The sequence below is a fragment of the Carassius carassius genome, chromosome 16 (assembly GCF_963082965.1).
Source record: "Carassius carassius chromosome 16, fCarCar2.1, whole genome shotgun sequence".
Lineage (NCBI taxonomy): Eukaryota > Metazoa > Chordata > Actinopteri > Cypriniformes > Cyprinidae > Carassius > Carassius carassius.
The window spans coordinates 7,804,237-7,945,087 of NC_081770.1; the positions used below are offsets into that span (position 1 = coordinate 7,804,237).

Below are 140,851 nucleotides of genomic sequence, written 5' to 3' on the forward strand. Positions count from 1 at the left end.
TCTTCTTCCATCTTCTCTCCAAGGATTACCTCCAAGATCCTCCTAAAGCCCCACGGTGCGTGTGTGTGGTCCCCTCCTTCCCGGCACGGATCCTGACACCCACCCATCCACTCCTCACTTTCCGCTCCTCTGCTTGTGTCCATTCAATAAATACCATCTTTCATCTGTTACTCCTCTGTCTCTGAGTGATCCGTAACATGGCTACAAAATGTATAGAAAATACAAACTTTTTCATTGTGGGATGAAAGGTTTTACAATCAGTAAAGACCGATAATCTTAGAGAAGAGACTGTAAATGAGTTCAGTGATTAAGGTCAAGCAACGATTACATTAAAACATAATCATTACCACCCGATGATTTTTGCTTTTGGCTTGAATTGTATATATGCTGTTATATTGAAACAGAGTAATTTACCTTTACATTTGTGGGTTAATCTTTGTTTTAATCAACATTATAGCTCAAGCGCTGCTGATTGTCAACACTTTGCATCAAAAAATGTTGTTATTTATATTTATCCATTGCTGTTTGTTCTTTCATGTTTCCAGCTCCTGTGCCTACTCCTATCATAACCAGAGACTGTTCTTCATCATCATCATCATCATCATCATCATATTGTTCATTGGTGTGTTCAGTGGTGAATGTGGGTCATGTGACTCTCTCCTGGTACAAAGGAAACAGTTTATTGTCCAGCATCAGTGTGTCTGATCTCAGCATCAGTCTCTCTCTACCGCTGGAGGTGGAATATCAGGAGAAAAACAGCTACAGTTGTGTGATCAACAATCCCATCAGAAACCAGACCACACATCTGGACATCAGCAAACTATGTCACACATGTTCAGGTATGGAAGTAATGATATTAACATTTATTTAGTAAATCTGATCCACCAAGTCACATAATGTTTGATGTTTAATAGTGTTTGTTGTAGATCAGTCAGACAGATTAAATCACATTGATTGCTCATTTTGTCCATTACAGATCAGGGTCTACCTTTATTGTACAAAGTGTTGATCTCTGTTGCTTCTGCTGGATCTCTTTTGATTGTTGCTGCAGTTGTGATCTTCGGGATCTACAAGAAATATAGAAAAACTGATCAAGAAGGCAAGTGTACAAACAAGTGCTAACTAACTATTTGAACTGTTTAGATATCAGGATTGGCAGTTCCAGTGGATTGCCCTCATGTCAGAATACTACTGTATACACTGGCAGGGGGCAGAAACTTGTTTCATTTGCACGAAAAAAAATAAATAAATAAATAAATGAAATAAAATAATTTCTTAAACTGCATCAAACACAACTGGAAACACAAGAATGCAAATTGAAAACTAATCGTTGCATTCAGACTTTAGCTATGACAGCCCTAACTACATTCTTTGATGAACCAGATCTAGTTAAGACTGAGTTTTGTTGTTTTAATCCATCTATTATTGCTGTTGAAACAGTTGAGACTCGTGATGATGAGACAACTTACACTGAGCCAGTGTTCTTCAAAAGAAATGCACATAAATCGGTAAGAGAATTTAACCATGTGTCATGTGTCTTTATATCATTTCAGCAGTGATTCAAATGTAGATCTTTTTTTTCTCCATATCAAAAACTATTGACATTTAAGGAAGGAAATGCTTTCCAAGTGTTTGTTAGGCCTTGACAATCAATGTAAAGATAATTTGTTTGTTGACAATTAAAGACCAGAGAACTACCTTTTAATTTAGGAAATATATTCTATTTTCCCCTAAATTTGGTTTTCTATTTTATTTCGTTTTATGATTCAAATCAAATTTACCATAAAAACGGTGTCTTATAAAATTAATAAAACCTTTAACAGTTGAATCAATCTTGAAATATTAGAGCACTAAACTGAAATGAAAACCAAAAAAGAATGACATTTTATTATACAATAGTAATATATTTCGGTCATAATCTCTTCAAGTTAAACCAGACCTTTATTTTGAAGGGTTGTTGTGAAAGACTTTGACTTTCAGTTTCGGTTTGTGTTTGACCATAGTGTTTCTCAGAGTAAAGCTTGTGAAGTGACTCTCTGGAGAGAAGTTAATGTGCGCATGTCTCTTATATTGAGATGCAGATGATAAAAACACATTGAGCCTGACATGAGTTTGAGTTTGTGTATCATTTGAATTCTTTCAGTAGACATGATACAAAATATTTGTTATAGACTAATATGCTTTTATCTTGTGGAAACAGCTTCTCCAAACTTTGGACAAGTGAAGATAAGAGCCTTCTGAGGAAAAATCCCAAGTTTCATGAACTTGCTGTAATGCTAACAGCAAATTCTAAAAAGGGAAGTGACATACAGCCGAGTATGGTGACCCATACTCAGAATTCGTGCTGTGCATTTAACCCATCCAACCCATTAACCCATTAACTCACTCAACAGTGTTGGGGGTAACGCATTACATGTAACGCAAGTTACGTGATCAGGTTTTATATCAGGTTTATAATCAAGTTTTAGAATGTGACTGTGCATTAATTCATCCCACTCACAAAAAAATAAAATAAAAATACTTAGTATTTATCAAAATTAATTAAAATAGTGAAATGCAAACTCTGAATATTACGCAAACCTGCGATAATTCTATATGTTAAATACCACAAATGTATCTAATCCCATTGTATTAACTAATGTCATTGCATGCTGAACTTTGATGATCCAGTTCAACCGTACTAATAAGCAAAAATGACTTTAGATAAACTATCAGTTGTGCTTCATTGTTTTTGTTTTGTTTTGTTTTTTATTGCTGAAGAGTGTTGAACCTTATTTAAAAAAGTAACGCAAAAGTAATATAATGCATTCCATTCCATAAAAAGTAACTAAGTAACATAATTAGTTACTTTTTTAGGGAGTAACACAATATTTTAATGCATTCCTATTAAAAGTAACTTTCTCCAACACTGTCACTCAACAATAATGTATACAGTTTACATGGGTTCCAGTGCATGTGGGTATTGAGGGAAATCAAAAGGAGGATAAGATAACAAAAGAAGCCCTGAAGGCTGAGCACATACACATATACATACATACATATATATATATATATATATACACAGTACAGAACAAAAGTTTGGACACACCTTCTCATTCAAAGAGTTTTCTTTATTTTCATGACTATGAAAATTGTAGATTCACACTGAAGGCATCAAAACTATGAATTAACACATGTGGAATTATATATGGAATTATATACATAACAAAAAAGTGTGAAACAACTGAAAATATGTAATGTTCTAGGTTCTTCAAAGTAGCCACCTTTTGCTTTGATTACTGCTTTGCACACTCTTGGTATTCTCTTGATGAGCTTCAAGAGGTAGTCACCTGAAATGGTCTTCCAACAGTCTTGAAGGAGTTCCCCGAGAGATGCTTAGCACTTGTTGGCCCTTTTGCCTTCTGTCTGTGGTCCAGCTCACCCCTAAACTATCTCGATTGGGTTCAGGTCCGGTGACTGTGGAGGCCAGGTCATCTGGCGCAGCACCCCATCACTCTCCTTCTTGGTCAAATAGCCCTTGATGCCTTCAGTGTCACTCTACAATTTTCAAAGACAAAAAAATAAACAGAAAACTTAGCAGAATGAGCAGTTAAAACCAATGTAACAATTGACTTTTGTGTTTTATTTAAAAAAAAATCAGTGTTTCCAATATCTCAAACAGCATAAGATGTGACACTCACCAGCTCAGATGATACTTTTGGATCTGAATTTTCCATTCTTTCTTTATTCATTGATTCCTTCTGTTCTGAAATGTCCTGTAATATATTCAGACTAAGCAGTGTTTCCAAGCCCTGTTCCTGTGAGGCACATCAAAAGTCTCAAAAGCTTTTTAATCAAATACATATTAAACTAATTAGCTCACTTATGGAGACTCCAAGACCTAAAATAATGGAGACATTCAACATGTGCACTGTTGGTGTACCTCTCGGAAAAGCTTTTCTCTGACTTCTGCTGAGCCCATGAGCCCATTGAGTTTTAACAGACTGCGTTGCATGCTGTGTATTAGGTGGGAATAAGGAAATCATGTATTCATGGGAAAACGTTATGTAAGGGGCGGCCTCCTCTGAGCTATATTTGACTGGTCATGCTGCTCAAGAAGCATTTCTTTTCATTTTAACAGTTGTGCTGCTTTATGTTTTTGTGTAAACTGCCAGACATTTTTTTTTCTCCTCAGGACTTTGATGAATAGAAAGTTCAGAAGAACATCATTTATTTGAAATAGGAATATTTTGTAACGATATGAATGTCTTTACTGTCATGTTTGATCAGTTTGCATCCACGCTGAATAAAAGTATGAACTTAAATGAATAAATAAAACTCTTACTCAAGCTGGGTACAGGGTAGTGCATCACAGTTTCAAAAAAATAAAAAAAAAATAAAAAATAAATTTTTTTTTTTGAAGCAGCACAACTTTGTTTGGCCTAATAATAATATGTTTCTTGAGCATATTAGAAAAATAAATCAGCGTATTAGAATGATTTATGAAGGAACGTGTGACGCTTAAGACTGGGGTAATGACGCTGAAAATTCAGCTTTGCATCAGAATAATAAATTACATTTGAACCTGCATTCACATAGAAATGTGTTATTTAAACTGTAATAATATTTTACAATATCAATGTTTCTATCCATAAATGCAACCTTGGTGAGTATAATTAAATAAATAAATAAAAAGTCTTAATTATTCTAATATTTTGTTATTTTTTAATTTTTATGAATTTTTACAGAATGGTGAAGAGGAAGAACGAGTTGAGTTTGCACCTACCGCCTTGAGAAGTGAGAAACTTTCATCAAACACATCGAGTTCAGAATCTGTTGGCTTTAGGAATTCATGAGGATCTCCACACGTGTCATTAACATAAAATACACAGAAAAAAAATAATAATTACATGCATATTTGCATAGAACAGATTCATTTTAAATTGTAATATTTTATAATATTTTATGTTAATATTGTATTGTAATACTGCTATTGTCACAGTCTTCAGTCTTTCTGTCACTGTCTTCTGTGAGTGTTGTGTTTGTTTGGTGCCATGTGCTCTCTCTCCTGTCTATTTTCTAACCCCGCCCATCTTGTTACCTCATTATTGCTTAGTTGTTCCACCTGTGTTTCTCCCTATCTCCAGGACTCATTCACCTTCACTCCACACACCTGTTCACCCACTCACACACACATCTGGTGCCCATTGTTCTTGGCTATATATTCTTCACTCTCACACAACTCTGTCTGGCTGGATTAATGTTAATTGTGATTTGTTGGTTGTTGTTTGTCCTTCGTGTTTTACATTCCGGTTTCTTCTGCTCGTGTCCCTGTTGTTTGGTTCTGTTTTGTGTTTGCCTTTTTGTTCTCATTTATTAAATAGTAATTTATTCCCTGCACTTGGACCCAGACCCTGTTCTTTCTTTGGCGGTCTCTATTGCCCCGTGACAGCTATTTTTTATCCTTGGTGAACAGAAGAGACTAATACAAAATAGTCATAAAAATTTGATGTAAAGTTGCTTTGCAATGATTCGTATCGTAAAAAGCACTATACAAATAAACTTGAATTGAACAATAGTTAAAGTGAACTCTGTTGCGGTCCGAATTTTTCATTTATTTACAATGACCTCCTTAAGTATTGGAACAGTAAAGACAAAATTGCATTCTCTGCTGTGGAGTCAAGACATTTGCAAATATGACTAAAAGATGAAAATGCGACAAAACTACAGAATGTCACATTTTATTATTAGGTCTTTCGACACATGAATGTTTTAACAAATAAAAAGGACAGCACTTTTAGAATTCATCCAACTATTTGATGTGAACATATGTATTGGAACAGCTGAATTTAAGGCAGATGTAAAAGATTAAAAGCTAATATTTAGTTGCAGATCCCTTGCATGCAATCAGAGCAGTGTGTCTGCAACCTAGACATCAGCAGACTCCTGGTCTTATGCTTTTTCCCCAGCCTTTAAAATGAAGAGGTCCTGTTCTAGAGACAGCCATGACACCACCTCCACCAAGCTTTACAGATGAGCTTGTATGCTTGGGATCATTTGCAGATCCCTTTTTTTCTCCACACTTTTGCTTTCCAATTACTTAGGTAATGATTAATCGCTATCTCATTGGTCCATCAACTCACATTTGTGAAGAACCTTGCCTTTCTATTTTTGGTGCTGATCAGAGGTTTGCATCTTGCTGTGTAGCTTCTGTAATTCTGTGTCAAATTCTCCTGCGGACTGTAGATTGATAGAGCATCACCCCAGCTTTCTGGAGGTTGTTGGTGATTTTACAGACATGTTTTTTAGGGTTCATTTTCACAGCTTTTATGATTTTTCTGTCATCAACTGTTGTTTTTCTCAGCCGATCAGGTCGTCGTTGGTTGCTGATGTCGCCAGTAGTTTCCAAACTCTTGTTTTCTCCATGCTGTTTGTTTTTCCTATAGTTCTAATCGACTTCCTCTTTTCTTTTGGCATCCAAATTGCTTGCTTTTCTTTCAGAGTCAGCTTCCTCGTCTTCATCCTGGTTTGTGTATGTCATCATCGAATGCAAGACTTAGAATGAAGAAGCAATGTATATAACTGATAAGACACATTCCCTGTTTTTAATATCTGAAGAATTAATGCAACAGGACTGGGCTGAACACTTGGAAAGACATGTGAGACAACTGTTCAAATACTTATGCTCACATCAGATAGACAGACGAAACTCTAAAAGTGCTGATCGTCGTAGCTGGTAAAACTTACCCAATAATGTGACATTCTGTTGTTGTGTTTCATATTCATCTTTTAATCATATTTACAGATTTCTTGACTCCACAGCAAACTGGAAAAATGTGTCTTTACTCTTCCAATACTTATGGAGGGCACTGTACATGTGAAAGAACATAAACCCTGGAGAATGGTTAACTCTGGTCAATTTCTTTGAAAGCAACATATTATTAATTATCATTCTTTAACTTACTATTATAATTATATTATCATAATACAATATGCCTAAATCTTAAGAGTTTTTCAGATTTTTTGTTATTTTCTATGACAGTGTTCTCTGATAGCAAATGAAACTCACAGAATCCAGCTGTTTGTAAATGAATCAGATCTGTTTTTAATTGCATTTATCACAAGCATACAAACATTTTTTTTTAAGTTCCTTTTTCATTTACATGCAAAGTTAAAGAAAACCAAAACTATTTCAGAAATGTTCTGTGCTAAAAATTGTAAACATTAATGAGATTATAATCCAAGACCGGTTTTTATTTGCATCATAAGATCCTAACACAGGCTTCTGAGAGGAGTTTGGCTTTTTACAGTATTTCAGCTCTTCAAAAACATTTACATCACAAAAACAGCAAATTATCTTCATCACACAGTTATGATATCTGCTCACGGTGTGCATTTATCTCATACCCTGAGGCCAAAGTTCAGTCATCACAAAATGAAATCAGCCACTTCCAATGAAACCAGTGAATAAATGATTCTGTGACTCACATGTTCAGTGATTTGGCATCAAATCTAAAGGTATGTTTCAACCCATTCAACAATTCTAGTGTTTTATTTTTCAGATTCTTGAATCTTGAAACGTGTTTTAATAACATATCCTAGATTACACTCAAACTGATTCGAATAGATTTCTTTATTATATAAATATTGTGGTGACATATGTCACATTAGTCTGTTAACCTTAAAACAGTAATGTTAGGTGGAAGTTTGATGTGGTGTATTTAACACACTAAGTAAAATTTTAATGATCTGCTCAGCTAATATAGCTGTTTCAATTATTTTAGTATTTACTGCTGCTCATTTCAAAGCATATATTAACAAAAGTAAGCATAAATCTTATGTAAAAATAATCTCAAATGTATAACATTGAGTAACAAAAAAAAAATATCACGTTTATTCCTATTTTAACCTCTTAACTTTCAACCCCCCCCCCCCCCTTTGAACATAGACATGAAAGTACATGATTCAATCTTAAACCACTTGAAAAAGCATATTTTTTATATGTTACAATTATGTGTCACAGTTATGTTGTTTTGATATATGTTGTGGTAAAGCAAAAAAAGTACAATATATATTTTTTATCAACTGATAAATAAACGTCCTATTCGCAAGGAGATGATATATTTCAAAAACAACTGCAGAAACATGTTATAAGTGGTCCATTTAGTCTGTTTTATATGCTCCATAATTTTCCTATAAGGAGAAATTGGTTCAGGCTTGAAATGACAGGCGAGCCTATATATATATACACACACACCATGTAACTTATATTTAGGCATTATGATCACTCATACAGTTAAAATGAGAACCGTTATCCAATTTTATAAATGTCTATGTTTTTTATTGATTGGCTAAAAGTACATCCGCAACATCAGCACGCCTGTGTTTCTAACATTGTGATGACTGTTTGTGTGCAGTATATGCACATTTGGGACTGTTTTTAAGCCAGTTAGCCTATACAATTTACATTTATTCATGCTTTTATCCAAAGCGACTTAAAATTGCTATATATGTCAGAGGTCACACACCTCTGGAGCAACTAGGGATTAAGTGTCTTGCTCAGGGACACATTCTTGTCTCACAGTGGATTCGAACCCAAGTCTCTCACACCCAAGGCATGTGTCTTATCCACTGCGCCAACACCACCACAATTTATATGTTTGGAAATCACCAAACTGACCCCAAACAAGCCCAAATTTTGTCCAAGCTAATTTTTACCTGCACCATCAAATTCAAAACCGCTCAGTTGGGTGGGAACCTTTACCACTTGGGTTTACTTAAGGAAAACTTAAACACTCTAGCATCCCTAGTGGAAAGAAAGAAAACTACCAACAAAATTCTTATTAACTCTCTCATGTCTGGCCAACTCTGGGCAATCATGGGATTAATCATTGGGACTGCGGTGAGGCCAAAGCTGAGGGCCTTGCACTGGGCCTGTTTAGGTTTGGGGTGGGCTGGCCCAAGCCAACTATTTCCCCGCTAAGAGACTGATAGGGGCCCGCAAGGACATGATTGCATGGACAGTCACTCCCTGCTTTGGTCTTGGTGGTCTACAAAAGTGACTACAACATCAATTCACACTAATGTTCTTACAGAAAGTTTTCTTTTTTTCTTTTCTTTTTTAAAATCAGCCATGTCTATAGCCCCTTCTGCAAGAGTGCTTTGAACATGCAACAGTTACAGCCACCAGCAGGACAAGAGCAACAACGGCAGCAGCAGCACATATTCCTGCAATAAGACCTGAAGGCATACTTGATTCTGTAAAAAAAAAGAAACAGTGAACAGTATTAGTGACCAGAATCTTTTTTCTGATTTTTGTACATCTTTCTAACTCTGGTCGACAGTATTATGGTATTGATTAAACTGATAAAACTTCTGAAGAACAGCTGCTAAAACAGCATCACAACTGAGAGTTCAACATGAAGCAGCAGTGTTCAGAGGACAACTGACCGTGACACATTTGTTAACTTTAGTCAAAATGTCGTAGTGACAAATATAACTTTTTCAAACAGTCCAGAATGAAAACAAATATTTGGTTGAATTAAGTATACTGTATATATATATATATATATAAAAAATGATCGATTAGAGAGAGAGAAAAAAAAGACACTTACCAATGACAGTGACACTGAATGTCTCTACGCTGATGATGCTGATGCGGTGTCGGTGGCTGATGCTGTGGACGATATTTACTTTGTATTCTCCAGAGTGTGTTGTTGTGATGTCTCTGATGGTCAGAGACCCAGTTTGATTATTCATATCCAGTCTGTCTCTGAATCTCTCATCATGTGAACAGATCTTACTCTGATCTTCAGTGATTTCAGCGAAGGGAATGTCACTGAAATGCCACGTCATCACATGATTTGGGTTTTTTATTACACCAGGATGTAAAATGAGAGATTCTCCCTCCTTCACTGACTTACTCTTCACTTTATCTCGCTCATTAGCAGAAAAACCTGAAACACAAAACAACAACTGATTATAGCTCAATCTAGGTGATAAAATACCATAAACTTAATGAGAGAACTGCTGGCCAAGGCGTTAAAGATGGACCTTAATTTTTTAAGAAAACAAGCAGTAAATGAATAGAGTGCATGTCTATATTTTAAGAATAGAATTAAAATAGTGAGTGCTAGAGTTAGAGGCTCAAATAAAGATGGCAGAGATGTGTTTTAAGCCGATTCTTGAAGATGGCTAAGGACTCAGCTGCTTGGATTGAGTTGGGCAGGTCATTCCACCAGGAAGGAACATTTAATGAAAAAGTCATTGAAAGTGATTTTGTGCTTCTTGGCATTGCACAATAAAGTGATGTTCACTTGCAGAACGCAAGATTCTAGAGGCACATAAGTCTGAAGTAATGAATTAGCATATTTAACCTGCTTTTAAATGTTATATGACTTACTATGAACAGCAACGTTGAAGATCTTATGAATGACTCTTCTGCTGATGATCTGCAGTTTATAAACTCCAGAGTCTGTAGTTCTGATGTTTGTGATGTTGAGATCACCTATGTGATTGTCCAGCTTCAGTCTGTCTCTGAATCTCTCTTTACACTGATCAAGTGTACAGATTTTACTCTGATCTCCAATGATTTGAGCAATGAGAGTCTTATTACAATACCATCTAATTCTGTCTTGATGGTTCATCTTAACATCAGTGTGTAGAGTGACTGAATCTCCCTCCATCACATATGCTGTCATGCCATCTGTTTCAACACCAGAAGCACCTGAAGAAGAAATGAAGAGTCCATATAAAACATGTAACAGGAAAGTGCTGTGAATATGATTCCTACAGTAGAAGTAAAAACATGTAAACAAACAACACATGGGGAAATTTCACACAAAATCATTTTCATTCTACTGTGGTACATTTCTATGTTTTCCATGTACACACAAATTAGACAGATGTGTTCTGCTGGTCCATTCAGACCAGCTGTTCATGATGAAGAAAGGTGATTTACTTAAGAGCAGAATGGGAAATATGGTATTAATAATAATAAAAACAAAACAGGTGCTTTCCAACACCAGAAAATGATCCTCATGTGACTCCTCTGACCACAATAACTCTGACCACACTATAGGACAATTTTTATAAAAAGTACAGCTATCCCAGAATATAGCTCTGACTACACTGGGGAACCAGGCCAAAGACAATTCAGTTAAGAATTACAGCTACCTGACAACTAAGCGAGTCTCACTCTGAGTTGGATGAACAATGAATCATTTGTTTTGATCCAGTGATTCAGAGCTTGTGACAAATAAGCAAAGTCATGGGATTTTGGTAAACAACATTTTGTTATGTCATAACTGTTTTGTCATTTTTTTTTTTACATTTCTGTGGTTTGCTGCAAGGGTTTGTTGATCTCTGTGTTATTGTGTCTAAACTCAATTTTTCAACAGTCCACAATGTAACCATATTAAACTGTATTCTAAGACTGCAAAAGAAAAGGCACCAATTGGCTAAGTTACACTCACCAGTGACAGTAAGGCTGAATCTCTTACTGCTGATGATGCTGTGATGAGGCTGGATGCTGCTGTTGATCTGTACTTTATAAACTCCAGCGTCTGTGTTTGTGATGTTCGTGATGGTCAGAGATCCAGTCTGATTGTCCAGCTTCAGTCTGTCTCTGAATCTCCCAGTACTATTACACTTAACTTCTTCACAGATCTTTTGGTGATCTCTGGTGATTTCGGTGATGAGAATGTCATTAAAATGCCACGTCATTACATCATCTGGGCTTTTTATTACACCAGGATCTAAAGTGACAGATTCTCCCTCCTTCACTGACTTTGTCTTCATTTGATCTGTCTCTGCACCTGGAACACCTAGAACATAATCCAACAGTTGATTATAGGACATCTTTAGGAAAAGAATCAATACAGCATGCCTGGGTAGCATCACATGCTTAGGATCATCTTGTGCAAGTTAAGCACATTTAACGTGCTTTTAAATGTTAAATGACTCACCACGAACTGCAATATTGAATATTTTTTTAATGACTCTTCTCCTGAAGATCTGCAGTTTATAAACTCCAGAGTCTGTATATCTTGAGTTTGTGATGGTCAGAGATCCAGTCTGATGATCCAGCTTCAGTCTGTCTCTGAATCTCTCTTTACACTGAACATCTGAACAGATCTTACTCTGATCTCCAATCAGTTGAGCGATACGAGTGTCATTAAAATACCATTTAATTCTGTCTTGTTGGTTTGTTTCAACACCAGTGTGTAGAGTGACTGAATCTCCCTCCATCACTGACACTGAGACTCCATCTGTCTCAGAACCAGAAGCATCTGAATGAACAAATAATTATAAATCATTTCTGGCATAGTGTGTTAACAATATACATAAGAAAAGTGCTGTGAAAGTGAATATGTTATTGATTATAGGTAGAGAAATATGTCTAGATTTATATTCTAACTCTAACACATACAAACAAGAATTTGTCAATTGGTTGAGATTTTGGACTATATTGTTCCTATCAAGGTTACGCTAATACCACATTGCATCATCATGAAAACCTCTCATTTGAATACATTTTAAGTGCTTCCGTTTAAAAACAAGTAATATTTAAAAAGATATATATCTGCATATGGCAGTTAAGGAGCCAAGAAGGCACTGAAGGCATTTACAGTTTTTTTTTTAATTGCTGAAAAATTCTAAATACAACAACTACAAATACGATTGAATGGGATATCACTTTTGACCAATAGGTGGCGCTGATATCAAATCAGCGTGGTGTGTTCTATGTGGGGTGACGATGTAACATGCAAAGTTTGGTGTCAGTATCTCAAAGCTTTGCAGAGATACAGCCTCAGACGTTGTCTGGCATCATGCCTCAATATTGCTTTGTTGCTATAAAAAAGGTCTTGTCTATCAACACGAAATCCATACATTTTTGTCAGTATGGTCTGAAGATGCTCTAAACCAAATTTGGGTTTTCAACATAAATAAAAATGACATGCTGCACTGAATCTAAAGAGACCAGATTTGTGAATTTTAGCCAAACCTTTCAGAATTTATAGGAGAAAATAGCCATTTTTCACATCTCTTGACCATTAGGTGGTGATGCAAATGTGTAGTAATCCCAGATGACACACCAATGAAGCAGATACCATGAGTCCTAGCAGTCTCTGAAATATTTTCAAGTAAACAACCCTGCAAACGACCCTGCACTGGCTTTCTATGGGCTCACTTAGGTCTAGTCTAAGGGCCCCCAGTGGGCTGCCAGCGCAGGACCTCTGAGACTTAACTCATTGGCAAATGTTGGCACTTTAGCGCTGCCCCTGAATAGGAAGCCATTTCTATGCCCACACAGGGCCCACACTATTAATCTATAACAATACATCAGTTTCACTTGTCTTTGGGAGAAAATGGTTATTTTACATCTTTAATGGATGCAGTCACCACATAACTATGTCTATATTGCCAAAATGTACAGTAGTCAAAGAGATTTCAAATCATTGGATTAATTAAACAGACAATAGAAAACATTAAATTCAAGTTACCAAACCAAAAATGTAAACACACAAAAGAACAAAAAACAAAAGAAAGCAAACAAAGCAATGTAAGATTGTATGATTTTGTCATGAACCGTGGAGTGGATATGCTTTCAAGGAAAGAAATTCCTCAAGAAGAGTGGAGGCTACATCCTGGTTCGGTTTGGATGATTTGAATTGCAATGAGAGAGAATGCGCATTGACCACTGTTCTTATACACATGCCCTCCTGAAGGGGGATGCTCTGACGTCACCCTGACCAGCAGCCAGACCGTATGCTTTTCCTCTGATCAAGATCTTGGCTCTGGTGATATGCTAAATCAGTGCGCAGATAAATCGAGTATGATGTGACCGCCGTGTCCCATCCTCCAGAGACTGCAGGAGCTTAGCCTGGAAGACTTCGTTATTCTGACCTTCGTGTGGGGAAGGGGCCCACCAGTGGCTCACTGTTCTTACACTAAAAAGACCCCTTTCAGTTTACAGTCAAGTTTAAATCTTTATTGAATGAGCGCCAGTACGGCGGGGATGTTAGACAGACGGAACACAGAAGAGAGAGGAGGCAATTGATACTCAGCACAAACACATTCATTGTGCTGAAACATCTGCTGTTGAGCGCAAGTCTCATGCATTTTAAGAGAGTAGGAAACTCATAACCCCCTTGTATAATCGCCTTTTTCAAGTGCTTTATAGTGTGTGTTTTTTTTTAAATGCCCACTAACAGAGACTGTAAGCTTGGGTAATTTCCATCTGAGCATTAGCTATAATTCTGAGTGATTTCCATCAATCAGCAGGTGATTACAACATAGCAAATGTTTAACCACCATCCAATTTTTTTTTAGACAGATTAGGATGAAGTGGCTGTCATCTCAACTTTTTTGCTTAATAAAGTCTTATTTTGCAATCTGGAACTCTGCTTCTTGAGCTTTATTCAAAAGACAGAGAAGACTTTTGTCCATAGCATAAGATATGTATAGCAGTCATATTTGGATGACAATTTGATGTACAGTGAAACCTTTAAAGGGGTCATCTGATGCGACAAGCACTTTTACAAGCTGTTTGAACTAAAATGTGTGTTGGCAGTGCCATTCTCAGATTCCTGTCTGTGTGAAGTCACACTGATCCAGGCCCCTCCAACAATGGTTGATTGACACTAGCGTTTTACCTTTGACCCATCCTGAGTGCACTGTCATCAGTCTTCCATCGTTTTGATGAAGGAGCAGAAGTAGACAAGAATGGCCCCTAATCGAATGAGGCATTCTGTTGTTGGATGTAATAATGAACATAGCACTAATCATTTACTCGCAACATCTGAGCCGTTGTAGTGAGTATACTGTTATTTTATGAATCTTTGCAAATCACCTTTCCTAATAGCAGGCTAGTTAACAAGTTCCGCAGCTAAAGTAAACAGTCTCATGAGAACGGCTCGTCACCCCATGGAAAAGAGGGGCAGGGTGAGCAGAGCTCATCAGCATTTAAAGGAACATGCACTGAAATGGGTTGCTGGAAACATAGCTGATTTTGGCAAGGTAAAAAGAGTGTTGTTTACACTACCATTACGACATTTTAATCATTGTATTAGACATGTGCCAATATTCGGTAATGCGATATATCACGGTAATGAATATGCAGAATATTGTTGTCGTGGGCACTTCTAAATACAGTGAATAATTATATGTTACAAATTCAGAATTTAGAATGCATTTTAAGAATACCTTTCCCATCAGCTGGTAAAACTGCACCATACCGCTGTATGCTGCTTGAAAGAGCATGTGTGCTATGATGTAAACAAGCACGTAAGAGAAGCACATGGAGGAACACGTGCGAGAAATGCTGAATGAAAGCACATTCACTCTCTGACAGCAGATGGCGCTAAACTGCAGAGAATGCAGCCTTTACCCTGGAAACCCCATAAATAAAGAAGCTCCTCTACTTTCTAAAGCATATTTAAATCCATTAAGATCTGTAGACTTACTGTGTTGTTCAGCACAGCGCCAAATACTTAAATATTTAGATTTAATAGGCTATTTCTATATTTTTTTTTACATTTTAATCTGGACTACAACATACCCTAGATAACGTTCACACTTTACATTAGGGCTTCATTAGTTAATATTAGTTAATTCATTAGTTAACAAGCTGCCAATGAAAAATTCTTCTGAACATTCATTAATCTTAGGTATTCCAATAAATAACACATTGTTAAAATCAAAAGTTGCAACTGTGTCATTTAATGAGCTAACATGAACTAAGAGTATTTGAACTAAGAGTAACTATTTCTCATTCTGAATGTTATTGCATTAACTAAGATTGACTAATGAGATATTTTTGTAAAGTGATACCTATTGGTCTTTTGCACCTTTATATATTTTTCTGTATTGCTATATTTCAAAGTTATTTTTGTTATAAGAAAAAGTTATTAAACCTGTTATACTGTATTATGACCATTTTTAAACAAAATTTCAATATCGTGATAATACTGCATACCCTGATAAAAGCATTACCAATTAATCGCAACACTGGAAACATCAAGACCCACGCAGAGCACTGTAGGAGTTGTAGGAATAGCTCATGGGTGGTGCTTTCAAAAGGCTAACATATTCTCTCAAAAAGGTGATTCAACGGTAATCGGAAATCTCGCCTAGTGCACCAACAGCGTCTGGGCCGGCCCCGACTGCTATTTACATGCTGATTGGGAAACACCACACACACCAGTTCGAAACAAGATCGCGAACGGACGGGTCCCTACTTTGCATTAGATAGTTTGGGACGGCCCTGGTGATGTGTGAAATACGATTTACAAGCGTATGTATTACTGTTAAAGGACGTTGCAACAAACCGATAGAAAGTACAATGTGTTTTTCCCAGCATATAGATACTCGGGGGCAGGGGAAACCAACCCATTTAAGCTGGAAAACCCCAGATCATTACAATATCACCCACCACGACTGATCCATCACTCTTAAAACACACACATACACACATGTATTCACACATTCAAGAACATATTAATGTTTAAATATCATTAATTATGATTATCCTCAAATGTTAAACTTAAGATGTCATATATGTCATATGCTCTAATTTTCGTCTGATCACAAAAAAATCATGCCTAACCAACCGACATGTAAAAATATAACAATTTCACCATAAACCCGCAGCTAATTAAAACCTTTAGAAATTATATCTTAATATTTCTGTCCAGTGTAAATTTAAACTACGGAAATGAAACGCCATATGGCGCCATTTGTTTTCATAAAAAAAAAGGAAAAAAAAAAAGGCTGAGCGTTACAAAAGTCTTACCTGATACGAAGAATGAAGACAACGTGAACAAAACGAAGAGGCTCATTTTTGAATGAACGCATGTTCTGTGGATTTAACAGCTGTTTTGTCTCTAAGGACCAACGACAGAGCAGTTGGAGTCCAGTAGGCAATGAATTATTCTAAAAGCGAAAGTGAAAGTAAGATAAAGTGAAATAACAAGACGTAAAATAACAAGATGTGATAAAAACAACGGAAAAAAAAGGTTTATTACAAAAAGGTGTGAAAGGTTTATTTATTTTTTTATTTTTTTAAGTAGGCTACTATTTTGGAATAACAACAAGAAAAAACGTTATATATGAAGAGAATAACAGTTTAAAATGTAATTCTTTTTTTAATCTCCATTTTTTTTGCAGTTGATTCTTCGTGATGACTTATTTATCACTTAGATATTACATTCATTTATTTAAAATAAAATGCTATAAACTACATGAAGTGTGAATTAAATAATATTATGATAGCTCTTCGTTGTTTTGAGCGCATGATGGCGAGTAAGAGTATAACATACTCTTCAAACCTCAAACTCATCAGGTCATTTTCACTGTTTTATCAACTATAGATAAGTGAAGCAAAATTGTCATCGAACTCATTAAGTATTTCTGTCTATGGTAAGAAGAAATAATTTGTTCAAATTATCACTTTGTTTTTTAAGGAATATGGGGTTCAGTATAAGTTGGATATGGACAGTGTTGGGAAGGTTACTTTGGAAATGTAATAGGTTACAGATTACAAGTTACCCTGTTTAAAATGTAATAGTAGTGTAACTTTTTCAATTACTTTATTAAAGTAATGTAACTAATTACTTTTGAGTACTTTTTGATTACTTTTCTAAATTTGTGAAAATTAAAGAATAATAAATAAAAGCATATACATCAACTTAAATACAGTTATCTAATAAGAGTGTGACGTATTCTGTGTAATAAACTCCTGAAACATTGGTGTTTTTTTTAAACTGCTGTCTCTTTGTATATGATGATAGTTTTCTCAAAATAAGTAAAATGCACATGAAGTGACACAAAGCAGTTCTAGAAATTATGTTTATGTGCTCGTGTACTCCTATATTGAGACAGCAGAGGTTGAAAACACTGCGAGCTTCAGTAGGCCTATGTGTAGAAAATGAAACCATGTCTTTGCCATTAATTTACAGGAGGGGCGGACTGGGAAAAAAATTCAGACTGGAAAATTCAAACTCATACAAAGAAATTCATGGACAAAACTATTTTTTGTATGGACCTGACATAAAAAAAGGTTTAAATCTTTAATTTGGGGACATGCAAAATAATTAAAAGTTCTCTCCTGAATTGCACCTTCACTTCAATTTTTCTCTTCAGTCTCTTTATTTTGCCCTGTTATCCATCTCTCATGACTTTAATACTCAAGATTGAACAAAACTATACTTTACAATACAATACTACAATATCTTTATAGAAAAAATCCTAATACTGTACACGAGTCATATTTTTCCCTTACAAAAGTTAAACGTGCTTTTATTAGCCTATATAAAAGTAAAATAACCTTGTTTTTTTTTTTTTTTTTTTTTTTTTTGCAAATGGATTTGTATTTATTTTTAAATAAATACATTTGTAAAATAATTTTACATTTTTGGTTACCACAGTTAAACAATAGTAACCATTTTCTCTGGATTTATAGTTAAATATTAAAATGTTAATTTTCGTAAGGGTTGTGTTGTTGTCTGTCGTAGCTCCCCCTAAACCTATAAAAAAATCGGATTTTTTTTCAGCTAAATTCCTACTGTAACATTACAACGGATAATAATGATGTCCTTTATATAGTATTTTGAGTGATGACTGATGAGCAACGTGCTGCTGCTTGATTAAATAAATAAAAAAACAAAGACAAAAAAGCATCTTTACAGATGAAACTGACCTGAAACCCTGAACAGTAGTTCTGCTTCTCTGCTCCAGCTCTCCACTCTATTCTCTCTCTCTCTCTCTCTCTCTCTCTCTCTCTCTCTCTCTCTCTCTCTCTCTCTCTCTCTCTCGCATTGATTACTCGGAGTCTGATCCAGACTGAACCGTTTGGCGGAGGCGCGGAGAGCGCGCGAGTCATGACTAACACGTCATGACTTATTAGAGATTTAATTATCAAATGGCGGATTCACAAATGATCGCTTTAGTACATTCGGCAGGCAATTATATAATAATGATATTAAATAGTGGGGCAAAATCGGCTGCCAGATTTCCACAGACAGGCAGAATGTGCAAGTCATATATTGCATTTTTGGGGCTTAATATTCACAGACACTAGTCCATGTCATGTTTTGATTCAAGTGTAGGCTACTGACCTACTTTTGATTTAGTCATCCAAAATGTGGCATATTCCGTCCGCGTTAGGCATTCCGTTTTTATGACTGGATTCTACGAACCAGACTGTATTTCCACATACCGAAAATTATTAGGGCGGTATGTCTCAGAATAGTCAGTGCAATTTGGGAAAGAAATCAGTTAAATCTGTATGTGGATGTGTGTAAATATTCAAATGTAATCCCCTTTGTAATCGTTAAAAATTTCATAAGCAACTGTAATTTAATTACTCATTTTTTCGTAGTAACTGTAACTAATTACAGTTACAATAATTTTGTTATTAAATTACGTAACGCCGTTACATGTAACTAGTTACTCCCCAACACTGGATATGGATAAATCTCTTATTAGAACAATTATTATTATTATTGTATTTTTGTGAGAAAAAAATGTATATTGCAATGCCCTTTCAAAAGCAATAAGGTCAGTGGAAGCATGTAATCTAAAAATATAAAAAAGTATGAAAAAAAAATCTGTATAATGGAATACTCTAAGTTCAGTACGAAACTCAATCAACAGCATATTATAGTACTTTATAATAAACTACTAATACAATTACTAGCTAAAATATTTAGTAATGATTGTTATATGTCAGTACAAGTGAAGTAACGTTGCCAAATATGGAACTATACAACTATACTACACTTTAAACAAAAAGGATTGCGTCAAAGCAACTGAACAACATCAAAGGGCTAGTTCACTTTGAAACTAAATTTTGGTATGTTTTAGCTTACCTCAAGGACATCCAAGATGTAGGTGTCTTTGTTTCCACAGTTTCCATTTTGATATTTTTAGGTCAAACCGTTCTTGTCTGTGACTCATATAATGGAGGTCTATGGTCACCACCTCAAAGAGCATGCACAGAGGAGTCCAAATTAAACAATTCCCCATCTTAAGTACACATTTATGACCTAAGACACGAAACGAGCGGTTTCCTGTATTCACAGTCGAGATTCTGGTTGAAAATCGGTTTGTGTGTGTGATGTGCTGTCTTTGTCACATCATGGCACACCACCAGTGTTGGGAACGTTACTTTAAAAAAGTAATTAGTTATAGTTACTCACTACTTGTTCCAAAAAGTAACTGAGTTAGTAACTGATTTACTCTATAATAAAAGTAACTCGTTACCGGGGAAAGTAACTATGTGCATTACTGTAAAAAAAAAAAAAAAAAAGTTGCTATGTCAAAGAATTCTTTTTTTTTTTTTTAGCAGTTTTCACAAGTCAGTAGAAATAAGTAGAACAGACAGGTGTTCGTACATAACTTTCGAGATTTATTGCACGTCAACAGACAGCAAGAGTTTTATCCTGCACTCTTTGTAAGAAAAGTGTTTTTGGCCACTAGCTTTGTAGATGAAGATGCCAGCTTTTCATCGGATTGCTCCTGACTCGCCATGTCTGCTGCTGCTGCGAATCTCTGTGTAGCTGTTGCGTGTGTGTGACTGTGTGTGTTTGGCGCCGCTGGCGCGTGTGTGTAAAAACACTGGCTCTGATTGGCTACGATGAAACACATGACTCTACCTTAGCCAATCATAATCACTTATCTCTTTATTAACCCACCTGCTCACTCGCTGTGTGAGCCAGGGGTGCGTTCGGATTGCATATTAAATCAATGCATTGTAACGCACCGCATTTGACGTTCAGTAACGTTAACGGCGTTGTAACGACGGGAAAAGTAATTAGTTAGATTACCCCATTACTGAAAAAATAACGTCGTTACCTAACGCCGTTCTTTTAAACGCCGTTATTCCAAACACTGCACACCACACACAAACAGATTTTTCAGTTGCTTTGACACAATCCTTTTTGTTTAAAGTGCTATATAAATAAAGTAGACTTGACTTGACTTCTTCAGATTTGCATTTAAAACACAGTACTGCATTAAACAATCAATGGTCATTAAAACCATTGATTAACATTTATTAAATCCTGTGCTAACTTTAAAACACTGCATTGTCTTTACTGTATAAATTACATGTACATTAATTTATATTAAAGATACTAAAGTGATTAAGTGAAGAGCAGTGAGTAATTTTCTCTGTTTTGTTGTTTGATTAACATAATGTCACAGATAGCAGCAGGTTTCTGCATTTAAGACCGAATGCACAGATCTAATACACTGACACGTATCCAATTCCATTCCCAACTGTTTATGTTCACTTAAGACATAACTGACTGTCTTTAAGTAAATAAAAAAATTGCCAGTTCTGATCTTACTCAGAGGATGTCTGTTTATAACCACAAAAACTACAACTTGTCAAGTCAGTGACAGTCAGAAATCAGAAGGTCTCTAATGATGAGCCCGGCTACATTTATTGATACTTCGGAATGATCCGTCCTGGACACAGACTTGGGGAAACACCAGACTGAAATTTGAATCTTCTAGTAATAATGATTACAAGAAAATCAAAAAAAAAAAAATTAAGATTTATTTTGCCAGGAATATACAAATAATAATCGAAAAGAATAAATTCAATCAATCCATAATGAGAATACATCAATCAGAGAAAATGCACAACAATTTGGTTACACAATTTATCAGCATGAAAAACAAAATGTAGAATAGAAATTTATACTAAAATAACGTATTGTGCGGGAAGTTTTATTTACAGATTCTTCCTTGAATGTTTCCTCTTTATTCCTCTTTAAATACCCAAATCAGAACAAAACAATCATAAATTTTGCATAATAAAAGCTTTAACAGACTTTTGCTGGGACCTGAGGTGACCTGAAAGCCAAATCTAACCTGAGGTAGAAAAACAACATCTGGCAAAGACCTTATCAGGGGCACACCCCGCACCAGTAGCACAGAATTTCCTCAGATTCTGATTCTTTATTTTTGATCTGTTCTACTGATATGAAACTGAGATCATATTTCTAATCACACTGAGACTGTAAAATTGATACCAAACATGACACGGTTAAGATCATTAATTATTAACTTGAGTTCTTGACACTTCTATTTCAACTTTCAATGACTTTGACCATATGCCAGTTTTGTTTTCACAAAGAGATCAAAGCACACTTTAAGGGGCGAAACCACACTGTTTTAAATTATCATTTTATCTTATCATGTTTTCATATCCGCTGGAACCCAAAGTCGAATGATTCATTGCACAGCCCTTCTGCTAGCTCACATTGAATTGTTTTTCAAATAGGTCAGCACACATGAAGGACACATGACACATGAGGCATGTGATAAAACTTGTCCAGTCAGCGCAGCCATCTAGTAGGCAGTCAACATTTTAACATTGTTACGAGAACATAAAATAGCATGGTATAGAAACATCAGATCACCTATCAATGAAATTAGCAGTGTAATAATTAATGTTACATTGATGTCTGATTAGGAGCTGATTCATTGGCAACAGTCATCAATGTCATCTCAACCATATTAGTGGATGAATGTTCAACATGATGCTCCTGAAAACAGATTCACAGAAGGTGAAATCAATAATACTGGTGGTTTCTTTTCCCTAGCACTGCATCTTAAATATTGGATGTTTTTTTAAATGAATACATTAAGTCTTAAACAAATATTTGTACTGCATTGTCATTGTGCTGAAATACACTGCTTAAAGTCAGACGTTAGATGGGTATAAAGTCGAACACATCCATGCATGTGATGACATGTAGATTCAACAAGATATTTAAAATTTTAAAGCATTCAAAACGTGTGTACACTTGTACAGTATATTTGCAAATACTGTTTTGCATTCGTGAAAAACATTTTGTAAAGATTTGGCCAGATACACTGAGTTGAAGTTTGTCAGTAGAATTTACAGCTCTTCTTGCAAACATCTTTGAAGGGCATTCTCAGCACTTTGGCCTCTCACACTGCCACTATCTCAGAGATGGAGATGGCTCTCACTGACGGCAGTGATAGGATTACACAGCTGGAGTAGGTTGGTTGTTTGTTTGGGTTCCCTTTCAAGGGAACTTCGAACTGCATCCTCTAGGGAGCACTATGTGGGAATACCTCGTCGTGACCTGTGTCTGAAGCATACATTGAAAAAACACCAACTAGTTGGCCGGTGACAGCCTCTTACGTCTCTATGAAGCCAACATCTGAAAGAACTGGTAAGAGCGATCTTTCTCTATCTATCATGGTGACTACTAGCAAGAGTTTAGACAATGTGTGCATCCGTGTCAGCGTCATTTGACACCCGATAACACCCGATCTTTGCGTCATTTGTTTGGGTGAAGAGCACGCACATGATGTCTTTGAGGAGGCAATCTGCGTGCATTGTGAGCGTTTTTTCAATGAAAAAGCTCCACTCTCATTTGTTTCTCTTTCCGAGGAAAAAAAAGGACAAAAGGAGGCCATCTGCCATCTGGGTTCAGGACCTGCCACTACTGAGGCAAGGAGGAGAATGGCCTTGTGAGAATTTCAGGTGAATTTGTTTGAATGTTTAGAGAGGGACCTTTCGCGCTTCTAAAGGCGGACGAGAGAGAGCCTAGGTAGAATGATGTTATATCTTTAACACTTTCTGATACTGAGGTTACTGCTCTGCTGGGTTTTTACCCAGGAAAAGCAGGAGATATCTGAGGATGGTGAAGAAGCTGAGGCTGAGCCTAATCAATTCTCCTGCCCAGCATATGTCGAGCTGTTGGAGGTTATGGATTGCGCCACGGCAAAGTTGGATTTGCCATGAAAGGCGCTAACAAGTTGACGCTGTGAGGGTTTCTTTCTTCTCTATGCTTAGGATTCGCCTTCTGAACTTTTCAGTGTTTCCGTTGAGACGGTGATCGGGAAGTTCAGGGAGACTAAGGCGTGTTCCGCTGCTTTCAGATTTCGAAGGTCCAGGTCTTGGCCCGAACAACATAGGGGTCCTGGCCTGTCTCGATCTGAGAGTCAAAGATGGGCACAGAAGTCTAGTGTTGCGACTCGCGCTCCTCACCCACCTGCGGGCAGGGGTAAAAGGAATCGTTGGTCATGAGGAGCCTCCTATGCTGGACCTATAATGTTTTTGACTGGTTCTATGTTCATAGCAACCACCCTACTGATGGTGGCAAGTGGTAAGTGGCAAGTGGTAAGTGTGCACGCAAGATTCTGCACACTTTCTGAAATCCTGTATGGTAAGGGTTATGAGCTCCACCTCATTCCCTTTCTTGAGATGATTAGACCTTGGATCCTTGGGCTCCATTCATTCAGTGTGTATTTGTTTATACACTTCAAGCATCGCTTCCCTCAACATGAGGGGCTATTTGGGTGATTCTCGTGTTAGTTTAGCAGCGCTCCCCTTTCCAAGAAGGGTCACCTATGAGTGCGCTACTCTGAATTCGAAGCACGTGAAGTCTTTGCGCACTTTCTGAAATCCACACTGTGGTAAGTTCGCCCGCTAGTATTCTGCATTCTTTCTAAAATCCTATATGGTGAGGGTTTCACGCGGTTGCTTCGTGCCCTTGGTAAAGAGTTGGTAAAAGCCCCATTTATCTTGGGTACCACTCCACCTATGTATCCTCGGATACCTATCTAAACAGGGTGTTGTTACTAGAGATCTGTTGAGGCAGCTCCTTCAGCAAGCTTATGCGAAAGCAAGCAGTAGCCCCTGTGTGACAGGCAAGACTTGGTATAAAAGGCTAGCTTCTTAGCCATATCCCTTTAATTAAATCTTTCCTGATTCCAAGCCTTCAGCACTCCCTTTAACATGGCGGCATGGGTATACTGTTCCCCATAGCGCCCCCTTGAGGACGCAGTTCGAAGTTCCCTTGAAAGGAACATCTCAGGTTATAGCCGCGCCAGTAGTGACGTCAGAGGCTGTCAACTCGTTGGTGTTTTTTCAGTGTATGCTTTAACACTATAACTACCGTATTTTTCGGACTATAAGTCTCACCTAAGTATAAGTCGCATCAGTCCAAAAATACGTCATGACGACGAAAAAACATATAAGTCGCACTGGACTGTAAGTCCAAGATAAAACATTACCATCTACAGCTGCCAGAGGGCGCTCTATGCTGCTCAGTGTAGGATACAGGAGCACTTTGGAGTAGCATTTTTTTTTTCTAACATTCTTAATATTTCCCTTGAACCCTTTGATGGCTATTTTTGGTGACCCAAAAATGTATGCTAATGTTCTTGCGTTTAACTCACTAGATAGCTTGTAAATGAATTCTATTGCACTAAATGTCTTCTAAACCTCATAATGTCATTGCATATATTGTCACGCTGTCTGGTCTCTGTTTCCCTGAGTCTCCACTAGTGGTCTCACTTCCCCAAAGGCACCTCACCGTAGGCACTACAATTCCCACAAAGCCTTGTCCCTTCTTCACAGTAATTGCACTCCTGTTAATTGCACTCAGGTATCTTCACTTGTTAGTCATTATCCTCCCTATATTAACAAGTCCTTTTCTATTTGTCTGCATGGAGTCCTTTCTTTCCGTCACCCAGTTTCCTCGCCTTCCGAGTTCCTCGTCTTCCGAGTTCCTGTTCCCGTTCCTGTTCCTTCCCTGTTTGTTTATTTGTTGGATGGATTTATGGTTTTGACCCCTGCTTGTTGATTTTTTTTTGGAATACCCATTAAAACCCATACTGCGATTGGATCTCTCATCTCCTGCGTTTCACTGGGTCTCCGATCGTAACAGAAGGACTCCATCAATGTCGAGATCCAGCGGTGAGGGACTTCATACCCATTCCCCAGCCAGTATGGTGGAACGAAGGGCACGCTACGTCAAATTGACCACCCTCCGCCAAGAGGGGATTGAGGTGGGTGCTATGGCACAAATGTTCTGGACCCTAGCTGAGGGTATGGGATATAATGATGCGGCTCTAAAGGACACTTTCAACACCCAGTTCCTCGAAATGAAATGGAGCAGTTGGACGCTTATAATTTTTGGGAGTTTGTATTCTATTTACGACATCGGTCTCCGTGGAATACCCCAGCCACACCTGTCTCTCCTGGTGGGATGGCCGATTCTAGACCGTGGTCTACAAACAGGAGGACCGCCAGCCCAGCACCACTGCACAAGATGGCCGTCAGCCCTGCACCACTGCCCAAGATGGCCGCCAGCCCAGCGCCACAGCACATGATGGCCGCAAGCCCAGCGCCACTGCCCAAGATGGCCGCCAGCCCAGCGCCACAGCACATGATGGCCGCAAGCCCAGCGCCACTGCCCAAGATGGCCACCGGCCCAGTGCCACTGCCCAAGATGGCCGCTTGTCCAGCGCCTCTGCACCGGATGACAGCCACAGTTGACCCTCCAGAGTCGAGTCAGGTTCCCGTTGACACTCCAGAGGCAGGGCTAGTCACCGTTGACACTCCAGAGTCAAGGCTAGTCACCGTTGACACTCCAGAGTCAGGGCTAGTTATCGTTGACACTCCAGAGTCAAGTCAAGTCACCGGTGTTCTTCAAGGGCAAAGTTAAGTCACCGGTGTTCTTCATGGGCAAAGGCAAGTCACCATTGATCTTCATGAGCAGAGTCATGTCACCAATGATCTTCATGGGCAAAGGCATGTCACCATTGATCTTCATGAACAAATGCAAGTCACCAATGATCTTAATGAGCAGAGTCAGGTCACCAATGATCTTTATGAGCAGAGTCAAGTCACCATTGATCTTCCTGAATCCAGTCTAAACACCACGGAATTACCAGAGTCTCTCCACATCTCTGCTGAACTACCAGCACCTCTCCGCGTCTCTGCTGAACTACCAGAGCCTCCTCACGTCTTGGCTGAACTACCAGAGCCTCTCCTCGTTTATGTGGAACTTCCAGAGCCCTTGTCACGTCTCAGCCGAACTCTCTGAGCGCTTGACTGATCCTGTCGTGGCCACGGAGGCCACCCTTAACTTGTTCATGTTCTCCGTTTCAGACTTGCCTAACCAGAATTGCTCTCCTGTTAATTCGATTCCACTGTGGTGGTCTTCTACGCCGCCCAGGTGGGCTTCTGTCCCGACTGCACGGATGTGGTGGTCTTCGGAGTTGCCCCGGGTGCACTCCTGTCTCGACCGCACGGATGTGGTGGTCTTCTGCGCCACCCTGGTGGGCTTCTGTCTCGACCGCACGGATGTGGTGGTCTTCTGCACCGCCCTGGTGGGCTTCTGTCTCGACCGCATGGATGTGGCGGTCTTCTGCGCTGCCTGGGTGGGTTTCTGTCTCGACCGCACGGATGTGGTGGTCTTCTGCGCCGCCCTGGTGGGCTTATGTCTCAACCGCATGGATGTGGTGGTCTTCTGTCTCGACCGCACGGATGTGGTGGTCTTCTGCACCGCCTTGGTGGGCGTCTGTCTCGACCGCACGGAGGTGGTGGTCTTCTGCGCCACCCGGGTGGGCTTCTGTCTCGACCGTACGGATGTGGTGGTCTTCTGCGCCGCCCTATGGGGCTTCTGTCTTGACCGCAGGGCTCCAATTCCGCCTTGCTCCTCTCTGGATTCCTGCCCTGTCGGTTCGGCCCTGGGACACTGAACGTGATGTCCTTCCTGGACTTGTGTTTTGTTGTTGTTTTGTTTTTTTTGTTTTTGCTCGTTTTCTCTCTGTTTCCATCTATGGACCTGGCCCTCCATCCCTCCCCCTGATCCTCCGCCAGTCCACCTCCCTCCTGGGCTCCTTGTTTTTCTCTCTTTTTCCCTCTATGGACCTGTCCCTCCGTCCCTCCCCCTGATCCTCCGCCGGTCCACCTCCCTCCTGGGCTCCTTGTTTTTGTTTTTCTCTCTTTTTCCCTCTATGGACCTGGCCCTCCGTCCATCCCCCTGGTCCTCCGCCGGTCCACCTCCCTCCTGGGCTCCTTGTTTTTGTTTTTCTCTCTTTTTCCCTCTATGGACCTGGCCCTCCGTCCATCCCCCTGGTCCTCTGCCACTCCACCTCCCTCCTGGTCTCTGTGTTCCTTGGTCTCTTCTGGGGTTCAGGTGGAGCATCTGGTAGCTGCTCCGTGGAGGAGGGGGTAATGTCACTCTGTCTGGTCTCTGTTTCCCTGATTCTCCACTAGTGGTCTCACTTCCCCATAGGCACCTCACCGTAGGCACTACAATTCCCACAAAGCCTTGTCCTTTCATCACAGTAATTGCACTCAGGTGTCTTCACTTGACATTATCCTCCCTATATTAACCAGTCCTTTTCTATTTGTCTGCATGGAGTCCTTTTTTCCGTCACTCAGTTTCCTCGCCTTCCGAGTTCCTCGTCTTCTGAGTTCCCGTTCCTGTTCCCGTTCCTTCCCTGTTTGTTTATTTGTTGGATGGATTTATGGTTTTGACCGCTGCTTGTTGATTTCTCTTTGGATTACCCATTAAAACCCATACTGCGATTGGATCTCTCGTCTCCTGCGTTTCACTGGGTCTCCGATCGTAACATATATATATTGAAAATATTTGGTTTGGTTGGCAAACAATATGTATAGGCAACATTTTGCTCTGCCATTCCAAATAAATCAACATGAGTGGAAAAAAAAAATCTCTCCCTTCTTTCCTTTGACCTCTGTTCTCTATGCCATCACAACATGTCAAGTGAGAAATGTGTTCAGACATGCTTTTTGGGTCGTTGTATAATGGTACAAATACCAGTAAACTAACTACCGCAAACCTTAGGGAACCACCTTGCATGATTCATTTTCAACACTCTCCTCCCATAAAACTTGTGTGTGATATTGAAAGTCAGACACACCAATAACTGTGTCCACACCTTTTCATTTATAATTTTTTTACACCCTGACAGTACTTTTATAACACCAAAAGAGATTTGCACGTCCAGCTCTCAGTATATCCGGCTCATATTATTAGTACTGTTTTTGTGCATGTAAACTGATTTACAGCCTCATGTTTCTATATAAATCAGATTTTTGAGTGTAATACTTACATTCTGTCCTGGTTGTATAGAGTCATTATGGTGACAGCAAACTACACCAGCAGATACAGCTACAGAAACGAGCAGAAAAATGCCAACACAAGCATATATTCCTGCTACAGACTGACCTGATTCTGTAACGAAAAAGGCAGACAATACAATTCTGATTCCAAAAAAGTTGGGACACTGTACAAATTGTGAGCAAAAAAGGAATGTAATAATTTACAAATCTCATAAACTTATATTTTATTCACAATAGAATATAGATAACATATCAAATGTTGAAAGTGAGACATTTTGAAATGTCATGCCAAATATTGGCTCATTTTGGATGCCATGAGAGCTACACATTACAAAAAAGTTGGGGCAGGTAGCAATAAGAGGCCGGAAAAGTTAAATGGACATATAAGGAAACACTGGGGGACCAATTTGCAACTTATTAGGTCAACTGGCAACATGACTGGGTATAAAAAGTATCAAGATGGGCAGAGGACCACCAATTCCCCCAATGCTGCAGCAAAAAAAAATATCAGAAAGGAGTTTCTCAGAGAAATATTGAAAAGAGTTTGAAGTTATCATCATCTACAGTGCATAATATCATCCAAAGATTCAGAGATTCTGGAACAAACTCTGTGCGTAAGGCCAAGACCGCAAAACCATACTGGATGCCCGTGATCTTCTGGCCCTTAGATGGCACTGCATCACATACAGGAATGCTACTGTAATGGAAATCACAACATGGGCTCAGGAATATTTCCAGAAAACATTGTTGGTGAACACAATCCACAGTGTCATTCGGCTTTGCTGGCTAAACACTATATGTCAAAAAAGAAGCCATTTCTAAACATGATCCAGAAGCGCAGGCGTTTTCTCTGGGCCAAGGCTCATTTAAAATGGACTGTGGCAAAGAGGAAAACTGTTTTGTGGTCAGACGAATCATAATTTGAAGTTCTTTTTGGAAAACTGGGACGCCATGTCCTCAGGACTAAAGAGGACAAAGACAATCCAAGTTGTTATCAGCGCTCAGTTCAGCAAAAAATATACTGAAAGGTACAGTATATCCAAGTTCTAGAACAACATTCCATCCAGACGTCGTCTCTTTCAGGGAAGACCTTGCATTTTCCAACATGACAATGCCAGACCACATACTGCATCAGTTACAACATCATAGCTGTGTAGAAGAAGGATCCGGTTACTGAAATGGCCAGCCTGCAGTCCAGATCTTTCACCCATAGAAAACATTTGGCTCATCATAAAGAGGAAGATGTGACAAAGAAGACCTTAGACAGTTGAGCAGCTAGAAGCCTGTATTAGACAAGAATGGGACAACATTCATATATCCTAACCTTGATCAACTTGTCTCCTCAGTCCCCAGACGTTTGCAGACTGTTATAAAAAGAAGAGGGGATGCCACACAGTGGTAAACATGGCCTTGTCCCAACTTTTTTGAGATTGTGTTGATGCCATGAAATTTAAACTCAATTTATTTTTCCCTAAATTTGATAAATTTTCTCAGTTTTAACATTTGATATGTCGTCTGTGTTGTATTCTGAATAAAATATTGAAATTTGAAACTTCCACATCATTGCATTCTGTTTTTTGGAATTGGGTTTGTATATTACCTATATTAACTGATAGTAAACTTTAAAGATATTTCAAAATTATATTTATACCTTTATACATAGATAGTCTGCTGTATGATATTGAACTGATAAAATGATTTTTTTTGAAGATCAGCAATTAAAAATAAAAGTTTCACATTGCTATTCACCAGGAAATGAAATATTGTTGGAATTAATCAAAATACAAAAAAGAAATACATTTTAGAATTCCTCAGATAAATCAATTAAATGATACTCACCAATGACAGCAACACTGAAGCTCTTAAAGCTGCTGATGGTGATACTGCTGTGGCGGCGGTGACGAATGCTGCTATTGGTGCTGTTAATCAGTAGTTTATAAACTCCAGAGTCTGTGTTTCTGGTGTTCATGATGGTCAGAGATCCAGTCTGATGATCCAGCTTCAGTCTGTCTCTGAATCTCTCATTACCTTCATTACATTGAACATCCGTACAGATCTTACTCTGATCTCCAGTGACTTCAGCAAGGCAAATATCATTAAAATACCATGTCATCAAGTCATTTGTTTTTTTTATTACACCAGGATCTAAAGTGACAGAGTCTCCCTTCGCCACTGGCATTGTCTTTATGTTATTTGTCTCTGCACCAGGAACATCTGAAACGCAAATCAACAGCTACAATTTCCTGAACAGTAGATATGAAAGTATTTACACATGCTCTTTTTAATTTCATTTCAAATCATCTTCCACTTTGCATCTCCAGTGGAAAAAAAAAAAAATAATGTAAAAAAAACTAAAAACAAAAAAAAAAAACAAATGTGCATAATCTTACGTTAAAAAATGTATTCAATTACTCACCATTGACATAAACTCTGAATATCTTCTGACTGATTCTGCTGCTGATGACCTGTACTTTATAAACTCCAGAGTCAGTGGTTGTGATGTTTGTGATGGTCAGAGATCCAGTCTGACTGTCCAACACAAGGCTGTCTGTAACACTAGAAATCCTATTTTGATTTCCATTGATTTGAGCAATGAATGAGTCATTAAAATACCACACAATTCTGTCGTGTTGGCTTTTTTTAACTCCAGTATGTAGAGTGACTGAATCTCCCTCCATCACAAACACTGACCCCCCATCGGTCAAAACACCCAAAACACCTAAAAAAAGAAATGAACCATCAAGTCAAATCATCTTTATTTGTATACTGATTTAGATAACATAGTTTTAAAGCAGCTTTTACAGTGATGATAAAGCAGTGATTCAATGAATAAATCAAAAACCGAATTCTACTGTAAAGCAGCTAAAGTTTTAAAGGTCCCATGATGTGGATTCTTTTTTTTTTCCAATGTTTCCTGAGGTGTACTTATATTGTTAGTATGATTTATACATTTTAAATTTAGAAATAAAAGGCATTTTTATTTCCTGATTTTAGTCTTCTGGCTTTCACCACAACTAACAGCAAAGGCAATATCAACATGAATACGGTAAGAGGTATGTTGTGCAGCATAACAGCGTCATTGATTATAACGGCAGTTTGGGCAGGTGTGCAGATACACTCGCGATGTGTGGTTGACAGCTCCGAACAACATAAAGGTAGCGTTCTTTGATCGCTCTCTGTATTTAAACACAATTAAAATAACAGATTTATTTCATGCTACTAAGAGAAACGATGTGAAGTTGATCGTTTAGTCACTGGCTTGATCCACTGATGCATAAACAGTATTAAACGATTTAGAAAGAAAGTCTGTGTGAACTTGAAATCACTGATCACAGATCAGGCATTAATACACTAAAAAAAATGTTACTCACTGTTTGTGGCGGTTTATGTAAAAAATAAAACTGAATCTGTTTACTCCAAATTATCTGGGCGGGCAAAGCAGAGAGAGGGGAGGTAACCTTTCCCCTTATGACGAAATATGGGGAATATTCCAGATCGGCCAGTCTGAGCTCTCGTTTTCTCAAAGGCAGAGCAGGACACCCAGGGATTGATATACACTATCGAAAATTCTAGCCACTGGGGGACCATAGACAGGTTAGAGAAACTCATATTAATGTTAAATAACCTCATAAAGTAAAACATTTCATGTAATGGGACCTTTAAGCATTATTCAACACACTGTTAACAGATTTTAGCACATTGCTAATATGATGCTAGCATGTTTTGACATTACTAACAGGCTTATAGCATGCCCTGTCTATGTATAGGTTTGATTTTTTTGACAGTTGAAGTTTGAAGAGTTTTGATTTGTTTGTTTGATTATGTGGTCTACGAAAATTGTGATATAGCACTCAGATTATAGATCTGACTGGGCATAGAGGTCATAGCTAGAATAGTTTGGGCTAAATTCATTTTAGAGTGTTATTCAATAGTCAAAGCAACATACAAATGAGGTACATCCCAAGCAATTTCGCACAATATTCACAGCACATAGCATCAGGTTTATGCAAAGGGAAGATTAGGAAACAATCAGAGCAAAGGTGAAATGCAGAATAAGATATTTTTAGTAAGTGCTTTGGTTTAAGGTTTAGGTGTGGTTAAAGTAAATGATACTCACCAGTGACAGTAACACTGAAGCTCCTAATGTAGCTAATGCTGAAGTTGCTGCTGAAGATCTCTAGATGATAATCTCCAGAGTCTGTGATTCTGGTGTTGATGATGGTCAGAGATCCAGTCTGATTGTCCAGCTTCAGTCTGTCTCTGAATCTCTCAGTACCTTTATTACACTGTTCATCTGTACAGACATATCTGAGATGTCCATTGATTTCAATGATGAGAATGTCATTAAAATACCATGCTATAAAATCATTCGATTTTTTTAGCATATGACTGTCTAAAGTAACAGATTCACCCTCCATCACTGATTTAGTTTTTACTTCCTCTATTTCTGCAGCAGGAACACCTGAAACACAAATCAACACCTGCTGAAACATTTGGGGGAAAACTTGAGAACAAGAAACTGTGGATATGAAAACATAACACCAAGAGAACTGGCAGGAGCTGTTTACATCACAAAATTTCAAAATCATTAATAATTTTATATGATTATGAATGTTTTATAAAATATTTTTTAATATAGTTGGGAAAAATGCAATACTTTTAAATATGAAAGCAAACCACCAGTGGATGACGGTAAATTACTGTTTTAATGAGCGAGTCTCTAGTCATTATTTTAAATGGCTAATTCATTCAAAAAAATAAGTGTGTGGTCAAAATGGACAGGTGCCTTGACATTTTATCCTACTTGTCAGATGACCAGGGTTTTCTGCGCATACACACATCAATATTGCATTCTTGAACAACAAAATTTAATGTAGGCCTCTCTGTATTAATGTAAATGCAGGTTAAGGTTGGGGTAGGTGTAGACTTTAATGAAACACAATCTAATAGTTAGAAACAAATATTTATGGTTGGTTTCCTGTAGCTGTATCCCTTTTAGCCACATCCGCGAATATAACACATATTTACTGTATTTGCATTACTGTAAGGGAAGGTTTAGGGTCGGGGTAGATGTAGACGTTAATATACTTTAATTTTACAGGTAAAATTTTTTGTTGTTGAATTGTACTACCCACTGTGTTAATGGGAGGTAGCAAAATCTAACAGGGCATTGGCTGTGAGATGAGGTGTATTTGATATGAAGTAGCACTGCACAGACCGATCGGACATCAAATTACCACCTGAGCGATTCGAAAGCATGAGGAGCCATCTGCTCTCTATAGCTCGCATGGAGCTTTGATTTCATACAGCGATCTGTCTGCGCATTACTGCTTCAAGTCGAACTGAGAAAGGCAAAGGGACTTTGGTCGAACACACTTCTGTCTACGAACTTGCAATCCCTCGTTCTCCGCCCAGACCCCCCCCCCCCCCCACACACACACACACAATTCACATAAATTACATATTTTGGTTCAAAATGGCAAATTTCTGTAAGTGACAGGTATGATGTGTGTGTGCACGCATTTAAACAGACTACAAGAACTATCATGAGAACACCAGAACACCACTGCTGTTTTATGAACCAAAAGTGTTCAAGCTATCAATTCACTAATGGAAAACATTTCTGTGTAATTAAGCAAAGTGGGATTGTTCTACAAATTCCACTTTCACAGCAAATTTGGTTTTAAGGATATGGCCTGTTTAATGGGAATAAATAGCAGTGACCGTCACTGATATATTAAACATATTAATGATGCGATTAAAACATAACCTGATTTTAAAAATTCATAAAATGACTCACCAAGGACAGTAACACTGAATATCTTTTCCCTGATGCTGCTGCTGCTGTTGTTCATGATCTGTAGTTTATATTCTCCAGAGTCTGTGGTTCTGATGTTCATGATGGTCAGAGATCCAGTCTGATGATCCAGCCTTATTCCTTCTCTGAGTCTTTCTTTATCATCATGACATTGATCACTTGCACATATTTTACTGCGATCACCATTCATTTCAGCCACACACGTGTCATTAAAATACCATTTAATTCTCTCTTGTTGGGTTTTTGAAACATCAGAGTGTAGAGTGACAGAGTCTCCCTCCATCACTGACACTGACACCCCATCTTTATCAACACCAGATGCACCTGCAGAAAAAAATAAATACCTAGATCTAATTATAAATCAAAGGGCAGATTAATTTACACTGATCATCCAGTGCAAAAGTTAAAAAATTAAACTGTGTAATGCAGTTCTATTCTTTAAAAAAATTAAAACTGAACCTATAAAATAAATGGCATTTACTATTAATTTGTTTAAAAGCAATCAAATATGATCCTCTATATATCTCTAATATTCCTCTTAAATATTAATATTAATATTAATTAATGGAGATCTTAGATTATATAACACTCAGATATTCCTGTGAGTTTCTATGTCTGTGCTTTGCTCTCTCCTCCCTTATGTCTCTCTTTCTCTTTCCATCTCCCTTCTGAGCTATCTCTCTCTCTCTCTCTCTCTCTCTCTCTCTCTCTCTCTTTTTCTTCCTTATACAAATGAACATATATCTTCTCAGGAGTTCAAATGGTAGAATGGTGGTGAGGGTCTTTATAATCAGAGTTATTGAGTCTGCCTGATATACAGAGTGCATCTGGGAAGAAACCTATCCCTATGCCAGAAACACTATTATTATGTCCAGAACTTAATGACCATATTCCTGTCTATATATTTAATGCACATATGTAATGCATATGCTATTTGACAAATCACTACCACCCCTCAAAATATATCTATATAATCTACTGATGTAACAATATACTTGGAAGAAGTTCGTGGACAGAGACTTGACTTCTCTGTTCTCTTCCCATGGGCTCGTGCATTCCTGAATGCTACAAGGACTGAAAATATTCTGAAAACACGGAAAAGAGCTTATACAGTAGCATTCTTAACAGGAGATGTCTGGTAAAAACAACGCGATTACTGTTTTAGTTTCTGTAGACACAAACATACAAGTATAAAACTACAACTATTCAGCAACTGTAGCTAATAATCATGAAATAATTATTGTCAGGGATCCTGATTGCAAAACGGTCTTACCACGCAGAAGTAAAACAATCGCTATGTGCAAAACATAGAACTTCAGTCCTCTGAAAATAAACGAATATTCTGTGGAATACATTGTTCTTTCAAAAATGTTATTTTCCTGCGCCCACGCCCTTTTCTACAAAAATGGCGAAGACGAGTGAGAGAGTGAGAGAGAGAGAGAAAAGTGATTTGCCGGTAGCGACTGCACATATTGAGGGAGGACTTAAAACAGAGGCTTCAATGTTCCATTTACTTTTTTTAATCGTTAAAATAATATATATATATATATATATATATATATATATATATATATATATATATATATATATATATTTTTTTTTTTTTTTTTTTTTTTTTTTTTTTTTAATTAATGTGTTATTATAATCATTTTTCTGAGTATACAAAACATTTGAAAGCCAACATGTATGGTTTGATAGTTTTACTGACAAATGTCGAGAGTACATTATTGTAGAGTGAAAGCACATTAATATAATGTGCGCAGATTTCCTTCCGAAACTGGACGCACGCTCAGACACAAGCTGTTCTCACCCGGAGAGAGTGCGTGCACTTAAAACATAGGCTATCTCTCCTCTCACTCAAACCTGCACTCTCACTGTCCTGCACTCTCAAATCTCCCTGTGCTAATGCGCTATATAGATATTAATTATTTTCGCACTTGAATTAAACATTGTAAAAAGCTATCAACCAATCAGATTTCAAAGATGGATCCATTTCTTTACGATTTAGTCATAAAATTTGAAATGAATCGGACGTTTGGATAATTTATAAATATCCTTTAACAGTTTGGTCCTTCTGAAAGATTTATCTAAACAAACAAACAAAACAACATACGATTCTAAAAATATAGTCCTATAGGCCTACTTGGATATAACAAATATAACAAGATAATAATCTCTCATATTGTATTACATTATATTCTACTGAGAGTGAGGAGTCACGTGCCGATTTGGGTTGATTTGGGAGGGGTCAGAGCCATAGAGAGAAAGTAAAAAATGCAGAAAGATAAAGCGAAAGAAAGGGGACCTTACAGGAACAAGCTCACACCAAGCGCAAAACAGCGGTATTTGGATAAGCTCTCGGGCATCCAAAATATCGACCCATACGAGCTCCCTGCAGCGGCACATATGGACATTGTGAATTATAATGTTTACGATGTAAGTCACCTTGCAGTCACGCTGTTAATGGCTTTAATCTAACCAGGACATTTACATCTTGCAATCACACATTTAACTATAGTTGTATTTATTTACATTGCATTTTGTGTTCATTTAAAACTTGTTCTTTTAAAAACATTAAACATTTTCTTTTGTGATACTGTTCTTGTATAGACATTTTTCACTAAAAGCTGTTTTGCACAGACATTCATTGCAGCCCACTTTGTTATTGTTCATTGACTTGAAGGGTCTGATGTCCTATTTGCAAAGTTTACAGTAATAATAGTATGTAGTATGTAGACATTTCCATTTTATTTATTCTAATTTTATCTACTTTAAATATTTTTTGTTTTCTATCAAAATGTTAGTGTGATAACAATGTTCTTGTGTGGAAGTGTTTGTAGTAAAAGCTGTTTTGCACAGAAATTCATTGCAGCCGGCTTTGTTTTTGATGTTTATTTGTGAGTAGGTATTATATGAATAACATAAGTCAATGTAGCTTTACACACACACACACACACACACACACACACACACACACACACACACACACACACACACACACACACACACACACACACACACACGCACACACACACACACACACACACACACACTTTGTACTAAAGGTAAATCCAAAATAGTGATGTCACTGTCTAAGCAGAGGGATTTGTGCAACCCTATGGAATATAGTCCACACATGACAAATGAGGTAATAATCAATATTTCAGAATAATTCAAACTCAGATATTGGTGTGTGATATCTGAGTTTTAATTACAGTTTTTTACAATCACTTTGCTACTATTTTCAGAACCTTGATGTCATTTTTCACAACTCTAGACACAAAACTCAAAACGGTTATCACTTGTAACACAGGCGGTCTAATGTTCAAAACACTGCCTTGCGCATTCACATCTTTAAAGAAATCTTGCACTTGCACAATCATTGGTTCAAAACACAACTTTACTGTGAAATACCATTGAAACATAACTATAGATCACCCACACACAAGCAAACGATAGTTTCACTGTGTCATTGTTCGTACAATCATTAAATATTGTAGAACAAAATAGGTGATACAGGTTTCATTATGGTACTACATGTACAGTAAATACATCTCAGTAAAAGTACTGCAGTAGTAGAGAGAATACTACAGACACAGTGGAATCATTGAACAAAGTTTGTAATATATTGATGCAAAACACTACAGTACAATCACAACATAGGTTTATTTGAATCAAAGCAAAAATAATTAGCCATGAAATAGAAAAGAAAAGACAGTACTGTAAAACATCAAATGCAGTTTTCCTCAACTTGCTTGCTTGTATTGTAAGAAACAAAACAGGAGTGATTACTGTACTTCAACATTGTCATCAACTCTGTGTTGTGGATTTGGCCACAGGTTCTCATCTACATCACAATGGATGTTTTCATTAGCCAAACATCTTGGAAAAAACCTTCGGGCATGGCGAATCCAGGCCTGACACTGGTCTGCTGTGATGTCATTGCAGGCGTCATCCATGGAGAAGAGTGACTTGTTCATGAGGGTGCCTATCATGAACCTTCCATCTCCATGCGGAGAAAAATTCCTCAATCGGGTTAAGGAAGGGAGAGTATGGGGGTAAATACAGGGTGGTAAATTGTGCATGGGCCTGAAACCATGCTTGCACCACATGAGCATGATGGAACCTGACATTGTCCCACACAATGACATAGGTCACACCTTCAGCTCTACAAACCTGATCGAGCTCATCAAGAAAGGTGACAAGGAGAGCTGCATTATATGGTCCAATATGAGGTCTGCGTCCCACCACACCATCTTCTGATATAGCTGCACACATGGTAATGTTAGCCCCACGTTGTCCAGGTACTTGGATGGTTGCCCGCTGGCCAATGAAATTCCGACCTCTCCTCCTTGTCTTGGCCAGATTAAAACCTGCCTCATCCAAATATATGAATTTGTGATGGTCATCATCAGCATCCAGCTCCATCACCCTCTAAAAATACATTTTGGAAACAGATTTAGAGGTTACTGTACAATGTAGAATTTTTGGGAATGTTTTTACAACAGCCATCTTGAAACTGAATTTACCTGAACATACTCAGTCCTCAGTTGCTTAACTCGGTCTGCATTTCTTTCAAAAGGCACACGGTATAGTTGTTTTATAGATACCTGGTGCCTTTTCAGTATGCGTGCAATAGTCGGCAAACTTATGGATCCCACATTGTTGAACATGTCTTCATTGTCCAAGATATGCTTGCGAATTTCTGTAAGGCGAATATCATTTCTGGCCCGAACCAAATCAACCACAGCCTGCTCTTGTTGGTCAGTTAGAATTTTGCCTCTGCCTCCACTATTTGGCCTGGTCACAATTCTACAGGGAACATTAGAGTAAGAAGACACTTGGTCACATCACCTATTCAGTGATACACAATGGTATGCAGTCATTTGACAATTGAAAGTAGCACAATATTTAGTGCATGCTGATAACTTACCGGTTCTCATTGCGGAAAGTTCTGATAATTGAGGCCACGGTTGACCTTCTGAGGTTTGGTTGTATCATTGTAGCCGCCTCAGTCATTGTCATGCCATGATTTATGACATGGTCTACAACTATTGCCCGAATTTCATTGGACACTCTATGCTGTTGCTGCCGCTGTCTTGGTCCGTGGCCTTGTCCTCTACCACGTTCCCCCACACCTCTCAAACGAGGCCCACGACCACCTCTCAGAAGGGGGGCCTGTCCTCTACCACGTTCCCCCACACCTCTCAAACGAGGCCCACGACCACCTCTCAGAAGGGGGGCCTGTCCCCTGCCATTCCTTTGACCAACATGTCTTCCTCGTCTTCCTCCCACCACTGCTTGACCTCCATTGTGACCTGGATCACCTGCTGGCTCCATGTTACGTATCACTATGCTCTTGCAATTGGATCCCAATCAACTCTTCACTATATACTCATTCCACAATGTGCACTCAATCATCAGTAATGAGCTGGCAGAATTGGACAAGCAATTACAAGGGCCTGCATCTATACAGTGCAGCACTGTCAATACTGTAAATAGTCTGAAAAGGTGGTACAGTATTTGGGGCCATAGACACAGTGTCTGATGAAGCATTATGATAAAATATTAGGCTACATCCATGGATATTGTAGTCTAATTGGTTCATGCTCTGCACTAATTGGTGACAATGAATCTCGTTATCTTGAAACGTTCATGATTTACAGTAAACATGGAAGATTGTTTGTCTGTTTCCATACAACTATGCATTAAGAGTAATGCAACAGTTACTTATCATTTTGAGCAGTTGTATCAATTGATAGTTAGAACATTGTAAGGAAATGAATAGACACTCATTTGAAATGTAATGTGTGGATTGCCTTTTGAAATAGTAGCACTTTGATGTTAAGTTGTGTCATATTGAACAGGTGATTTTTGTTGAATGAACAAATGATCTAAGTTTTATGTGTATTGTATCCAAACAATTGAGAAAAGGGTTAGAGTTTTGAAAAATGTGCATTTTGATCATTGGTTGTGAGTTTTGTGTCTAGAGTTGTGAAAAATGACATCAAGGTTCTGAAAATAGTAACAAAGTGATTGTAAAAAACTGTATTTGACTACAAATCTCACTTCATCATTCCTCCCAGTGATTATTTCCAGGATAAACTGAGATGCCCCCAAGCTGGCTTCTTAAAACTGACTAAATATTTAAAAAGAGCCAAAAGAACGGCCTTTTGAACGGCTCTTTGAAAGGAACGGATCGCGAAGATCCGGATCCCCTCAAAGAGCCATAAATCCCATCACTAGCGGAGACTGTGATATCGAGGGGAGGGGCTCTGTGCTATGACGACAACTCCTCATTCTCTCATTCTCTGCTTTTGCAGACTGTGGCGAGAAGGGCGTGGTTCAGCGAGGTTTGCATGATGGCAGCTCTCTTGCTTCCTTCCTGGGTTTTGACAACAGTGTAACAACGTTCGTCAGTCAGGAAGAAGGAGGCGGGAAGCGGCGAACATATAAATAAAACTTTAATAACAAAATAAACACAAAACAGCGTGACAGCCCCTCGCGGATGATTGTCACGCACAAACAAAACCAAAACACAAAATAAAACCCAGGCCTGGTTTATGGAATTACATTTGTTTCAATAATAATGAACGAAACTTTTTAAAACTGAACGAAACTTTATCAGAAACTATCAAAAATATGCCATTACAAAAGAAGAAAAACACTATGAAAATGAAAAAAATTGAACTCAATCGTTCAAAATTAACAGGCTATTCAAATATGCTTCATTCTTTGTTAATGTTTTTCAAAGATTCGTTTTTGCTAATCGTGGATTCTAAAATTTTGCTTACGTTTCGCAGTTTTCCTCTCGTGGGGACGGGGTTAACAGTAATCTACTCTGATTGGATAGTGAGCTTTTGATGGACAGGTGCTCTCTGACCAGGAAGTACAGACGCCACCCAGTGGTGTGTATATTGGAAAGCTCTTGCGGTGATTAAATCTGGTCTCTACCGCAAAAAAAAATCTTTTTCACAGACAAAGTGAAGGACATTTAGTTTTAGCTCATACAGGTTCTACCCTGTAAAGAAGTGTATACAAAGATTTAAATCTAACATTGATCTTACATGCTCTTTTTGTTCGAGTTTTGAAGAAACTGTACACTTATTTTGGTCATGTAACTACACTCAGAAACTTTGGGATGATATTGGTGTGTTTGTCAACTGTAATATTTTGCCAGGCTTCTCAGTACATATTAAAAACATTATATTTGGGTATTATGACTCTGACCCCACTAACGATTTATAATAATTTATATAATTTATATAATTTATATAATTAAAAAAAATTCCTAAACAAATTTCACATTCACAAATGCAGATTCTCCAACTGTAAACCTGTCTTCTCTGTTTCCTAAAAGAAATGGAAAACTATTTGAATGTAATCTCAATGTCTAATAAGAAAGCTATAAGAACTGTTAGATTTGCTCTGCCTTTGATCTCCTTGTTTAATTTTGTTTAGATTTTGGCCCTCTTTTTATTCTTTATGTTTTTTTTTGTTGTATTTTTTGTGGTGGATATTATGTGATGTATGTTTATACCTTTGTATGTTTTTGTTCTCTGCATTAATAAAAATAGAAAAAGAAAACAAAAGCTCTCACGGTGATTTGTATGCAGTACGTCGTGCCTTGTGTTACTAAATATATAAATAATATCTGACCTTCGATCGTCTCAGTAAAGATGCGCTTTTAGGAGACAGAGACATGGAGCGGCATCATCTTTCTCTTCCGCTTGTCTTATAAGGCAGCTTGAAGTAAGCTTGTGTTACTGAAGTAACCAATAACATTGATACAAGTTTTTCATGTTACAGTGCGCTACAGTTTGTTGACTGAAACGATCAAAGGTCAAATATTATTGACATATTTAGAAATACAAGTCAAAATCACGAGAGCTTTCCAATATTAGCACCACTGAGTGGCGTCTGTACTTCCCGGTCAGAGAGCACCTGTCCATCAAAAGCTCACTATCCAATCAGAGTAGATCACTGTTAAGCCTGCCCCCACGAGAGGTTTGTGTCAAAACACCAAACGAAAAACTGCGAAACGTAAGCAAAATCTGTGGCAATGAATTCAGAATCCACGAGTAGCGAAAACGAATCTTTGAAAAACATTAACAAAGAATGAAGCATATTTGAAGAGCCTGTTAAATTTATGCGACTGAGTAAATTTTTTTTTGTTTTCATTGTTTTTTTTTTCTTCTTTTGTAATGGCATATTTTTGATAGTTTCTAAAAAAGTAATGCTCAGTTTTATAAAGTTTCGTTCATTATTATTGAAACAAATGTAATTCCATACTGGTCTTCTCTTGTCTTTCACTGTCGTTCTTCTCCCCTTTTCTTTCCGGAAAGATATGCGAGCAAATTATGTCTTTTGGTAAATCTTACCATTAAATAAGTTAACATTTGCATTAAGACGTTGAATTTGAATTCCGCAATTCTCACCTGAACGTTGACATTGACTCCTGCGCAATTTGCGATGACAGAACTAATATTTTGGGGTGTGTTTTACTAATTCTTTTAATGTTTCAGATACTACTGTTTACAAATAGGTAGAGAAGAATGTACCCATATATATATACATATATACATATATATATATATATATATATATATATATATATATATATATATATATATATATATATATATATATACACACATATACATACATATATATATATACATATATATATATATATATATATATATATATATATATATATGGGGGGCCATACAAGCCGTAATTCATTCTGGCACTCTCACACACATATATTCTCCTTTCACATACATATATTTCTACTCTCACACACATATATTCTCCTTTCACATACATACATTTCTACTCTCACACACATATATTCTTCTTTCACATACATACATTTCTACTCTCAAACACATATATTCTCCTTTCACATACATACATTTCTACTCTCACACACATATATTCTCCTTTCACATACATACATTTCTACTCTCAAACACATATATTCTCCTTTCACATACATACATTTCTACTCTCACACACATATATTCTCCTTTCAAATACATATATTTCTACTCTCACACACATATATTCTCCTTTCACATACATACATTTCTACTCTCACACACATATATTCTCCTTTCACATACATACATTTCTACTCTCACACACATATATTCTCCTTTCACATACATACATTTCTACTCTCACACACATATATTCTCCTTTCACATACATACATTTCTACTCTCACACACATATATTCTCCTTTCACATACATACATTTCTACTCTCACACACATATATTCTCCTTTCACATACATACATTTCTACTCTCAAACACATATATTCTCCTTTCACATACATACATTTCTACTCTCACACACATATATTCTCCTTTCACATACATACATTTCTACTCTCAAACACATATATTCTCCTTTCACATACATACATTTCTACTCTCACACACATATATTCTCCTTTCACATACATACATTTCTACTCTCAAACACATATATTCTCCTTTCACATACATACATTTCTACTCTCAAACACATATATTCTCCTTTCACATACATACATTTCTACTCTCACACACTTACATTCTCCTTTCAAATACATATATTCTTGCTTTACACACATAAATTCTCCTTACACATACATAATTTTTTTTTTGCTTTCACACACATGCGTTCTCCTTTTACATATATATATATATATTTCTACCTTTTTTGGTATCCATTACTTCCTGTATAAGCAGGAAGTCACTCTCAGACCAGGAAATACATGAGCAAGACCTGCTCAGCTCTTCCTCACAATTTTACAGTTATGCTATTCAAAGTTATCCTGTTTTCTTTTCAAGTACATATTTTAAGTTTTTATTTTTAACAAATCATTATGTAACCTACGTGTTCTACAGATCTGTGTACAAGTTCTAAGACACTGATTTTGATCGTATTAACAGGGCTTAACGCTAAAGACATTTTCTACTGGTCCGGTTTGGCCAGTGGTTTAATTTTTTCTTTACTTGCCCTGGCAAAATTTTTACAGGACTTGCCACAATCAATCAATCAATCAAAAAGACTAATTGTTTTCATTGTTGACTGTAACATTGTATTGTAATAAATAATAACCACTTTGCACAAATAGGTACAATAGTTCAAAGATAAAACTGAAATAAACCATGCTTTTTCAGGTCTTTCAGGTAGTCCTAACTATTCCAGTTAAGGATGCACTGATCAGGATTTTATTTATTTTACAATCAAATGAGCCGATTCCCATTCTCGTTGCCAATTTATTTAGTTCTTATTTTATTTTTTTATTTTTTTTTACATTTCTTAAATGTTTATTTTGCTCTGTTACTGGCCAAACTAACCTTGAGCAAACAAACCAACAAACAAAAAAAATATATGCAACATGAAGCAAGTGCACAAAACAAAAACATCAGATTGGCTCCATTATTATTATTAGTTTTATTTCCTTAATTATATGTGTGTCTGCACTATGTTTCTGTACTGGAAGCTCCTGACGAAATTTCTTATGTGTGTAAACACTTGGCAATAAAGCTCTTTCTGATTCTGATGAAAATGCTAATTCAATCTCTGACAGCAGGTGGCGCTTATAGATCACTATTCTAGCACTGAGTTATTGCTGCAAGCAGAGCTGCAATTGAAAAAAAAATAATTAAATAAGTAAATGAAAATCTAGAAAAAAATAAACCGCAATGAGTCTTGGGTTATTTAAATAATATAAAGATATCGCTGTCCCTAACTTGCAACCTCCCACTTTATTCACTTCCTAAATTAAATGAAACGCTTATACGCTTGGACGCTTATGATACATCTATCTGGCAACACGACTGAGGCTGAGCTCGCGTCCTCAATCACAACTCGCTCAAAGTACGAGGCCATGTCACCTTTTCACAATAATAATATTTATTTATTTTTTAAAACCCAGATAGCTTGCTGAAATACATCTGCAGCTTCCTCATCTACCTCAGCCATGCTGATCAAGACCTGTCCCAGTGACCCTGATCGCGCCTAACCTGCCTTCCGTTTCAACTAAACGCCTTCCGTTTCCACTATACTCCTTCCGTTTCCACTATACTCTCTCTCGCACATACATACATTTTTCTCTTACATACATCTATATATGTATGTGTGTATATGTATGTGAAAGGAGAATGTGTGTGAGAGTAGAAATATATGTATAAGGAGAATGTATGAGTTTGAAAGCAAAAATATATGTATTTGTAAGGAGAATGTATGTGTCCGTGAAAGCAAACATATATGCATATGAAAGGAGAATGTAAGTGTGTGTAAGAGTAGAAATGTATGCATGTGTAAGAAGAATGAAAGTGTGTGAAAGAAAAAATATATGTATCTGAAAGGAGAATGTAAGTGTGTGAAAGCAAGAATATATGTATGTGAAAGGAGAATGTAAGCGTGTAAGAGTGCCAGAATGAATTAAGTCTTGCACGGCCTTACAGTTACTTACAGTTATAAGTAAAATATAACTGATTCGAACGGGTTGTATTTAACATAATTTTTTACAGTGTAGGAAGAAGCCCTCTCCCTACAAACTAAACACAGATTAATGTTACATTTTTGCCACGTAACAGATCAAATCAGATTTCTGAAGTAAAACGATCACAGCATCTTTCAATTTGACTAAGAAACCGAACTGCTCCTTTCACACTTCAGTAAAATTGGCAATGTCAGATGATCTTTGTCATTTATAACAAGTGAATGATTATAAAACCAATTCAATATCCATAAGATTTGAAATATCCAAAAATCATGAAATGCAGGTTGACTAATCTAATATTCATTTAAATAAATGTAATACTATTTAGTATTTATTAGTACTTATAAAACACATATTAATACCCTTTTTCCTGCATGACCATATATTATTTTAGATCCCTTAATTTTTCCACATAAATAAATTGAACAACTACTAATAGGCTGAAAATTAGGCGTTTATTGAAACAAAAGTTATAGTTAATAGTTAGTTAATAGTGAGAATTGGTCCCCAAAGAAATGTGTGACCACATTGTTTGTCAAAACACACATCAGAGAGAGTTTATGTGTCATGGAGATGAACCCTGTGATTCCCTCCCCTGGCCAGCAGAGGGATCCATCACCCGAATACTAGCACACATGCATCCATTCACTCACTTACACTGACTCACACTACATTTCCCACAAGCCCCATCCTTGGACTCTGATTATGCGACAGCTGTATCTTATTAGACTTCAGTATAAAGCTGACAGTTCTCTTGTGTTCATCGTGAGCTCTTGTATTTACTATTATGTACATTTCTGAGCGTTCATATCCTGTTTGATTACCTGTTGCTGATATTGTCTGTTCCCCGTCTTCGATTGTTGCTGCCTGCCTTCTGACTATTGATATTTATTATTGGACTTTGATACACTGCTTGATACCCTGACACTCTGCCTGTTTAACGACCACAAATCTGCCTGTTCCACGCTGTTGTGTTTGCTGATCCTGACCACTGCCTGTACGACCCTGATTATTGTTAGTAAAGCCTGCTTATTGATCCCACTTTGAGTGAAGTCTCGTTACACTAGCTGTGTCCCAAAGTTGAGTGTACGCACTTCGAAGGCCACGGACTTCGAAGACCGGTCTCCGAAGTGCGCGAAGGGCCCTCCGAAGTGCGTGAGATGCTCCGCCTTCACAGGATTTCCTAATTCCACCACCAGGTGTTTCCGATTAGCGCTTTGTCGCATAGCAACGGTGCGAGAGGAGAGCTGACGAGAGGACAATCCTGTCAGGATAGGTGGAGCCAGAACTGCTCGTTTTTGTTTTTATGTTTTACGTCAAAGTGGAGAAGGTGATGTACCTCAGGCTTTGCCAAGACCGAGGCAAGGTACATTACACTGGTTTGCTGCGTCCTTTGTTTGATTACAACTTTAAATGCAGGTACTGACTTGGAGCTTACTTGAATAATGTAATGATACATATGAAAAACTACAAAATACACGAACACACACATAGCAGTTAAAGTGCTGACTGATATCTTACAAAGGTGCGATTTTATGTAGTTTATTGTCTTGACCAAGGTGATCATATGTAGACCGGTTTGCAACCCAGATTTTTTAAGGCAGTTAACCATGAAAATAAAACGGAATAAACTGATTTTCATTTTTTTTTTTTTTTAGCGTAGTACAGCTTAATGCATCTGTGACCGCTGACAGTGCTCTGTTTGACCGGTCCCAGTCCTGCAGATGCAGTCTTTCATATAGTTACAATAATGTATTAATATTCTCACAAGAAATGTTGTTACTTTCATTTTTAAAACGGTAAGAAAGTACATTCGTAAAGTATACTCGTACAAATATAAATACTAAGTTTTTTTTCTTTCTCACAGGACAGCAGCACTACAAAAATATGGTCTTTTACAACATTATGTATTGTTGTAGATTAAACTACCCAACAGTTTTACTCTCAATACCTTAAGTATATTAGAGTATGCAAGATAATACTTTTACTTAAAGGACAGTTCAGCCAAAAATGAAAATTCTGTAAGCATTTACTCACACTTAAGTTGTTCCAGGTTTGGAATTTTTATTTTTGGGTGAACTGTCCCTTTAGCTAAGCCTTTCTAAGGTTTTAAATATGACAACTAGTAGTTTTTCCCCAATATGATATTAGTAGTTATTATAGTTTACTAAAGTATCTCAATACTTTGTGTACTAATTATGTTGTCATAGCTCTAAACAATTTCTGTTTTCCTTCCTTCCCTAAATCAGACCAGACCCCTGTACTGAAGGATAGAGCTGAATGTACCAACGCTGGACAGGTTTTAAAGGTTTTGTGCTGAGCAGCGAGGCCCTGACAGTGGAACTTCTGAGAAGTGAACGCCAACAGTGATGGGTGCCACAATCCAGACCCTGGTGTTTCCGATCTGTTTGCCAGTGGCACATCATAAAGATGCTCTCCAGAGAGTTTGACATGTGCCTCTTTCCACTGTCACCCCAATATCTTCCGAGTAGCTGAGGACCATTCACCAAGAGATGGACCTCCTGAAGACCCCAGAACACATGGAGGCAGCGCTGGGCTCAAACTGATGTTGTTTTTCTGATGTTAAACCTAAGCTATGCAGTAAATGGTTGTAAAAAGTACTTTCAGTTATGTATAGAACAATTTGTTTTAATATGTAAAAAAAAATGTACAAGACAAAAAAATAAATACATAGAATGTTTTGTGGAAAAAATTATAAGCTGCATTAAAAAAAAATTACAATGTACATGAGTACTTATCTTTTATTTACACGTGAATATGAAAAACAAAAATACTAAATGTACAGAAAGTACTCAGGCTTATTTATGAATAAATTACACACTAAAAAATACAAATGTATACAACTTATGCATTTCATTTTTAACTTGCATCACAAAAATAAACTAGAGAAATAAGGTTATTCCATTGACAATATGACATTAAAAAAATATATATTGAAAAACTGTAATATACACATTTTTAGCCTACTGTTATCTCTTGGCTAATGAAGAATGTATTTGTTAAGCATTCTCTTAAGAAGAGAAAACTTGTGCTCCTCTCTCTCTCTCTGGAGATTGATGTCCTCCCTGAACAGCTCCACTCGCTCACTCACCTGTCCCAGGACACTTTAGTAAATAAACCATGCCTGTTAACAACAGCACAATGAATTTCAGTAAAGAAAAAAAAAAAAAAAAGTACAATTAACTTTGTATTTTTAAGTCTTTCCCAGCAGGCTCACTCGCTCCAGAATAGTAATAAAACAAGAGAAAATGGAAACACTTACAAAAAATATAAAGACAGGTTTGTAATCTTAACAATAGAAAATATGACACAGCAGGCCATGCATACAAAATACTGAAGTGCTAAAGTTTGTTTAAAACATTTGTAGACATCTCTTGTATGACAGCACTTCAAAAACACAACAAAGAGAAAGACCATTGTCTTATATAGCGGCTGTCTTATTGTTTTTTGGGCTTTATTTAAAAAAAATTAAATAAAAAAAACCCTTTTAATACTTTCGCTAGGTATTTGAGTGAATGAAAATACAATAGCCTACTTACATATTAATGTGAAGTCCTCCACAGAACTCTCAACTGCCACTGTCTTCATATACACGCAAGTGATTCTGGGATATGGTAGGGTGTGAAGTGTCCATAGATGTACACTTCATTTTCTTGGAAACTGAAGGCCGCATTTGAAGTCGCTTTTGAAATTTGTCAGCTTTCGTCGCACCGCGGTGACGCATTCACACTTCAAATACGCCCTTCGAAGTGCGCATTCTGACTTTGGGACAGCTTACGTCGTGACGCTGTGACGCAATCGCACTTCACATCCGCACTTCGGAGTCCACACACTTCAGTTTGGGACACCCTTCGTCGTGCTCCTGTGATGCATTCGCACTTCAAATGCGCACTTCGGAGTCCATGCACTTCACTTTGGGACACAGCTACTATGCGTGTGTGAACTAGGAGGATTGTGGGAGGACTCACACCAGATTGATTTTAATCAGCAGATAGAAACTGTTAGAATTTACTGTATTTGGCTTAGCAGTAGTTTGGGTGGCTTGCCAATGTACTACATTTCTCTAATACATAAAGTAAGTAAGTAAGTAAGTAAGCTGCACCTGTACAATCAGTCACTGGGAGACTTTAAAGATTCAGAGAAAGCATTCAATCCTAGAAAAAAATTGCTGCGAAGCTTCGACCCGGAGATATGCAAAAAGCAACGCAGAGAAACATCCAAGATTAAAATCATCCGTTTTCTAAAGCCATAAAAAGAATGAAAGGAAAGAGTAAAGATATAAGGTAGCAAATACCAAATACATGTTTTAAATAAATGTTACACCAAACTGCTGCTGCTGTTCTTTCAATAAGAAAATTTAAATGGAACAATAAATGAAATGCTAAAGGGACATACAATAATAAACAATAATTTTGTTTAAATCAAAAGTAAATCATAACTTATTAAAATATAAAAACGTGTAACATTGTATCCACTTTAAGATAATAAATGAACACCAATAAAATAAAATAACCAACTGACTCCAATATATATGTTATGAAAAGAGTCAGAGGCGTTCGGATCCAAATGCAGTATTTATTTAGAGAATGGTCAGACATGCAGAAATCAGGAATGGCTTCAGGTGTGTCAGGGATAACCAGAATCGAAACCAGAAACAAGCAGAGATCGGGGCAGGCAGAAATCTGAGTCAAATAAACAGTCCAAAGGTCAAACACGGAAATAACAAACACAGGGGAAAAATGCTCGGAAATGTCAGAAAGGCTAAACAAGACTTTGCAATCTGGTGGAGTGAGTGTGCTGCTTATATGTGTGTGTGTATTAGCTGAAATTAGGTGCAGGTATGAGTGCAGATGCAGGTGTTTGTGTGCAATCAGTACCAGGAATGAGGCAGGATGGGAAATGGAGTTCTGAATGAGACATGAGTGGAGTGCCCTCTACTGAAGATCAAGGGCACTCCACCCCCCCCCCCCCCCATTTCAAAACAATATAGGAACAGGGGGGGGGGGGGGGCGGAGGGCCAGGTCCATGTGGAAGTGCAGTGGCCAGGGACCGGGGGAGAGCAGGCGGACCTGGAGCCTTTCCTGGAGCTGACATGGGAAACAGGGGCCCTTCCTGGGCCTAATATGGGAAACAGGGGCCCGCCATGGGTTTAACTCGGGAACAGGTTTTAACTCAGGAACAGGGACCCGCCGTGGGCTTAACTCGGGAACAAGGGCCCACCAGGGCAGAGCTGGTGGCCTGGGATCCCACCAGAGCGGAGCAGGTGGAGCTGAAGCAGGAGCAGAGGACCACCACAGCCGAGAAGACAGGACAGAAGCCCACCAGGGCGGAGCAGAGGACCACCACAGCCGAGAAGACGGGACAGAAGCCCACCAGGGCGGAGCAGAGGACCACCACAGCCGAGAAGATGGGACAAAAGCCCACAAGGGTGGAGCAGAAGACCACCATAGCTGAGCAGACAAGACAGAAGCCCACCAGGGTGGAGCAGAGGACCACCACAGCCGAGCAGACGGGACAGAAGCCCACCATGGCGGAACAGAAAACCACCACAGTGGAGTCGATGGCACAGGAGTGCAAGTCTTGTCAGGTGGAACTGAAACAGAGAACATAAACAGGTTAATAGCGGCATCCGTGTCTGGGATGAGATGGTAGCTGGCCTCCATGGCCGTGACAGGGCAGGCGGTGAGTTCATGGAGGACCTCCGTGGCCGTGACAGGACAGACAGAGAGTTTGTGGATGGCCTCCATAGCCATGACCAGAACAAATGAGAGCTCACAGACTGTCTACATGACCGTGACAGGATAGGACGAGAGCTCTGGAAGTTCAGCTGAGACGTGAGAAGGCTCTGAGAGTTCGGCTGAGACGTGGCAAGGCTCAGGTAGGTCCGTGGTGATTGGACTGGGTTCATGAAGATCAACTGTGACTTGACTTAGCTCCTGAAGATCAACAGTGACTTGACTTAGTTTCTGAAGATCATTGGTGACTTGACTTGGCTCATGAAGATCATTGGTGACTTGACTTGGCTCATGAAGATCATTGGTGACTTGACTTGGCTCATGAAGATCATTGGTGACCTGAATTGACTCATGAAGTTTAACTATTGTATTACTTGACTCTTGGGTGCTAGAGGTGACTTGACCTGACTCTGGACGGTCAGCGGTGACTTTACCTAACTCTGGATGGTCAGCAGTGACTTGACCTAGCTCTGGACGGTCAGCGCTGACCTGACTAGGCTCTGGGAAATCGACAGGGACCTGATCAACGGGTACCTGACTTGACTCTGGGAAGTCAACAGGGAACTGACTTGACTCATAAAGTTTAACTGTTGTTAAGTTTGGAAGGTCAATGGGGACCTGACTAGAATCTGGAAGGTCGACAGGGACCTGACTCAACTCTGGAAGGTCGACGGGGGCCTGACTTGACTCTGGAAGGTCGACGGGGACCTGACTTGACTCTGGAAGGTCGACGGGGACCTGACTTGACTCTGGAAGATCAACTGCGGCGGCCATCTTGTGCAGCGGCACTGGGCTGGCGGCCATGACAGGAGGAGTCTCAGGGGCGGCTGCCATTTTGTGCAGTAGAGAAATCAGAGTTGAATAAACAGTCCAAAAGTCAAACATGGGAATAACAAACACAGGGGAAAAACGTTCGGAAATGTCAGACAGGATGAGTCCTGAGACCTGAGTGGAGTGCCCTCTACTGAAGATCATGGGCACTCTAACTAATGATTGTGACATAGCCCACCCCCCACCCCCCCCAAAGGAGGTATTCATATATTAATATTGGAATGGATTACTTCAACAATAACTCAACAAGGCTCTCAATGGATTAACTAAAATTATAAGAAAATTAAAAGTAAAGACAGACAAAAGTCTTATAGATCTGGAATGAGATAGGGCAAGTAAATTATTTGTGTGTGTGTGTGTGTGTTTGTGTGTGTGTGTGTGTGTGAACTGTTCCTTTAAGAGGGCAGACCAAGAATGATGACTTTCCAAATCAGACTACTCCAAAGTTGGTTTGATTTCGCAATGAACAACACAGATCATCAATGGTTTTCATGAAATGAGCACGTAATCACACTGTTGTTGCATCAAAATGTAAAGTAAACAGGCAGAAAAAAACAAACTTATTTTATAAAAATAACTTACATGAATCTCAAAAGAATGATGCTCTCCTATCTTTCTGGTTCCAACATCTACAAAAACAAAAAAACAAACATTATTTTATTCTTGTCTTACCCTCTCTTCCAAAGAAGCTGAGAAAACCACCACCCCCTCACATGTAATCATACCATTGTTGCATCAAAATGTTAAGTAAACAGGCAGGACACATTAGAAACATTTATTTCCTAAAAATAAATTGAATCAGTCTCAAAAGAATTAAGTTCTTGTCTCTGTCTTTCAACATCTACTAACGTACATTCAGTTTAATTGCGAAAAATATGATAAATTAACATGAGTGTAACCGTAACCATTACCGTCTATTAACACCTCAAAAAGTGCATATAATGTAAAATCTTCTGTAAAAATGACATAAGACACTCACGGATGTTATTTTAAAACTAACGTTACTTCTTCCATTCAGTAAAAGAGGCCATTAAGACCTCCGTTCGTGAGGCGAAAACTGCGTCTACGTATTTTTCAATATAAGCTCTTTTATTTCCTACTTTCATTCAATGAAAACACTCCTGGACATAAACAATGAATGATAACTTCACATTTTGAATCTTTACTTACCATAATGTCTTTCACTTGCTTCACTATTCTCAAATCCAAAGAGATATTCTTTATAAAAGTTAAAACTCGTCCACATCCGCTAAAACGGCTCTATGTCACCGTGTGGGAAGATTTGCATAACAGTGCCTTTTGTATTGTTGTTGCTGCTGCCACCATGTCGTATAGATGCTGTGTTTGGTTGTGAAACTACTTTGTTTGGCCTTCCAAAAAAGGAAGGTATGCACTCTGTCATACCTGCAGCTGATCCGTGCTGGTCGCTGAGGAAATACATCAACTTAGCACTGTGGATGAAGCGGAGTCCAGCCCGGGGTCTTCACATGTGGTTGATTCAAGCCCAAGGTGCACTCCTTCATGGAATCTGCCTGACACACCGTTCTGAAGCAGCCGGCTTCCGCTCACTCAAGCCTACCGCAGCTCACTCTAGGCCTCTGCTCACTCACGGTGTGTGACGTTGTTTCGTTGAGAAAGCAAAACTACTTTGTTTGGCCATCCAAAAGAAGGCACAACTAGAAATCATTTCATTATATCATTATATCACGTTTGTAATGGGTTTTATGTTAATGTCTCGTCACTTCGGCCAGACAAGGCTTCACAATATGTGAAGGGGAGTTACATTTCCGTCACACGTTTGAGGCATTGGGCCAATCACAATGCACTGGTTAGCTGGCCAATCACAGCACACCTCGCTTTTTCAGAGCGATGAGCTTTGTAAAAATCGACATATTTCAGAAGACGGGGCATAGAGGAGAAACAATAGTGTAAAGTATGTGGAATATAATGTTATTTTTATTTTAACCTTAAACTGCATACACATATTTCATTACACCAAATACACAAAATAATGTTCTTTTTAGCAGCATCATTTGACCTTCTTTAATGAAGAAACATATTAAACAGGTACAGTACTGCATGATTTGGAGATTACATTTAATAGATTACACTTTTTATAAACATTTTGTGATTTGTTTGTACAAGGTTACATGCTTGGCTTGTGTATTCATTGCATTTGCACTATTGTACAGAATGTGTCATATATTTTGTGCATCCCTTGCATGTATTCCTTGCATTACTGTGTGCATTTATGGATTCGTGTGGTGTTTCTGGCAGTGTGCTATGGTTATAACACTGTTTTCAGTCTACATGTGTCTCATTAACAGAAGTGCAAGCTCTTTCCGGGCTAAACAGAATTTACATTAAAACTAAACACTGCTTACATTAATTTGTATTTATATTCAGAATCTATCACTTATATTATGGTATTAATGCCTTTTAGTCATTGTCTTTGGTTTTTCATAAATTTTTGGACCTGCTCATGCCAACTGTAGGCCTACAGCCCATTTCAGAGGTGGTCAGTTATTTAACATTAACTTATTTTACACAGAGATGCTAAAATGTAATATATTATATTATGTAAGATATAAAATAAACATCCCTGTGCAACCTTTTGTGGTTGGTTCAAACCATATCAAACAAAACTGAAATTAAATAATAAATCGGTAATAGGTGACTAGAAAACAGAGGAAATGGCTGTAGCAGTTCTTTTGCAAAAAGAAAAAAAAAAAATTGTTGGAACTTTAACATCCATTATCTGCTGGGCATGATCAGCCTGTTTGAGGCACACAAAAAATGCACTAATGTGAGCTACAAATTCCTGGACCTAAAAGTGTGAAGAACAATATATATAAAATAAATAAATAAATAAATACCATGTTACCTTAGTAATGTGGAGAAAGAGTAAACATTGTTTATGTATACTGAATGAAGGTGATTGATATTATCTCAATTATACTGCAATACTTGGTAAATGCAAACTTCAAAATACTGAACTGTCTTCTATACTGTAAAATAAAAAACACTGATTGACTAAATATCACTCACCAGTGACAGTAACACTGAAGCTCCTAATGATGCTGAATCTGCTGCTGATGATCTGTAATTGATATTCTCCAGAGCCTGTGGTCCTTGAGTTCATGATGGTCAGAGATCCAGTCTGATGATCCAGCTTCAGTCTGTCTCTGAATCTCTCTTTACACTGATCATCTGAACAGATCTTACTCCGATCTCCAGTGATTTCAGCGATGTGAGTGTCGTTAAAATACCACTTCATCGCATCCTTTGGGTGGTTTATAACACCAGGATCTAAACTGAAATTCTCCCGTTTTCTTCATTTTATCAAGTTCAGCAGAAACGGCTGTAATACAAACCAACATGAGACCCTGTCTGTCAAAACTAATTATATAGTTTTAAACTGAACTGAATTCATTTACAGGTGCTGGTTAAGTAGCCATGAATGTCACTGCAATAATTACTGAAGAAATTCAAACACAACATTCACTAAATGACTCACCTAGAACAGTAACATTGAATATTATTTCAGTGTTTCGGCTGTTGATCTCTAGTTTATAAAGCCCAGCATCTGTGTTTGTGATGTTCATGATGGTCAGAGATCCAGTCTGATGATCCAGCTTCAGTCTGTCTCTGAATCTATCAGTACCTTCATTGCACTGAACATCTTTACAGGTCTTACTGAGATCTCTAGTGATTTGAGCAATGCGAGTGTCATAGAAGTACCATTTCATTCTTTCTTGTTGGGATTTAATAAGTCCAGTGTATAGAGTGACTGAATCTCCCTCCATCACTGACACTGACACTACATCTTCACCAACAGACGCAACTGAAGAAGAAATAACAGACAGTAGAGAATTGACTCAAATTCAATACATGACACATGAAAAATAAAACAGAATTCACTCATGTTAAAATCACTCACTCACACAAACATTCTTGCGTCTCACAGATGATGATCTCACAGTCATACAGCTGTATGAACATTATACAAACCACGTCTTGATTCATATATTACTTTTTATATATGTGTGTGCATTCAGTCATGATTGCTATATATTTGAGTGTTGTCCATTACTTCTATATTAATGGGTTTCTTTAAAAATTAAACCAACCATTCTTTTTATCTCCAAAAAAAATAAATAAAATCATTTATGCTGCTGTGCCCAGAGAGCAGTTGGGGGTTCGGTGCCTTGCTCAAGGACACCTAAGTCGTGGTATTGCCCGCCCAAGTTCGAACCCACAACCCTAGGATTAGGAGACAAACTCTCTAACCACTAGGCCACGAATTTATATTATTCAAATAGTCTAAATAAATAAAAGACCATAACACGGGTCAAATAACATTTTTTTTTTTAACTATTGAAAGTTTGTGTCCAAAGCACAAGGACATACCAAGTCTTGTATATTAACTTCTTTACTCAATGCATTTTACACTGAACTCAACACATGGTACATAAGGGAGGGAAGTCGTGGCCTAATGGTTAGAGAGTCGGACTCCCAATCGAAAGGTTGTGAGTTCGAGTCTCGGGCCGGCAGGAATTGTGGGTGGTGGGAGTGCATGTACAGTTCTCTCTCCACCTTCAATACCACGACTTAGGTGCCCTTGAGCAAGGCATCGAACCCCCAACTGCTCCCCAGGGGCTGCAGCATAAATGGCTGCACACTGCTCCGGGTGTGTGTGTGTTCACTGCTCTGTGTGTGTGCATTTCGGATGGGTTAAATGCAGAGCACAAATTCTGAGTATGGGTCACCTTACTTGGCTGAATGTCACTTCACTCACTCATAATGCATGTTAAATAAATCCAGTGTTAATTATACCTTCATACGTTAGCAGTCTTGTGGCATGAAGTCACATGTATTTAACATTTTTGTTTGTTTTTAAAGGAACTATTACGTGAAAATTACTATTTTGCATATTTTAACATCAACCTAATCCACTGGGCAAAGTTACATCCAGTGGACGTCTTTTTATGTCTTTGCAGACGTTGAAAAGACATCCACTTTTTTAAAATGTTTTTTATGTCTTGTGTACATCCAATATAGACGTTTACAGATCCTCCTTACATGGTTCTGTGACTTTATTTCTGTCAGACATCTAGAGAAGCTCTTATTGAGAATTAATTGAGGTTTAAATGTTGATACTTGATTCATTTGTAGTCACCATTGTAGTGATCAGTGTTTGGTTTAGTTGGGATCTTGGTCCAGTTACTTCTTGTCTTAGCTTGTCTCTTGCTGCTGTAACAGTGTATTTTAAAACGCTGCAACTTTTTTTTTTTTTTTACTGTGTAATGATTATTCTGAACATTTAAACTATTAATTGACCTTTTAACTGTAAAGTGCATTTAATGAATGAAATATATGAGGAGTTGCCTCTGACGGCAGCTACAGAATGATTATAAAACTACTTTAATATCCATAAGGTTTCAATATCTAAAGATCATGAAAGTAAAAATGCACAAAGTTTCCTGTGAGGGTTAGGGTTAGGTGTAGGGTTGGTGTAGGGCCATAGAATATACAGTTTGTACAGTATAAAAACCATTACGCCTATGGGATGTCCCCACTTTTCACAAAAACAAACGTGTGTGTGTGTGTGAAAAAAAAGTATGAAACTTAAACATCCAATATCTGCTGGGCTTGATCAGCCTGTTTGAGACATCCAAAAAAATAAAGTGTTATGAGCTACAAATTCCTGGAAATAATAGTGTGACCAAAAAATAAAAAATAACAATGAAATAAATTAATAAACTTGTTACCTTAGTAACATGGAGAAATAATACACATTGTTCATTTGTTCATTATCATAGTAAAAGCAACTTCAAAATACTGAACTGTCTTTTATACTGCAAAAGAAAACACACTGATTGACTAAATATCACTCACCAGAGACAGTAACACTGAAGCTCCTTATGATGGTGAATCCTCTGCTGATGATCTGAAGTTCATAAAGTCCAGAGTCTGTGGTCCTTGAGTTGATGATGGTCAGAGATCCATTCTGATGATCCACCTCCAGTCTGTCTCTGAATCTCTCATCACACTGATCAACTGTACAGATATTACTCTGATTTCCAGAGATTTCAGTGATGTGAATGTTGTTAAAATACCACTGCATTACATTATCTGGGTTCATTGTTACACCAGGATCTAAACTGAAAGATTCTCCTGTTTTCTTCATTTTATCAAGTTCAGCAGAAACGGCTGTAATACAAACCAACATGAGACCCTGTCTGTCAAAAATATAATTATATAGTTTTAAACTGAACTGAATTAATTTACAGGTGCTGGTAAAGTAGCCATGAATGTCACTGCAATAATTACTAATGAAGAGATTCAAACACAACATTCACTAAATGACTCACCTAGAACAGTAACATTGAATATTTTTTCAGTGTTTCGGCTGTTGATCTCTAGTTTATAAATCCCAGAGTCTGTGGTTCTGATGTTCGTGATGGTCAGAGATCCAGTTTGATGATCCAGCTTCAGTCTGTCTCTGAATCTCTCAGTAACCTGATCATCTGTATAGATCTTACTGATATCTCCACTGATCTGAGCGATGCGAGTGTCACTGAAATACCATTTTATTCTTTCTTGCTGGGATTTAATAATTTCAGTGCATAGACAGACTGAATCACCCTCCATCACTGACACTACATCTGGACCAACAGATGCAACTGAAGAAGAAATAACAGATTGTTAGTAGAGAACTGTCACAAATGCAAACAGAATAAGAACAGTGATGATTTAAACATTCACTCATCATCACACAAACATTCATGAGTCTCACAGATGATGATCTCACAGTCATAAAGCTGTATGAACATTATACAAACCACGTCTTGATTCATATATTACTTTTTATATATGTGTGTGCATTCAGTCATGATTGCTATATATTTGAGTGTTGTTCATTACTTCTATATTAATGGGTTTCTTTAAAAATTAAACCAACCGTTCTTTTTATCTTAAAAAAAAGGTTAAAAAAAAACATCAACATATAAGTCTAAACCCGCATCTAATTGAAACATTTAGAAATAAAACTTTTTTTGGCAAGTGTTACATGAGTAAATCCGATAAATATGAAACGGCTCTATTGTTTTCACTTTACACTGCTATCAAAGAGAGTGATACAAATAGATGTCTTACCAGACACGGATAATGCACACAATATGATGCACAAAATAAAGACCTTCATTTTGAATTAATGCAGATTCTGTGTAAATACAAAGTGTTCTGTCATTATAAGGTCAATTCACACCGCGGTGACAGACGTAGACCAACACCGAGATCCGACCGAGTGCAGTGTGTAGATTCTCAGGTGTTCTCAGTCTCAGAATGCACTGATCAGAAAAACCGACAAACTGTCTGTGCAGTGTGTGAGAACATACACTGTCACGTGAAAGTGAAGTTTCTAATTCAAGTTAGTTCGCCGGCAAATAACCAAAGTTGTCAAGAGACCGCCCTTCAATGTGAAACGTGTTTTCTAAAAAAACTCTTCTTCTCTGTTTTTAGTATGAAAGCTTACAAACTAAATAACAACATTCATTAAAGAAGTTTGACACTGTAGGTGCTATTCGTACATCTGGGACCTCTTCGGAACGGTAAAACAGTCCATGTGACATCAGGGCTTCAACTGTATTCTACTAAACTACGAGAATACTTTTTGCATCCAAATAAAACTAAAATAATGACTTTATTCAACAATTCTTCTCCTCCCCTTCACCCTAGCACCGTTTCAGGTGCACTAGCAAGGAGGCTAAAGACTGCTGTCACTAGTGTCAGTCGCTAGTGCGCCTGTTGAGAGGAGTGAGGTTTAGCCTCTCAGCACCCACTGGCCTTCTTTACACTTATAAAAGTCCAGAAATTTGTCAAGTATTTCGTCAGGTGTCTTTTTTAATGATGTGAAAGCGTGCCTCATGCCGTCATTCATTTGCAAGTGCCCTTAGTTCTAAAATAAACGTAAACCATGGCGTCTTCGGTTTTATTGGTTTATTGTGCAGTCCAATATTGCACAAAAGTACTGAACAAAAAATAGTGAAAATTATACACACAATTAAACATTGTATACTGCATACATCACAACAGCCACAAGAACTTTGTCCACCTAACAGATCAAATCTAATCATTTCTGAAGAAAACTGACCACAGCATGTTTCAGTTTGACTCAGAGACTCCGAGTAAGATTGACAATGTGAGATGATCCTCGCCATTTACAACAACTGAATGATTATAAAACCACTCTAATGTCCATATGGTGTCAATATCCAAAGTTCATGAAAAACAGCATGACTAATCCAATATTCACATAATTTATCAGTATGTGTGTGTTTACTAATGTTTATTAGTACTTATAAAGCACATATTAATGCATTATTCTGCATGACACTATTTAAGATCCCTTAATCTCATGTCATATCTAAACATAACAACTACCTTACAAAATTAGCAACAACTGAGTTACTATTGAGACAAAAGTCATAGTTAATGGTGAGAACTGGTTCCGGGAAGTGTCACAAATGCAAACAGAATAAGAACAGTGATGATTTAAACATTCACTCATCATCACACAAACATTCATGAGTCTCACAGATGATGATCTCACAGTCATAAAGCTGTATGAACATTATACAAACCACGTCTTGATTCATATATTACTTTTTATATATGTGTGTGCATTCAGTCATGATTGCTATATATTTGAGTGTTGTTCATTACTTCTATATTAATGGGTTTCTTTAAAAATTAAACCAACCGTTCTTTTTATCTTAAAAAAAAGGTTAAAAAAAAACATCAACATATAAGTCTAAACCCGCATCTAATTGAAACATTTAGAAATAAAACTTTTTTTGGCAAGTGTTACATGAGTAAATCCGATAAATATGAAACGGCTCTATTGTTTTCACTTTACACTGCTATCAAAGAGAGTGATACAAATAGATGTCTTACCAGACACGGATAATGCACACAATATGATGCACAAAATAAAGACCTTCATTTTGAATTAATGCAGATTCTGTGTAAATACAAAGTGTTCTGTCATTATAAGGTCAATTCACACCGCGGTGACAGACGTAGACCAACACCGAGATCCGACCGAGTGCAGTGTGTAGATTCTCAGGTGTTCTCAGTCTCAGAATGCACTGATCAGAAAAACCGACAAACTGTCTGTGCAGTGTGTGAGAACATACACTGTCACGTGAAAGTGAAGTTTCTAATTCAAGTTAGTTCGCCGGCAAATAACCAAAGTTGTCAAGAGACCGCCCTTCAATGTGAAACGTGTTTTCTAAAAAAACTCTTCTTCTCTGTTTTTAGTATGAAAGCTTACAAACTAAATAACAACATTCATTAAAGAAGTTTGACACTGTAGGTGCTATTCGTACATCTGGGACCTCTTCGGAACGGTAAAACAGTCCATGTGACATCAGGGCTTCAACTGTATTCTACTAAACTACGAGAATACTTTTTGCATCCAAATAAAACTAAAATAATGACTTTATTCAACAATTCTTCTCCTCCCCTTCACCCTAGCACCGTTTCAGGTGCACTAGCAAGGAGGCTAAAGACTGCTGTCACTAGTGTCAGTCGCTAGTGCGCCTGTTGAGAGGAGTGAGGTTTAGCCTCTCAGCACCCACTGGCCTTCTTTACACTTATAAAAGTCCAGAAATTTGTCAAGTATTTCGTCAGGTGTCTTTTTTAATGATGTGAAAGCGTGCCTCATGCCGTCATTCATTTGCAAGTGCCCTTAGTTCTAAAATAAACGTAAACCATGGCGTCTTCGGTTTTATTGGTTTATTGTGCAGTCCAATATTGCACAAAAGTACTGAACAAAAAATAGTGAAAATTATACACACAATTAAACATTGTATACTGCATACATCACAACAGCCACAAGAACTTTGTCCACCTAACAGATCAAATCTAATCATTTCTGAAGAAAACTGACCACAGCATGTTTCAGTTTGACTCAGAGACTCCGAGTAAGATTGACAATGTGAGATGATCCTCGCCATTTACAACAACTGAATGATTATAAAACCACTCTAATGTCCATATGGTGTCAATATCCAAAGTTCATGAAAAACAGCATGACTAATCCAATATTCACATAATTTATCAGTATGTGTGTGTTTACTAATGTTTATTAGTACTTATAAAGCACATATTAATGCATTATTCTGCATGACACTATTTAAGATCCCTTAATCTCATGTCATATCTAAACATAACAACTACCTTACAAAATTAGCAACAACTGAGTTACTATTGAGACAAAAGTCATAGTTAATGGTGAGAACTGGTTCCGGGAAGTGTCACAAATGCAAACAGAATAAGAACAGTGATGATTTAAACATTCACTCATCATCACACAAACATTCATGAGTCTCACAGATGATGATCTCACAGTCATAAAGCTGTATGAACATTATACAAACCACGTCTTGATTCATATATTACTTTTTATATATGTGTGTGCATTCAGTCATGATTGCTATATATTTGAGTGTTGTTCATTACTTCTATATTAATGGGTTTCTTTAAAAATTAAACCAACCGTTCTTTTTATCTTAAAAAAAAGGTTAAAAAAAAACATCAACATATAAGTCTAAACCCGCATCTAATTGAAACATTTAGAAATAAAACTTTTTTTGGCAAGTGTTACATGAGTAAATCCGATAAATATGAAACGGCTCTATTGTTTTCACTTTACACTGCTATCAAAGAGAGTGATACAAATAGATGTCTTACCAGACACGGATAATGCACACAATATGATGCACAAAATAAAGACCTTCATTTTGAATTAATGCAGATTCTGTGTAAATACAAAGTGTTCTGTCATTATAAGGTCAATTCACACCGCGGTGACAGACGTAGACCAACACCGAGATCCGACCGAGTGCAGTGTGTAGATTCTCAGGTGTTCTCAGTCTCAGAATGCACTGATCAGAAAAACCGACAAACTGTCTGTGCAGTGTGTGAGAACATACACTGTCACGTGAAAGTGAAGTTTCTAATTCAAGTTAGTTCGCCGGCAAATAACCAAAGTTGTCAAGAGACCGCCCTTCAATGTGAAACGTGTTTTCTAAAAAAACTCTTCTTCTCTGTTTTTAGTATGAAAGCTTACAAACTAAATAACAACATTCATTAAAGAAGTTTGACACTGTAGGTGCTATTCGTACATCTGGGACCTCTTCGGAACGGTAAAACAGTCCATGTGACATCAGGGCTTCAACTGTATTCTACTAAACTACGAGAATACTTTTTGCATCCAAATAAAACTAAAATAATGACTTTATTCAACAATTCTTCTCCTCCCCTTCACCCTAGCACCGTTTCAGGTGCACTAGCAAGGAGGCTAAAGACTGCTGTCACTAGTGTCAGTCGCTAGTGCGCCTGTTGAGAGGAGTGAGGTTTAGCCTCTCAGCACCCACTGGCCTTCTTTACACTTATAAAAGTCCAGAAATTTGTCAAGTATTTCGTCAGGTGTCTTTTTTAATGATGTGAAAGCGTGCCTCATGCCGTCATTCATTTGCAAGTGCCCTTAGTTCTAAAATAAACGTAAACCATGGCGTCTTCGGTTTTATTGGTTTATTGTGCAGTCCAATATTGCACAAAAGTACTGAACAAAAAATAGTGAAAATTATACACACAATTAAACATTGTATACTGCATACATCACAACAGCCACAAGAACTTTGTCCACCTAACAGATCAAATCTAATCATTTCTGAAGAAAACTGACCACAGCATGTTTCAGTTTGACTCAGAGACTCCGAGTAAGATTGACAATGTGAGATGATCCTCGCCATTTACAACAACTGAATGATTATAAAACCACTCTAATGTCCATATGGTGTCAATATCCAAAGTTCATGAAAAACAGCATGACTAATCCAATATTCACATAATTTATCAGTATGTGTGTGTTTACTAATGTTTATTAGTACTTATAAAGCACATATTAATGCATTATTCTGCATGACACTATTTAAGATCCCTTAATCTCATGTCATATCTAAACATAACAACTACCTTACAAAATTAGCAACAACTGAGTTACTATTGAGACAAAAGTCATAGTTAATGGTGAGAACTGGTTCCCAAACAAAAGTGTAATCATGCGGGTTATCACACTACACATCAGAGAGTCTGTGTGTGAGTGTGTGTGTTTCAAGTTCAAGTTTGTTTTATTTGTGATATGTGCAAGTGTCAGTGACAGAATGTACATTTAAATGCTTTTTGTATGCCTTAGGCAATCTATAGCAGTACAAGAATAACAACAGAAATAAATAATAAATGGGCAGTTTCACAATACAATAACAATAAATACAAAAGTATAAAATAAATATAAAAAGGGTACAGGTGCAAGGTTGAGGTGGAGACTCCGAGGTACAGTATGTAGTGTAGTTGTGCAAAGTATGCAAGATTCAAAATACATGATGTTTTTATAGTCTTTGATATGATATGAAGTTTATAAGGGATAAAATTGAGATTTTAGAGACAGCTTTACAGTTTATTAAGAGTTCTGATAACCTGCAGGTAGAAGCTGTTTTCAGGTTGTTGGTTTTTAGACTGAATGCTACGGTATCGCCTGCTTGATGGGAGTTTGTTAAACAGACTGTGTGCTGGGTGACTAGAGTCAGTTGTGATTTTTCAGGACTTTCTCAGACATCACCGATGAAAAATGTCCTGTAGGGATGGAAGTTTGTTGGCGATGATGACTTCACCTATTTTCATAACTCTGTGATGGACCTTGTGGCAAGGAGTGAGCAGCTGCTATACCATACAGTAAGGGTACATCTGTAAAAGTTAGTAAGTATATTGGGAGGGAGACCAAAGATTTTGAGCATCTGTAGGATGTAGAGCCGTTGACGTGTAGATTTAACTACTGATGTGGTGTGCAGAGACCAGGATAGGTCATTGTAGTGGGGCACACCAAGAAACTTGATGCTCTTTACTCTTTCTACTGCAGATCCAAAACGTAAAGATGATATTGGAACTGTGTTTGGCAGTACAGTCGTTTGTGAACAGAGAATATAGGAGGGGGCTGAGAACACAGCCCTGTGGGGCTCCTAGGGTCAGGGTCAGTGTGGATGAGAAATGGTTACCAGTTCTCACCACTTCTGCAAGTCAGAAAGTCCATTATCCAGTTACAGAGATGAGAGTTCAGTTCTAGATCTCTGAACTTTGTGGGGATGATGGTGTTAAACGCAGAGCTGTAATCAATAAACAGCATCCGCATATAAGTGTTTTTCTTGTCCAAGTGTGTGAGGAGGACATTGTGAACGGTTAGAGCAATGGTGTCATCGGTCAGTCTATTTTTCCTATATGCAAAATGGAGAGGGTCCATGGCGTCTGGCAAGAGCGAACAGATGTGGTCTTTAATGAGCCGCTAGACAAACTACATGGTGATAGAGGTCAGTTTTTGGAAAATCCTAAGTCGCACTCAGAGACAAGAGTGCTATTTTTGGCCCGTTTGTGGTGCTAGAGAGTTTGCGTTAAATACTCCAAATTTATTTGATTAATGTTGTGACTGTCCTATTTTTGTGTGAGGAGGAAGAGGAAAACAAATGGAGACAATACGTGCCTACCAGTGTTGGGGAGTAACTAGTTACATGTTTAACCGTTAGCGTTACGTAATTTAATTACAAAATTATTGTAACTGTAATTAGTTACAGTTACTAAGAAAAAATTAGTAATTAAATTACAGTTACTTATGAAATTTTTAACGATTACAAAGGGGATTACATTTGAATATTTACACACATCCACATACAGATTTAACTGATTTTTTTCCCAAATTGCACTGACTATTCTGAGACATACCGCCCTGATAATTTCCGGGATGTGGAAATACAGTCTGGTTCGTAGAATCCAGTCATAAAACGGAATGCCTAACGCGGACGGAATATCCCACATTTTGGATGACTATATCAAAAGTAGGTCAGTACACTTGAATCAAAACATGACATGGACTAGTGTCTTTGAATATTAAGCCCCACAAATGCAATATATGACTTGCACATTCTGTGTGTTGGAAATCAGGCGCGGACTGGACACCGGACAAATTCCCGATGGCCTGGCAGCCGAATTTAGCTGAAAGAAAATCTGAAAATGGTTACTATTGTTTAACTGTGGTAACCAAAAATGTAAAATTATTTTACAAATGCATTTATTTAAAAATAAATACAAATCCATTTGCAAAAAAAAAAAAAAAGGTTATTTTAGTTTTATATAGGCTAATAAAGGCATGTTTAACTTTTGTAAGGGAAAAACATGACTCTTGTACAGTATTAGGATTTTTCTATAAAGATATTGTAGTATTGTAGAGTATTGTATTGTAAAGTATAGTTTTGTTCAATCTTGAGTATTAAAGTCATGAGAGATGGATAACAGGGCAAAATAAAGAGACTGAAGAGAAAAATGGAAGTGAAGGTGCAATTCAGAAGAGAACTTTTAATTATTTTGCATGTCCCCAAATTAAAGATTTAAACCTTTTTTTATGTCAGGTCCATACAAAAAATAGTTTTGTCCATGAACTGGTTTGTATGAGTTTGAATTTTCCAGTCTGAATTTTTTTCCCAGTCCGCCCCTCCTTTAAATTAATGGCAAAGACATGGTTTCATTTACTACACATAGGCCTACTGAAGCTCGCCGTGTTTTCAACTTCTGCCATCTCAATATTCCTCATAATTCCTAAAACTGCTATGTGTCACTTCATGTGCATTTTACTTATTTTGAGAAAACTATCATCATATACAAAGAGACAGCAGTTTAAAAAAAACACCAATATTTCAGGAGTTTATTACACAGAATACGTCACACTCGTATTAGATAACTGTATTTAAGTTGATGTATATGCTTTTATTTATTATTCTTTAATTTTCACAAATTTATAAAAGTAATCAAAAAGTACTCAAAAGTAATTAGTTACATTACTTTAATAAAGTAATTGAAAAAGTTACACTACTATTACATTTTAAACAGGGTAACTTGTAATCTGTAACCTATTACATTTCCAAAGTAACCTTCCCAACACTGGTGCCTACACACCTTTAGTGCTTGGTCCCTAAATAAACTGACTTTTTATTCTCAAATAACCCATACAATGTCAGTTTTATAAGATTAGTTTTGCATTGAAAAGAGAGTTGAACACAGAGTTGTTAAGCCATGTGACTTGTGCTGAAGTCTGACCTCGAGCTGCATCTGCTCTGCGGTTCATGATTCTCTGAGGTGAAATGACGCTTTAGCAGTCACTGGTAACAAACATCAATCTTTGGTCCTGGGAAAGACAGTCGTTCTCAGTGCATTGGCTGACCAACCTTCAGAAATAATCTCTAATCAGTTTGATGTTTTAACCAGTTAACAAGTCATGTGATGAACGAGATTGATATCATTTCCTCTTGCTGCTACACGTTTACGCAAACGTGTAGCAGCAAGAGGAAATGATATCAATCTCGTTTAATTTTTCTACTACTGTTCTGTAGTAGAAGTTTTTCAAAACAAAACAGCAGATTAAACTTTGCAGAGAGACCGAAGTTAATCACATCAGCAGAATTCCTTGCAGAAACCAAAGGAGCAGCCTGTGTATGAAAATGTCCTCCCAAGAAGATGATTAACTATTTACTGGAATTATTAGAGTTCTTGCATTATACCTTCCTTTGTTTTTTTTCACATTTATTGTTTGACTGGGTATCTAAATTATTATTTTTTTCTCACACATATGAACTGAATTGGTCCTATTTTTTAAAATTGGTTTCTCTATTAGTTTAATGGTGCACAAATAGCATACAGCGTTTCGTTTAAGTTACCATGGTGACAAAACTGTTGAACTCCAACCAACCTTCTTGAGTCCAAAAATTCTAAGTTTGCTCAAACTAAACAAACAACACCAAAACCCGCTTTGTGCAACAGGCCTCACAATGACGAACACATGACATTCACATTCTCAAACACTTTTACAAGTTGGAGTAGTGTGAAAACCTCCTTATTCTCAGCAATATGTTTTCTATGAGGATTTTGTGTTTAAAATGAACAACTGCAAAACTTCTGTTGTTTCCATACAAATATATAACCTGGTTTTTCAGAATTGTTCCAATTTCTTTTAATGACAGCGACATCTGATAGCATACTAGTTTTAATGTAACAATCACTAGGTCTATTAACTGTTGCTGTTTATCGACTGTGTAAAGGTTTTGTAGAGCATCACACATCATGTGCTTATTCTAAACTTCCTGGTATTTCATGAATGGGACCTGCTCAAAGCAGTATGCATGCTGTAGTCTAGTGCACCATCTAGTGTCATAATCAAGATTTATCCAAAAATAAAAGTAAAAGTTTAGTGCATTTAAGATCTAGAGACAGAATGATCACTCACATCATGACTTAATGTTACCTTATTTAAACTTGAAAATATTTAGTTTTAGTTTATATTTAGTTATATCAAGATTAGGAGCGAGGCCTGGGGACTCCCTGATGGCAGCAGACTGAAGAAGCTGTGTGATGGGTGGGTGGGATCACCTGCGATGCAGAGGGCTTTGCGAGTGAGATGGGTTCCATAAATGTCCTGGAAGGAGGGAAGAGAGACACCAACGATATTCTCAGCTGCTCTCAATATGCGTTGCAGAGTCATCCGGCAGGACACGCAGGCGCCATACCGCACAGTGATGCAGCTTGTCAGAATGCTATCCTATTTTTATTAAGTGCTTTGAACGGCTAGTCATGTGCCCATATATATATATATATATATATATATATATATTTGGCTCTTCTCCAAAACTGTGGTGTTATTGGCTGTTTCCATCAGAACGGGAGGACATGGTATGGCCCACCCTTCTTCATTCCTGTGAATCTTATTTGCATAGTCCAAACACACATTTAGAAAAGTGTCACTAAAGATTTACCGATGCATTAATATCTTACCAAACCACATCTAGCATACCTTTAGCAATGTTACACTCTTAAAAATAAAAAAAGTGCTTAAAAGGTTTTTCACAGCAATGCCATAGTAGAACCATTTTTAATTAAACAAAGAACCATCTCTTTCTTACCTTTTTATAATCTGAAAAATCTTCGTTTGCCACAAATAACCTTTTGTGAAACAGAAAGGTTCTTCAGATGTTAAAGGTACTTTATGGAACCATTTAGATATAAGGAATTTTCTATGGCATCATGAAGCACCTTTATTTTTAAGAGTACATGAATGCAAGCCCAAACATGATGGAAAAAGTCTGAACTGTCATGCAGGCACTCATTTGTCCATTAACAGAGTTTGTGTATATTAATTACACTGTGGTATCCTGATATATTTTTGATATAGTTACCGACAGTTCCACTCCACACCACAAGAGGTGCAGTTGACCTTCTGGATCATGTGGGTCCGGGGCATGGGGGAATGTAAGCAACATAGAGGAATGTTGTGATGCTCTGTTACGCTAGTTATCAATAAAATACTGAGTACAGTTATACTGCTTGATTCAGTCCTTACATTAGAGAAATTACTAGACACACTTAGCTGTCAATGAAAATATGTATTTCTCTGAATAAGTGTGAATGTAAGAATGTATGTTGTAGTTTTTATGGCTTTTACAGGCCAAAATCTTAGGAATCAGTCTCTAGGTTGGTGAAGGGAAGAATCTGCATTTTGACCAATGAGCAGTCTTGTCCTTCATTGGCTTGGTACCAAAGCTCTTCTTCTTGCCCTCTAAGAGTCTGGCTGTTGTCCTGGCATCTTTATCTTATGGTGCTCTACAGTTTGCTTATGTTAGTCCACTAAGATCCAATCAAAATGGAGCAAGCATCTGTCCAGCATTGAACATAATCTGGGCCCTCATTTATACATCTCATTTATGAATTATGATGTATAAAAAACATGTTTTGAGCTGTTAGGTTGAGCAAGTTTTGCATGAAAGTGTGGAAGTGTGTTGCAGTTTTCTGTTTGTTAGTGTGACTAGCATACATTTGAAAATATTTTCAATTGAGTTTTATCTTAGCTCAGTTATTTCTGGTAACAAAATCTAAAAGTACAACAAAATACAGATTCCAGTTCTTGAACCCAGTCTGTTTTAATGTCATTTATCACATTAACATATAGATCTTTCTTTCATTTTTTTTCCATTGTAAGAATTTAGCCTTTATATAGGCAAAATATTTCAGTGCATATTAAAAAAAAAAAAAAAAAAAAATACAAAAACACTAAAAAGTCAAGTTATTCTTCTCGAAACACATCTCACGCCTCTTACACAGCTTGTGTTACAGGCTTTTGAGGAGTTTGGCCTATTACAGTACTACAACTCCAATACAATACAACTCCAAAAAAATAAGATTTATTTCTTATATAATGTCCATTACAAAAATAGGCACCATGATGACATTTTTAAATCCTATTGCTCTTGTAAGAACTTCATACTTCAGTGGTCAGTAGGACGTTAAGAAGCTCTTTGAACAGGTGACTCTAGAAACGGCTCTGATAAACCTGAGAAAGAAAGAGAGAGTAGCACAATTAGAGATCATTTCCATTGTTCAGACATATAGATTTAAACTGTCCCACATACTGTTCAAGTGCAGGAGATCATTTCCATCACACAGTGATAAAATTCTGCAATACAAAGACATTGGGAAACCAAACATTAAATAAGGTCAGATATCAATAAAATACAAAACAGCTCAATGTGGTTAAAAAACTGAGAAAAAAAAAGAAAAGTGAACATTCACCTTAAACGCACCCCAGGTCTTCATAGTCCTCCTCATGTGAAATGCACAGGCTTGGCAGTAAAAAAAACCTAATCAACATCTCAAATGGCAGAATGTGACACTTAACAGATTTATCAAAAATAATATTAATCATAATGATAATAATAATAAAAATACCCTCAGGACATTCCACCAATCTAGACATTCAATGGAAGTAACAAACATCTGAAATCTAACACAAATGTGTTTGTGGAATGTGACTAAAACATGATTCAGATGATTAACACTAGCAAACAGCAGCCAGTAACAATCATAAAATATAAAAAATAAAAATAATAAAAAAAAAGACCATTACATAAAGCACATTTGGTGTTATGTAGCTGCTTCTCTCCATAGTGTCTTTCAGTGCAGTTCTTACAAGTTCAGGTTCTGAGATTCATAGTTAGTTCACAGCAATGACATTGCTGATGTTACATGGATAAAACTTTGCTGGATTTGAACCACCTTTCTAACCACACAGGTTTGTTAACCAAACAATCATACATCAGCTTGGATATATTCGATTTCTCAAAGATTCCTGTTAAAAATGTCAGTATAGAGTTGACAAAGCTGGCAGAACAAAAGAGACTTGCTGGTTAAACTAGCTGTAAAACACCAGCATTCAAAACTCATTATAATGGTTTTTCGACATCAATGTTCCTTTCTGGCTAAAGTTTTGAAAGCACTCCCTGTTGGCTGTGATAGTGTTGTCAAGATGCCAGTTCTTAAAGGCTCAGTTGGACTGTCAAGCCTTCCTGTAAACACCTAAATCAATGTGAATGTAATTTTAATCAGACTAAAATGTGTGGTGTAGGTCCGAATTAATCTAATTAATAGGAAAAAAAGTTAATATGTAAATGCTTGAGGCTTGACTATCTTCTCAGTTTCAAACATATGCATTATGCACATGTTTACAAATGTCCTACAAACATCTGTATGTTTTTGTCTTATGAATTGGTCAGCGGAGGAGATTGAATATTTACTTGAAAGGTCTACTGATAGCTCTCTTCTTCGAAATGCCATCAGGGGGAAAAAAACCCCCAGCAATTCTCAGGTGGCAGTACTGCAGTGGCCTTTTCCAGGTCTAAACTATAGACTGTATAAAAACATGGACGTAGTGTCCGTGACATCACCCGTAGACTCCTGAAGAGCGTTTTTGAAGCTTAAAGTGTGCAGAGCGGGCCGTCGCCATCTTGGCAGCACGTCACCACGCGACTCTCCCGGACATTCGAAGATGGGCAAAAAAGACGGGAGCTGGTTGCTGAAGTCCCGCCCACGTAGCTCGACAGCTGTGAAAGCAGCGGCAATACACCTGTCAATCAAGTGGCCACGCCCTTAATTATGCAGAAAATTAAGGCTTAATATAATTTAAGCGAGTAATTTTTTTTACCCCCCTCACAGTTGTCATGAAGGGCAAAATTAACTTTATAGACCAAAATCATTTATGGCACCAGGCTGTAAATGTTTTTTTTCTGCTATAAAGTTGGCCATTTTAACATGGGGAGTCTATGGTATTGACTCCCTTGTGCAGCCAGCCTCAAGCGGCCAGTCGATGTATTACAGTTTTAGTCACTTCCTTCATGGCTTCACTAGAGAGAGCAGGAGATTGGCGCTGAACGCAACCAAAGTCGCATGAACTGTTCTAACCTCAGGTTTCTATGGGAACCGGAGCTGCTAACAGCCGCTGCTTTGACAAAATGACTTCATTTATAAGGTGGGACAATTTTGCCATATTGCGTGTTGCAGTTTCTCCCTTTCATAAGTATAGGAGTGAAGTGTCTTTGTATTTATATAGTCTTTGTGGCAGCAACTGGCAACTGTACATGCGCTGATCTTTGGTTCTGAATGCAGGCAATGGACTCATTTCATTTGGAAGTCGTCATATCTGAGGAATCGCTTGTAGTGGTGTTTGGACAGTGGATCCTACATCATTCGGTGCAAAGCCATTTTGGATCACAGTCCTGAAAAATGAAAATTAATAATAATAATAATAATAATAATAAAAACTTACATTTGTCAATTAGGATAAAAACAGATTCTAAGATAAAAGATTCTGTGTGCACAGTACATATGTTAATTTTGTAAGATCAGCTGTAATACCTGCCATTTCTTTTTGATCTGTGCCAACGGTAAATCCAAAAAACAACTGCAGCCACCAGCAGAACAACACCAACAACAATAGCAGCATGTATTCCTCCTGCAGCAACTGAAGACAGACCTGAAGCTGGAACAGCGGAAGACAGACAGTCATTATAAAGATTGGCTAATAATCAACTTTACCAAAACTTTTGACTGACATTTACAACTTTGTCTAAAATATTGTATGATATTAATAAATGACAGCAACTAAAACTGACTCTCACGATAAAACTGACTAACATTCTTATACTCACTAGTGATGGAAACAATGAATCTTCTACTGATGCTGAATCTGCTGCTAATGATCTGTAGTTTATAATCTCCAGACTCTGTGTTTGTGATGTTCATGATGGTCAGAGATCCAGTCTGATGATCCAGCTTCAGTCTGTCTCTGAATCTCTCATCACACTGATCATCTGTACAGATCTCACTCTGATCTCCAGTGATTTGAACGATAAGAATGTCTTTAAAATACCACATCTTACGATCATTTGGGTTTTTTATTTTACCAGGATGTAAAGTGATAGATTCTCCCTCCATCACTGAGTTTGTTTCATTTTGTTCAGCAGCAGAAACACCTGAGAAACAAACCAACAGCTGACTGGAGGATAGTTTTTTTTTTGTTTTTTTTTTCAGGGGAAAGACAGCATAATAACTGTGGATATGAAAACAATAAAACACAGTCTCTTGACTTTAACAATTATCCACATTGTGTACGATAAATCACATTTTACATCAAATTATGTGAAATGATTTAAACACATGATAACAGAAGGTGAGCAGAGATGATGTAAGACCCTGACATCTCGAACAGAATAAAACTGATAAAATAACAACTAACCAAAATATCGTGTTTTTGAAGAAATTATCTATATGCTGTATGTGAATTAATATACACGTGGATAAAAAAAAAAAGAAAAAAATATTAATGATGGGATTTAAATGCACAAGAGAAATGTACTTGCTTAATGACTCACCACGTATGGCAAAAATGAAGGTCTTGTCCCTCTCATTGTTTATGCTAGTCTTGAGGTGATAAAGTCCAGAGTCTGTGGTTCTGGTGTTCATGATGGTCAGAGATCCAGTCTGATGATCCAGGTTCAGTCTGTCTCTGAATCTCTCAGTAACCTGATCATCTGTATAGATCTTACTCTGATCTCCACTGATTTCAGCGATGCGACTGCTATTAAAATACCATCTAATTCTGTCTTGTTGGTTTGCTTTAACTCTAGTTTGAAAAGTGACTGAATCTCCCTCCATCAAATACACTAACACTCCATCTTCACCATCAGTGAAAAAACCTGAAGAATAAATGAACAGGTAATTATGAGCCAAAAAGCTTGTAGGTACAGAAATGTGCATGGATTCATAATGTACAGAAACAGATGCAAACAAACTGCAGAAGAACATCATATATTTACACATTCAGAAAGACTCGCTGAACGTACTTGCACCAGTGTGATTGTATTAAAATTAATAAAATCTTAATCGGCTATTTTTTGTCTTTTGGAAGTTGCATTCAACTTGACTCCCCTCTGTTATAAGCCACACACGTACAACAAACTAATGTCACAGTGGTATCGTGTACTGTAATCGAATGTAGCCCAAGTTATTACCTGTTAAACAGTAGACAGCACACGCGGTGTTCATCTAATAAGGATCTCCATCGCAAGCAAATAATAGCCTTTGCAGATTTCAATTCAGTGCAGTTCCAGCCACGTTTTTAACGGTCTTTCTGTTCTTAAACGTTACAACTCCGAGTGAACCACTTCAGACGCTCAGCGCATACGGCAGGGAACTGAACGACTCATTCAAACTGATTCATGAACCAATTCACTCGTTTGCCAATTGGTTTGATCAAGCCTTTGAACAGAATTGACTCAAAAGAATGAATCATTCGCGAATGGGCATCGCTCATTGCCCAGAGAAAAGTAGACGGCGCGTTTGGAATAAACTGAAGCATTATAACATTTATTGCATTAAGATAAAGTAACGAGAGGAGCGTCGCCCACAGTAACGAAGTAAAAGTACAGATTTTTCCTCAAAAATTTACTCAAGTAAGAGTATAAAGTACCCATCTTTAAATATACTCCGAAAAGTATTCGTTACCCCAAAAAATTACTCAAGTAAATGTAACGAAGTAAATGTAACTTGTTACTACCCACCTCTGCCCGTCACAAGATACATTTTTATGCTATAACGACAACAAAGAGTGCTTGGCTGTCAAAATTGTGTTCTGTATAGCAGAAATAACATTTTGAGCACAAAGAAAACTTTTTTTTTCACTTGAATAATGATCAATTATGTGCAATTGACTCAGATGATGGTTTAGTAACATATATGCTTTGCCAGATTTGATCAGTGGTTGGTTCAAAGAGATGTGATGATACAGTAGCTTCTCTAAGCTACTGCTGTCATGATATTTGTAGATATAAACACATTAATGATGTGATTTCAAAGTATAAGACTTGTATTTTAAACATAACGACTCACCATAGATGGTAACATTGAAGATTTTTTCACTCCTGCCGCTGCTGTGGATGACCTTCAGTTGATAAAGTCCAGAGTCTGTGGTTCTGGTGTTTGTGATGGTCAGAGATCCAGTCTGATGATCCAGCTTCAGTTTGTCTCTGAATCTCTCAGTACCTTCATTACACTGAACATCTGTACAGATAAAACTGAGATCTCCAGTGATTTGAGCTATTTGAACACCGTTAAAATACCATCTAATCTTTTCTTGTTGGTTTGTTGTAACATCAGTGTGTAGAGTGACTGAATCTCCCTCCATCACAGACACTGACACTCTGTCTCTATCAACACCAGATGCACCTGAAGAAGAAATGAACAGTTAATTAATTAAATTAAATTACACCACAGCAAAATGCAGTGAAAATGTTTTTCTATAGATCATGAAGGTTGAGAGATGTGACTGGATTCTTAATGTAACATATGCAAACAAACAGCAGAAGAACATTACTGATGTACACATACACTCATCAGACAAACATACAGCCTCGTGGATGTGACTTGAGCACCATACAAACCACATCCTGAATCATTCACAGTTTTGTTCTGTTTATATAACCCTTACAAAATATTCACAATGTTCATTGTAGCAAAGTAAGAGTGATTCCAAAACCTGCATGCCATTTTTGATTTAGTAGTGTCCCAATAAGCTATTATTACATTTACATTTAGTCTTTATTATTATTAGTCTTTATTTCATGCAATAGATGTTTATAATCCACAAAACAACTTAATTTACACAAATGAACCAGGACGCGAATCGGACGCGTCTCGGACGAATCGGACGCGTCTGACAGAAACGGCTCTTCACTCGTGAACGAGTCAGTCTATTGTTCGTTATCTGGCTCGGCTCGGTGTTCATCTTCAGTTCTCTCTTCACAGCAGTTCAGTCAGTGTACTGTTTGAGTGCATGCATTACTCCACGATATTGGTTTGTTTGAACTCAGGGGGAGTGTCAGCCACATTAAAAAAGTTAACAGCTGAAGTCATTTGTGGATTAATGCATATTAGAGATGTGAATCGTTTAAAACGATTCAGTTCGATTTGGTGCACTGAATGATTCGTTCGCGAACCGGATATTCAGACTGCTTTGATTTGGACTCTCTCTCTCAACAGACACGGAAGAGAAGACAATGCTGAATCAAGTCGTCGTTTTGCCATTTTTGGACCAAAATGTATTTTCGATGCTTCAAAAATTTCTAACTGACCCTCTGATGTCACATGGACTACTTTGATGAAAGTGAATGTGACATGACATTCAGCCAAGTATGGTGACCCTTACTCAGAATTTGTGCTCTGCATTTAACCTATCCGAAATGCACACATACAGAGCAGTGAACACACACACACACTGTGAGCACACACCCGGAGCAGTGGGCAGCCATTTATGCTGCGGCGCCCGGGGAGCAGTTGGGGGTTCAATGCCTTGCTCAAGGGCACCTAAGTCGTGGTATTGAAGGTGGAGAGAGAACTGTACATGCACTCCCCCCACCCACAATTCCTGCCGGCCCGGGACTCGAACTCACAACCTTTCGATTGGGAGTCCGACTCTCTAACCATTAGGCCACGACTTGATGATGTGTTTCTTACCTTTCTGAACATGGACAGTAGACCATACACACAGTTTCAATGGAGGGACTGAGAGCTCTCGGACTAAATCTAAAATATCTTAAACAGTGTTCCGAATATAAACTGAGGTCTTACAGGATGGAACGACATGAGGGCGAGTCATTGATGACATTATTTTCATTTTTTTTTTATTATTATTATTGTTTTGTTTGTTTATCCTACTTACTTCAGCCGCTACGGGTGACCATAACAATAACTTGTAATCTTTACAATAATATCAGAATAATGCAATGAGCAAGTCTGCGTTTATTAGACAATTAATAATATCACATCAGTTTGTGCTTTCAGAATCGGCGAATCTGCTGCGGTCGTTCCATCACATGACTCACATCTGCAGCGGAGACCTGGACCAGGAAGTTGGTCACCTGATAACACGGTAACCAGTTAAACCGTAACCGGTAACAAGATTACCAATCCAGCCCTGATTACATTCGAATGGAACCCGCAGCAAATGAACTGAGCCCTGCATTTGTGCCAGATGTTGTTGCGTGCTGTGTGCTCCACAATAAATTCGAATTTAAACGTATTATTTATTTTCAGAATCGAAAAAATGTTTTAGAGATCGACTTGCCTTTATCCGATCAGAGCAAATAACGCATGGTGTGATGAGTAAACAGGCGCTACATTTGAGAGCTTTTGTTGTGACTCGCGAAGCATGCTATTTATGTTTAATACTATTTTGTTACTGAAAACATGACCTTTTAAGCGCCATTTGCGTTTAGCACAAAAACACCGGAAGAGATAAATAAATGTCTTACCATGGTCGAGTAAACACCATAACAATACAACAAGGTTTTCGAAAAAAAGCAGACTTTTGTAAAGTGACATGTTGCTTTTCATTAAACCAGACGAACTTTCTTGAGTGAAAGTGAAAGCACTGCAGCGCGGTGACGTAAACGCGTAAACTGGGAGCCTCCCTAAATAAGGCGACACATGGGCTGCGTCCGAAACTGCATACTGCGTACTGGGTACTACATTTGAATTTGAACGTACTACTCATATATGTACGTTCCATATAGTATGAATGTGGGTAGTATGAATGCAATTCGGATGTACTACATCCGCCATGTATACATTGTCACGTGACATACGTCGTCACAACAGTGCGTAAATTTAAAGAGCCCAATCTACTGAGCGGACATCGGTGATTTTTTTCGTTATTCTTACCGCTTTCGTCTGCGTTTTTACGTCGTTTGAATTAACAATTCAAAGCAGGCGCCAGTCAGCTGTTCGCAGATCACGCCTTCGTTGACAGCTTGTAAATCATTTACTAAATGTAAATTTAGCTTTTAATTTTCTACCTCAGAATAACAGCAGCTACACCAGAATGACAGCCTGATTTTATGCAAGGATATAAAGTAATTTATTGTAATAAATGAATACAAATAAAATTACACAAAAGGAACCAATTAATAAAATTGAATGAATGCTTAGACAAATACACACACACACACACACATATATACACATAAATACACACAAATATATTATAGAAATATACACAGAAACACACACACATATACACACATCCCAATATATACATAAATAGATACATAATGTATACATTATAGACAATACACACACACACACACACACACACACACACACACACACACACACACACACACAGATATAACCTATTGAAATTTTATTCTAAAAAACAAAAACTACATATTTACAGACTGTAATCAGCATCATACAGGATGCTGTCACTGGCCTTCGACATCCAAGAGCTGTATAACATTGTGGAAAGAATGAGCAGGTCTGTCATGGGGATTTTGAGGAGGCTGATTGCCTTCTCCACCACAGATGACAGGCAGTGGAAGCAGCTTTTCTTCTGGTAACTGGAACAATAGATGGCTGTCACATACAAATTTAACCTCCAGCAAGTGAAGCCCAATGTTATTTCAACAGGAAGCGGTTTCATTCTGTTCAGCTGCAGGTCACCACCAGGAGAAGTACCTTGATATCTTTGTTGAGTATCCCGGGTCTGTGTATGATGCCAGCGTGCTGAAGAACAGCTCTGTTTACACTGGAGGCCTGTATCCACCTGCAGGAAAACACATCCTGGGAGATGGTGTGTGTCCTTGTGTGAGTGTTCATCTGCCTCATCACAGCAGACAGAGAGTCTGAACAGAATCCTGCACAGCTTTGATTCAACACCAATGATGCTCGTGCACAGAACATTGTTGAGAGAGCCTTCAGGATAATGAAGACAAGCTGTGCTCCATCTTCTTCTTCAAGGACCTGGAAGTGAGTCCTGCCTTTGTGTCAGATGTTGTTGCATGCAGTGCAGTGCTCCACAAACTCTGTCTTCTGAATGAGGACATTGTTGATCCAGAAGTTGTGGAAGATCATGACGATGATACACTGGAACCCCAAAACACAGAAGTCAGCACAGGAGAGCATGTGCCGGACAATCTGACCACAGCTGTGTCACACCAGACGACCGTGTGCAGCTCTTCAAGAGCATGATTACCTGTAAGACAGTTGAACAGGTTAAAACTCTGCAAAAAATACATGTTCTCATATTGCTATTGTTTAAGCTTGTGTAAGTTATGAAGGTAATTTTAAGACTGTCAAATCAAGATATACCTATATTAGTTATTTAAGAAATATAAATATATATACTATAAATCACATAAATACACATATAAATATTTACATTTAAACATGTGTGTGTATTTATATATACACATAAATATATTACACTCATAACCGGGAATTCATATTACAGTTATTCCAAAATCTAGCAACATATCACATAACATATCATACCAACATATTTACAACAAGTTTAATTTAACAATATGTATTACTTTATCCCTGGGGTAAATTTTAGATTTCCACTGTTTTTCACTCATTTTTGATACCCAAATGTAAAGTCCTCATCTTGTACACATACAGTTACTGAACTGAAGCTGCTGAACTTTATTTTCCTGACATTATTATAGAATCGTCTTAAGAAATTCCCTTTTGGTGTTGCTTTAAGCTCTATTATACTACTTTATGAAAACGTTAATGTAGAATGTACAAATGAAAAATAAATAAAGAATAATTTTAAATGTGACCTGGTGTATGGGTATTTCTCTAAAGTGTGGCGCCCATTCTCAAGACAACATTTTTCAGATGTTAAGATGTTGCTTGTTTACAACCCGAATTCCGGAAAAGTTGGGACGTTTTTTAAATTTTAATAAAATGAAAACTAAAGGAATTTCAAATCACATGAGCCAATATTTTATTCACAATAGAACATAGATAACATAGCAAATGTTTAAACTGAGAAATTTTACACTTTTATCCACTTAATTAGCTCATTTAAAATTTAATGCCTGCTACAGGTCTCATAAAAGTTGGCACGGGGGCAACAAATGGCTAAAAAAGCAAGCAGTTTTGAAAAGATTCAGCTGGGAGAACATCTAGTGATCTAGATGTTTGTCTTAGAGAAGCAGAGTCTCTCAGAAGTAAAGATGGGCAGAGGCTCTCCAATCTGTGAAAGACTGCGTAAAAAAATTGTGGAAAACTTTAAAAACAATGTTCCTCAACGTCAAATTGCAAAGGCTTTGCAAATCTCATCATCTACAGTGCATAACATCATCAAAAGATTCAGAGAAACTGGAGAAATCTCTGTGCGTAAGGGACAAGGCCGGAGACCTTTATTGGATGCCCGTGGTCTTCGGGCTCTCAGACGACACTGCATCACTCATCGGCATGATGTCAATGACATTACTAAATGGGCCCAGGAATACTTTCAGAAACCACTGTCGGTAAACACAATCCGCCGTGCCATCAGCAGATGCCAACTAAAGCTCTATCATGCAAAAAGGAAGCCATATGTGAACATGGTCCAGAAGTGCCGTCGTGTCCTGTGGGCCAAGGCTCATTTAAAATGGACTATTTCAAAGTGGAATAGTGTTTTATGGTCAGACGAGTCCAAATTTGACATTCTTGTTGGAAATCACGGACGCCGTGTCCTCCGGGCTAAAGAGGAGGGAGACCTTCCAGCATGTTATCAGCGTTCAGTTCAAAAGCCAGCATCTCTGATGGTATGGGGGTGCATAAGTGCATACGGTATGGGCAGCTTGCATGTTTTGGAAGGCTCTGTGAATGCTGAAAGGTATATAAAGTAGGGCTGGGCGATATATCGAATATACTCGATATGTCGCGGCTTGTAGTGCGTGCGATGTAGAAAATTACTATATCGTGAAACTCGTGGACATTTTTTTTCCTGTTTTTTTCCCCTCTTGTCCTGTCCAGCATCGAAGCGCAAGCATACTGATCACATTGATAACCTAAGTTAAGAAGCTTATTTTATTTTTGATGCTTGTTTGTAGATTAACTTTTACATACTCGCGGTCTTTCCCTCTCACAGAGAGACAAAACAAACGCATAGTTACAAACGTCAGTCTGTCGCGCATGCAACGTCATACGCCCTCGACCAGCAGAAAGATATCGGCAGCAGGTGCTAACGGTTACACATGGAGGACGATGAATTAATAAAAAAAAGAAACAGCACAGGATCCATCGTCTGGCGGTGGTTTGGTTTCAAGAAGGAAGATGTTGAACAAACAACGGTGATATGCAAAATCTGTCGCAAAAGCATCGCTTCAAAATGTAGCAGTACATCAAATTTATATCACCATTTGAAAACCCACCCGCTAGAAAATGAAGAGTGCTTGAAACTCCGCAAGACAACATCTCAGAGCGGTTCAATATCAAAGAAAGTGCCTAAGCAACCAGCACTCACGCAACTGAGTCTGGCCTCTTCTATTTCGAGGGAAGTCGTGGCCTAATGGTTAGAGAGTCGGACTCCCAATCGAAAGGTTGTGAGTTTGAGTCCCGGGCCGGCAGGAATTGTGGGTGGGGGGAGTGCATGTACAGTTCTCTCTCCACCTTCAATACCACGACTTAGGTGCCCTTGAGCAAGGCATTGAACCCCCAACTGCTCCCCGGGCGCCGCAGCATAAATGGCTGCCCACTGCTCCGGGTGTGTGCTTGCAGTGTGTGTGTGTGTGTTCACTGCTCTGTGTGTGTGCATTTCGGATGGGTTAAATGCAGAGCACAAATTCTGAGTATGGGTCACCATACTTGGCTGAATGTCACTTCACTTTTCACTTTTTCTTTTCCAGATCAACGCCGTACGACAAAAACAGTCAAAAACAGAAGGAGATAACGTGTGCAGTAACCCACCACATCGGGAAAGACATGGCCCGGTTAATGTTGTTGAAAAGCCCGGGTTCAGAAAGCTCATCAACACACTTGACCCAAGATATAATCTGCCGGGTCGCAAATATTTTGCAGAGAAAGCGCTGCCTGAGTTGTATATTAAAGTGAGGGAAGAGCTGGCCAGTCAGCTTGTAAATGTGACCCACTTCTCAACAACTGCCGACATATGGAGCAGCCGAACATGTGAGCCATACCTCAGTTTGACGGTCCTCTATATAGACAATTGAGAGTTGAAAATCAAGTGCCTTCAGACGAGCTTTCTTCCTGAGGATCACACTGGCGGGATCATCGCACAAGGCCTGCAAGATGCTCTCATGTCATGGAATTTAAATGAAGCTCGTCATGTGTGCATCACCACCGATAACGGCGCTAACATCGTCAAAGCTGTGAGCCTGAACCACTGAACACGTCTACAGTGTTTTGGCCATCGCCTGCATCTTGCAATTGGTGAGTGTTTTTTACCACTGTAATAAAATGGTAATTATCTTTATTGATATATGAGTCCGCGATAATTAATGCGATGGCTCAGCTTGTCATAACATATGTTTCCCATGCCAATAAAGCTGTATTGAATATTATTAGAGAGAGAGAGAGAGAGAGAGAATGAATGCGAGTGATTTTTCAAAAAAGTACATACTGTACTATACTAGCTTAGGCACCTTTATTGTGCATTTTTTTTATATTTTGAAACTTATATTTTTTGATAGCAGCTTCACTTTTACACAGTACTATATAAATAAATAATTACCAACAATTAGTTTAGTGTTAGGCTGAGTGGATTTCTTCACAATTACTATACCCTTTTAAATTATTATAACATTTTAAATGTTTGTTTTCATTCTCAGAGAGAAGCATGAAGGACCCCTGTATTGACCGTGCTGTTGCTGTGTGCAAGAAGGTAGTGAGCAGCTTCTCTTTCAGTTGGAAGAGGAGGAGAGACCTGGCCACAGCGCAGCAAGAGCTAAATCTCCCGGCACACCAGCTCATCAGTGAGTCTCCTACCAGGTGGGGATCCCGAGAGAAGATGATTGAGCGGGTACTGGAGCAGGAGCAAGCTATTTCTCAAGTCTTGGCTGCAGACAAGAAAACCTGGCATCTCGTTCTCACCTGGCAAGACCTGGAAGTTCTAGAGTCAGTGCACAAGGCTCTCAAACCTCTCCTGGAATTCACCGACGCTCTATCCGGTGAGAGCTATGTCACAGTGTCCTATGTCAAGCCTGTTCTCCATCTCTTCCAGTCCAGCCTCTTGGCACGTCAGGAGAATGACACCCCACTGACCCAGTCTATCAAAGCCTCCATCCTGGATTACCTGAGGGAGAAGTATTCTGATCCTTCCACTAACGACCTGCTGGACATGGCAGGCTTAGTGGATCCCAGGTTCAAGATAACATACTGCACAGAAAAAAAGGTGGATGCCATCAAGAGCAGAGCCATAACCGAGATGGAGGCAATGCTCTATGGGCTTCACTGCCCCAAGATGCAACAACGGTATCACAGCCAGAAGAGCCACTAAGGAAGAAATCCCTGGGCAGCTTCTTTAAAACTGCAGCAAATTGCAACATTCTGCAACATTTCCATAATGGACCAGATTCACCTTTTATGAATTGTTTTATGTTTAGGTATTGTGTTTGAAACCATAGGATTGTTTATTAAAAAACTAAAAGGAGGGTCATTTTTATAAATACACTTTCTTTTCCAACATTTGATTTCCTATTATGCAGCTATTTTTTATTTTACTGATTTTGAAATTACCTGTGACACCCTGCACAAAAGCGCATTATATTTGTTTTAAATATCCTAGTGGCATTATGCACAACAGGTGCACTTAAATTTAGTGTTGTTTTGAAATGTCATCTTAATGACAACATGCACAAAAGGGCACTTTTTTATTTGTTTTAAATTATTGTAGTGGCATTATGTACAAGAAGTGCACTTTAATTTTGTGTTTTGAAATGCCATGTGAGTTACAGCATGCACAAGCGTGCCCTAATGTCTTGTTTTGAAATGTTGTCTCTGACAATTTTGCACAAAACATGCACTTTCTGTTGACAATTTTATGTTTGCGCCACTCACTGTTTAATAAATACTATTGTTAACTTTGACTTAGTTGTGATATCCCCCTTTTTGCATGAAAGTTTAAAATTAGCATATATTAATGCAGTATGAACAGGAATGTTTTGATGTAGACATATAGAATCATCATACTGGTGTGCATCAAAGTTTTAATTCAAGGCTAAGGCAAAATATCGAGATATATATCGCATATCGTGACATGGCCTAAAAATATTGCGGTATTTATAAAAGGCCATATCGCCCAGCCCTAATATAAAGGTTTTAGAGCAACATATGCTTCCCTCCAAACAACGTCTATTTCAGGGAAGGCCTTGTTTATTTCAGCAGGACAATGCAAAACCACATACTGCAGCTATAACAACAGCATGGCTTCGTCGTAGAAGAGTCCGGGTGCTAACCTGGCCTGCCTGCAGTCCAGATCTTTCACCTATAGAGAACATTTGGCGCATCATTAAACGAAAAATACGTCAAAGACGACCACGAACTCTTCAGCAGCTGGAAATCAATATAAGGCAAGAATGGGACCAAATTCCAACAGCAAAACTCCAGCAACTCATAGCCTCAATGCCCAGACGTCTTCAAACTGTTTTGAAAAGAAAAGGAGATGCTACACCATGGTAAACATGCCCCGTCCCAACTATTTTGAGACCTGTAGCAGAAATCAAAATTGAAATGAGCTCATTTTGTGCATAAAATTGTAAACTTTCTCAGTTTAAACATTTGCTATGTTATCTATGTTCTATTGTGAATAAAATATTGGCTCATGTGATTTGAAAGTCTTTTAGTTTTCATTTTATTAAAATTTAAAAAACGTCCCAACTTTTCCGGAATTCGGGTTGTAAAAAACAACTGGAAACTGCTACAAAATCAGTGTGCACACAAGTGCTTCAAAAGTTATTTGCTATTAAGCACTTTGCAACTGACAAAATAGCAACTGGAAATAACTGGAAATTAATATTATAATAAAAAACGGCATAAATCAGTGATGATCCTAACATAAATACATGTAAAGAGTGTGTGTAGTTAAGATTATTTTAATTTATATACTTACTGAATTATGGTTTCCATTGAGTAGGTTTCATCAGTGAATGAGAACATGTGTGCTCATCAGTCTCTGTAACATCAGAACTGGATTTACACATTACTGATGATTTATGTTCAAGTTGAGTCACTCAATACCAATAGTTTACCATCTAAGTTATCCAACAATTTTTATCAAAATATCAGAACTAGTAAAATGTAAATTAACTCGTTTCAATTACTTAAAATTTTGTAACTTTATATCATTAAATTACTTAACGAGCCGTCTGTAGAAAGCAGCTTTAACAAGCTGAGGCACAGCCTCTGATCGATAATGATTATTAAACATATTTTAAAACTCAATTTACAAAATAGTCTCATCAGTTTACGATGTGTAAACCTTTAAAAAGCAGTCGTTAACTTGGATTATGTTAAACAAGTACACTTTAACCACAATGGACAGTGTTTATCCATAAAATAACATAAAAAAGACCAGACCCTTCGATGCCTGTGAAACTTTTCTCCCTCAAACAGCACGCTACTTCTACACTACAGGCTACACACAGCAATATAAACAACATATCTGCATGTTCTCACATCACATCGTTCTTGTAAAATAATAATAAGTAAATAAACATCAAAATCACTTCGCTGAGAATGAAACTCCACTTACCATCTGCCGGTTCTTTCGGACAGTTCGAGCAAATAAAACCAGTTGAAAAAAAAAAACGGTTCACCGGTTGTTTTGCGCTCGATGTAATGTCACTCGCGATGACTGCCCTTCATTCAAGCCTTCGGTTTACCGCGCTCATAACACTAGCACAGTATCAGTTCAGAATCAATCATCAAAAGAATCAGTTCGGTTCAGATGCCCTGTGTGTCTGTCTGCTTCACACTGAATCACACACATGCGCAGTATCATCAGCTCCTCGGTTCTCGAATCGGACGCGTCCGACAGAAACGGTTCTCGTTCCGTTTTCGAATAAATGTCGAAATAATTATTATTTATTATTATTCTGCGTAGTTTGAAGATTTTTTTTATATTTATCCCAGATATATATATATATATATATATATATATATATATATATATATATATATATATATATATATATATATATATATATACAACCCGAATTCCGGAAAAGTTGGGACGTTTTTTAAATTTTAATAAAATGAAAACTAAAAGACTTTCAAATCACATGAGCCAATATTTTATTCACAATAGAACATAGATAACGTAGCAAATGTTTAAACTGAGAAATTTTACACTTTTATCCACTTAATTAGCTCATTTAAAATTTAATGCCTGCTACAGGTCTCAAAAAAGTTGGCACGGGGGCAACAAATGGCTAAAAAAGCAAGCAGTTTTGAAAAGATTCAGCTGGGAGAACATCTAGTGATTAATTAAGTTAATTGATATCAGGTCTGTAACATGATTAGCTATAAAAGCTTTGTCTTAGAGAAGCAAAGTCTCTCAGAAGTAAAGATGGGCAGAGGCTCTCCAATCTGTGAAAGACTACGTAAAAAAATTGTGGAAAACTTTAAAAACAATGTTCCTCAACGTCAAATTGCAAAGGCTTTGCAAATCTCATCATCTACAGTGCATAACATCATCAAAAGATTCAGAGAAACTGGAGAAATCTCTGTGCGTAAGGGACAAGGCCGGAGACCTTTATTGGATGCCCGTGGTCTTCGGGCTCTCAGACGACACTGCATCACTCATCGGCATGATTGTGTCAATGACATTACTAAATGGGCCCAGGAATACTTTCAGAAACCACTGTCGGTAAACACAATCCGCCGTGCCATCAGCAGATGCCAACTAAAGCTCTATCATGCAAAAAGGAAGCCATATGTGAACATGGTCCAGAAGCGCCGTCGTGTCCTGTGGGCCAAGGCTCATTTAAAATGGACTATTTCAAAGTGGAATAGTGTTTTATGGTCAGACGAGTCCAAATTTGACATTCTTGTTGGAAATCACGGACACCATGTCCTCCGGGCTAAAGAGGAGGGAGACCTTCCAGCATGTTATCAGCGTTCAGTTCAAAAGCCAGCATCTCTGATGGTATCGGGGTGCATAAGTGCATACGGTATGGGCAGCTTGCATGTTTTGGAAGGCTCTGTGAATGCTGAAAGGTATATAAAGGTTTTAGAGCAACATATGCTTCCCTCCAAACAACGTCTATTTCAGGGAAGGCCTTGTTTATTTCAGCAGGACAATGCAAAACCACATACTGCAGCTATAACAACAGCATGGCTTCGTCGTAGAAGAGTCCGGGTGCTAACATGGCCTGCCTGCAGTCCAGATCTTTCATCTATAGAGAACATTTTGCGCATCATTAAATGAAAAATACGTCAAAGACGACCATGAACTCTTCAGCAGCTGGAAATCAATATAAGGCAAGAATGGGACCAAATTCCAACAGCAAAACTCCAGCAACTCATAGCCTCAATGCCCAGACGTCTTCAAACTGTTTTGAAAAGAAAAGGAGATGCTACACCATGGTAAACATGCCCCGTCCCAACTATTTTGAGACCTGTAGCAGAAATCAAAATTGAAATGAGCTCATTTTGTGCATAAAATTGTAAACTTTCTCAGTTTAAACATTTGCTATGTTATCTATGTTCTATTGTGAATAAAATATTGGCTCATGTGATTTGAAAGTCTTTTAGTTTTCATTTTATTAAAATTTAAAAAACGTCCCAACTTTTCCGGAATTCGGGTTGTGTATATATATATATATATATATATATATATATATAATCAGGAAGATGGTGCGGGGTCAAATGTGGGGTCAAGGCGTTTTTTGACCCCCCAGGATCCCCCCTGGCGCCGCCGGTGCTATTGACACTACTCTATCCCATGAGGCCACGGGAGTCATACTCATATTCGAAAATAACGGAAAATCGTGACGCCGCTGTTTTGAAGTGTAAATAAACTATTATTATATTACAATACTTATTTATTTTTTAACACATAGAGTGCCTTAAAAAATTATCACAACACTGGTAATGCTTATTCAGATTTTCTCATTCTCTCAATTATCATTATAAAAATAAAAACAATTTAGAAATTAATTAAAATATAATTATATTTTAAATGTGACGCAAATATATATTTTTTCTACAATAGCAACAGTGTTTACAACAGCAAGACCACTTTAGCCAAACTCAATAATATCTCTCTGGAAATAAATGTAAAAATATCAATGTAAATAAAAAATGCATAATATACCTGACATCAAAGTGCAGTGTGAAGGATATGAATAACAAATGTAGCCTGTCATTTGTTTACATTGCAAATGTGTTCGATTTTAGACAACAACAACTACAACAGTAATAATAAAATGAATCACTATATTCCAGTGTATCAGTTTTTTTATATTTTGTATCAATATTTAAGGTGGACTTATTGATTAGGTGCAAGAGTAGTAGTGATGGTTAAAATAATAGATTAATGCTGAAATAGTAAATTGAGCCTTGTTCCTAGATGGACAGAGAGTGGAAAGTAATAGATCAAATGAGGAGATGGAGAAAGAGGAAGAAAAAGAGGGAAATATAGAGGCACAAGTGACAGAAAGAGAGCAGGGAACAGCAAGCCAGGAGACCGAGACTGGTGAGAAAGAGGAAAATGTAGAGGAAGTGTTTTCTATAGTTTTTACTATAACTGCTGTTCTTAATTATGCTGTAGAACAGAGAAGAAAAAGCCATCAGGTTGGGACAATTTAAGACATTTCAGTTTCTAATCCCAGAGCTATTATTATTTTAAACTTAAAATTGTCTTCTCTATTGTTTCGTTTTCAAAACTGCACCAAAGCATTTGCTGCTGTATCAATACATAACCATCCATATCTATACGTGAATCAGCAAGGAATGCATCACAATATATAGCTTTATTGATATTTTGAACAGCACCATTTAAAGCCTTGTTCCATGTGCCCCTTTTATACTTTGAGCACCTGCCCCTCCAAAGGTCTCTCCACAGCCCTGTTCAGAGGGAGTGTCAGCCACGTTAAAAAAGTTAACCGCTTAAGTCATTTGTGGATTAATGTGTTTTGGTGACGCGAACCATTTAAAGCGCCAACCCTTTAAAGTTTGAGCATATTGTTTGCAAACTGCAATTGATTAATTAATTAAAAACAAAGTAGTTGATATGCTGTGTTGTTTTTGTTGTTAAGTAGCAGTATTATGCAGTTATTAGCAGTGTCCACTGTATTTTTTGTTAGTTTTCATGAGACCCCCCTTGAAATGACCAGGACCCCCCATTGCCCCCCCAATCAAAATTGTCTGGAGCCGCCACTGGTCAATAGGCTTGTTTGAGATGCGCCTCTCCTCGCCTGAAATGTAAGCGAGAGTAGGCGGCTGCAGTGAGGGGAGGAGTTAAAAAAGTGCAGGCAAGCCGGACAGATCTCTCTTCTCGTAGTGGATCTGACACCTTTGAGATCAAAGATGGCTATCGCGGGATTCACGCTTGTGCACAGTGTTGCTAATAAACTGGATGTAATTCAAGTTCTGTTGCTTTTATATGAATATTTTATATGTTTATAAATAAAATTAACAAGGCACCCATTTAATTACATACCAAAGACGTGTTTATCAATATATTTTTTTTTTAATACAGACATACGTGTTTTTATTTATTAGATTTTTTTTTTTTAATTAAATTACATAACCCAAAGAGATCGCACTGTCAGATAGTTTGGGAATATTCACACATAACATAAACACACAAAACATGATATTAGAGTTTTAAAATCAAACATTTTAAAAGAGAACATTACATCACAGTTGTTTAAACCAATGAGCATTAAGCTGTGTCGTCAGCAAGTCGTTTCCCATCATGCTTTTGATCAGCGCAGTCGGTGGATAGCAACTGCACCCGACTGCAGAATCCGACACGTGCGCCTTGCACTCGCGAGAGATTTTTGACATATGTCTGCATGACATCAGAGCAACGTTGGACATCACTTGGACACATTTCTAACCGGCATGCATCTCGCGCTGATCACAGGTGCGCAGATTTTGCTCATCTCAAACAAGTCTTATCCTATGCATGCTACGGAATTCGGGCGGAAGTAGTAGGCCATCCGGGTACATCTCGCCTACTAATACTAAAAATTCGGACATACTGCTTGCTTCGCATACTGTTTTTCGCCTACTTTATAGTATGGAAGTATGCGATTTCGGACGCAGTCATGGCTACGTGGCGTGAGCGTGGCGCCTGCGTCGCATTTTCTGTGTCTTTACCGAGCGCCAACCTCCCACTCTCTCTCGTGAGGCCAATAAGGAAGTGACTAAAACTGCAATTCATCGACTAGCCGCTTGAGGCTGGCTGCAAAAGGGAGTCAGTCCCATAGACTCCCCATGTTAAAATGCCCAACTTTACAGCAGAAAAAAACATGTTTACAGCCTGGTGCAAAAAATTATTTTGGTCTAAATAGCTAATCTTGCCCTTCATGACAACTGTGAGGGGTGTGAATTTTATTATAACTCATCCATTTAAATTACAACCCGAATTCCGGAAAAGTTGGGACGTTTTTTAAATTTTAATAAAATGAAAACTAAAGGAATTTCAAATCACATGAGCCAATATTTTATTCACAATAGAACATAGATAAAGTAGCAAATGTTTAAACTGAGAAATTTTACACTTTTATCCACTTAATTAGCTCATTTAAAATTTAATGCCTGCTACAGGTCTCAAAAAAGTTGGCACAGGGGCAACAAATGGCTAAAAAAGCAAGCAGTTTTGAAAAGATTCAGTTGGGAGAACATCTAGTGATTAATTAAGTTAATTGATATCAGGTCTGTAACATGATTAGCTATAAAAGCTTTGTCTTAGAGAAGCAGAGTCTCTCAGAAGTAAAGATGGGCAGAGGCTCTCCAATCTGTGAAAGACTGCGTAAAATTTTTTTTGAAAACTTTAAAAACAATGTTCCTCAACGTCAAATTGCAAAGGCTTTGCAAATCTCATCATCTACAGTGCATAACATCATCAAAAGATTCAGAGAAACTGGAGAAATCTCTGTGCGTAAGGGACAAGGCCGGAGACCTTTATTGGATGCCCGTGGTCTTCGGGCTCTCAGACGACACTGCATCACTCATCGGCATGATTGTGTCAATGACATTACTAAATGGGCCCAGGAATACTTTCAGAAACCACTGTCGGTAAACACAATCCCCCGTGCCATCAGCAGATGCCAACTAAAGCTCTATCATGCAAAAAGGAAGCCATATGTGAACATGGTCCAGAAGCGCCGTCGTGTCCTGTGGGCCAAGGCTCATTTAAAATGGACTATTTCAAAGTGGAATAGTGTTTTATGGTCAGACGAGTCCAAATTTGACATTCTTGTTGGAAATCACGGACGCCGTGTCCTCCGGGCTAAAGAGGAGGGAGACCTTCCAGCATGTTATCAGCGTTCAGTTCAAAAGCCAGCATCTCTGATGGTATGGGGGTGCATAAGTGCATACGGTATGGGCAGCTTGCATGTTTTGGAAGGCTCTGTGAATGCTGAAAGGTATATAAAGGTTTTAGAGCAACATATGCTTCCCTCCAAACAACGTCTATTTCAGGGAAGGCCTTGTTTATTTCAGCAGGACAATGCAAAACCACATACTGCAGCTATAACAACAGCATGGCTTCGTCGTAGAAGAGTCCGGGTGCTAACCTGGCCAGCTTGCAGTCCAGATCTTTCACCTATAGAGAACATTTGGCGCATCATTAAACGAAAAATACGTCAAAGACGACCACGAACTCTTCAGCAGCTGGAAATCTATATAAGGCAAGAATGGGACCAAATTCCAACAGCAAAACTCCAGCAACTCATAGCCTCAATGCCCAGACGTCTTCAAACTGTTTTGAAAAGAAAAGGAGATGCTACACCATGGTAAACATGCCCCGTCCCAACTATTTTGAGACCTGTAGCAGAAATCAAAATTGAAATGAGCTCATTTTGTGCATAAAATTGTAAACTTTCTCAGTTTAAACATTTGCTATGTTATCTATGTTCTATTGTGAATAAAATATTGGCTCATGTGATTTGAAAGTCTTTTAGTTTTCATTTTATTAAAATTTAAAAAACGTCCCAACTTTTCCGGAATTCGGGTTGTATATTAATACTTAAAGTTCTGCATAATTAAGGGCGTAGCCACTTGAGTGACAGGTGGATTGCCGCTGCTGACACTGCCATCGTGCTAGGTGGGTGTGGCTTCAGCAACTAGCTCCCGCCTTTTTGCCCATTTTTGATTGTCTGGGAGAATCGCGCGGTGACGCGCTGCCAAGATGGCAACGGCCCGCTCTACACACTTTAGGCTTTAAAAACACACTTCAGTAGTCTACAGGTGACATCACGGACACTACGTCCATGTTTTTATACAGTCTATGGTCTTTACACACCAGCAGCAGCACACCAGAACCGTGCCTGACGCGGCGGGCTAATTTATACTTCTGCGTCGAGTGTACGCCGTAGTGAACGTCGTAGGCTACACACAGGCGACGCCGTCGTGAGCATTTATACTTCTGCGTTTGTCTGTTTTGCTCTGCAGTTACACCGCCGAAACGCTAGTTGACGTGAGCGGGTTCCACTGTGTTTACATTCCTCGATCCTCGCGGGCTTCTACGAACAATGGCGACTGAAAGAGAACGGATCATGTGAGGAGCGTCTCGCTGCAAGTAGGGGTAACTGCAGCCTGGAGCAATGGGCGTGGCAAAAGGTGGGCGTGTCGAAAGGTTTCTCATTGGTGGAAAGAAAGGTGGGGGCGTGGCAAAAGGTTTAGCGAAAACTGTCTGTTCAGCCTAAAGGCGAGCCATGCTCTTAATCGCTATTGGCCCATAGATTAATAGAACGCGATAAATTAAACACATAATCCTTTAAAACCAATTGAAATTCATCCAATGTAAAAACGCCACCGCACTTTTAGGTCTTAGTTTATCAATAATCAAAAACAGATTACAATTATTTTTGAGAATACAAACGTCTCTTAACACGGTTAGTCACACTTGCTGTTCTTAAGTTAAGTGATTTAAAGTCTGCTGTATTTGTTAACATTAGTGAACTAACAAGAACAAACAAGGTACAGCTGTATTTTTATTAACTAACAGTTTAATAAATAGTGTATCAAATGTATTGCTCATATTTAATTTTAGTTAATACATCAGTCAACAAGTGAAACTTTATTTTAAAGTGTTACACTAGAAAACTAGGTTTTGCCTGATAGAGAAAAATTAGTAAAAATTAAAAAACTAATAAATGTAAAAATTAGTCAGAAGAGTTTAGTAACCTTGTTTTAAGTGACATTAACCAATTAAGCAAACAGACACAGCTTTATCCACTAAAACATTTATTTAGCTTTCAGTTTCAGTCACCAATTCAAGTAAAAAGATAGATAGATAGATAGATAGATAGATAGATAGATAGATAGATAGATAGATAGATAGATAGATAGATAGAATGATAAATAAACCACTCATTCATTAATTCATTCTGTAGTAGCAGTCCATAGAACAGAATCCAGCAAACTCTTTGTCTGAATAGAAAGCTGTGAAGATGCCCTTCTTTCCAAGACCACAGTATCTACAGCCATCACACATCTGCTGATCTCCAGCTCCACTCTGTGTGTCCTCCTCACATCTGGACTGACAGACTTTCAGTCAACCATGTGTCTGAGAGTGCAAGTCTGCAGCCAGACCCTTCTCCATTATATTATAATACAACTGTACTACTGACTCTTCACTGAGTACCAAAAGTACATATGCTTCCTGTGCATGGTTTCTAAAAGAATGGAATCAGAAAAAAGTTGACTGGCACTCATCTATACCACAGGTTATATTAATATTTACATTTACATTTATTCATTTAGCAGACGCTTTTATTCAAATCGACTTACAAATGAGGACAGAGTGGAAGCAATCAAAAACAACAAAAAGTGCAATGATATATAAGAGCTATAACAAGTCTCAGTTAGGGTAACACAGTACACGTAGCAAGGGCTTTTAAATAATATAATAAATAAAAAGAAAACAGATAGAATAGAAAAAGAATAGAGCAAGCTATTTGGTTCATGTGCATGTACCACTGCAGCATGTCGGGTTAACTTCAAAAGAGTGAATGTCCTTCGAGTGCACTTTGGGCAATGGTATACAGTCAAGGCATGAGGATCTAATACAAGAGGCAAATCATTCAGAGTAACGTTACTGACAGTGCTTGTCTCCATCTTCTAATGTTGACAATGTGCCTCTGAAGGAAAGTCAGTGTCTTTCTCAGGTGTGGTGGATATGCAATGTTGAAAGCAGAATACACACAGAAGGCTGTTATGAAGCTTCATCAAGGCTGGTGCACTGACACACATCTGTTCCATCTTCTGTCACCACACTGAGCCCTCGAACTATGATTGACATTTTACAGTCAGTATCCATCAGGTGTATGGTAGGAAAGGTGTAGCCGGGTCCCCCTTTCATAAAATAAATAAATAAAAAGAATAATAACAACAATAATAATAATAACGAGAAAAAAAGAAAACACTTTTCAGATTCATCAGATTCTGTTGCATCCTCTTTGGCTCAGACAGTGTAGCTACATACACTGCAGAACTGCAGAAACCATCAGAAGCTAATGTATAAGGTTCACAATATACCATGCATTTCATGTTCTTGTATACACTGATAAATCTTACATTGTTTTCTAAAACTATTGCTTTACATTTTTAACAGATGGGCTAAAAAGGTACAGAAGAATAAAATATTACCTGAAAAGATTTGAAACAAGATATTTTACAGTTGATGAGTTTTTTTTTCTATACTCACTCCAGCAGGTGTCCTTAAGTATGTGTATTTTTTGAGTACATCTTCCACAGAGATTCCTTCCGTGCTTTCTCAGCGTCTCCAGGAGAATGTTCCTGTCGTGTGGTCTTTGACAGTCCATGTGTCTGGATGTGTTTCTGATACTCACTTTGTAGCACATTCACATGTGCCTCAACAGACATTGAATCCTCCCCAACACAAGCTTCCTTCATCAGAACAACAGAAACAGATCATGCTTAGACCGTGACAGATATGAAAACATCGAAATACTTACTGAACAAGGTGTTTTAGATATAAAAAATAATAAAAACATTGAGCTGCATAAACATTAAGATGATGGTCAGGCAGTGAAGAAGTGGAGTACATACTAAAAGGATTTAAATATCTGTAGTACATTATCTTCCTTACATTAACCTGCACTAAGTGAAAATGTAAAATTAATTAACAGTGCAAAAATAAACGATGCATATGGCAGTGTGCTTACATATTCTACAATAACCTGCAAGTGGAGCACGTTCTGCTTTACATTTCAGGTTTAGGGATGTGTCAGATGTGCTTAAAACACAAACATGACTGATTGTCATTTTCCAGCAAATAAAGATTACAACATCTTGTTACTACAATATTGTGTGTGATTATGTTGATAGAGATAAAGCAATGGTTTAAAAACAATTTAACTTACACAGTCATTTCTATCTATATTTCTCTGGAAAGGGTTCTTCACAACCAGTGTGTTGACAGCTTGAATATACTCTGCATTAGTTGGACACCTGGCAGACAGGTAGAAACAAACTCTAAATTAGAGTTTTTTTATTTTATTTTGTTTAATCGTCTTCAGATTGTGAATTGATCATAGTACAGTTGTAATAGCAGAGGTGGTAATAATTATTATACTTACAGGATGTATTCTGTACTCTATTGTACAAAAAAGACGCAGATATAAACTATCATCTCTGAAGGATTCGCCGTCGATGTGGTCCTCATTTTGTCTCACTGTACATATGTCTGTCAACAACAATAAACTAAAGCTGCAAGATAAAACGCAAAGGAAAAATTATGATCGTATTGTAACAAACTTATCTTAATATACATATTTGTGGTTTATAAAGTATAGATAAACGTATAAACGATGAATAATTACCTCACGTCTTATCGCCGCCACCTTGTCTAAGGAAATTACGTAAATGTATATTTACTGCTGATTGGCCAGCACAGTAAAACTCCTTTCACCAATGAGAAACATTTTGCCACGCCCCTACCATTCAGCGCGCCCATTGCTCCAGGCTGCAGCTTTTTTATTTATTTTATTTATTTTTCCTTTTTTTTATTTAAACAGTTAGAACACAACAATAATTTTCAAATAACAAAAAATAAATAAATAAAAATATAGAGACAGAGAACATTTCAAAAACATAATACAAAAAAAGTGTTTAAAAAAAGAAAAACAACATTACCAAAAAGCAGAAGGATAAAGAAAGAGGGCATTACTCACATGAAAGAAAATCTAAACATTTAACAAGGCAAAGAGTCCATAAGTCGTGCAAATTTTACAAGTTCTGATCGCTTTTGGGTTAAGAGATGACGAGATTGTATTTAAATAATGTTTTATCTCATGCAAAAATACCAAAAGAATTGGTTTACAGTTTGAGAATTTTCATTTATGAATATAAAATCTGCACAGGAAAATAATTAGATTTATTATAAAGCAAGCATTAGAATCCGCTTCAAAAAATCCAAATATAACAATTTGGGGCTTCATAGAAAAATTTTGCAAGATATTTCTTGAGATAAACCAACTAACATCTTTCCAAAGTTTCTGAGTGTAACTGCACGACCAAAACAAGTGAAGAAGAGTTTCAGTGTCATTCTGACAGAAGGAGCAATTAGTTTCAAAATCAGATCTGAATTTTTTCTGAAGGAAATTTTTGACTGGGTAAATATTATGAACTAATTTAAAAGATATTTCTTTTACTTTGTTTGTAAGGAATAATTTATGCTGTATGGACCATATATTTTTCCAATTTAAATTATCAAAAAGCCTATTCCAATATGAGATTGCAGGAGGGGCAGAAATAACGTTTTCAAGGAATAGAACTCTTACTTTATAATTTCTTCCTTTTTTTTCAGTGAAACATATCTTGCCAATATGTGTGTTGACAAGCTCATGATAAGACAACGAACCCAAAGAGAGAGTATTGTTTTTAAAAAGCATAAGTAACCCAGAGGGAATAGCATCCATAACTGTGGCAAATTCCTTGGGAGTTACCGGTATATTATATTCTGAAAGAAACTCTGCATACCTAAAAAGCAGACCTTCGTTATTAAAGAGCTGTCTAACATGATATATTCCATTATTGAACCAGTTATTATAGAACAAAGATTTATTCTTAAATAAAATATACCTATTGTTCCATGTATAACAACGGTGAGGAGAAAAGTTATGCTTGTAAATAAGATTCCACGCCAGAAGGACTTGTTGGTGAAAGTTAGATAGCTTGACAGGGAGTTTATAAATATCATAATTACACATTAAAGCAAATTTTGCGCCACCAAGTTGCGAGAAAGCATGCTGAGGGAAAATATTCCAAATAGAGGTAGGATTTTTAAGGAATCGATTAAGCCAATTTATTTTAATTATGTTATTTAGTGAACTAAAATCAATGAAGTTTAAGCCCCCCTTTTGTTGAGTATTTAGTATCACTGCCTTTTTCAAATAGTGGGGTTTATTCTTCCATAAAAATTTAACTAAGATTCCATCGATAAGTTTACAAGTGTTCTTATCAATGAACAGTGACTGAGCAGCATAAGTAAGGCGAGACAGACCCTCCGCTTTAACAAGCAAACCTCTGCCTTTCAAAGAAAGGTCTCTCTGCAGCCAGCAGTTAAACCGTTTCATTGTATTTATAACAATTGGGTCCAAATTAGCAGAACATCTAGTGTTATCTTTGGTTATTTTTATACCCAAGTATGTAACACAGTTTTTAATTGCAATACCATCAATTGAAGAGATCATACTGTCTTTTAACAGAAATAATTCACATTTATTAATATTAAGACAGGCCAGAGGCTTTAGAGAAGAGATGAATAATACATAAGGCTGCAGGTATTTGCATAGAGTCTTCTAAGAACAGAACAGTATCATCTGCTAATTGATTAATAATTAACTCTGTATTGCCAATACTGATGCCTTTTAGATGGCTTGCTTTGATGTGCGAACTAAGAAATTGTGTTGCAATTAAAAAAAGATAAGGAGATACTGGACATCCCTGTCTAACTCCACGGTTCAAGAAGAATCTGGTAGAGGTACTGTTACTCAACTTAATGGAGCTGCTACTGTTCATATACAGCATTTTGACAATATTACAGAAGGAGTCACCAAAACCAATTCTATTTAGTGCTTGAAACAAAAATCCATGCTCTAATGTGTCAAATGCTTTGTAGTAGTCTAAAAATAAAATAAAACTTTCTTTTGGGAGTAAATATGAATAGTCCAATAGATCTAATATTAGGCGTATGTTGTTTGAAATATGTCTGTTTGGTACACTGTAAAATAAAATACCAAAATTTATTCAGACACCTTCAACATTTCTCACATTATCACAGTTTATTTGTTTTAGTTTAGAAATTGGTAATAAAATATGACAAGAACTCAGAGTTAAACTGTGTCAGAACAAATTTATCTTGATAATGTCAGATAACTTTGATAGAAAGATATGTAATGGAATCAGACAAAACTTCAGACAACTGTCAGTATGACAATATTTACACAACTAGCAATACTTTGTTGAACAGTTACCAAGCAAGCAATGCTTAGTTTTGTTCAGTCTATGGTGTGAAAAGGTTGCATTAGCAATTAAAGAAAGAAACAAGCAAATATGGTCAGGTCCCTAATTTAATATATATATATATATATATATATATATATATATATATATATATATATATATATATATATAAATTTCACTGGTAGTCTACAGTATGAATAATTTTTGGTTATAATATTTCACAGATCACTGTATTTTGCTATACTCACTTACATAAATGAACTAGTGTCCTGCACCCACTAGTAAAAAATATAATCAGTTATATCTAATTTTTGGTTTGACTGTGGATAAATTCTTGTTAAAACAAAGTAATTCAGTCAAGAGCAGTAAGTGATTTACTTTCATTTTCATACATTAAAGACACTGACAGTAGAGCTAGTAAATTAGGTGCGGTCACTTTAAGAGACAATGCATCCATTATAATGATACACATACGATTTCTTTCTCAACTCTTTACTTTCACTTAAGACATAACCTCAGACTTTTCGAACACACTTTCCAAGACGGGTATTTTGACATATTTTGTATCTATTTGTCGGTACAAAAGCAAGAAGACTTTGAGACGCGTCTCTGCGTGCGACCTGAACACCTAAACACCAGAACACTGCGGTGATGAATTGAGCTCTTTTGTAACTTTTTCTGTTTGTTTAAACTGCGATTTGTATTTGTTCATTCAGGTGCAGGAGGACGTGAACGTCCTGAAGGAGAGCTCGGTTCAGTGTTGCTGTCTGTGAGGGTGCTTTCACACCTGCCTTATTTAGTTCGGTTAAATCGTACCAGAGTTCGTTTCCCCCTTTGGTGCGGTTCGTTTGGGCAGGTGTAAAAAGCAGCAATCGCTCTTGGGAGCGCACCAAATGCGGACCAAACAAGCGTACCGAGACCTTCTTGAAGGGGTGGTCTCGGTACGCTTTCAAACGAACTCTGGAGCGGTTCGTTTGTGGCGAGAACTTGATTCGACCTCGAACAGATCCAACTGCAAAAAGTACTGATCATTTTTGGACTAAACCAGCTGCCGTAGTCAGCTGCACTGTGCATTATGGGATGAGGAAGTGTTTGTTGACAGTCTGCACTTTAGCATGGCAGCTCGTGGACAAACTTGGAGTAGAGAGGAGGTGCGGAGCCTCATAGAAATTTGGTCTGATGACCATGAGCATGTCAGAGTTAAGAAGAATTAATGCACGCTTCCGCTTGAAGTTATGAGCAATTCCCGCTCGCCGTTTGCAGTGCATTACAACGTTGTTTTCAACCTGCATCTGTGCTTTATTATAGAAATGTATTGTTTGCATATTGTGGTGTATAAAAACAATGTAATAGATTATGGCCAGGGACAAAATCAGCCCGTGCAGTCGTCTCTCCATAGTTGTGTTGTCTCCGTGTTGTTTGCTGGCTTTTCCTCTTATGCTGGAATTTTTCCGCACGTAAATTCTGACCAATCGAAAAGCAGTTAGGAAATACGTCATGGCTAATGAGTGATGTGGATGCTGTCATGTGACTGCATTTTGGTTCGTTTCAACTCTTTCGGACCAAAGCAATCAGTGTGGTGTGAAAAGGAACCAAAAAAGTTGAAAAATGCTACAATGTATAATTGTTTGCCCTTGGTTCGGACCAAATGTACCGAACTAGAGATGTGAAAGCACCCTGACACACGGCTCTCTCGTGCACAGAGAAAGCAGAAGTATAGATATGAGTAATTTTGCATAAAAGTAACTTTAAGGAGTGATATTTATGCTGTTATTAAAATTTGTCAGCAGAGCTAGCAGAATGCCATCTTGGACTCCCCCCATCCAGACCAGGCTCTTGTCTTCACGACAACAATTTAAACTTTTTTTCACACACATACACCTTCATGTTAAGCATAAATATAAAGCCTACTGATAAAGGACACCATTAACAGTATTGACGGCAAAATAGTTTGACAGGTGCAATATTTGAAAATCGATATTTAATTATTTAATTTTTATTTAATTTTAATTTTTATTAAATTTTTTTAATTACATGTATATCTGCATTTGTCAACCTTTAGACTTTCAAACATCAAAATGTCATTAATTAATATGTATTTGTGTACAAAATGACATATAAACATATTTTCCTATTCTATTTTGCCTGGAACCGCTTCCAACACGCTTGCGTGTCGCATGAAAAATAGGCGTTGGTTCTATTTCTAGAATGCACTAGTTTTCTTCGCGGCTCGAGTCGCGTCTCACGCAGGCAGTCTGCAAGCTCTAACCTGTTAACATGGGAGCCAGGGGCGGACTGGCCATCGGGAGTACCGGGACATTTCCCGGTGGCCTGACGGTCATTCTGGCCGGCCCGCTGCCGCTGTGCAGTCGATCAGGCTGACGTACAATAGTCTGTTATGCAACTGCAAATTCATTGACGGTTTTATGTATCTACGAATCAGGCGATCGCAGAGTGAAAATGACACCACCACATGACCAAACATCAGCGAAGCACTGGCTAATTGGCTAATGGCTATATAAAGAGGCAGGCTTTATTTTAGAAAATCACGCAAAAAACGGAGCGTAAACACAAAGGATGAGCAGAGACGGAACGTATAAAAGGAGAAAAGCCCTGGCCACAGACGAAGCAAATTGCTGCAAAATCCCAGCCATGTTCACCAGTAAGGAAGCAGGTCAATCAGAATTACATTTACCAGGGATGGGAGGGTTCACTGAAAAAACCGAACAGTTCAGTTCTCCACACGGTTCGGCACGCGCTGGGACCGCTGTTCAACTTAAATCTGACAAAGCATCTGTAATATGGTTTACTATAAGTAACACGTAAAACAAACAGGGTTCATATAATATATGTTATATTTGAAGATATTACAACAACAGCGATGAAAAAAAAAACCCTAGCTCTCAAATCATTCACTCTTGTTCAATACGATTCTGTTTTACATTAAATTTTGGTTACTTTAATTTCTGTACCTAAAAACTAATGCAAGACCTACCTAAAAAAAACCCTGAAAGTCCGTTTATTTTAATTTGTATCTTTACTCTATTGTATTTATTTGTGCTGTTGCTTGTAGTTAGAATATTCTTCATAATCTAATATATGTATATTTTTTGAAAGTACAGTTTTTCCTATAATGTGCCAGTGAGAGAGAGAGAGGGGGATTAAGGGAAAGATGATACACAGTGAATGGCTTGATACTTAATTTGATTATTTTACCCATCCACAGTCTAAGGATTTTGATTTATTTTATAACCCAAATCAAACAACTGAAAGAGCCAAAGAGTTTATCAGTCTGGTGGACACATGACTTGGGTGGTGGTGACTGCAGCAACAGAGGTAGCCTGGGGTGGAATCAAATTCTGGGCCTGATTTACTGTCCCAGTCCGCCACTGATGGGAGCCAAATTAAAAACGGACACGCCAAGCATCCTGTGTCTTACCGATCTTTACAGTGCGTCTTTAACCCTTTAACAGCCCCACCAAGAAAAAGGCATTAAAAAAAGGTTTGCATTTCTTGTCTGCTTCTGTTGCTATAGTTACCACACTCAATGTATTTTTTTTAACACATCCCATAATTTTTTTAATATCGGCCTCTACCAAATGGTTGAACTAAAATACTAATTTATAAAAAACATTTCAAAATAAAGTTATTTCAAATATTGAATCTTTATTTGTTGAAGTAGCCTATGCTATAAAATATTTCAGGTTTTCATTTTTAACAAAGGAAATAATAAGTTTTCTTGTTTTTTTTTAACAATGAACAAAAATAAATAACTAAAAGTAACAAAAGCAAAGGCATTAAATTTTTTCTGCATTCAAAAAAAAAATAGCAAAGGATAGTAATATAATGGCATTTTAAGCTTTTATGATTCAGGAAACACGTCGTCAAGTGTGGTAGTGCAACAGGATTTTCTTTATTTATTTTTGTAGATAAATGAACATTTCTTTGTAAACAGCAATGCTGTGCAGTGTAAGTCTTGAGCCAGATATATCCTCTGGCTCCTTCAAGGAAACGGTTTTTGCCTTTTATTCTCTTCTAACATAGAAGCTTAGTAGAGGACGTGCTTGTTGAGGGAGCATCATCTTCATCCAGGGAATTGTCTCCAGCTACCTCTTCTCGGATGGGGTGATAATCCAGATCCTTCTACGTCAGGGTTCCTCAAATCTGGACCTCAAGATCCACTTTCCTGCTGAATTTAGATCTAACCCTAATCAAACACACCTGATCATGCTAAACAATGCCAACCAATGTATTTGGGATCATTAGAAAATCACAGGCAGGTGACTTGATCAGGGTTGGAACTAAACTCTGCAGCACATTAAACCTCCAGGGCAAGATTTGAGCAAGGGGGCTCTATGTCAGTGGTTCTCAAACCTCTCCATGAATTACCCCCAGCACTAAACGTTTTGTATGTCTCCCTATATCTGATACACCCACTTCAGGTCTTGCAGTCTCCAATGAGATGATGAGTTTAATCAGGTTTGATAGATGAGGGAGACATAAAAAAAATTGCAGGTTTGGGGTTACTCAAAGACAGATTTGAGAACTTTATTGAGTCATCAACATAACCTGAGATCAGCATCATAGTCATTGGCGGTATTTGGTGCATGGGTCTGAAGTTCTTGTACCATAGAAACAGTTGAAATCCATCTAGTAATTGTAAAAAAAACAATGACACCAAATAAATAAAAATCTCTTACATTTTTAGTAATGTAAGTACATCAGCATTTGTGATTTAATAAGTAACTGCCTCTAATAATTATGATTTCCACACATTAATTCTATGAATTCATTATATTTACACAAAAAGTGGCAAAAAACACACATTTAAGAAATTACCTCAGTATTTTAATGGAGAAATAACAAGAGCTGTGTCATATTAATAGCTATGAATAATCAAAGTTTATTTCTCAGCAAATTGTACAATCTGATTGCAGATATGGATGATCTGAAAACATTAGCACAGCTTTTCTACATTTACCATAAAGTGACAAATCAACGTTTGGTTGAGCACAATTTTGAAAAATTATTAAAATTTTATCATGGCACCAAGTAACATAATTTTGTAAAGTTAGGGCTCTTACAGTGTAATATGTAAAATAAAATAAAAAATGCTTACCTTGCAAAATTTCACCAAGAAGGGCTCACATTGAAGGGGTGATTTCTTTGTGTCTGACATCCATGTTAGAAGAAGGATTGTGAAAAGTGCTGTTGATTGACACTCTGACATCTAGTGAATTTCAACCAGATGGTAGAGGCGGCTCAATCAGCTTGAGTCAAGTTAGGTACTCCTTATAATAAAGTATAGTGTCTCAAAATGTGCTAAACAAATGCTAAATCTGCATTACAAAAAAAAAAAAAAAAAGCATCTTTTTGAAATGTTTTAGGTATTTAAGTATTGCGTTCATTCGCAAATTGTTCTTCTAAAAATTAATTCTAAATATTGTAGTTTTATATTTTTTACATTAATATACAGCCTACTGTACAGTATAATTATGCTTTTCTTATTTTGGTTATGGAAATTATTATCTGGATAGATTTAAATCCTGTTATGCTTTCACGGACACAAATAAAAGTAAGAGACCACTCCATAACTTTAATTTGTAATTAGTTAGTCAGGTATATTGTGTCAAATTTAAATAATGGCTGTAAGATTTAGTGTGTAGTGTGATTTTGGCCTAAATCATCACCCCGGTTGTTACAAAGTAGGACGAGCATTCCAAGTGCCAGTGAAAGTTTACAGTTTCTGTGTATAAGATGCAATTAGCATCCTTCTTCACTGAACCCAAGGCTGTGTAAAAAAAAAAAAAAAAGGGGGGGGGGGTTGGTTTATACACTCAGTTTTATGTAGAGAGGACGTCAGACTGTGAGGTTCATAACAGCAGGACAGGAAGAAGCCCTTCAGCTACAAACTAAACACACATCAAACAATTGGCCACATACAAGCTGTTTGTCAGCCCTGCAGATCAATCCACTCTTCTGAAGAAAACCCACAACAGCAGGTTTCAGTTTGACTCAGAAGATGAGCTGCTTGTTTCACACCTCAGGAAGACTGGCAATGAGAGATTGCAGATTGCTTGATCTTTATTTCTGTTTAGTTTTTCCATACATACACTGATCGATATATAGATAATTAATTTAAATGTTCAAACAAAAAAAGTTAATTTCTACAATTTAATCATTAAAGATTCACACAATGTTCTTCTGCATTTACATATTTAATTAACATTACATAACATCAGACAACTACATTATTAATGTTAAAGAATATTAAAAATAAAAAACTATTGAATTGGTTAAAGTCTTAATAAGAGCCAGAATAAATTTTTTATGTAACTAAATAACATACATTCAGATCTTGAGAAATAGGAGGTTCAGACTCTGTTGTGGGAGGATTCACACCTGTCAGACTGTCATCAGCAGATAGTCTTCTTAGTTCAGACCTTTCACCAAACAACTGAAGAAAATGTTTCACATGTGTATTTTACTCTCTTTGTGCTGGTGGATTCTGACTGGTAAGTTATGAAAGCATTTTTTTTTATAGCTTAATAATTTAAAACAGCATTAAAAGCTACTGATGGATCAAAGATTGCTTTCAAATCAAAGTAATAATTAAGATCTACTTTGGATTGTGATTTACAGGCCTGAAAACATCAAAGAAATGTTACATGTCACGGTTTAACCTGATTTATATACGAAAAATTATTGAACAACAACAAAATACAAATGTATTATTCAAAAAGCAAATAATGTATAATTTCCAACTACAGCTGATTTCAGTAAACCAACAGTTTTAATCTATTATTGTATATTCATCAGGTGTGTTTGGCGCTAAAACGAATAAAATCCAGTCAGTGTCTGTGATGGAGGGAGATTCTGTCACTTTACAGACTGGTGAAACTGAAATACAATATGACGATGATATACTGTGGACATTTGGAGCTGAAAAGTCTCTCATAGTTAAAATCAGCAATGAGAAAAACATCTTTTCAACATTTGATGTTCATAATGGGATATTCAGAGACAGACTGAAGCTGGATAATCAAACTGGATCCCTGACCATCTCAGACATCACAACTGAACATGCTGGAGAATATCAACTTGAGATAAATGGAGCAAAACTGACATCAAAAATATTCAGTGTTTCTGTCTATGGTAGGTGGAGATCATTTGTCTCGTCCTGAACATATTTAGAAGTTAAACTTGATTAATATTTGTGGCTTTGTTGATTAACACAAAATAATTAGTGGGGCAAATAAGTTGTACAATTATATACAACTTCACACACAACAGGTTTACTGTAGCTACTGTTTAAACAGTTTATATTTTAACATTTACTATAGTCACCCCCTATTCAGTGCCTCACTGTTACCCAGACTCTTGCTTTTCTGCGGGATGAATGGAAATTAATTTTGTGGTAATCAGCATTATGCCTAAAATATAACACTCACAGACCATAAACACACTAGACTGAAAATAAAACTGAATTTTAAATTTAGAATAGTTTTTTTTCACTCATGTTTTTCAGCTCGTCTGCCCACTCTCAACATTACCAAAGATAGCTCTTCATCATCATCATCATCATCATCATCATATTGTTCATTGCTGTGTTCAGTGGTGAATGTGAGTCATGTGACTCTCTCCTGGTACAAAGGAAACAGTTTATTGTCCAGCATCAGTGTGTCTGATCTCAGCATCAGTCTCTCTCTACCTCTGGAGGTGGAATATCAGGAGAAAAACAGCTACAGCTGTGTGATCAACAATCCCATCAGAAACCAGACCACACATCTGAACATAAGTGAACTCTGTCTGCCATATCCAGGTATGTTGGTTCTGATATTAATGTGATTAAGATTATCTCTTAGTTTTACAGTATTGATGTATAACTCAATGACAATAACCAAAACAATCCAATGTTTTTATTTAGCACAGTGGCTAAATTAACAAATAACCAGACGCCACCTGATTCAAATATTCCATCAAAGTTTAATAGTAATGACTTTATGAATTTCTTCACTGATAAATTAGATAACATTAGAAATACAATAGCAAATGTAGATTCTACAGCATCTAATACTTCAGTTTCATCCATCGCACCCAAAGATAAACTGCAGTGCTTTACAACTATAGGACAGGAAGAGCTAAATAAACTTATCACTGCATCTAAACCAACAACATGATTGTAAGATTCTGTACCCATTAAATTACTGAAAGAGTTGTTACCTGTAGCAGAAGAACTGCTTCTCAATATTATTATCTTGTAGTTATCTTTAGGTCACATCCCAAAACCATTCAAGCTGGCGGTTATCAAGCCTCTTATTAAGAAACCAAAACTAGATCCTAGTGAACTGGCAAATTATAGGCCCATTTCAAATCTTCCATTTATGTCTAAAATTTTATAAAAAGTTGTGTCTGCTCAATTGAGCTCCTTCATGTAAAAAAATTATCTGTATGAAGTATTTCAGGTCAGGTTTCAGGCCCCACCATAGCACAGAAACTGCACTTGTTAAAATTACAAATGACCTGCTCCTTGCGTCAGATCAAGGCTGCATCTCATTGCTAGTTTTACTTGATCTTAGTGCTGCGTTCGACAGCATAGATCATGACATACTCATAGATAGAATACAAAACTATACAGGTATTCAAGAGCAGGCTCTAAGATGGTTTAGATCCTACCTGTCCGATCACTACCATTTTGTTTACTTAAATGGGGAGTCATCTCATTTATCACCAGTAAAATATGGAGTGCCACAAGGATCCGTCCTAGGTCCCCTTCTATTTTCAATATACATGTTGCCCCTTGGTAATATTTTTAGAAAATACGGGATTCGTTTCCACTGTTATGCCGATGATACTCAGCTATATATCTCAACGAGACCAGATGAAACTTCTAAATTATCTAAGCTAACAGAGTGTGTTAAAAATGTAAAAGATTGGATGACCAATTATTTTCTCCTATTACATTCGGATAAGACAGAGATATTAATTATTGGACCAAAAAACAGTACACAGAATCCAGTAGACTACAGTTTGCAACTAGACGGATTTACTGTTACTTCCTCTACAGTCAAAAATCTGGGTGTTATATTAGACAGCAACTTGTCTTTTGAAAACCATATTTCCCATGTTACAAAAACAAGCATTCTTCCATCTTAGACACATTGGCAAGCTACGAAACGTTATCTGTTTCTGATGCAGAAAAGCTAGTTCATGCATTCATGTCCTCTAGACTTGTATTAATTTTTCTGAAACATCCTGTCATATGCACATAAACTGACAGTCACCACTTATAAGCTACTTTTAAATATTGTAGAAACATAATATTCGGTAAAGTTGCTTTGTAATGATTTGTATAGTAAAAAGCGTTATACAAATAAACTTGAATTGAATTGAATTGAACTGATGTTTCAGTGTTTATTGTAGATCAGACAAACAGATTTACTGACACTTATGTTTCACTTTGTCTATTACAGATAAGGGCCTACCTTTATTTTACACAGTGCTGATTCCTTCTGCTGCTGGATCTCTGTTGATTGTTTCAGTCGTGATCTGCTGCATCTGCATAAAATGTAAAAAAACAGGTCAGGAGAACAAGCTGCATGAATATTTGTCTTTAATACACAAATGTTGATACAAGTGTCATTTTAACATGTCTGTATTATTGTTAATGCAGCTCTGACCCAAGAGGAAGACCGAACTGATTCACCATTGTGTAAACCAGCAACGCGAAAAACGGTAAGAACATTATGTGTTGCAAAAAGACGTGTTGCAGTCAATCTGATTGAAGTTTGCAGCATCAGACGGTCAGTGAGCAGACGTGGGTGGACTATCGGCCGACCGTTACCAGCAGAAGACAGAGAGCACATCAAAAGAATAGTTTAAGAAAGGGTATTCTTTTTTTACTTTTTTGTGCTGTGTACACTAAGCCTGTGTACTTTGTTCCTCAGTCTAAGTTTTTCCATTATAATCAGTGAAGTTGTGTAGATGCATCATTTTGCATCATTAGTTTAGGAACAGCAAGTTTATATTTTTTGACCTGCTGCTGTCTCACAGAGTGGGGATTTATTTACACACATCATGAATTATGTAACTTGTAACCTACATGTAAAACCGCTACAAAGCCAGCTCCTGATAAGTCTGATAATTTCTAAACAGTTCTACTTATAAATAAATTAGTTTGTCATACTGAAATATCCCTTTAGTGGTTAGTTTTCTACCATTAGATTTGAACAGTAAGGAAAGAAGAACACAAAGCTGTAACCTGTGCATTGACACAAGGTGCAGCTGCTCTGCGGTTCATGATCATCTGAGGTCAAATGCTTAGCATGCATTGTTTGATTTGTAGACGAGCTGCAACAAGTATCTTTGGTGTTGCGTTTGTGTGAAAAACAATCATTCAAAGCCATTTCACTGTTGTAAGAAACCTTAAGAAGTTGTGATGAAGATTTTTGACGTCATATCCTCTTGCTGGTCTATGTTAGCTTATGTTGTTGCACATTAAAAATCATCCTAACGTACGAGATCAACTAAAATCATACTCTAATGAGGATTTTACAAGTAGTCCTACTGAAGTCAGTTATAAAGTAGTTCTGTTACATCAGCAAGGTTCCTGATTGATTTTGTGTTTCCTTGCAGAAATCAAAGACTGACGCCGTGTATGAAAATGTCCCCAAAAAGCGATGATCAAAAAGACTGTATCTACTGGATTTGTGCTGTTAGAGCTCATACTAGATAATACCTCACCTTCTCATTCACATTCATTATCTTCCAGCATGTCACTGTTTTGTCTGTATCATATCCTTTGGCGTTACTGTAATGTCTAAAATGTTATTTGAATTAAATTAGTGATTTACCAAATAGCAGCATATCATCCAAAAACTCAAGTAAATGTTCTTTCTTTATCTTCTCACATGGGAATTTACCTAATGCTCATTACACCTTCTGTCATTTACTGTTCCTGTTTTATTGTATAGTATATCACGGTTTGTTCTGTTGTTAGCAAAAGTAGCACAAGCGCATCATCGCCCTCCTGGTGGCCAAAGCAGAATATCACATCTCTAATATCAGAACTACTTTTACCGACAGGGTGCACTATAGATCCATACTGAATGCACAAAATAAAGACAATGGTCTGCTTGATCATCATGCTGCCTCCTGGTGACTCTTTAAACAATAACTAAATCAAATAGAGCTAAATTACAGCATCTAAGAATGGCATAGTCAAATACAAACAGGCCATGTACACAGTGCTGCTGTCATTTTATGGGAATGACATGAAGTGAAGTGACATTCGGCCAAGTATGGTGACCCATACTCAGAATTTGTGCTCTGCATTTAACCCATCCAAAGTGCACACACACAGAGCAGTGAACACACACACACACACACACACACACACACACCCAGAGCAGTGGGTAGCCATTTTTTATGCTGCGGCGCCCAGGGAGCAGTTGGGGGTTCGGTGCCTTGCTCAAGGGCACCTCAGTCGTGGTATAGGCCTTTTTCACGGAAGTTAGAATGCACATCCGGTTCAGCGTTTGTTGTGTAAAGTGACTTCCGGTCAAAATAACAATGGCTGAAGCTACATCGACGTGTTACTGTAGTGTCCCTTATTGTAAAAATAATAAGCAGCGGCAACCATATTTAAGTTTTCATGGTTTTCCTAGCGATAAATGTCTGAGAAAGAAGTGGATACATGCTATTAGACGAGTAGAAGGACCGAAGTTTATGATCCTTAGAGGCAGCACATTTGTGTGTAGCCGGCACTTTATCAGTGATGATTACACTGCCGCTACTGGCCGTAAGCGCCTCAGAAAAGGGGTTGTCCCGTCCTGCTTTATTTGGAACAACTGGGGAGAAACTTCACGTGAGTCTGTTTACAAACGAGTTAGAGTTCAAACCATACCATCTGAGGACAAGAATGTCAGTAACCAAACAGTTACAGTTAACTGTTTGGTTACTGACATTCTTCAAAAATATCTCCCCTTGTGTTCAGCAGAAGAAAGAAATTCATACAGGTTTAAACAACTTGAGGGTGAGTATGAAAGAAATTTGCATTTTAAAGTGAACTATCCCATAAAGAGTGACTTATGTAATATGTATTATATCTTAATGTTACACCTCTTGTATTATATCTTAATGTTACACCTCTTGTATTATATTTTTCACATTGTATAGTTTAATAGACGATTAGTATCAGCTGTGCATTGTTGAAAAGGTAACAATTGTAGTTTCATAAAACATTTATTGACAATCATATCTCAGTGTTAAAACATACATTTATACAAATATAAAATCTTGAAATCATCAGAACAATTACATCATAAATAAAAATGATTTACAAAAAAATCCACTTTTCTTTTTTACAGGATTAGTAGTATACAGTGCAAATAGGCATATCAGATACCCCCCTTAAGATATTCATCTATGTAAGCACCAAAGTAGTAGAGATCCAGATTTTCTCTCATCTGAGCTATCATGACATTATCCCTCCACACTCTTTGAACTGTCATGTCCTCTTCAGTGTCAGTGATGAAGCCACACCAACTGAGTCCAGTTACAGCCAACTGACCTTGAACCTGCCAGTAATATTTATGAGATTTTTTCAGGGTTGCCTGTCCATTCACAATTTTAATATGCCCAACCTCAGAAACTGTAGTGACATCTGGGCACTTCACTTCAGCAAGCCCGAAACAGGGATCTGCATTAGGGTCAAAAACTTTGGCATCAGGACTGGCACCAAGGTAGGACGCGTCTGGGTGCACCACGAAACCACAAGGTGAGACATTTACATTGAACAGTTCAGAGTAATATTCCAGCACCTCAGGTTCCCTGTCCAGGCCTCTCTTCATTGCCTTCGTTTGCTTTACACCCTTGAGTATTCGCCTTGCTAGTGCCTGGCCAGATGTCTCCCCTCGCACATGAGAAACCTCATAAAATCTGCTCGCAGTCACTCTAGGTTTGCGCATATTTTTCCACTGTGGACACTCAGATTGCTCCTGAGTCTGCTCCTCGATTATAACTGCCAACTCTTGTGTGACACTTAGGCTCTCCAAATGGAAGAACTGGTGGCAGGTTGCCACGAAGTGCAAGCTCCTCGGAAATTTAGAACCGTTAATAGGGAGTTTAGGGTACACAGGAGCATCTGGATGTTTAATGTGGTTTTTGGTCACAACAGTTATTTATTGGTCAGTTATTGGTCATAAAAGTTATTTTCCAGCTTAATTTGTAGTAGCCTAAAGTAGGCTACTACAAATTAAGCTGGAAAATAACTTTATTCAAGAACTGCTATAAAGCCAAAACAATCTGTTATTTTAAACTATCCTTGTATCTCTGTAAAGCCGCTTTGAAACAATCTGCATTGTTAAAAGCTCTAACGTTATATAAATATAGATGACCTGACAATGGTATAAAGGTAAGTTATGTGTAGAAATATCACGTTAGCAAAAGCATGCTAATGTATGTTTCGTTCCTTACCTTCGTAATTGAAGATGTAGTTTTCGTGGAAGAACTTGTACCCTTTGTTGAGTTTTGAGTGCGGAACGATTGAATTAAGTTCGACTAGCCGAAAAACATCCGCGGATGTCATTGACGGAATATTCTTCAGGGAAGTTGTGAAGAGCGCGCCTGTCTCCATTTCGACCGGAAGTCACTTTACACAACAAACGCTGAACCGGATGTGCGTTCTAACTTCCGTGAAAAAGGCCTATTGAGGGTGGTGAGAGAACTGTACATGCACTCCCTCCACCCACAATTCCTGCCGGCCCGGGACTCGAACCCACAACCCTTCAATTGGGAATCCGATTCTCTAACTACCAGGCCACGACTTCCCCAGGGGATTTTCTTTTACGTTTACTGTTTGACTCACCCATTATTATGTGAAAGATATCAGTGTCTGGTTCCTGCATTTTAACGGACTCGATCACACATGCCCATTTTAAAGATAGCAGCTCTCAGTTTGACTCAGAAGATGAACCTCAGTAAAAGCGAAAGTGTGCGTGAGCAGAAAGTTTTAACTGTGTACTTTTTATTTTTTTTCCCATTCACTAGCATTAGGAACTGAAAAATGTACACAACCATTAAAGCATCTCAAGACTTTTGTTCAGTTTTACCATAAAATGTAGTTTATTCACAGCTCATACAATATTCTTACACTTTTTGCCATTTAACACAGTCAAGCAACTACCTTAAAAAATAGGCTTATGTTAAATGATAATATATATATATATATATATATATATATATATATATATATATATATATATATATATATATATATATATATATTCACCTATTAAAAACAGCTAAACTCCTGAGGGCTGGGGCCTTTAAGTCGCTGGGGTATATTTTTAACAATATCCAAAAAAATAAAAATAATACTAAAAAATAGTATGGGTCAAAATGATCAATATTTCTTTTATGCCAAAAATCAATATGATATTAAGTAAAAATCATGTTCCATGAAGATATTTGGTCAATTTTTTTACCGTAAATATATCACAACTTATTATTATTTTTTTTATGATTAGTAAAATGCATTACTAAGGATTCATTTGGACAACTTCTAAGGCGATTTTGTATTTTCATTTTTTTTTGCACCCTCGGATTTCCAGAGTTTTTAAATAGTTGTATCTTGGCCAAATATTCTCTGATCCTAAAAAGCTATAAACCAATGGAAAGCTTATTTATTCATCTATCAGATGCTGTATTTTTATAAATGGACAAGTAAGATTGGTTTTGTGGTCCTGGGTCACATATGCAAATGCAGTGTAAAGGAGGAGGATCCAAAACTGTAGTGGGAAGATTCACAAATAGCGTGAGTGTCCTTAATGTATAGTCTTCTTAGATCAGACACTGGACCATTGAAAAAATGTTTGACATGTTTGTCTTGTTCTGTTTGTGCTGGTGCTGTCAGATTGGTAAGTTATAAAAACATTTTATATGTTCTTTTGTCTTCTGTCTTTTGTCATCTGCTACTGTCTGTATAAAATAAACAATCATTCATATTCAATCTACTTACTTTTTTTATTTTTTTATTTTAAACTGACATTATACTGATCTAAGTGTCTCATTTACTACATATAAAAAATATTCAGCACAATTAAACTGTGTAAGTTTACACATTCATTTTGCTCCACCGCAGATAACTTTAAAACAATTTAAAAATCAAGGTGTAATACAAACCTGTTTTTCATAGGGTATGTCTCACCTTTCATTTTGTCCCTCTGCTGCCCTTGTAATGTTCTTTAGTTCATCTGTAAATTATAATAAGATCTTATTTCAGGATTTGTAAACCAGCAGGAGCATTAATCTGTGTCAAAACCTCTTCATGTTCATCAGGTGTGTTTGGTGCAGAAACAAATGAAATCCAGTCAGTGTCAGTGATGGAGGGAGATTCTGTCACTTTAAAAACTAACGTCACTGAATTACATGAAGATGATGAAATAGCATGGAAATATGGAGCTGAGAAGTCTCTCTTAGTTAAAATAAGTGATAAAAAACAAATCTCTTTCACATATGATGGTCCTAATGGTAGATTCAGAGACAAAGTGAAGCTGGACAATCAAACTTTATCTCTGACCATCACGAACATCACAACTGAACACGCTGGAGTCTATGAACAACAGATAAGGGGAGCGAGACTGTCATCAAAAACATTCAATGTTTCTGTCTATCGTGAGTATGGATCATTTGTTCTGCCATACACATATTCATGTATAAAACTAGTTAGAGGGGACAGATTGTATAAAAACAAACTAAACCATAATATATATATATATATATATATATATATATATATATATATATATATATATATATATATATATATATATATATATATATATATATATATATATATATATATATATATATATATATATAAACCCAATTCCAAATAAGTTGGCAAACTGTACAAATTGCGAGTAAACAAAAGAATTGAAATAATTTACAAATCTCATAAACTTATATTTTATTCAAAATAGGATATAGATAACATATCAAATGTTGAAAATGACACATTTTGAAATGCCATGCCAAATATTGGCTCATTTTGGATTTCATGAGAGCTACACATTCCAGAAAAGTTGGTACAGGTAGCAATAAGAGGCCAGAAAAGTTAAATGTACATATAAGGAACAGCTGGAGGACCAACTTGCAACTTATTAGGTCAATTGGCAACATGATTTGGTATAAAAAGAGCCTCTCAGAGTGGCAGTGTCTCTCAGAAGTCAAGATGGGCAGAGGATCACCAAAACTGTTCTGTAGTCAGACGAATCAAAATTTGAAGTTCGTTTTGGAAAACTGGGACGCCAAGTCATCTGGACTAAAGAGGAAATGGACAACCCAAGTTGTTATCAGCGCTCAGTTCAGAAGCCTGCATCTTTGATGGTATGGGGATGCATGAGTGCGTGTGGCATGGGCAGCTTACACATCTGGAAAGGCATCATCAATGCTGAAAGGTATATCCAAGTTCTAGAACAACATATGCTCCCATCCAGACGTCGTCTCTTTCAGGGAAGACCTTGCATTTTCAAACATGACAATGCCAGACCACATACTGCATCAATTACAACATCATGGCTATGTAGAAGAAGGATCTGGGTACTGAAATGGCCAACCTGCAGTCCAGATCTTATACCCATAGAAAACATTTGGAGCATCATAAAGAGGAAGATGTGATAAAACAGTTGAGCAACTAGGAGCTTGTATTAGACAAATCATTCTCACATATGATGATGGTGCAGATGATAGATTCAGAGACAGACTGAAAGTGGATCATCAAACTGGATCTCTGACAATCACAGACATCACAACTGAACACACTGGACTCTATACACTAGACATAATTGGTGTAAAATCAAAAACATTCCGTGTTTCTGTCTATAGTTAGTAGAGATAATTTTTGCTGTTTTTTACAGCTTGTGCTGTCATGTTTTATAGTTGGTGACATCATATAAGCACTCCACGTTCAAAACACTGAACTGAAAATAAAATTATGTAAATGTATTCACATTTCAGTTTATCTCATGTTTTTCAGCTCATCTGCCTGTTCCTAACATTACCAGAGACTGTTCTTCATCATCATCAGGATTATTATCATCATCTTCATCATCACCACATTGTTCACTGTTGTGTTCAGTGGTGAATGTGAGTCATGTGACTCTCTCCTGGTACAAAGGAAACAGTTTATTGTCCAGCATCAGTGTGTCTGATCTCAGCATCAGTCTCTCTCTACCTCTGGAGGTGGAATATCAAGAGAAAAACAGCTACAGCTGTGTGATCAACAATCCCATCAGCAACCAGACCACACATCTGGACATCACTCGACTCTGTCACAGACGTCCAGGTATGGAAATAGTGATTTTAGCATTTATTTGTTGAGCTGATATCTGTCTATAGTTAGAGAACACGCTCAACAGTTTACACGAATGAAACAAAAATCCTTTGTAATTATTAATATCTGAGTAAAATCTGTTTATTCTCCAGGTGTTTTTGTTGAATCAGTGTCAGTGATGGAGGGAGGTTCTGTCACTCTAAATGCTGATGTTACTGAAAAACCTGAAGATGATGACATAGAGTGGACATTTGGAACTGAAAACAGTGTTTCTGTCTATGGTTAGTATTGGTGTCATTTGAACTGAGTTGTTTTATAGTTTGAGGTGACATTGTATAAAGACTCAGGGCCCTATTTTAACGATCTAAATGCAAAGTGTTAAGCACACGGCGCAGGTGCACTCAGGGCGTGTCCAGATCCACTTTTGCTATTTTAACGATGGAAAAACAGTACGTGCGCCGGGGAGCATTTTTGGAATGGGTTGTCCCTATTCTCTTGATAAGTAATGGGCATAACGTTCAATAAACCAATCAGAGGGTCATCTCCCATTCCCTTTAAGAGCGAGATGTGCTCGTGCCATGGCAGATCACTAGTTACATGGTGGAATTTGTTGGCGGAAAAGCTGAATACTTCTTAAGCGAAGAAACTGATCTGCTCATGCGCGAAGTTAAAGCACGTGAGCAGATCATCTATGGGACAAGCAGGAATCCACCAAAGCTCTGCGTGATATGTGTGTGCATTGGCGCATTGTTCAATTAATTTGCCAATCATTATAAGAAGTAATAGGCTGAATTGCAAATAGGTAGCCTAATTCTAATACATGCAATGACAATCTATAATTACATTTTTATATGTAGCCATGTAACCCCTCTCTTCTGGGTCCTCGCCGCCACAACTCGCACTCGCTCCGAGTGGGCATCGAACCCTGGTCTCCAGCATGGGAGGCGGATGCACCGACAAGGAGGCTAAATGACTGCAGCCACTAACACGTCTCTTGAGATTGGGGAGTGAGGTTTACCTGCTTAACACTTACTCTCTGGCCTCTGTTACACTCACCCCCCCTAAACCTCACAAACCCATCCGGGTCACGGCACCAATGTAACCCCTCTCCCCCGGGTCCTCGCCTCGCACTCGCTCCGAGTGGGCCTCCAGCATGGGAGGCAGATGCACTAACAAGGAGGCTAAATGACTGCAGCCATTAGCATCTGTCGCTAGTGCGTCTCTTGAGATCGGGGAGTGAGGTTTACCTGCACAGAATTACAGTTCAATAATATTCTTTTACACTATAAGCTGTGTTTTTAATATTTGGCATGTTTGTGTGATGCCCATCCCTGTGTGTAATAAGCAAAGTTAACACGCACTGTTGGCCTCGTCCAGAGGCGCATTTTCTACCAACGAATTAAAAAAAAAAAAAAAAAAAGCGCCATTGTCTTTAGACTTTAGACCAGGTTTGAGTTGGTCTATGGCGCAGTCTATTTTCAGCTCCTTAAAATAGCAATGTGCCAGCAATGCGCCTGAACACACCTCTTTTTTAGACCAGCACGCCCATGGGTGCACAAATGGGTGCAAATTCATTTGTTAATTAAAATGATGTGGTGCTGAACGGGAAAATGCGAACAGCGCCGGACTGAAACTAGCAAACACACTTGCGCTGCACCTTGCATCGTATTGCGCCAGGTGTATGATAGGGCCCTCAATGTTCAAAACACTGAAATTAAAATAAAATCATTATGTGAATTCAGTTTATTCTCTCATGTTTTGCAGCTCGTCTGCCTGTTCCGGTAATTACCAGAGATTGTTCTTCATCATCATCATCATCACAGCAGAATTGTTCATTGTTGTGTTCAGTGGTGAATGTGAGTCATGTGACTCTCTCCTGGTACAAAGGAAACAGTTTATTGTCCAGCATCAGTGTGTCTGATCTCAGCATCAGTCTCTCTCTACCTCTGGAGGTGGAATATCAGGAGAAAAACAGCTACAGCTGTGTGATCAACAATCCCATCAGAAACCAGACAACACATCTCAACATCACTCAACTCATCAGCAACCAGACTCAACATCTGGATACCAATCAACTCTTTCACGCATGTGCAGGTATGGGAGTGCTGATATTAAAGTTAATTCTTTGGGCTGACCTCTGTGTATTGTTGTGGATCAGACTCAATAACTCACATCAATGTATCTGACAGTGTTGATCTCTGTTGCTTCTGCTGGATCTCTGTTAATCATCACTGGATTTGGGATCTTCTGCATCTGCTGGAAATGTAGAAAAACTAGTCAACAAGGCAAATGTAACCTACTGATTTTCATTAATCGATAACTCATTATAATTCAATATAATTCATTAATGTAACACCATTCAGTTTCTAAATAGTGTGTGTGGTAATTGGTTTTTGCAATGACCTGTCCTGAGCAGCTCTCTTTATTCATACATATATGTATATATATATATATATATATATATATATATATATATATATATATATATACAGTATATATGTATATGTATACACACAGACACATTTGAATTCTAATCCATTACTTTTGTTCAAACAGTTCAGATTTGTGAAGATAAGATCACTCATGTTGTCATGATACATGAGCCAATGTTCTACAAAAGAAATTCCCATAAATTGGTAAGATCATGTTGTGTGTCTCTTTATCATTTCAGCAGTGTCAGATACATGTCAGTGTTCAAAAAACTTCTTCAATTTAGTTCCAGAAAAAGCAATTTTACTGTTAAATGTGTATCACTGGCACACAATATGTCTGAGTAAGACAGCAGCGGAAATGAATAAATTCAACGAACCATAGAAAGAAATGAAAATAAATGAACAGGTAGAAAGAAACATAATCAAACTACTCTATGGCATAAATTCATTCAGGAATTTATTCCCTTCATGCTAATATTAATGTATCATTGACCATATTCCTGTTATGTCTGCATTTTCAGTTTTCCTATACATATATGTTATTTTAAATGATTTATTATAAATTATACTTTTTTTTCAGGAAGTTGAAGAGGAGGTTGAAGTGGCAGAGTATGTGCCTGTCAGCATGAGTTATTAAACTTGAATCGTTTTTAAGTATGTTTTAATTTGATAATTTTTAATAGGAAACTCTTGTAACTTTGAAGTTTGAGTCTAATACATTGACACGCAGTGCAGGTTTCAGTTCCAGCATTAGCGGAGTTAGCAGAAGACCTATTCTTGTCTATATCACATCCTATTTTATAAAGATCCTTTTTCTTTGTCTGAAAATGCCTTAGAATCATTTTAAGAATCCATTCAATGTATGATTCACTGTTGAAAAATAAATGGTATTATGCAAATGTGTGGTTAATAATAATAATTGTGATATTTTAATGTTTTATCAGTTTTGGGGAGTCGGCTAACTTACTAAAAGAAGAAATACTGCTATCAGTATTAATTTCTTCAGTAGCATAACACCGATGATGTCCAAAGGCAAAACATGAAACAAATACACCAAAATTCAATTGAAACGCAGTTTTTCTTAAACCATTTTTACTTACTTTCATTTATACTGTGTTTTGCCGTTGCTGGTAAAACAACTCCTTAGCAGTAAAAATAACTAGCTCATATATAAATAACTCAAAAACTAGCCTCAAAACTCATCTGTTTAGCTGTGCATTTATTGAATGAGCAATGTGCAATGTCCAAACTGATTGTATTGATTGCAAACTGATTAATTTTATATTACAAAAACATTTTATATTTTTAAATGTTTTAAATAAATTTTAAATAAGTTATTTTTTATAATTTTCAAAGTTTTTAAATTGCTTGTTTTATTTTTGTGATTATTTTTCTTCATGATTATTGTACTTTCTTTTATGTAAAGCACTTTGAATTACCAATGTGTACGAAATGTGCTATATAAATAAACATGCCTTACCCTGCCTTGCCTATACCACGCTACAACCCATCACGCACCCTAAGGTCACAAAACGCTGGACTTTTGGTAGTTCCTAGAATAGCAAAGTCCACTAAAGGAGGTAGAGCTTTTTCACATTTGGCTCCCAAACTCTGGAATAGCCTTCCTGATAATGTTCGGGGTTCAGACACACTCTCTTGGTTTAAATCTAGATTAATAATTCATCTCTTTCGCCAAGCATTCAAATAATGTATCTCTTAAATTGTGAGTGTAGTTGTATCTGATCAAATGCACATTCTTATTCTTTAGCTTGGGTTAAACTAATTAATTTTACTTTGTTGGATCAGCAGCTATGCTAATGATGTCTCTATTTTGTTTCTATGTTTTGCCACGGGATGTAACTAGGATTTACACAAGCTCCAGTCTGGATCCAGAACACCTGAGAAGAGATGATGCTGACCCCTCAGAGGACCCCAGATGATGCTAACCCTGAATCAACCTACAGAACTAACAAATATGGTTACAAGTGTGACTACATCATATAATAATTGCTGTTAATAATGCTCATCGTCTGGCTGACTATGTCTTGTATACATTTTTCTGAAAAATCCTGTCATATGCACATAAACTGATCACCAGCTACTACTAAATATTGTAGAAACGTAATTCTCTGTAAAGCTGCTTTGCAATGATTTGTATCATAAAAAGCGCTATACAAATGAACTTGAATTGAATTTATTTGAATTAACCAGAGTAAGTTATAGACATTTCATTACGACCATGAAGAATCATATCGACAGTAAATGGATATCCGATGACCCCTTGATGCACTGAGTGCTCATTTACCAGTCAAAAGAGCCCACCTTAAAGGGATAGTTCACCCAAAAATTTAATTTGCAACATTATTTACTTACCCTCAATCCATCTCTAATATACAAATACAGTTGGAGTTCTATTAAAAAAAAAAAAAAAAAAAAAAAAAAAATATTATATTGTTATATAGTTTTATTTTGGCAGTGAATGAGATTTTTAAGCCCCCAAAAATGTGAGACTGACATATTTTCACCAGAGTTTACGCTACACCTACAATACATCATCCACTGGAACACCATTCTCATCATTTATAATATAACTCTGATAGTACTCATCATATAATATAAATCATATACCTCTAGGATGGCTTGAGAGTGAGTAAATCATGGGGTCATTTTCATTTATGGATAAACTATCCATTTAACTCTCTGTGATCTTCTAGTGACTAGTGACTAGCTGGATGAGAAACAGATGAAAAAATAATAATAATCCCACAGAATTGCATTATATATATATATATATATATATATATATATATATATATATATATATATATATTATGGGTGTAATGGTATGTGTATCATGTAACGTGCGGTTCACAGGCAAATTTCAAATGGAAGTGATCATCCTATCCTTACCAATTTCCTCATTATCTTCAGCTGGCAAGTTCCTGTGACAACGTAGCAGGGTTGCCAGGTTTTCACAATAAAACCAGCCAAATTGCTACTCAAAGTTTTCAAGGAGGTCCCCTGATAAAAATTGCATTCCGGGGGATAAAATACACGTTTTTTGGTGAGATTTCCCTGGTAGCATTTTAGGGACTTAATATCTTATTATTTGGGACGCTTCAACCAGTGGTAACAGTGTTAAAGTAGCCCAATTCTGGGCAACACTACAACACAGTACAGTGTCTGTCATCAGATTCACTGATGACACTGGCATAAAAAAATATACATTTTATATTTTAAAAAGTTCAACTGGTGTGTAACAGTACACATATAATTAAATAAAATATCAAAATGAAAACAAATGAGACAGATTTTTCTCACATTGATTTACAGTATTTTTTACAATAATTTGCACCAATGGGCTCAGATCATCTTCAGTCCATGCTGGGAAAAAAGCTATTAAATATGTTAACAGACCGAACTGTTCTCGTAAAGCACATTAATACATTTAACGAAAGCTGTGGCAAAATGGTCAAGAGGCTATATTTTGCAATGCTTTAGTGTATTCAACCAAATTTGGATTGTGTTATACCCCTCATGGCCTGAGGATATATAAGCAGTTTCAGCACAGTGCCACCTAGTGGTCAAACATATACAAATATTAGGGGTGTAACGATTCACTCGTTTTCTCGATGCATCGATTACAAACCCTGTCGATTCATATGCATCGATCTTGAAACATGATTTTTGAATCGTGAATCGCCGATCTTGGACAGTGATCGATTCAAAATGCTAAGAATCGAATGAATCCCGATTTCTATAGCGATTCAATGCTTTCAAAATGTATACACATTAAATTACTACACGCACAAATTAATGGAGACCTTGAAGATTGTTCGTGAATCGTGCCTCTTATCTGTCCTTCACGCGCTCCACTGTCAAAGGATTGCGCTCGCGCGCCGTTCGTCTCTGACGCAGCTGACGTGTGATCTATAGGACTCGTGAAGTAGTTTTACTTTTCTGTAGTTTGTCAATGGCTCTCTGCATCTTACCGAGGGAGTTACCGGAGCCGTCGACAGCTGTGTTTATTGCATGGACGGAGCAGAAATGTAAGTGTCTAAATCATACGCACAGATCCATTGAATGATAAATTTTTTTAAACAATGTGGATGAACCGAATATACGAAGGAAACTTTTAAAATTAACCACAGCATTAACAACGACCTTGAAATAAGAGCACGAGATTTATCTGATAATATGCATGAAAGTAGCATTTGTTTCATTAGCAAACAGACATCTGGCGCGTTTTCTCTCAGAATCATTCGCTGATGGAGAGGAAAAGTTAAATAGAGATGAAGACGTTTTCACACTGAAAGAGAAGCAATCTCGCTCTCACAGACGTGCCAGGCTATATCTGCAGCTAAACTGAATAAAAGCAGAATGAACTGATTAAACCCACAAACAATTTATGAATGATGCAGTTCTAATTGTCATTTATTACAGTACAGAAACTATAAAGTATATTTTCTACCTTATTCTGTGCAGAAAATTTAAATAATTGCTAATTAAATGTAGCCTAGTATATAAAACAATCATAAAATTGACATTAGGAAAAAAATATCGATTTTCAAATGATTGATTATTGTCCAGCAGTGTATTTGATTTATTACAGCTAATTAAAAGTAATTAAAAAAGAAGATAATTCCTTTTACATACATAAAATGATTGTATTTGACATTTCTGTCACTTCTGAAATTATGGCTACGCCCCTGGTGTGACAGCTTATACATAATACTCTTTAAGCTCTTTTTTAAAAACTTGGCTTACATACATTTTTACGTATGCCATGTCACATCATTAAACTATCATTTAACAATGGAAAAAAGTTTTTTTTTTTATAACCTATGGTTTTCTAACCATAAATGCTACTGTATTTTGCCCCCTGACTAAGCATTTAAAGAATTTAGTAGAAGCATTTAAATAATCCCGTGAATGCAGAATCGAATCGTTATAATCGGATCGAATCGAATTTAATTGTGAATCGAATCGAATTAAATCGTTCTAAATTTGCAAAAATCGTTCTTGAATCGAATCGAAAACCTATGAATCGTAATCGAATCGAATCGCTGCCTTGCCAAAGATTCACAGCCCTAACAAATATACATTTTAGATCTGAACACTTTGGCTAAAAATCTGTTGATCATGTTGTGTATCAGTCATCTTAGTGGGTTTTTTTTTTTTAGTGAGCTAAGGAATTTTATTATACAGAAAAATGCAGCAGACAGCCACGATTGTTCAGAATATTAAAGGGGTGGTTGATTACAATTACACTTTAAAAAAAAGTTAGTTAGTGTGTTATGTTGATGTTTGAGCATAAATAATGTCTGCAAAGTTGAAAGTTAAATGCAAACAGCGATATTGTCTTTTACAATGAGTTTCTTCCCAGGTTTGTGACATTACAAACTCCTTGGGAACATGCAACAAAGGGGGGGGGGGGGAGGCCATGCTGTGCTACTTTAGAGGATAGGAAGAAATCTAGGGGTGCATGTAAATATCTATTCATATATGAATTGCGATTCTGTCATCTAATGATTCTTATTGATTCAAGTTTCTTAATCAATGTTTGAAAGCGGCACTAAACTGCAGTGGAAACAAAAACCGAGCCGAGCCCTGCCATGCCATACTGAGCCGTGCCGAGTCGTACAACGCAGTGGAAAAGAGCCATATGTTAACATGCTGCATTCCAGCCTGGGCCGATGGGCCCCAACTTTTTTATGCCCCTCATGACGGGCTTCGGGCCAGTTTTCACATCATAGTTCAGACGCGGACAGGTCCTCGGCCCTGTTTAAGGCTTCTTGTTTTAGGCAAAAAAATTGTCATGCATGGTGTGTGCCATACAGCACAGCTGAAGAGAACTGTGTTAAAATTCATGCACATGCCTCAAACAAAGTTCGTTTTCATTCTTTGATTTGGGGCAAAAAGAAATCTGAAAAGGCTGAGTGACGGTATACTGTTTTCGAACATTTCAACACCCCTGTGCTGCTGGAGGACGGGTGTAGGTTAATTTAAACGTATCATGCTGCTCATGCACATCCCTTAAACACAACTATGTTTAAGGAAGTTTTGTAACTTCCCCTAAAATTTGTTATGACTTTTATGGGCCCTGGAGATGTTTTGACATGCCCTGAGATCAGTGCTTATTTCAGTTACTTATACTAATATAATTATTTATTAAAGTCCCATTACACTGTGTTCAGAACAAAATGCACTGAAAGTACACCCATTACAGCTTCAGATGTTGTCTTCCTTTTTATCTATATGGCTTGCTGGATCCACTTTGATACTGCAGATAACAGTGTACTCAGAGGATGAAGTTACATCAACTTAATCTATTTAAACAGTAGAAAAATAAAATAAAAAGATAGATGACTCATCTCCACTCCCTTCTACTGTAGAAAGCTAAAAGTCTGTATAGTTGTGATGCTGAGCCGTTGTATAAAGTTCCTGCGCAAACCAGAGTAGACTCATAACCATGACATCACGCTGCACTTTTATAGCATCAAATGACTACTAAATAACTAAATCAAAATTCATTTGAAAGATGAACACAGTAACATATGAACAACTTGGTTCCAAAACGTGATAAAGAAATATATATATATATATATATATATATATATATATATATATATATATATATATATATATATATGTTTCAGGCTAAATCAGTATCTGTTTGGTATTGAAGAGTCCATTTATCCTGTTAACCTGAATCCCCATTATGGGACTCACAGCTGAAAGTGCTCTAACTAACTTATAATTGTAATAGTTTCCTACTTCAGTGTGTTACAAACATAATTGTGGTGTCTTTAGAAAGAAGACCCTTTGGGCTTCACTTTTTATCAACCAGATTTGATAATGCTCAAAAATATTAAAAGTTATAGACACTGAAGTGCCTTGAATATTTTTTACCACTTTTAAATATTTTTTTATTTGATATAAAAATACATTAAATGAGTCCTGGAGCAATCTAGAAAAGTAATGGGTTGAAAGCTACATGTCTCATGAGTTTCTATTTCAAATCTGAATAAAATATCATGAAAAATGAGACTCCTGCAAATATTTTTATGAGACTATGTCCACACCCCCCTCCAAATATAAGAAAATATATTAGTATTGAAGGCTTCTACAAACTACTTAGTCAGTAAACATATCACTAATCAATAATAAAACACTAGACAGAAACTTAGACATCATATAAGTAATTTATTTGTGCACTAGAAAAATACAAAAAGAATAATTTGAGTAAGAAAAATAAAAAAAAGATTTAACTTTGTTTGCCAATTTAGAACATCCTGAGATTGCTAGAGATGCATATTTTACAATGAATTACGATGCAAATAAGTGCTGATGTGCTGATGGCCACTTATACAGATGGTAATAACACAAATGTGCCTAAGTAAATAATCCACTCTCATTCAGTAATAGCAAGCTGATTTGGGCTGATTTGCACTCAAACAGATGGTAATCATGCTGATACATTCACATTCAACATAAAACACACTCTCACATATATAAAAACTCTCTAAAATTAAAAGAAAGACAGGAAAAATGCGATCGCTGTAAGATCCGCCTCCATCAGCTGACAGGTGCGTCACAGCGTGTCACCAGCTCTCAGGAGAGAGCGCCAAATTCAAAGAAACTATCTTCCGCCTATTTTTCATTAATTCTTTTTTCCAGTGGATCGCCAGTGACACTGTACGCTGCAAAACCATGCCGTGTTTTTACTACCAAGACGCAGTTTCTGACCGTGAGTTATTCCATAACGGACGCAAACAATTCTGTCGCTGAAAAAATGAAACGTAAACAAAGGAATTATGATCCATATTACAATTACAATTGTTATTGCTTCGTTGGACTAAACGTGCTTCATGAGATGTCGTTCAGTGGACCCTTACCTTTCTAACTGAACCGGGATTTACAGCTGTGGATGTGTTTATGACCCCTTATTACGACGGATCTGGTATGTACAGCGATTTCATTGCTTATTTTTTTTATGTGAACTGCTTACACAAATGTAGCAAATACAGTCTTTATAAGCTTTCCATTGAAAAACAGCAATCTGTCGTCGATGCTTGAGGCTTAGATCTTTATAATGGTACATAGTTTGTCAAGATTAAATTTGTCCTGTTTCATTTAATGTATTCATGATCACTGACATGTGCGTGTGGGGAGGCTTTGAGGACGAGGGCATTCTGGTGCAGGTTAACACTGTGTATATATATATATATATATATATATATATATATATATATATATATATATATATATATATATATATATATATGTAATGCATTCACCAGAATTAGTAGGGTGTAATATTTTTGAGGTGCAGTACAGTTGTCACAGTGTCTGGGTTTGTGTCCCTGGGTAACCACTAGATGTCCTCCGTCCCCACGGTGTCTGTCACTTCATGTACCACGTTCCCCACTACCTCTGTCTAATCATTGCACTCACCTGTCACTGGTAATTAATCATTGTACTCAGTCTCTTCCCCATTAGCGTTGTGATCTCCCTTGTATTTATACCCTGTCTGTCTAGTATGTGGCACGGAGTCCTTGTTTGATATTCACGTCCGTCTCTAGTATTGTTCTCGCCTTGTGTCCTTGTCAAGTTTATGTTTTCTGGATTGATGTTTTGGTTTTGACCCCTGCATGGACTGTTTTCTCTTTTGGATTTTCCCTTAATAAAAGACGTAACCGCACTTGGATCTCTCACCGTGTTTCCTGTATTACGGCCGTGACAGAAGGACTCTTTCACTCTGAGATCCAGCGGTATGTCTGTACATGTTTCCTCCCCAGCCACAGAGTGGAATAGGAATAGTTTTGAGGGAACCCGCCTGGTGGTTTTCCGGGGGACCAGGGGAGGTCGCCGAGGAGGGAGTGGTCGAGAGGAGGCTCAGCATCACTCTCAACCATGGCCCCCCAGCGGGGGCTCATGTGGGACGGATCAGAGCCACCGTCTCACCATGGCGGACGGAGAGGGGAGAAGAAGCGCACTTCCGCCATGGTGGCGCCACTGCCCATGATGGCCGCAAGGCCAGCACCACGAGCTGACCTTCAGAATGAGCTTTATTGCCAGGTATGTTCACACATACGAGGAATTTGTTTTCGTGACAGAGCTCCGCAGTGCAACATAACAGCGACAGAACAAAAAACACAATAAGGAATAAAAAATACAAAAAAAATACAAATAGGTGGGTAAGGATTGACAATATACAAATTGACAATGTATGGCAGGTATATTAAAAAGAGCATTTATGTATGTACATGTATATTATGTGGAAAAATTGTAACTGTACGCTAAGTATGTGTGTTGGATAAAAAGTGTAGTGTATATAAATATAAATAGTGTAGTGTGTCCCACAGTTATTATCAGCTGTTCATAAGATGGATTGCCTGAGGGAAGAAACTGTTCCTGTGTCTGGTCGTTCTGGTGCTCAGTGCTCTGTAGCGTCGACCAGATGGCAACAGTTCAAAGAGGGAGTGTGCTGGATGTGAGGGGTCCAGAGTGATTTTAACAGCCCTTTTGCTCACTCTGGATAAGTACAGTTCTTGAATAGATGGGAGGGTTGTACCGATAATTCGCTCAGCAGTCCGGACTACCCTCTGTAGTCTTCTGAGGTCCGATTTAGAAGCTGAGCTGAACCAGACAGTTACTGAAGTGCAGAGGATGGATTCGATGATGGTGGAGTAGAACTGTTTCAGCAGATCCTGTGGCAGGTTAAACTTCCTCAGCTGGCGAAGGAAGTACAACCTCTGTAGGGCCTTTTTCACAATGGAGTCAATGTGAATGTCCCACTTCAGGTCCTGAGAGATAGTGGTGCCCAGGAACCTGAATGACTCCACTGCAGTCACAGTGCTGGTCATGATGGTGAGTGGGGGGAGTGCAGGGGGGTTTCTCCTGAAGTCCACGATCATCTCCACTGTTTTGAGCGTGTTAAGCTCCAGGTTGTTGAGACTGCACCAGACAGCCAGCTCTTTAACCTCCTGTCTGTAAGCAGACTCGTCACCGTCCTGAATGAGGCCGATGAGTGTGGTGTCATCTGCAAACTTCAGGAGCTTGACAGAGGGGTCCTTAGATGTGCAGTCATTAGTGTACAGGGAGAAGAGCAGTGGGGAGAGAACACAGCCCTGGGGAGCTCCGGTGCTGATTGTACGGGTGCTGGATGTGTATTTTCCCAGCCTCACTAGCTGCTGCCTGTCTGTCAGGAAGCTGTTGATCCACTGACAGACGGAGGTGGGCACGGAGAGCTGAGTTAGTTTGGGCAGGAGGAGGTTTGGGATGATCGTGTTGAAGGCAGAGCTGAAGTCCACAAACAGGATCCTCACATAGGTCCCCGGTCTGTCTAGGTGTTGCAGAACATAATGCAGTCCGATGTTTACTGCATCGTCCACAGACCTGTTTGCTCTGTAGGCAAACTGAAGAGGATCCAGCAAAGGCCCAGTGATGTCCTTCAGGTGGGCCAGCACCAGTTTTTCAAATGACTTCATGACTACAGACGTTAGAGCCACAGGCCTGTAGTCATTTAGTCCTGTAATTTTGGATTTCATTGGGATGGGGATGATGGTGGAGCGTTTGAAGCATGAAGGGACTTCGCACAGCTCCAGCGATCTGTTGAAGATCTTTGTGAAGATGGGGGCCAGCTGGTCAGCACAGGATTTCAGACAGGCTGGTGTAACACAATCTGGGCCTGGTGCTTTTTTCCTTTTCTGCTTCCTGAAGACCTGGCGCACCGCATCCTCGCTGATCTGTATTGCAGGTGTGGGGGAGAGGGGGGATGCAGGAGGTGTGAATGGTGAGAGCGCTTGATTGGAGAGGTGTTCAGGGTGGGTTGCAGGAGTTGTGAGTGGTGTGAACAGTTGTTTGGAGAGGCATTCAGGGTTGGTTGCAGGAGTTGTGAATGGTGAGAGCGGTTGATTGGAGAGGTGATCAGGATGGGTTGCAGGAGCTGTTAATGGTGTGAACGGTTGTGTGGAGAGGCATTCAGGGTTGGTTGCAGGAGCTGTGAATGGTGTGAACGTTTGTTTGGAGAGGCATTCAGGGTTGGTTGCAGGAGTTGTTATTGGTGTGAACGGTTGTGTGGAGAGGTGTTCAGGGCAGGTGATGGGTGTTCTTTCAAACCTGCAGTAAAACTCGTTCAGATCGTCTGCCAGTCGTTGATTTTCCACAGTGCTGGGGGGTGGTGTCTTGTAATTGGTGATCTTCTTTAGGCTTTTCCACACTGATGCGGAGTCGTTCGAAGTGAACTGAGTCCTTATTTTTTCAGAATAATTCCTCTTTGCCACTTTGATCTCCTTTTCCAGTGTGTATTTAGCCTGTTTATACAAGACATTGTCCCCCTTCACGTAAGCATCTTCTTTGGCCTGACGGAGCTGTCTGAGTTTTGCAGTGAACCACGGTTTGTCATTGTTGTAATTTAGTTGAGTCTTGGTAGGAATACACATATCCTCACAGAAACTGATATATGATGTTACGGTCTCTGTGAGTTCATCCAGATCGGTGGCAGCAGCTTCAAAAACACTCCAATCAGTGAGGTCAAAACAAGATTGTAAATCCTGCTCTGCTTCATTAGTCCATCTTTTTACAGTCCTTAATACAGGTTTAGCTGATTTTAGTTTCTGCCTGTAGGTCGGTATAAGATGAACCAGAAGGTGATCAGAATGTCCCAAAGCTGCTCATGGAACAGAGTGAAATGCATCCTTTATTGTTGTGTAACAGTGATCCAATATATTACTGTCTCTTGTGGGACAAGTAACATGCTGTCTGTATTTTGGCAGTTCACGGGAGAGATTGGCTTTATTAAAGTCCCCAAGAATGATTAAAACAGAGTCTGGGTGTTGTTGTTCTGTCTCTGTGATCTGCTCAGCGAGTTTCTGTAAAGCTGAGCTCACGTGCGCTTGAGGAGGGATGTAAACACTAACCAGAATGAACGAGTGAAACTCCCGCGGCGAATAGAACGGCTTGCAGTTAATGAAGAGCGTTTCGAGATTTGAGCAGCACGTCTTCTTTAACACAGTTACATCTGTACACCACCGTTCATTGATGTAAAAGCATGTCCCGCCGCCGCGCGATTTCCCCGTTGATTCTGCGTCGCGATCCGCTCTAAACAGCTGAAAGTCCGGCAGATGGAGCGCGCTGTCCGGTATGGTGTCATTCAGCCAAGTTTCCGTGAAACACAGAGCAGCAGAGTGGGAGAAATCTTTATTTGTCCGAGAGAGCAGAAGCAGTTCGTCCGTTTTGTTGGGTAGAGAGCGGAGATTTGCCAGATGGATGCTAGGCAACGGCGTTCGAAATCCGCGTTTTCTGAGTCTCACGAGCGCTCCCGCTCGCTTTCCCCGCCTGCGCGTCTTCTTGAAGCGTGTGATCAGGGCAGCCGCTCCGCCGACAAGAATGTCCAGCAAAACATCAGAATAGTCGAAAACCGGTGAAATATCGGGAGATGTGTGTTGCCGAATATCCAGCAATTCGTCCCTGGTGAAACTGATTGCAGGAATATAACTAAAGACAGGACAAACTAACAAAAACACAAAAACAACTGCAGAGCACGTCACTGAGGCAGCCATCCTGTATCGGCGCCACTCAGAGGAGTTCCCATTCCAGAGTTGAGTCAGGTTCCCGTGAACCCTCCAGAGTCGAGTCAGGTTCCCGTTGACCCTCCAGAGTTGATTCAGGTTCCCGTTGACCCTCCAGAGTTGATTCAGTTTCCGGTTGTCCCTCCAGAGTCACGTCAGGTTCCAGTTGACCCTCCAGAGTCGAGTCAGGTTCCAGTTGACCCTCCAGAGTCAAGTCAGGTTCCCGTTGACCCTCCAGAGCCAAGTCAGATTCCTGTTGACCTTCCAGAGTCGAGGCAGGTGCCCGTTGACTTTCCAGAGTTGAGTCAGGTTCCGATTGACCCTCCAGAGTCGAGTCAGGTGCTCGTGGACCCTCCAGAGTTGAGTCAGGTGCTCATGGACAGGTGCTCCAGAGTCAGGGTTAGTCACCAACGACCTTCCAGAGTCAGGGCTAGTCACCGTGGACCTTCCAGAGTCAAGTCAAGTCACCGATGACCCTCCAGAGTCAGGGCTAGTCACAGATGACCCTCCAGAGTCAGGGCTAGTCACCGATGACCTTCCAGAGCCAGGGCTAGTCACCGCTGACCTTCCAGAGTCAGGGCTAGTCACAGATGACCTTCCAGAGTCAGGGCTAGTCACCGTTTACCCTCCAGAGTCAGGGCTAGTTACTGTTGACCCTCCAGAGTCAGGACTAGTCACTGTTGACCTTCCTGAGTCAAGTCAAGTCACTGGTGATCTTCAAGGACATAATCAAGTCACTGGCTATCTTCAAGGACAGAGTCAAGTCACTGATGATCTTCAGGGACAGAGTCAAGTCACCAGTGATCTTCAAGAACAAAGACAAGTCACCATTGATCTTCATGAACAAATGCAAGTCACAGATGATCTTCATGAACAAATGCAAGTCATCAATGAAATTCATGAACAAATGCAAGTCACCAATGATCTTAATGAGCAGAGTCAAACCACCAATGATCTTCAGGAGCAGATTCAGTGTGCCCCCACCCTTCTACTTGTCTGTCACTCACAAATTCAAATCATAATCTTTCAGTTTAGCAAATAATTAATGATTGCGTCGCGATGCTTCTCAACGAGGACCACCAAGAATAGCGAGCTGCTGTTTTCCAATGAAAGAAAGCACACGGTAAGTTGATCTATTTTATATAGCTTATGTTTTTCGATTAGCGGGTTGTTGCAGTGCAAGAAGTGTTTGGTACTAACGTTAACGTCTTTCGGTGTTAGACAGACCAGGTTCGATGACGATGGTATCTCCTAGAGCAGACCAAGATGCTAATCATTATATTTACTATGCCCCTCTGATGCTGAATGTAAAAGGGGTTTACTGCGTTACGATTTACTTATTTTTCAGCCGAACACGCCGATATAGGCAACAACGCAATTTAAAGCAATGGTTTAAAAAAGTATAATTGCAATTCTAATAAAGTCATTATTGAATCATGCAGTCGATTAGCGACTTTTTTCACTTAAGTGAGGTGACGAAACAAATCGTATGATGTTTATCTAACGCTCCACACTTGAGACTTTTTTTACAGTCTATGGGTGAGACACATGCAAAAACATCGTTTTTTTTAATGGTCAATTTTGAGATTTGGCGCTGTTTGTCTTCAATAACATGTCTTCTTTCAGACTTGTGGTAAAAAAAGTCCAAAATACACATATAGTTCTTTATTTTACTACACCTTTAGTCTATTTGCGTATGTAGATTTCTCATAAATTCAGTTGGCGTTCTAAATCACCATGGTGCTCCGCGATTGCTGTCTGCACCCTGGAAAGCTCTCTCTCTAGCTCTCTCTCCCGTACAATGTTCTCGGATCCAAATATGGTCATTTCCTTTTCATCAGCAACCAATTGTGAAAGTACAATGGGGCATTTAACACTAAAAGTGAATCTCATTGGCCGATACCCATTTCCGACAACGTGATTCGTTCAGACGAATCACGTGACGTGCTCTGACATTTCCAAAGGTGTTTTTGACTGTTTATCTGTTTAGTTGAAGGCCATTACTGCTGAGTTATAGGTTTTGATGTGTTTTAGTTGGTTTGTATTGTTGATTGCTAAGGATTTGACAAGATATTGTGTCTGTAGATAGTTGTTTCCACTAAAAAAAATAATTAGCTTTTACATTACAAATCTTTAAATGCCGTTTTCTCAAAATGAGTTTTTTGTCATTCTTCAGTACAAACATCTTAGCCTATGTAGCAGCTATGTGCACCAAACTCTCCAGTTATACACTTATATTCTGTATTCTGAAGATATCTCCAGAGGGATTTGTTAATAAATCATTACTGGCCTGATTAATGAGACATTTTAATAAAAATATAAATATGCTGAAATCCCTCTGAACATCTTTTTTCATCTTGTGTGTAATCAAAATGAAAAAAAAAATTAGCACCTGGCTTTATCATATGTTCATCATATGTCCGCAAATATCATACATAAATATTTAATGCATGATTAAATAGCAAAATAAATAACTAATACTAAAATAACAATGGACTAATTAAGCTATTCTAAACTGTTTCTATAGGATCCACATTTTTTACGTGTTAGACTAAAGCTACCTTTTTGAACAAGCAGCTATCTAACAAAGTATGGATATATGATATTTTTAAATCAATATGCTCAAGATTAATTAGCCTTGACATAAGTAGATTTTGTTTATTCATCAATGCAAATTTAAATTTATTATATTAAATTTATATTAGTTATATTAATTCATTAATTGTGTATTTATTTCTATGAACTATTAATGTTATTCTGCATTTATATAAATAAGGCTATTATATATATATATATATATATATATATATATATATATATTATATAAGGCTGTTATAAATAAATTCTATTATTATTATTATTTGTGAGTTGTGCACTGTTCACACATTGGATTCTTTTATTTATTACAGTTTTTCTTTGTAAGTGAAAGGTGAAAAGTTAATACAAATTGTATTTGATTGTTTTGATTTAGAGCAGTGAATAACTGCTATTAAAATATAATAGGGTATCATTGTTTATTACTGATTTTAAAGGTTACTGAACTCTTGAAATTATTTGGATATACAGTTCAAACAACACAAGATTGGCCCCTCTGTATTAATCGTGGCCCCTCTTGTGCCCCCCAGTTGAAAAAATCCTAGAATCGCCCCTGGTAGATGCCCCTCAAGCAGAACCCCTCAGACTCATCTCATTTAATGGATGCCCCTCCAGCAGCACCCGTCTTCATGGTATCAGTATGATCAAGTGAAAGAAAACAGATTTACATAAGGAAAAACAAATGATTGTGATAATGATTCAGTTTCACAAATATTTTTTTTTCTCTCAGATGATGGCTGAATGTAAAGATCTTTGTTCTTCATCCTGAAATAAGACAGCACAAGAGCACTGCTCTCTTAAAAAAGTATTATTAGTGTTTCTATGTGATGATTTTAAATGAAAACAAACATACATTCACTCAGAAACCACAGAGTTACATACCACCTAAGGCCCAACACAAGTTATTTTCCTTATTCACTTTAGGAGTAAAAATAAGTTTGAAATATGTGACCAGCGAAATACTATCTGAAAACATTCTGACACCGCCTGCACTGCTGAGAGTGGTGTTTACATTAATATGTAAATATGTGCCATGCACTTTCCTCTCAATAGCAGAATAAACATACAACAAAAATAACAGTGCTGAGAAAACAGCAGTTAAGAAAGCATCTTATGTTATTTTGTGTACATAGTGTCTCACCAGGTCAGAATCCTTCGCCTTTGTCATTTCTCCTGTTTTAACAAAACAACTACATTTTACTTTGGTCAATAAGAGTAAATGAACATACTTGCCTGCTGATTTAGATCTCCCGTGGCAACAGTAAATCATACAAGCAGCTGCAACCAGCAGAACAGCAGCACCAATGGAGAAAAAAACCTTGGGGGGAACCAGGCTCAGTTGGGGGCCAGTTCTCCTCTGACCAGACGAAACCAGCAGTTCAATTCCAGGCTGCAGCAAAGTCAGATTGTGCAGAAGAATCATCTGTTTCCTGTGGTCTTGTCCTGGTGGTCCTCTGAGACAAGGTCTTTACTGTGGATCTGTATCTGGAGCTCTAGTTGTCCTGGTCTCCGCTGTCTTTCAGGGCTGTAGAGGTCCTTTCTAGGTGCTGATCCACCATCTGGTCTGGATACATACTGGATCCAGGTGACTGCAGTGACCCTCTGATCTGGATACAGACTGGATCTGGTGGCTACGGTGACCTCGGAATATGAGAGAAACAGACTAATAGCGTAGATGCCATTCTTCTAGTGATGTAGCAAGTACTCTGCATTTAATCACACTGTGCGAACACACACCCGGAGCAGTGGGCAGCCATTTAGCAGGAGAGCAGTTGGGGGTTCAATGCCTTGCTCAAGGGCACCTAAGTCGTGGTATTGCTGGCCCGAGATTTAAACCCACAACCCTAGGGTTAGGAGCCAAAGTCTCTAACCACTAGGCCACAACTCCCCACAATTAATGCAGCCTAAAAATCCTTTAACGGGCTTGGATTTTAGAAGCATATTAGTGTGTTATGTGTAAACCAGGTTAAAGAGATGGGTATTTAATCTAGATTTAAACTGCAAGAGTGTGTCTGCCTCCTGAACAATTTTCGGTAGGTTATTCCAGAGTTAAGGCTCCAAATAGGACAAGGATCTGCCGCCCGCAGTTGATTTTGATATTTTAGGTATTATCAAATAGCCTGAGTTTTGAGAACGCAGCAGATGTGGAGGATTATATTGTAAGAAGAGCTCATTCAAATACTGAGGTGCAAAACCATTCATTTTTTATAAGTAATAAGCAATATTTTAAAATCTATATGATGCTTGATAGGGAGCCAGTGAAGTGTTGACAGGACCGGGCTAACATGGTCATACTTCCTGGTTCTAGTAAGATCTCTTGCTGCTGTATTTTGGATTAACTGTAGTTTGTTTACTAAATCTGCAGAACAACCACCAAATAAAGCATTACAACAATCTAACCTTGAGGTCATAAATGCATGGATTATCATTTCTGCATTTGACATTGAGAACATAGATCGTAATTTAGATATATTTTTGAGATTTAAAAATGCAGTTTTACAAATGCTAGAAATGTGTCTTTCTAAGGAAAGATTGTTATCAAATAGCACACCTAGGTTCCTAACTGATGATGAAGAATTGACAGAGCGGCCATCAAGTCTTAGACAGTGTTCTAGGTTATTACATGCAGAGTTTTTAGGTCCTATAATAAACACCTCTGTCTTTTTTAGAATTTAGCAGTAAGAAATTACTCGTCATCCAGTTTTTTAAATCGACTATGAATTCCATTAGTTTTTCAAATTGGTGTGTTTCACCGGGCCGCAAAGAAATATAGAGTATCATCAGCATAACAATGAAAGCTAACACCATGTTTCCTGATGATATCTCCCAAGGGTAACATGCAAAGCGTGAATAGTAGTGGTCCTAGTACTGAGCCTTAAAGTACTCCATACTGCACTTGTGATCGATAGGATACCTCTTCATTCACTGCTACGAATTGAAGGCGGTCATCAATTAGGATTTAAACCATGCACTTCCATTAATGCCAACAAAGTGTTCTAGTCTATTCAAAAGAATGTTGTGGTCAATAGTGTCGAACGCAGCACTGAGATTCAATAGCACTAACAGAGAGATACAACCACGATCAGATGATAAGAGCAGCTCATTTGTAACTCTAAGGAGAGCAGTCTCAGTACTATGAAACAGTCTAAATCCTGACTGGAAATCCTCACAGATACAATTTTTTCTCTAAAAAGGAATATAGTTGTGAGGATACTACCTTTTCTAGTATCTTCGATAGAAAAGGGAGATCCGAGATCGGTCTATAATTAACTAGTTCTTTGGGTTCAAGTTGTGGTTTTTTTTTTGATGAGAGGCTTAATAACAGACAGTTTGAAGGTTTTGGGGACATATCCTAATGACAATGAGGAATTAATAATAGTCAGAAGAGCATCTATGACTTCTGGAAGCACCTCTTTGAAGAGCTTATTCTTTAGTTTATTTAACTTAGTCATTCACACACTGAATATGTGCAATATACAAATGAGTAGAATATACATTACTTTCAAATTGAGCAAAACATTACACTTAGATCAAGGATACAATGTTGATATTTCATGGATCAACCATTGCAGGAAATTAACTTTCAACATTTCTTTATACACAAAGCTTTGACACACACACACACATTACACTACATATAGTAATTATAATAAACAATAATAGTAATACAATAATAATATTGATACTAATACTTATACATTGAAAACATTTATATCAGTATGAGTATATCAGTGTTTATTAGATACCAATTAACATTCCTGAGTAGGAAATCACATAAACATTCAGGCGCTGTTATCAGCATGCTTGCTATCCACAAAAATATGTTAAGTACTTAGTTCTGTAAGGATACAGAGTTATTATACCTTTAAGTATGCCACACCTTTAAGCAAATAATATTGTATTAATTTCTATAATCATGAAAAACTGTAAATTAAGTCAGTTACAGTCAGAAAGTGGAAGTTTCTAAATATATTCCTTATGGTCAATACATTAGTACTTTGGTAGGATCTGTCCTATCAGCTATACCAATCTGTACAGTCTCAGCCTGAATAAGCAGCAAAGGTTCTCCACCAATCTCCTAAAAGAAATAAAAACAGATTTACTGAAGGTAAAACAAATGATTGGGTGGGGTGGGGGGGTGATGATTCAGTTTCACAAACACATTTTATCTCTCATCTGATGGCTGAATGTAAAGATCTTTGTTCTTCATCCTGATATGAGAGCACTGCTCTTTTAAAGAAGTAAAGTAGTGTTTCTATATAAAGATTTTAAATTAAAACCAACGTACATTCACCCAGAAACCACATACGTTACATACCACCTAAGGCCCCTGTATACTCAAGTTATTTTCCTTATTCACTCTAGGAGTAAAAATAAGTTTGAAATATGTGACCAGCAATCAGGGATGGACTGGGACTAAAAAACGGCCCTGGACTTTGACTAAAGATAGCATGGAATAGATTATATAATATGCTGTTATAACAGCATATTATACAATCTATTTCATGCTGTCTTAAAATGAATTTATTACTTAATAATCCTAATTAATTTATCCAGTAATTAATCTTACTGCACATATAATAATACCACATCTAAATGAAAATACACCATTACACATCTAACTTCTGTATTCAAGATCTTCACAGTTTGTAAGCATTAACTGTAACGTTATCAACATTTTTAAAAGTAAAAGCACAAAATATTTCTTAATATTAGCTACTGCATGTGGCATTTTACATCTAAAATGTTGAAGTTTAGCTGTTTTAACTACTGTAATCATTAAAAATTTAGCAACCTAAATATAACTTCTTAACATCATCCCTAGCAAGTAATTCTCTTTCTCCTCTCATGTTCCATACTTACCGTATTTTCCGTACTATAAGTCACACTTTTTTCATAGTTTGGCTGGTCCTGTGACTTATAGTGTGGATCATATGCTGCTGGAAAATATTGCTATATATTTCAGTTAGTTTGCGACATTAAGCGGCTTCATTATCTAAATTACACAATTTTTTTCTCTTCTTCTCAGCCCCACCCTTTTCCTTCCTTCTTTTTCCTTGCCAGCGATCATGCAAACATTCTGATGCCGCCTGCGCTGCTGAGAGTGGTGTACAATTTTGTTGTTAAGAAAGCATCATATCATAGCAATGTGAATACCTTTGGACAGGCTGCAATTTGGCATATATAGTACAACAGAGCTTTAAAGCAAACAGCTTTACAAGCCCCAGAGCCACACCCACCTATATCAGAATCACCACAGAACAATGGTAATTCAAAGAAAGCTGTTTCAAACTCCCAAAACAAACTCCAACATAATAACTACAAATAAATACATAAATAAAAATCATATCGTTTTGATTAAATTTGTTTTAAAATGACATCACAGTCAGATTTTGTGTACATAGTATCTCACCTGGTCAGAGTCATTATGCTGTGTCCTTCACTGTAAAAAAAAAAGTTGCGTCAACTTAAAAAAATAAGGCAACTTATTGCAATCGCTTTTTTGAGTAAACTTAACAAACGGGGACTAAAGTCCACCCAACTTAAAATAACTTAATATCAAAAGTTGTCACAACATAAATAGTCATGTTAAGCTAAAAAATATCAGAACAAATTATTTTTTGTTTACTGAACACAAGGCCTATTATCTATAAGCATAAAACATTTTAAAGTGAAAAAAAGTGACGTGACATTCAGCCAAGTATGGTGACCCATACTCAGAATTCATGCTCTAGATCAGGGATAGGCAACTTCGGTCCTGGAGGGCCACTGTCCTGCAGAGTTTAGCTTCAACCCTAATTAAACACACCTGAATAAGGCAATAAGTGTTTTCGGGATTACTAGATAGATACAGGCAGGTGAGTTTTTATAAAGCTAAACTCTGCAGTATAGTGGTCCTCCAGGACCAGAGTTGCCTATCCCTGCTCTAGATTTAACCCATTCAAAGTCCACACAGAGCAGTGTTCATCGTTTAAGCTGCGGCGCCAGGGGAGCAGTTTGGGGTTCGGTGTCTTGCTCAAGGGCACCTAAGTCGTGGTATTGCCAGCCCAAGTTTCAAACCCACAACCCTAGGGTTAGGAGTCAAACTCTCTGACCACTAGGCCACAAATTTATATTATTCAAATAGTCTAAATAAATAAATGAC

General features: G+C 37.7%; 5 protein-coding genes and 3 long non-coding RNA genes across 9 annotated transcripts; 1 reads left to right on the forward strand and 7 right to left on the reverse strand.

The window, feature by feature from the left end:
- Positions 1-7,462: 7,462 nt before the first annotated feature.
- On the reverse strand, positions 7,463-7,807 carry LOC132159059 (uncharacterized). The gene is made up of 2 exons (XR_009437752.1): positions 7,646-7,807; positions 7,463-7,522 (listed from the first exon to the last, which is right to left on the reverse strand). It is a non-coding gene; the product is annotated as an uncharacterized LOC132159059 (long non-coding RNA).
- Positions 7,808-8,491: 684 nt separating this feature from the next.
- On the reverse strand, positions 8,492-16,874 carry LOC132160270 (uncharacterized). The gene is made up of 6 exons (XM_059570015.1): positions 16,775-16,874; positions 11,946-12,269; positions 11,454-11,804; positions 10,382-10,705; positions 9,594-9,935; positions 8,492-9,237 (listed from the first exon to the last, which is right to left on the reverse strand). The coding sequence occupies exons 1-6, from the start codon at positions 16,818-16,820 to the stop codon at positions 9,107-9,109; spliced, it is 1,518 nt and encodes a 505-aa protein (XP_059425998.1). The 5' UTR covers positions 16,821-16,874; the 3' UTR covers positions 8,492-9,106.
- A 4,832-nt stretch (positions 16,875-21,706) lies between these two features.
- On the reverse strand, positions 21,707-36,143 carry LOC132160263 (titin-like). The gene is made up of 8 exons (XM_059570007.1): positions 36,004-36,143; positions 34,713-35,054; positions 33,030-33,374; positions 31,329-31,631; positions 30,752-31,126; positions 28,903-29,024; positions 22,450-22,538; positions 21,707-22,341 (listed from the first exon to the last, which is right to left on the reverse strand). Exons 1-8 carry the CDS (start codon positions 36,083-36,085, stop codon positions 22,329-22,331), a joined length of 1,671 nt encoding a protein of 556 aa, XP_059425990.1. The 5' UTR covers positions 36,086-36,143; the 3' UTR covers positions 21,707-22,328.
- A 19,453-nt stretch (positions 36,144-55,596) lies between these two features.
- LOC132159329 (uncharacterized) lies at positions 55,597-68,060 on the reverse strand. Its single transcript, XM_059568843.1, has 5 exons — positions 68,033-68,060; positions 59,200-59,511; positions 58,724-59,038; positions 56,490-56,669; positions 55,597-55,601 (listed from the first exon to the last, which is right to left on the reverse strand). Exons 1-5 carry the CDS (start codon positions 68,058-68,060, stop codon positions 55,597-55,599), a joined length of 840 nt encoding a protein of 279 aa, XP_059424826.1.
- A 3,082-nt stretch (positions 68,061-71,142) lies between these two features.
- LOC132160356 (uncharacterized) lies at positions 71,143-72,970 on the reverse strand. The gene is made up of 3 exons (XR_009437979.1): positions 71,552-72,970; positions 71,392-71,435; positions 71,143-71,312 (listed from the first exon to the last, which is right to left on the reverse strand). It is a non-coding gene; the product is annotated as an uncharacterized LOC132160356 (long non-coding RNA).
- Positions 72,971-73,915: 945 nt separating this feature from the next.
- LOC132159331 (uncharacterized) lies at positions 73,916-78,649 on the reverse strand. The gene is made up of 4 exons (XM_059568844.1): positions 78,622-78,649; positions 76,202-76,537; positions 74,686-75,009; positions 73,916-74,286 (listed from the first exon to the last, which is right to left on the reverse strand). The coding sequence occupies exons 2-4, from the start codon at positions 76,494-76,496 to the stop codon at positions 73,916-73,918; spliced, it is 990 nt and encodes a 329-aa protein (XP_059424827.1). The 5' UTR covers positions 76,497-76,537; positions 78,622-78,649.
- A 16,197-nt stretch (positions 78,650-94,846) lies between these two features.
- LOC132160345 (uncharacterized) lies at positions 94,847-97,007 on the reverse strand. 2 transcript variants are annotated; one of them, XR_009437967.1, is made up of 4 exons: positions 96,883-97,007; positions 96,667-96,754; positions 95,988-96,190; positions 94,847-95,635 (listed from the first exon to the last, which is right to left on the reverse strand). It is a non-coding gene; the product is annotated as an uncharacterized LOC132160345 (long non-coding RNA). The 2 variants fall into 2 exon arrangements; XR_009437968.1 differs by lacking the exons at positions 96,667-96,754; positions 96,883-97,007 and adding an exon at positions 96,469-96,574.
- A 9,112-nt stretch (positions 97,008-106,119) lies between these two features.
- On the forward strand, positions 106,120-111,038 carry LOC132160289 (SLAM family member 5-like). Its single transcript, XM_059570046.1, has 6 exons — positions 106,120-106,284; positions 106,589-106,924; positions 107,298-107,591; positions 109,243-109,350; positions 109,443-109,504; positions 110,405-111,038. Exons 1-6 carry the CDS (start codon positions 106,236-106,238, stop codon positions 110,450-110,452), a joined length of 897 nt encoding a protein of 298 aa, XP_059426029.1. The 5' UTR covers positions 106,120-106,235; the 3' UTR covers positions 110,453-111,038.
- The last annotated feature ends 29,813 nt before the right edge of the window (positions 111,039-140,851 follow it).

Excerpts from the sequence above, each read along its gene's own strand:
- LOC132159331 (XM_059568844.1), bottom strand. The coding sequence starts at position 76,496 with ATGGAGGGAGATTCAGTCACTCTACACACTGATGTTACAACAAACCAA. Across the intron at positions 75,010-76,201 it reads CTTCAATGTTACCATCTATG|GTTTTTTCACTGATGGTGAA; the intron begins GTGAGTCGTTAT and ends TTTATTCTTCAG. Across the intron at positions 74,287-74,685 it reads CTTCATTTTTGCCATACGTG|GTGTTTCTGCTGCTGAACAA; the intron begins GTGAGTCATTAA and ends TTTGTTTCTCAG.
- LOC132160289 (XM_059570046.1), top strand. The coding sequence starts at position 106,236 with ATGTTTCACATGTGTATTTTACTCTCTTTGTGCTGGTGGATTCTGACT. Across the intron at positions 106,285-106,588 it reads GTGCTGGTGGATTCTGACTG|GTGTGTTTGGCGCTAAAACG; the intron begins GTAAGTTATGAA and ends TATATTCATCAG. Across the intron at positions 109,505-110,404 it reads AACCAGCAACGCGAAAAACG|AAATCAAAGACTGACGCCGT; the intron begins GTAAGAACATTA and ends GTTTCCTTGCAG.
- LOC132160263 (XM_059570007.1), bottom strand. The coding sequence starts at position 36,085 with ATGTATTCCACAGAATATTCGTTTATTTTCAGAGGACTGAAGTTCTAT. Across the intron at positions 33,375-34,712 it reads ATTCAGTGTTACTGTCCTTG|GTGTTCCTGCTGCAGAAATA; the intron begins GTGAGTCATTTT and ends TTTGTGTTTCAG. Across the intron at positions 29,025-30,751 it reads CTTCAGTGTTGCTGTCATTG|AATCAGGTCAGTCTGTAGCA; the intron begins GTGAGTATCATT and ends TTTTCGTTACAG.
- LOC132160270 (XM_059570015.1), bottom strand. The coding sequence starts at position 16,820 with ATGAGCCTCTTCGTTTTGTTCACGTTGTCTTCATTCTTCGTATCAG. Across the intron at positions 12,270-16,774 it reads GTCTTCATTCTTCGTATCAG|ATGCTTCTGGTTCTGAGACA; the intron begins GTAAGACTTTTG and ends TTGTTCATTCAG. Across the intron at positions 9,936-10,381 it reads CTTCAACGTTGCTGTTCATA|GTTTTTCTGCTAATGAGCGA; the intron begins GTAAGTCATATA and ends TTTGTGTTTCAG.
- LOC132159329 (XM_059568843.1), bottom strand. The coding sequence starts at position 68,060 with ATGAACCGCAGAGCAGATGCAGCTCGAG. Across the intron at positions 59,039-59,199 it reads ATTCAATGTTACTGTTCTAG|CCGTTTCTGCTGAACTTGAT; the intron begins GTGAGTCATTTA and ends TTTGTATTACAG. Across the intron at positions 56,670-58,723 it reads CTTCAGTGTTACTGTCTCTG|TTGCGTCTGTTGGTGAAGAT; the intron begins GTGAGTGATATT and ends TTTCTTCTTCAG.